Here is a 128,393-nt window from a genome sequence, read left to right on the forward strand (position 1 = left end):
ATGCCCATGCCCCACCAGAGGGAAAGAAGGGTGGCAAGGATAGAAGAGGGTTTCCCCCCTGCGAGGAAATGGGGTTTAAAGAGGGTCCTGCAGGTGCAGGATCTGAGAGCCAGATGGCGCTCTACTCTAGCTCTGGGACGCTACAGTGTTGGTCTCTTTCAGGAATTTCGTCAGTGTGACGAGAATTTGTCTTGTCTGGGGTAGTTTTCCTCAAGATAGTTGTTTTCTCCTTTTCCTGTGAGCAACTTTGATTAGACTTTTAGGCGCTAATGGTGCATTTTTTTGTACTGTTGAATTTTCTTCTTTGGTTCTGGTTTGTTTGAGTTTCTCCGTTGTTCTGGTTCATCCATTCCTTCTAAGTTTAGGCTTTTCTATTGAGTGTTGTTGTCTTCCTCCTGGACAGGTTGTATTGCAATAATTGTTTTCCTTCTTGTAAATAGTTGAGTTGCAAAGTTGGTAAAAGCTACAAACTCTTCTTGTGCGTTCAGGAGTCGGGATTCTTTGTTAATTGGATTGTACTGGATGTTTGTAATGAGGCTCACTCTTATGTCGTCATAATTTTCATATTCATGCATGACATGAGTCCATGATTCGGGTTCTCCGCGAGTACAATTTCTATCTTCTGTTATGGACCATGACCCGTTAGTAGATACGTAGTGTTAAGGCCCGGTAAAAACCACGGTGGGGCTTTCGGGTGCATTTTTGTCACTAGTGGAAGAAATTTATGGGTTATTGCTCCTTTGGTGGTTTCATTCCACCTTCTTTGCCAGGTTTCTGTTAGGAATCATCTATCCTTAGAGAGGTATGGGATAGAGACATCGGACAACGTATTTCTTTACCAGTTCAGCGTCATGAATTCCCCGTTAGTTCCTGGCGGATCGCCCACATAGCGGAGTACATTTTTGTTTTTGTGTTTATTTGGTTTTTGGTCATTGCGTGACTTCTTCCAGGTGAAAGACATTTGAGCAGCCTTTGCGAGGGCGCTTTATATTGCTAGAAAGTAAACATATAATAAGAAAAGGATAATGCTATCACCGCTAACTCTTAATGGCGAAGATAGCCGAGCGTAAGTGCGTGTGCTTTGAAGGACATCGGTACAACCCCATGACTGCTAAATGCGGCGCTATTTGTTGTATTCTCTATGAACTGCTCTCGTCGTTCCGGAGTGTAAACAGGAAGTTGTATTTATTAATATAAAACACATTTGACAGTATAGTAACTGTGAAATGTGTTTTTTTTTTCTTTCTTTTAATAGAAGAATGCACAAATTGCCATCATTATTTTAAAGCCTAAAATGAAGGTAAAGAAAAATTTCAAAAGTAACTGGCAATAAAACCGTCGAGCGTTGTGATATTTCTCCTTCTCAGATGGGCCACTCTCTTCAGGGGCTCCTGAAATTGTTCCTTTTACGATTTAAAATAATTCTGACAATTTGTCCCTTCTCATATTAAAATTAAATATCGTTGCACGGTTATTGTACTTCCATTTTAATTGGATAATATCGTTCTTTCTTATTACATGTTATATATTCCAGCAATATTTGCCTCTTTTGCTTTGCGGGGTCTTCCGCATCCCCCCTAAAGTTTACTATTTCTTTCTGTCTTTTGTGAGAAACACAGATATACAAATGTAAGGTAGTACCTGACTAAGGTGCTCTGCGCTGCCCTTGCTAACACTCTTTTGGAATTATTTTGCAATTTTTGATTAACTGTGGTTATAACCCCTCTCCGACTACTCCGAGCATTGGCATTCATACGCAGTCTTTATAAATGTCCCTCACAGTTTGCTCTCTTTATTATTCTTACCTTGGGGTGAGTTCACGGTTCGGTTTCCGTTGTGGTATCTTTCCTTTCGGTTGTATTTTAGCGGTATGAAAGCTGCAGCGATTAAAATAAGTTTACACAAGTTCTTTGGTTGTAAGGCTAACGAAATACTGCTCTTCACTTTCGAACCCGGGCCTTTTCCACAGGGTGTGGGGAGGGAGTCTGCCGGTAGCAGAGTGGTATCGTCACCGTCCTCCCCACACCGGGTGGAAAAGGTCCGGGTTCGAATCCCATCGATGACGCGAGGAACTTTAATGGGCTTTTTTCGCTCCGTGGCTGAGTTAGTCGGTCTCAGGCGTAGATAGCAGGTTTTTCCCCAGAAACTGGGACTTTTCGTCCAGCAAAACAGACAAATCGACTAGCTTTTTGAGACATAATTAAGAGACATAATACACAGCACGGCAGATGAATTTAATTATTCGGGTTCCGGTTATGAAGAATTTCATATCGTTGGGGGTTAGAAGTGAAGTTTAGAGATGTTGCCACAAAAGGTTCTAGAGCCATCGAAATTGGGGTTACCGATAGGACCCCTCCCTGGGATACATCTCTAGTAACTGTATATGATGCCCGAATAGTTTTTATGGGAGACTAAGAGGTGCCTAGTCCAATGACCGCCTTAATGGCGTCCAGTAGTTTCTCATCTATGCGAAAATATCCTCTGAGAATATGTAAAGGAGGAGGAGGAGGAGGAGGAGGAGGTATTTCCAAATTAGCATAAGTAGCTTTTATGTCTATTCGTAGCAAGGTATCCAGTAAGTTGGTGGTGCAGATCTGCCCCTGAAAACTGCGTGCAACTAGGGAGGTCTCTGCTGAACTAGACTAGATTCTATCGATTTCTCAAATACTTCAGGAGGGTACAGCATATGGATATGGGTTTGAAGCCTTAGATTCCTTTGGATTCTTCAGTCAAACGCTGATCTCACATAGTAGCAGTTCCATATATTTAGTATGGTTGCCTCTTCCATGATCTGGTTAAAGAGATGCAGGAGCGGGTCAAGGATAAAAGTGCTGCCTAACTTTACCAAAAAATGCGAAACACGGTCGGGTCCCACCTTGGCCTTATTTAGTAGGGTTTGATGATTTTCCTCAGGGTGTCGCGAGTGATCCGCATAATTTGTAAGAGGGGGTTTTTCCGACTTAATCACACTGATTTTTCTGCTTTTTTATGCCTTAAACGTTTTTTGTAATTTTCAGCAGGATTAATTTTTTTTGTTTTTAAAATAAAAAGCTCAACAACACAGCATGTTTTAGAATTTTTATTTATTTTTTTATTAAACTTAAAAAGTTACATAAAATAAGTATTGCAATCCATTAAGAAACAATGAAATATTGGCATTGTTCAAGCAGAATTGAAAAAGAAAGACGTTTCAGAAATTAAAAATGAAATTGGGGTTTCGCCACTGCGGAGTTAATTGGCCCTGATTTGATTTAAATTCATTAATAAAATAGTACCTTCAAAAGTACTTTTGAAGTTAAAAGAACTCAAGTACCTGTAAAATACAGCTCCTTAAACTTTGTACAGAACTCCACTAACCACAACAACCAATGAGGATATTGGCATTTCTCTTCTGTTGATAAAAGTGTTTTCAAAAACAAGACAAGACATATTCATTATTTTTTAGGAGAGCAGCCAAAAACTGTCCACAATTCTGCAAAGCCGGCGACTTCGAGCATTGCGAAGACTTTGCAGAAATTGTCAGGAATATGAGGAAATGGTCAGAGAAATTGCAAAATGTCTGGAAGATTTTTGGGGATTTCTCTGACATTCCAGGATGTCATATTTTCACATGTTCTAAAGCTGCAGCGGAAGTGTCATGTTCTGTTGTAACAGCAGCAGAAGCCAGAACAGCAAACGCTCCAAACGGATATTGCGGGTCAGGAAGAGGGTTATCCGGACTGGAATCTCTAATTCACACCTCCATTAACAGAACGCTTCGAATCTCTGTTCTGGCTTCGAAGGAAGAATCCCTATTCTGGGAATTCAACAGTTCGGAGGAAGTAGAACACATACTCCAGACTTCCTACATTTTTTCGACAACCTTTGGATTGAACGAGGAAGACGCCTTACCTCTATTGAAGACTCTGATGTCGATGCTCCTACAGAACGTCTCGTGGATAGGAAAGCCGCTCCTATAGGCAAGCAGTCTTAGTTCCCCTTAATAAAATTAGGTTATATTCTACATCAGCACGCCAAATGGACTTGTACTTATGCTATCATTACATCAAAATGATGACAGGCATGAACTTAACTATATTAACTACTAACCCCTGGGTTCACGGGTTCGAATCCGTCACTTTTATGGACTTCTTTCACTCCGTGGATGAGTTCGTCGGTCTAAAACGAGGTTTTCTCCTCCTGAAACTCGGATTTTTCGCCCAGCAATACAGGCGGGCGTATTAATTGAATTGCTAAACTTGAGGTTATGATTCCACGCACGCCTTCCTATATTTTCTCAGCTTTTCATTCTCTTTTTTGTAATAGTAAACTGAATAAAATATCATTTACCACATTAGCCTTTCCTATTGGAAGTACTCACGCGTTGTTAATAAAAGTTTAGAGTACGAAGCCACTGATTTGGCTTCTTACTCCGTACTATGGAAGAGAAGGCCTAGCTAGTGATCTCGAGCCGCCTGTTGTTTACCTCTTTGGTCACGTGATTATGCTTCTCGTGTTATCGCCTAAGAAAAAATTCAGACTTAAATTAATCAGATTTTTAAATAAACATAGCAGATTTGATAATTGGTGCAGAGGAGCTGATTAAGACCAATTTGCCAGCGTGCGTCAAAGTTTTCCGTTAATCCTCTAAGCCGAAACTTCCAGTTACCTTCAATAATTTTAAAGTCTTTATATTACGATTTCGTAACCCCCTCATCCTGTTATCAATGAGGAAAAAAATCCGCGTAGTAACAAAGGTCTTGTCTGCAGAAAGTTACTTCGTCACCTTTTATGCACAGAGCAACAAAACGTTTCCGTGGGAGGCAGACCGAAACTGTGAGATCCATTGCACGTGGGGAACCCACCCAAAAGACCTTGGAGAGTTTCCGGCGATAGGGCACCTTTAGAAGTAATAATAATCTCATTTATTACTGAAGAATTAGCGCGTTCTCCAGCCTCGATGGACTGTAAATACATCGAGGCTGAAGGACATTAAACATTGATCGCTATGACGTTGAACATTAAGTTAAGGTTAAATTGCAAAAGAAACAAAAAACTTTACCTTACCAGTTGAACCTTATGAAATAATGAAAGGAAAAAAAATTAGTGTGGTCGGAAATTTTCCAGTAATCGAAGGCCATGTGGAAATAAACTTTTAAATAACTGTACGGGCCCTCAAAAACAATAAAGTACAAAACAAAATTTTTGTGTACAGCAATGCCAGGAGTTAATTTGCAAACAAGTTAAAGAAATCGAGCTTTGATTACGTTACGAACGCTCGTGTACTCTTGGCATTACTGAGACAGCGCGCCACTCAGGAAATTCGAGATGAAGAATTTCAATTTCGGTGAACGTTATACGTTCGAGAGAAATAGGAAGGGGTGGACAGGAGAGGGAGCGATGCTCCCGATCAAACCTGTCAAACTAACAAAAATCTTGCCTAATTCGGATAAAGAGAATGCAATGTTGAGTCAGGGTGGTGTGAAAGGAATTGCAGTAAAGGGAAGATGATAGCTGGGTTGATGTCAGATGATATATTGTACAAAAAAAGGATAGGTGGAACAGGACCGGGTTAATCTGCCAGGGGCAAAAAGGAGAGGACGTTGTAGAGCGGTTATCATCTTTTATTGTCGTACACGTTATCACTAATGACGTTAGGAGCAACAACAACAAGGGCCCTTAACAAGTACAGGAAAATGTTTAAAACAAATGGCGAGTTAGGGTTAAATTTGAAAGCGTCTGCACTTCTGCCCAGACACGATAGGAGGGAGTACACGAAGAGAGCTTTTCAATCAATTGAGCCCTGGAGAGATTGTGCAAGGCTCATGGGTTTGAATTTTATCTAGCGGGGTCTGCGCTTGTTAACACGAGGGACTATTTTTACAGGGACGGGATACACATGAATAGAAGGGATACAAGGATATTTGCCGATGCTATCGAAGCAGTCATTGATGGGTCGGAAAACTGCCAGCTTGGGGTAGGGGTACGCAGACTAATAGATTAACTAGAGTCGCAAGAATCACCTACACCTGTGCCTACGACTCTAGATTAACTAGAGTCTCAGGCAGAGGTGTAGGTGATTCTTGCATTGGAACATGAAGCAGGGGACAGCGAGGTATATCAGGGATTTTAGGCTCTGTTGCGGGTCATCATGGAACAAATGAATACATGGGATATGTTAAGATAACTAAGAATAGGAATACGTGCAGGTATACTTGCTTGTACCAATGCCAGGAGCATTGAAAATAAATTTGAATTACTGATTAGGTTATCAAATGTAGACATTACAGGGACAGCGAAGGCATGATGTTACTTCGACATAAGCGATGCCGAATTTAATATGGTAAGTACAATGTATAGAGGAAGGACCGACAGGAAAGAAGAGATGAAAGTATGCTCTTAATTAAGCATATTAATACTAAGACAGTACATCCAGTTGAAGTGAGTGACCAATGCAATGTTGAGTCAGTTTCGTGTGGTGAGAAAGCAAAAATGAGAGTACGAATGTGTTGTAGGCCTAATGACTCTGATAAGTACAACGAAAAAGTGTACAAAGAAATGGAGTTTTCCAGTAAACCACAATGTCTTATAATTAGGGATTTTAACTTCCCTGATGTTGCATCTACATTGACGCATAAGAAATTATTTAGTGAGTGGATATCAATAGTTTATCAAACATTGAGCTAAATGATCTTATAATAATTCAGAGGGATGTGGAAGAGAAATTGTTGAAGTTAAACATCAGAAAGGTACCTGGGCTGGACGGGATCTATCCAATTAAGGGAGGCAGTAAAGGAGGTAAGCAAAAACCCATATCTATAATTATGAGAACATCATTAGATACAGGGGAAGGACTGGAGACGTGCAGATGTATCCCCAATTCACAAAGGGTGACACACGAGTAATTACAGACCTGCTAGCTTCGCCTGTTCCATGAAAATAATGCAGTTACTGTTTGAAAAAAGTAATGTGGGACCCTCTAGACAGGAGTGCAGTTATACTTCACTCACATCAGGGGTTTGTTAAGGGGGAATATTCTGTGACCAATTTGATTGAATGCTGTGATGGGGCGACAAAAATCTGGATGCAAAAAATAATTTTGATATCATTCACTTGGATTTTAGGAAAGCTTTTGATACTGTTGCACACGGTATATTGCTGTACAAATTGGAGAGGTATGGCATTAAAGGTAAGTTGCAAATATGGATAAAGAGACGGTTGAGTGGGAGAAGACAGAGGGTGCTAATCAATGGGTGCTGCTCTTGGACTAATGTTATTAGTGGAGTCCCCGTGGGTTTTGTGTTGGGCCTATTGTTGTTCTCTGTTTTTATTAATGATATTGACGATGATATATCAGGCTTAATGTCGAAGTTTGCAGATGATACAAAGGTTGGCCGGGTTGTTAATGACAGTAAAGACAGTATGCTACTGCAACTGGATCTAGAAAAGTTAGGCAGATGGACTGAGAAATAGCAGTTGAATTTCATATTGACAAATGCAAAATACTTTACATGAGTAGCAATAATCCCAGAGTAACTTATTAACCACGTGGTACGAAAATTATTAAAATTATAAGAACAACCATCAATTATTCGAGCATTCCAACCTACATAGGTGTACGCCCACTTCTCTTCCTGTATACTTCATTTTAATGAGATAAAAACTTTCGCCCAGTGTATTCCCTTTCCTTTCCTTTCAGAATCAAAAGGAAATTGCGCGGTTTCCTCTGTTCACTGCACACTCTGCTTTCTTTGGTCTAGAAGAGGTAGGAAGATCCAACTACACCAACTCCTGGAAGAAGGGAGGGAAATAATTCAGTCCAGAAAGGCATTTGGGATACTGTCCATTGACCCGTTCATCTCACAATGTTCAAAATTAAAAGCACAATTCACAAAACAAAGATGTCTGACTTGTAATGCTCAGCAAAGGTCGAGAAGGATTGCAGATTTTGGTCAGCTGAACAAGGAGTTCAACGGCAACCTTTGTCGAGTTCGCTCTCTTGAACTGTGTCGGAGGGATGCGCTCCCGCCCGAACACAATGATGTTGAATTTGACTTTCGCTTCATCGAGGCGACGCCAAATCCACTTGTGGACTTTGAATGCCATTTCATAGTTTTGCGTGGAGGTTCCAGGACAGCTATCTCTCCTAGAGAGCATACGCAATGTTATAATCCGGGAATGTATGTTTTGGACAATGATTGGCACAAAATTATGGACATTGTGTATTTGCCAGCATACTTTTCATTGGAAGGTGCACCACAATGCGCATTATTTGGTGTTTGCAGTGAACAATACGATAATTCGCAATTTTTGAAACAACTTAAATACATTCAATTAGAATGCACGCAATTTAATGTCTGCTGTGTTGATTCTGAAAGTGGTTCTCCATTCGAATGCGACGTGCTAAAAAAACATCAAATGCACTCCTTGCTGATATCGTGAAAAGCATTTAAAAAATAAAAATAATTTGGGAAACCAAAATTAAATAAGAGGGAAATGTACGATACGATAATAAGGCATTTTTATTACAAAATACAACCTCATTCGTGACACTTTAATCCATGCCATCGATATGTCTTCTTCTTGATCCCTTTTCTTGTCCACTGTTAACGCCATCCAGGGTTCCTACTGGATGGTGCAAGCGATGCCTTGGAAATTTCTGTACGGTGCCATTTTTGCTTTCCGCTGGCGCAACTAACGACGCTTGAGGGGGAACACCCTTCCGAGAACGTGAAGAGCAGTGGATGTGGCTCAAAAGGGCAGACGGAACGGTCCAAGGAGCGAGTCCACCGGTTCAAGAGGGATTGATTCGAAGGGGTCGGGTGCCTCCTTACGTGACACGAAGCCCGCTTACAAAGGACACGAGCCAACAGTCTTGTGGGACACCTGGTGGAAGATGAGAGAAACAACTATCACAGCGAGCTCTACTCGAGCGACATCTGCTGGCGAGCGCGGCTCTTCCTCGTCGCAGCGGATTTGGCCTGCGGATGGACGGGAAGTAGGTGGTGTCTGTCGGGGTTCAGAATGCGGCACACGCTATCACGACGTCCTCGGGGGAAGCGGCCGGAGACACGGGCGAGGAATGCGAAGACGCGCTCCATCAGACGATGTCGACGACGCGGTAGAGGGCGGTGAAGCCGCAGCAGCGCGCCCTCAGCTGGTCGACGAGGACGCAGGCTTCCGTCACGTGATCCAGAATGGACGCGCACTCGCACAACAGCACGTACACGATGTGGTCGGTGAAGACGGACTTGTGCAGCGACACCCTCCGCAGTTCCATGTACGGAGGGAGACGGTTGTAGATGTGGCTCGCGCCGCTCCACGTGGCCCAGTTGCGCTCGAACCTCATCCTGTCGTCGCCAGGCAGCACCCGGAACACGGAGATGATGTAACCCGTTTTGCTGTCCATGGGTCGCTTCGGGGTGAACTCGAGGGGTGGTTTGGCGATCGTCGCAACCTCCTCGTAGATGCCTGCGGAAAAGAAACCGATTAGAAAGAGCTTCGACACACAGACACACTGCGTAAGGCGCATGCGCGGGCTGTGCGGATCGAAGTGAGGAAAGACGCGCGTATTTTGCATATTTCGCCGTTTGACACGAAAACATCATTGGCTTCTGATAGGTGAGCGTGCAATCACGCGTAATCGCAGAAAGAAGAGCAGGGTGTACTGAAGCCGGCAAAGCAACGGCCACCAACTACAAACCACAACACACAATGAACCAAGCGCGTTCTCCACACAAAAAAAAAAAAAAGAAAGAAAGAAACGAGAGTTCATTTATAAATCCTCTCAAGGGAGCTCGCACTGCAAGCACAGATTGTCTGCAAAGAATAACTAAACGCTAAAATGCCAAAAAACGCACCTCCTATGCTCGTGCGGGTCTCTTCGGTAAACTCCACCAGACGACGAAAAACCACTCCAAACCCACAGTGGCGTCTCGTCTCATCACGAGCTCGGTCCCCGGTGAAACTTCAATTATGTATTTTTATTGAATTTTCTAATTTCTCGCCTTTCCCTCGGGCTCCTCTCCTCACCATCCCTGATGCTGCTTCAGCGCGCAACATGCACCTCACTTCAATACGCAACACTGTCTGCACAATTACAGGACACAGGCTTCCTGTAATCGAAAAACAGCAAAGAGTTCTTTCCTTATGTAAACTCTAGAAGGAAGGGGATCAATCAGATTGGTCCATTTGATATTGATGGTTCAACTGTTGATGATCCTTCTCAGATGGCTAACAAACTAAATGAATATTTTGCATCTACATTTACACGTGAGGAGTTATTCAATGAGGGGAGTGCCAGACGTTTATCAAACGCTAACAGGAAGCTAAGTGATTTTGTAATAACTAAGAGCAAATTGGGGGAGAAATTGTTGAAGATAAATACAAGAAAGGCACCCAGGGTGGATGGGATCTATCCAGTTATATTAAAGGAGGCAGCAAAGGAGGTAAGCAAACCCCTAGCCGTAATTATGAGAGCTTCCTTGGACTCAGGGGAGGTCCCCATGGACTGAAGATGTGCAAATTATTATTATTTAATCAGGTGAAGAAAAGTTACATTCACCCCTTGACAGCAGTAAAATGCTCGGAGGGTAACAGGATTATAAAAGTGAATACAACATCGATATTGGGTAAAATAAAATATACAGAGATTAAGTCAATAATTAATTACAGAAGTTAAGACAGATTAGGTCCGACATATTACTTTAAATACGTTCTGCGTCTGTCCAAGAAGAGTGCAGGGATGCCAGGAAGATGCTGCAGGCTGTCAGGAACAGGAGAAGGAGCGCATATCATCCTCCAACACAGTAGCCACGTAAAGCGATAGTGATATGAAAGATCTAAAACTGCAGGACTCTGTAGGTATCAGCTAAAACTTTTGATCTGTAGGCTTTGTCGATCCAAATTGTCTCAGGGTTGATATTCAGGTCGTTGAGGACTCCAATTGTGTTTGCTGGGAACATATGGCTGAGCGAACTGATTTGGTTGAGGGCAGGTCTGATCAAAGATGTCTGCCAGTTAGTTATTATGCTGTTCTTCGTGGGCAGGATGATAAGGCTATCGATGTTAGGAGCATCCAGTCTACCCGAAATGAGTTTGGAGAGGGCAATTATGTTGCGAGTGGTGGTGATGATTTGTTTCCAAGGGATCATATGCAGCGAATGTAGTATACCCCTAGAGATAGTAAGGGGATTTACTGAAGTCCTATTGAGGGATCGCAGAAGCCAATACTCAGTCCCCAAGAACTGTCGCAGGTAGGTCGGAGGGGCAGAGGACCAGATTTCCGATGCGTAGAGTGCCACCGGTACCCCACAAGTTCGGACAAACCTAGTTATTACTTTCTAATTGCCGAAACCAACCAGTTTCTGTAGAGCAGACCAAAGGGCTGCGAAGAATTTGTTCCTTGCTTCCTTGAAGTGCTCCTGAAAAGACAGGTTACAATAGCAGACCTCCTTGTAACAGTTGACATGTTTAATTTGATGTCCATTTATAGAGATGTGCAATGGATTTATTCTTCTGCTCTTTGTAAACGTCATCCGGGCAGATTTTTCGGCATTTAGCTCGGACCAAGGTATTGAAGGAATGTGCTTATCTGAGAGATTTGTTTTGTTGCAGCTCCTTGGACAGAGAGCGCTTGCTCCGGCTGATCTCAATGAATAAAGAGTTTCAGATCATCAGCGTACGATATCATGTTTTGGAAATTTGCTAGCATAGGTTCCAAAGCCGCTGCGAACAGCGCTGTTGACAAAACGCCACCCTAAGGAACCCCTCTGAAGACAGTAAAGGGTCGTTAGAGACCGTTGTGCTCAACAAGGAGCCGTCTTTCCTGCAAATGTTTTTGAGTACAGTGAGGAGGTTATCGGAGATCCTGGAGTAGTTCTTCAAGTTGTTAAGCAAGGATGTGATGGAAATCCTATCGTATGCAAATTTAACGTCAAGAAAAATTATGTCGAGCTGCGCTCGAGAATTCAAAGCTTCCTGTACGTGAAACAGCGTTTGAAGGAGGTTGGTGATAGATCTCCCAAGGACGAAGTTGTGAAGGTGACGTGATCTGTGCTGAAAACAGTGCTCAATAAGTTGTGCTAGGATTGTCCTTTCAAAAACTTTAAGGAGCGAAGAGCCCATTGAAATCGAACGAAAATCGCAGTTTTAGGCCTCGAATTCTTCGGAATGGGTTTGACGCAGTAGTGTGTCCAGATTTGAGGTACGGAGATGTTCGCAAAATTTAATTAAAGATATGTAAAAGAATATCCACAATGGAGACACAGGATATTTTAATGATGAACAAAGGAAATCTATCAGACCCGACGATAGCTTTGCTCGTTAACTCGTTTATTACTTTCAACAGTTTTCCTTTGTGATATTAAGTGTAGACAGGGGAGTCAAATCGCGTAAGGGAACGGGGAAGGGATGATTAGATGATTAGATTCTTCCTTTACGCAACTGTCACCAAAAGTACTGTCTGCCTATTCTATGAAGAGGCTCTCATCTGAATATTCCTGCAGTGCTTTGGAAATGGCCGTTTCGAGCTTACTAATCTGTCAGCTATATATATATCTATAGTTGGCTTGTCGTTTTTGCTTCAGAAAAGATGCCCGTTTCTTTTTAAAGTTAATAAAATCGTGTGTGGTTTCTGAACTCTTCCATTTCATGAAGGCACGCTACTTATCTAGAAAGGCGGGCTTCAGGTCTCTTGAGAACCATGGTTTTGTCCATTTGGAGATTTTGATGGTTTTAGAAGTCCCCTTGAATAGCCATTGCTGTCAGGTGGGAAGCAAGGCCATTAGTGGCGTCATCGATCGGCAGGGTGGAAAGAGCATCCCAGTTGGTTGAGGTGAGAAAACTCATAATGACATCTTGCTTGATGAAATTAACTGAAAAAATGATTTTGGTGAGGACTTCATCATCATCAGGATGCATCGACGGGAAAGTAAAGGCAAAGGTTAGTGGTTTGTGGTCTGAATTAAAGGCAAAGGTCGGGATTGTGGGCATCAAATCTGCAGCAGCACGATGAAATACTAGGTCCAACGCCTGGTTGCCCCTTGTAGGCTGTGATTCAAGGAAATCCAGCCCTAAATTTTCGTTGAAGATAATGAAGTCTCGTCTAGTTTCAGAGTGTCTTGTGGTGGGCATATTGAAGTCCCCTGTAAGAAAAGTTGGTTTATCTGGGGTGAGATGGGTCGCGATCCATGACTACAGTTCATCCCTGGAGTCTTATGTTTGATCAGGTGGAAGATAAATTAGACAAATTTGGATTAGGTGATTTCCACATGTAACATTGGCGCATAACGCTTCAAAGCGTTCTGACTGCTGATCTTTAGGCAGGAAAGTGAAAAATTACGATGGCAAATAATCATAACATCTCCTCCTCTTCTTCCCGTACAATCATTAGTAGCTGCATGATAAGATGAGGTACTCAACAGGGTATCAAGCTGTTTATTGGAAGATCCAGGTTTCTGTAAGACAAATAATCCTAAATTCCTCGAGGAACAAGAGTGATGGCAAGAAGTGTAGCTTATTGCAGATGCTCCTGATGTTTTGAGCAAAAATTGAGCAGAGCATGTCAAATCTAATGTCTTCTGATCCCTTTAGTTGCTAGCGACGATGTGAGGGTACAGAAACTCGAGAATTTTCCCGAAACTCCCTGACCCTTGAACCAAATGGCCACAGGTGAGGTTTAAGTATTGTAGCTAGATCAGAGGGTGCACATTCGACATAGAAAGATGCGTAATGTACGCATTTGGCGGACACTAGTGTCCACTCCAGTGTTGCTTAGTATCAAATTCTAAACGTCAGTGGGGATATGTCAGGGTCTAGCCTTGTTGCAACCACGCAATCCGCGGGCAGCTTCTACTTTCATGGATGAAACCGTCAAGCGCGATTGTACTTTCTGCTGTTATCAGTGCAAGAAGTGGCCATAACTCCAATGGTAGGCATCGAGGGGCAAGTGGCATCGTCAGGAACAGCCTCATGATGTGGTGATGGAAGAGGCGGCGTGCATCAAGTCAGTGGAGGGAAATTCACCTTCTTATAATTGAGAGCTGTCTGCAGTAAGTGATTCTGATTGGTGAGCTCAGAAGGCTGTTTGTCGGAGATTGAGGAGTAGCTGGCAGGGGAAACATAGGATATGAGGGAAGTGCCGCAACATGAGCCCAAGTGCCAACGAGGGGCTCCTTCTGAGAAAAATGGGCAAATAGCGTGTGGGAAGAGCGAGGCTGATCAGAAGGAACTGTGCTGCCATCAATAGTATTGGTCTGGGAAGAATTGTTATCCGAAGGTCGTCGAAATGGAAGAGCATCCAGATGTTCACGTGAAGCAGAAGAATGCTTGGTAAGAGAAACAGAAATACATGGAGAAGACCTTGGAGGGATGGCCATTGTTGACTGATTGCGGGGTCCACTTAATCGATTAGGTCTCCCATTATGTGGGGGCCTGTCACAGTTTCCTTTGAAACGGGAATTTTTATTCACTTGGCATGGCTGCGGCGAATTGTGATTATTATTAACAGGGTAGATATAGTCCACTGCTTCCTGCAGCTGTGTGTCTGTCGAGTCCATCATCGCTTTATCAGTCCGGCGTCGCCTCTCTAATGACTTTAAGAATTTACAGTATGTGACCCCAATTCACAAAGGAGGATCAAAAGGCGACACAAGTAATTATAGACCTGTTAGTTTAACTTCTGTTCCAGGGAAATTAATGGAGGCACTGGTTAAAGAAACACGGCAGGATCATCTAGACAAGACTTCAGTTATAGCTCAGACAGAATGGTTTTGTTAAGGGGAAGTCTTGCCTGACCAATTTGATTGGATACTATGACGTGGCCACAAAGGAACTGGATGCAAAGAATAATTTTGATATCATATATTTCGATCTTAGAAAGGCTTTTGATACTGTTGCACATGGATGAGTGCTGCACAAATTGGAACAGTGTGGCATTATGGTCAAATTTCTGCTATGGATAAACAGATGGTTGAGTGGGAGAAGACAGAGAGTGGTAATCAATGGACACTGCTCATCCTGGACTAATGTTATCAGTGGAGTCCCTCAGGGTTCAGTCTTGGATCCATTATTGTTTTCTGTATTTATAAATGATATTTATGATGGTATATCAGGTTTAATGTGCAAGTTTATAGACGATACGAAGGTTGGCAGGGTTATTAATGACACTAATGACAGTACATTGCTGCAACTGGATCTAGAAAAGTTGAGCAGATGGGTTGAGAGGTGGCAAATGAAGTTTAACATTGACAAATGTAAAGTATGGGAAGCAGTAATCCCAGAGTAACGTATCAACTCTGTGGTACACTGACAGTGGTAGAGAATGAAAAGGAACTGGTGGTAACTGTACAGTCAGATATGAAGTTTTCTGAGCAGTGCAGACGGTCTGCAACAGTAGCTCATGGTGTCTTGTCAATGATATACAGGAATTTTTCTAGCAGGGATAAGGAGGTGATTATTCCCTTCTATAAGGCAATGGTCAGGCCACACATGGAGTACTGTATACAGATCTGGAGGCCCCATTTCAAGAAGGATGTAGAGCTGCTGGTACAGAGAAGGGCAACAAGATTAGTGAATGGAACAAAGGGGTACTCTTACGAAGAAAGGCTTAAGTTTTTTCAAATTACAGTGTCTGGAGAGTAGGCACCTGCCAGGTGATCTGATTCAGGTGTATAAAGCCTTGAATGGTTTGAGCATGCTCAATGCTGATGGGATTCTTCCTCTTACTCAGAATAATGGCCTGAGAGGGCATAAATTCAAATTGAGGAAAGACAGTTGTAGGATAGATGTGCGGAAGTTTGCCAGAGGGTGGTTGATTGCTGGAATAAACTTCCATCTGTTGTTGTAGAAGTTGATAGCTTAAACAGATTCAAGGCAGAACTGGACAAACATTTGGAGCGAGTGGATGGGTGAAATAAGAGTTTCTTTTTTTTTTTTTTTTTTTGCTGATGCTGTATTAGCTTGCTTTCTTGCATCATGTGCCCTTGCTAATGCTAAAAGCAAAGAAAGAATTAAGAAGAAGAATAAACGATAAGAATTATAAAGGTGTATTCTTCCGGTTCTGATACGGTTTTATCGGAATGACGGATAGCTGTGGTTTGCTTTCAAGCATTTTGATGAAACCGTCCAGAAGTGACTAAATGTTATACCTGTCTGGGGGGAAATGAATAATAAACAGCGTATATGGGGTTACGAATCACGTGTGCCGTTCCCCGAATGTGATGGCCGCCTTTTGGTGTGGCAGAGAATGTAATTTACCAGAGGGGAAGGGGGGTGTTGTTCTGTAATGTTAAGTTTGGCAGAGTAGTTACTACCGTCTGGCTGGCACTGATTGGCCTGGTTTCGGCTTGGACCAGGACCCATCATTTCTGGAATGCCATTCTGAACAAGCGTGCACTTTCTGCGCGGTGGTCGCAGTACGGGGAAGGCCCTTTTCTTCTTCAGAATGACAATGCACCGTGTCATTGATGCAGTATGTCATGATTATTATCACGTTGAGCATCATACTTAAAGCTACACCGTGCACAGCGTACATTAACTTGGTTTAAAGAAGGACGCGCGAAAACTTCATTGGTCTGCTGAAAGCCACGACCTTAAACCCATTCAGCATCCTGGGATCAGTGGAACAATAAAATCTTTATTGTATGGTTCACCGGTACACGCAAGTACCACGACTACAATGACGTTCACGACATCATGCCAGGGGCTAACGAGCGGCAGAGATAACCTCGCCGGAAGTTTAAAGATTAAATTATAGGCAGATTATGCATATAAAAAGAAAGTTCTCATAGCAGATAAACATTTACTTGGAAGAAAAACTAATATAAATAACTAAAATGATAGAAATTGAGATTACAAAAGATATTTTCATTGAATCCGGTTTTCTGTGAGATTCTTAACAAGCCATAACGATCTGAGATCAGTTGGTAGTTGTGGAGACCGCGTGCAGAACTAGGATACGCTGTCTTCTATCATTTTAAAAAGTAAGCATCCAGAGATTGGACTGGGTTGAACTTCTGATAAGGCAGGAACCGATCTTTAAAATGTAGCTTCGAAGGAAGAGCAAGAAGCTTGGGAGTTCAGCGGACAGCTGGCTGGGGGATCCAACCAGCACATGGTGTCCCAAATGTTGGGCGCTGAGACTTCTCTCATAAGAGAAGATTTGTCTTCTCTCATGTATTAATGCTGAAAACCTAGTAAACTTCAGCGCGTTGGCCAACCGTGTTGTGTGCTGCCATGGTGGGAGATGACACTTCCAAGTTGCCCACTTCAGGAGCCAATATTCTGTGGCTTTTAATGGCTTCATTGTGGTGTTTGTAGCCGAGCCCCACAACTCTACTCCATACAGCTCACCTCCGAAAATCAACATCCTGAATGTCTGCTTCGGACTGGGCCAACACGTCCGCAATCAGTGGCTGAATTGAAAGGTGTGTGGAAGGAGGAATGAACCAAAATACGCCTTCCTCTTACGAAAAAGTGTTTCGGAGTTTACCAACGAGTATGCGGGGTGTAATTGAGGCCGAAGGGGAACTGACACGTTATTCGATGTTGTATCGATGAAAGGTTCTTTGAAACAGGCGGGTGTGGTAAGTTTTGCAACGGAGTATCTTATACATGGAATAATAAAAAAATAAATAAAAATCTGTTGGTGTGCGCGAGACTACATAAGTCAGACCGTTTCTCATCGCTAACGCGTAACTCTTCTTGTAAGAATTTCTTTTGGACATTGCTCGGTTTCGCACGAATGCGTGCTGCAGGTGAGAAGTCCACCCCATTGCTGCTCACTGGCACGCAGTGAGCAGCAATGAGGTGGAATTCCCACGCCTAGGTTACTCAGAGTGTGAGATGTGTTCTTGCAAAGCGTTAACGTTTGTTTTAAAACGGTTCAAAGAAGAATGTGGACACTTACCGATGAAGCGAGGCTCTTGAGAAACCATGGTGGAGATCCAGCTCCTCAGCTTGGTGGCCACGGCGCGGGGGTTGTCGTTTTCACTCCTTAAGATGAGATATGTCACGAACGGGTACTGACCTGAAAGATAATGCCAGCGTGTCAGGGAATGCCGCAAGCAGTAATTTGTAGGGACATTTAAAAAAAAAAGTATTTCTTTCAGACAGAAAAGGTTTATCTCCATCTCACCATTGCACGCGTGCGGGTTTTATTTTCACAATATGCTCGTTATTTGGTTTTTAGGAGCATTAGCAACTAAGGCCATATTGTTCTGGGGATATGCGGTGGTCATTCCCTGACCTTTCCGCATCCTCCGTATTTGGTGGTCACGGACTCGAACCCCGGCGGTCTAATCAAGAAGCGTGTGCTACGCACTGCTGCTCCTTCCCACGTGGCTACGGAGGCGCTCGTTTGTGTTATAAACATAACGAATGAATAAATAAATCGTGGAAGAAGCGAATAATTTTAAACGTAAAATCTGCACAAGTGACTGAAATCCCCGGGCTTCCATATTTAATGCTGAAAACAAAACATTATTTCTTAGAATTTTATGAGTACGCGTTGTGTTGTTCGCTTACGATAAGCATTACGTTTTAGCTTTTTTTTCGAGCGCGAACTCGCGACTAAAAGACGCTTTCTCAAACCACAATCGTTTCCGAAGGGAACCGAAACGGATATGAACACATCGATGAAATTTTCTATAAAGTTTGCGCTTATCTTTGAAGGGAGAAGAAAATGCGAAACGGGTACGATTTAAACGAATTTAACTTCCGATACGGGGCTCGCGAATTTCTACACGCTCGTGGCATTGTGGGTTCAAATGTTTAGTACGGGTTTTTATGGGACTGTTTTAGGGCACTGTACCCGGGCAGCAGCGTTATGCTCTTAAAAAAGTAAACGAACCCGAAGTTTTCTTTTTCTTTCCGTGGATCGATGATTAATGCGTATCAAAGAGGATGATTTCTTCCCCAAAAATAACTGTTTCTGAGCTCTTCACTGGAGTTTCCGATCTCTCGTGCCCCGTCGCACCGTTTCAGCTCCCATCCGGGAAAGTTTGCGTTTGAAATACCGACCCGAAGACACCGTTCGCTTCGCCACCTGCAAAAGGAATTGAGAAAAATGGCCGCCCGGAAACGGAAGTTTCTCGGTCGGAATCCTTTGGTGTGACGCGAGTGGGTGCGAGGATTTCTTTTAAGAAACTCCAAGAAGACGCCTCGGTACTGTACTTATAAGTGGCTCCGATGAAACGACAGCGAGGGGTTGCCGCCTCCGTCAGATAATTGCGCGAAGATTTACGTAATAATAAATTCGATTCGATTAATTAATGAAATTTTATCACGTAACATTTTTAAAAATAACGTTTAATAATCGTGCGAGATTTAAAGTGAATTTCAGAAAGATTTTTTCATAATTCAAGCATTTTTTTTTTTTTTTTTTCTGGATAAGAAAACAATCCGTGAATTACGAAACTTGTTTCCTCCATCATTCAGACCAGGGTTCTCAACCTTTTTTTGCTCGTGGCTCACTTCTGAGATTCATTCACCTCTGTAGCCGGCCCACCCCTCATACTGTTTAATTACGATTAACGCAATATTTATAATAAATATGCCCTTTATCAAATACACTTTTTATTTACAACGTCTATTATTTGTTTAAAATATTAATAATAAGAAGGGAGTTATTAACTGCAATCTTTATTTATAATACAATGTTTAGTCATATAATATTTTGTTTATTAGCAACTATGCTCTTAACAAAAAATATTACAATAATATTATTGTCTCTTAAGTTTAATAAGATCCTTGCGGATCTCACAATTTTTTATTTTTTTATATTAGTAATAATTTTATTGTAGAAATGAACTTTTCGTGGCCAACTTAACAGTTTCCACAGCACCCAATTTTATGACTTCCACCTGTGATCCCTCAGAAATGTGGCTTGGCCCCTTGGGGCCCCCTTGAGAATCACTGCTTTAGAAGACCATTAGTGAACATTTACGCCTAAATAAAAGCGACAATTTTTATTATGAGTGGAAGAAAGGACACCTTTGCAGCGGATCGACTCTCTGAGGAGCAGCAGTCGACCGCAGTGTCCTCGGGTTGATCGTGTCAAAGACGAATATTAAGCAGGGAGGACAATTGCGCAGACACATCGTCATATTATCAAGAAAAACTGCGTCCACAGTTGCACCAAAATTAACCGGGGTGTCTCGGGAACATAAAGGAAGCAATAGCTTGTGTGTGTGTGTGTGTGTGTGTGTGTGTGTGTGTGTGTGTGTGTGTGTGTGTGTGTGTGTGTGTGTGTGTGTGTGTGTGTGTTCGGATTTCACTTGAAACGATGCAACAAAGGGTTTCTCGGCAAAGTATTCTCAGGAGATTAAGCTTAATGTCCCCTATTTTCATGCAATAGAAGGATTTGGGCGCAACAGACTTAAGCCCTTTCACGGTTTTCGCCAGAGTGTCGGTTTGAACCTGTTTTCTGTATGTTACCACCACGCAGAAACGTCAGTCTAACTCCAATGTTACAACGACGGATTTTGTGGTAGTAACGGAAGCAATTTCATCGCATTCAGAAACGATTTTATTGAATTTTTCACAATGCCCATCTTCGAATACATCTGTTCCAGTTTTGCGAACGCGGATTTCTTTCTTTTTTTTTTTAACAGGAGAATGTCCCATGTCCAGCAAGTTTTGATTTGACAGGAATTATTGCGTGACACCAAAGGGCTGGATCACTGAAAACTATTGTGAGTTGAATGGGAAAGATGTATGAAACTGGTCCTTGTAGGCCAACATCATTGCCTAGTTAAAGAGACGTATCGGGGAGGGGAGCAGCTGGTCCTTGTCCCAGTTAAAAACTTTCTGTTAGAGAACAGAACACTTTTTAACTGGGATGGGACAAGGACCAGTTGGGACAAGACTGGGACAAGAACAGAACAGGAATGGAGAAATTGTTGCATTGATTCACGGTAAGCTGGTGGGAAGTTTCCTCCAAGGCTGTGATATATTGCGGGTTAAAGGAAGTTTGCGTTGTATTTTGTTTTATTTTTTCGCTATTTTTCGCCAAAGAGTGCACTTTCTATTGCTTTATATATCAGTCTGCGCGCGTAGCACAGTAATATCGTCAACGCCCTCTCCACACCAGGTGGAAAAGGCCATGGTTCGAATCCCGTCGATGACGTGAGGAACTTTAATGGACTCTTTTCATCCGTGACTGAGTTAGTCGGTCTCAGGCATAGATAGCAAGGTTTTTTTTTTCCATAGAAATTGGAGTTTTTCGTCCATCAAAACAGACAAATCGACCACAGAACACACCCAATTTACAGATATAAAACACATGGGTAGATGTAATCAATTACGGGTGACCTTAATAAATAATTTGATTTGATTTGCTTTATATATCATTCGAATATGAAAAAGATGTCTGAGGTTCGTTTCACATTGCAGGAATTCTGTATGACCCATTCTTATGTGATTTCTCTTCCGGTAATTCGACTTTTCCCTCCGAAGTACATAGAAACCGGCCAGGAATACAAGCAGTTGGCAAACGGAATTTATTGACTCTTCATCGCGGCTTTACTTGCCTCGCTACCAACTCTTAACAGCCCCGAAAATGTTGCTAGCCTAATGGAGTTTCGCTTGAAACTGTCAAGGAATAAATGATTATTTTCGTTTGTTTACGCGATGAAAAAGTTCGAGTAATTCTAAACCATTCAACCTACCCTGTATATATTATATGAGTTTCTTTTTGTTGTTTAGTATTTGCGCCGAGGCGACTAAGGTTCTGAGGTTACTACGAGCAGTAACCAGCTGTGATGCGCTGTGCCCTCGAAATGCTTCGCCTAACTGCACGTTCGAATACTTAACTGCGACGTATTCAACAGCTTCTCCTTCATAACTTACTGCAACGTTCCACGTTCATGAGAAGCACCCCGTCCGCATTGGGAAGAACCTGTCTGGCCCACCTGACCACCTCCCTTTCGTGATTCAGCTGCACCATGGGAACCTCGTCGAAGGTCAGTCCAAAAGCGCCGATTGGAGAAAGCATGTCGCTGCTGTTCATGGAGTTGCTTTCGTCGAAGTCAAAGAGCAAGTAGAACTTGGGTTCGGCCACCTCGATGATCCTCATCCACTGGAATGGGCCCATATTCTGGAAGAAAGCAAGAAACAAAAATGCCGCTTAATGAAGGAAACACGAATTAAGTTAATTAAACAAAATCAAGCTTTAGACCTTGTTTTTCACAACTTTCCTAACTCTAATAACCTGCCAGCTCTTTCGCATTTTCTTCTGATCACTCACCTATTATTACCTGTGCCTTCTCATTATCAACGGGATCAGGAACTCAAGTTTGAAATTATAATTCAGATACCCACACTCAACTGATATTTTCTATAAAATTCTTGAAACCTGAAATAGTCATCAACCATCTCTCCGCCATTAATTTGGATAATTTATTTTCATTATCCACTGAAGAGGCAATCCAATCTTTATCTGAGCAGTTGAGACATGTGGCCATGATTGGTTCATCTAAACAAGTCAGAATTAGCGAGAGACCCCAGCGATGGTTTCATCCGGACATGAAAACTGCCTTTAGACGTAAGCAGAGGCAGAGACGGATTTAACGGCGGGCGCACTGGGCGCGCGCCCTGGGCCCCGACTTCTGAAAGGCCCACGCCAAACCCCAACAAATTAGTTGAACATATTAGTTCAACTAATAGTTAAACTAATATGTTCAACTATTAGTTCAAAACTTTGTGATTATTATTATGCTATTATTAATTATATTATATTCAAATTTTATTGGAAATAAAACATTAATAGTACATAATATTTTTTATTTATTTAAAAAAATGGTTCACATGTATTTTTATTTTCCCTTTCTCTCTCTTTTTTTTAAGGGGCCCAATACTTTCTTCTGCGCCCGGAGCCTCGACCGACCTTAATCCGCTCCTGAGCAGAGGGCATATAGAAAATGGATAAGATCCAGAAACAGCACAGACCACGAAACCTTTCAAAGGGAGAGAGCTCATTTCCTGCGCCTCAAGAGAGGAGCCCATCAACAGTATATCTTGTCCCAAATTAAGAAGCCCTGGAGAATTTCCTCGAAATACAACAATCATTTTAACATGGAAGGAAAGCTATTTGAGGAGTGGACGCGCATATCTTTTGTTCATCCAGATGCGACCAAAGAAATCGCAATCCTGCCTAGTCTAACTGGGAAAACCCTAAATGCTTTGGATGATATAATAGTTACTAAGCAACAGCTCATTGACGTGACAAATGGCCTGCGCAACAAGGCTACAACTGGACCTGACGGCTTTCCACTGTTTATGGTTAAGGTGTGCTCTGTGTACATTGTGTATATCCTCCTTAACATCTTCCAGAAGATTCTAAAGACAGGCGCCATACCAGAACTCTGGAAATCTTATTATGTCAAACCAGTCCCTAAAATTGAAAATCCCAAGACTGGTAAAGACTTCCGCCCAATTGCCATAGGATGTACTTTGTTAAAAGTTTTCGAAAAACTAATACATCCAACTGGACTCCAACTAAACAATGTGAAGTCAGCCCACATGACAATTAGGAAATTCCGAAATGACATCCGAGTTGTAGTTAATGGCGAGACGATTCCAAAAGAATCATCGCATACTGACCTAGGGTTAACGTTGGATGAAGATTTAAATTTCAAAGATCACTTCCTGAAGACAAAGAAGAAGACGTATGCTGCATTCTGGGCTATCCGCCAGGAGCTCGTAGGCTGCCACATCAATCTGATTTGTCAATACATTGATAGGTGTCTCACTGCTATGCCACTATATACATCTGAAGTGTGGTCCTCAGCACCTGCCCGTCTGCGTAACAGATTCTTGACGATGGAACATAGGTTCTGCGGTGGCTGAACCGTTTGGCAGGGAACCCGTTCTTCATCTCCAACTCTATTCTTCTAGTCAATCTAGGCATGACCCCACTGGAAGCTCACTGTTCTCAAAATAAAACCTGTCCACACTCTCTAAGCTGCTAACCCGTCAGGTTGATGCCCCCATCGATAGAGGATATCTCATTTCCCAAAGCAAGCAATAGAAACCACCAGAGCCGGCAACATCCACTTAGGATGAAGCTCACTGTCCTGGACTCCTTAAAAGGAATGTTCCCACGTAATACGATCCACTTCAACACCTTCTCCATAGATCCAAATAAGTTTGGAGAAAATAGAAGATACAGAAGCCAAATTATGGATGAAATCTTGACCAAAATCACCAGAATTACCATAAAATGTGAGCTTTATTTATATGAGAAATGGAAATAATTTGTTGCAAAAATATAAAGCAAAGCAAATTGTAATGACAGAAAAATATGTAGGACAACCTGTATTTGTAATTTCAATATTAATTTAATACCAATTTTATTTTAAAGTTACTGCTATTAAGTGAATACAATTTTCTAAACAATTTCATTATTTTAAATATCAAAAATTTGTATAAAATTGTACGCTGTATTTAAAATATTTGTACACCCACCTAGCCCACTGGCTGTTCAGGAGGTGAACCTAAGGTTAATAATAATAATAATAATAAGTGCTAAAGCTATTATCAGCTTTCTTTGGAAAAGAATTACTTTTTATATATCCCGAAGATAATATGGACACAAAAATAATGTCAGAGAAGCCACCGTTTAAGTGCAACTGTGGCTACATTCGGTAATCTGATGGGAAGGTCTCATTAAAGAGTTCTTTGCTTTCACTAATTGAAAGATTACAGTGATGTGCCCAGTTCTGTGTATTATAATTAAATCTGCGTCTAAATCATGCTCATTTGGAGTGTTAAAAAGAACAAAGAATAGCATCTGCACAAATCTTAACATTTGCTTTCTTTATGAAGGAAAAGAGATTGTTTACAAAGATGCTGAATAATATTGGACCAGAGTGAGTGCCTTGGGACGTACCACACGTAACGTTCGGGTTTTTTTGTTAGTGATCAGAGTGTTTCTTAAGATTTTGTAATTTTTATAGTGATCGAACACAGAAGTACACTTTTAATATTTCCTGAAGTTTGTCTCTCCAAACCACGATTTATTTTCCCTAATTTTTGTTCGAAACGTATTTGTAGAATTAATATTTCGAGAGGTTCTGTTTCATAGTTAACAAGTTTAAATTAAACGTTTCCAATAATTGCAGTTCTTGAACGTAGCTTCTTGGTCGGATATTGAAACTCATGCAGAATAAAGGTGGATGATTGGGTAGGAGGAATGGGATCTGTATATGGTAGCGCAAGATTTACTTCAGTAACGGTACGTTAGATATTAGGAACCTTCAAATAAAGGAACCACGATAAAGAAATAACTATGCCAATTAAAGTGGAAACGGGTTTAATTTTCACAAGGGGGCGATGTAAAATTGTCTTAGACATTCTTCAATATTCTTTAAAGCGGATTTAAATGGCAATTTTTTAAAAAAATGCGAAATGGGAGATGTTCGAAGACATTATTCTGGAAACCGTTTAAACATTTTATACTAAAGAAGACGTATTGTTCAAGGCGTACACCAAATTGGACAACAAAAGAACTGATGACATCAGTTGCAGAGAAAAAAGATGCGTGGGATGATTATAAATTATCCGAGGACCCTGAATCCTACATTACTCATATGGTGCGAGGAAGTTCTCAGCTCCCACACCGGGTGGAGAAGACCTGAGTTTGAATCCCGTCGATGTCGCGAGGAATTTTCATGGGCCTTTTTCACAACGTGACTCAGTTTGTCGGTCTCAATAGACCGCAACTTGTTTTTTCTCCCGGAAACTTGGGTTTTTTTCCTTCAACAAATGGGCAAATCGTCCACAAAACCCACAAAATTTACAGACAAATATATAGCGCAATAGGAACTAAGTCGCTAATGCGCTGAAACCCTACGACAAACAAACAAAACAATCCGCTCTGCCGAAAAAAATAATAATAATGATTAATTAAAAACCATAATAAAATAAAATAAACTATTTGACTCTCTATTTACGTAGACATCAATTCAGCTGACCTTTGAATTTCCCCAAGATCTAAAATAGATTTTGAGAAGTCCAAATCGCAAATGACAATAGCCAGATTATGCCAGCAGTGAGAGGAAAAGATTCAACCCTATTGGCCCACTTCGAATTTTCATAATGGTAAAAATATTGAAGATGCTGAACCGATTGCTGCCCGACGTTTTACCATTAATGAAGCGTGGCAATCAACTTGTAATTGAAAAGGCGCTACAGCAGCCTGTATCAACCTTTTTCTTTTTCTTCTTCTTCTTTCCCTGTCAAATATGCAGATGAGCCTTTCTTGACGGCGATGACGCCATGGAAAACCGCCACCCGCGCTCACTAAAAGGTAAGCGTGTGATTTTATCGCCGTATTCTTCAAGATTTGTTGAAGAAGTTGGGGATGTTTACTGGGAATGTAGGATGCAAACATGTACGGTTCGTGCCACCCGAAATGGGAGCGCTTGAAGTTTTTTAGGCATTTCTGCATTCGATGATTTTCCTCAAACAATTGGAGATAACTTTCTGACTGGGAACGGTTAGCATCCATTTCGAGATCCCCTGATGATCCCACAAGGTTGCGCCAAGACTGACAAGAATGCTAATGGTAAAGAATTCCCAACTGTAAAAGTGAACTGTAATCGAGATGCAGACTAATCCTTACAAAGACGCTTCGGCATGCGTCTCCAACGAATCCGCATTATTAATATCTACCATCACTTTCCTCAGGGGCCAAAGGAAGTGCATGTATTTATAGTCATGGTGAGGCGATCCCCGAAGAAGTCAGCTCTCGCCCAGTGGAAGGCCTGGGTGTACGTGAGGATACATTTTCTCCGATGCCCATTTTTCATCAAGGCTGCTGTATAAAGTTAATTAGCAATAGAAATTAAGCAGAACACGTTGGAGGGTAGAAAGGACCCTCCCATCTCTTTATCGACGGGATGTCAAAATTTTAGATCATTTTCGTCAGAGTCGGACAACCCACCACCATATTTATTTATTTATTTATTTATTTTAACATATAATATAGACAACAGGCAAGCGCCCATTTAGAGTGTATATCATGAGATAATATGGCCGTCATTCAGTGTAGCCACGTGTTCTGGAGCTCCTGAATGTTGAGTTATTTTAATGTGTTTAAAGTGTTTTCTTCCACCGGAAAAGTGTGCCAGCTCAAAGAACTTCGCAAGAGGATTACGTGGGTGAGAAAATTTTGTTATTACGAGGGTTATCTTATCTGTACTCTCTCGTCATCTACCTAATCCCTTTAGGCTTAGCATTTTGCTAACGCTTTGCTGAAGTCATACACGCATTGTTGACAGTTAGGCCTAGTGGATATTGCTGGGAATACGATACGTACATAAAGTTTTGAATTGGAGCAAGTGCGTGCGCGTATAGTGTGTGGCAGCTTGCGAATGAGCTCCGATTAAAGTAATAGATATAGAGTGCATGCGCGAGTAGTGTAAGGTCGCCCTGAACGAAGTTCTCCCTATATCTTGCAATAATACAGTGTTTCTTATTCTCGCAAGTATGCAATTTATATCAGATGGTTCGTCTCATCGTCGCAGATCCCATAGTAACGTCTTCTGAATATGATTGTTTTCAGGTAATCGTCTATATTAATTTTATTTAAGACTATCGCTAAGTACAGTATATAGATGTCGCTCAAAGCCTATCTAACCCCGTTTCTGAATGCGAGAAGAACAAGGTCAAAGGTAATACGCTAATTCCCAAGAGTAACCTGCTAAAGGGTAGTAAAGTTAATCCTTGCCTCCAGCTAATTTTACGGAACATTCCCCTGGTTGAGCATTTTTTTAATCAAGCAGTTTGTGGAAACTGAACTTAGAGCTTTGGAAAGAGAATACTCAACGGAAAAAATGCCAAATAATCAATTCAACTGCGCTATCTGTAAGGTGGTGAAATCAGCTGTATTTCTGAGCTGTCTTTCGTGCAAGAGGGGATTTTGTAAGCCGTGCACCCCCACAGTGTTATGGAAGCTGAATAAAGAACGGCGAAAGGTGTGGACATGTGATATTTGTAACAGAACGAGCGAAATCAACAGAGAGAATGAAACCGTAAACCCACGGAAAGCAGACAACAGTATCCAAGACACTGACGTCGACAAATTCACATCACTGACATCATTACCGCCTGCCGAACCTTCTGACTGTGTTGTTACTAACGAAAACGGAACAGACATTGCTTGTAATGGCTCTAACACAAAAACTAGTATGCCTGAAAGCCCGATGGCCAATACTGACCAAGTAATCACTAACGATTTAATTAGTAGAAGCCTTATAGAAATCATCACTGAACACACGAGAACTATCACAGCCCTACAAACAGATAATGCAAGGATTACGTTAGGTAAGATGGAAAGAATTTTTGAATGCGTCGCTGATCTCTTCACCGAAAACCAGTTTCTGCGGGCTCAAAACTTAGAGATCCTGCAAGAAGTATCTCATCTGAAGAGACAACTTGAAGAACTTAAGAGCATGACTATGAATAGTTTCACTTCGAAGCTAGGCCAAGGTGCAGGATTCCCATTCACCTCTTCTATACCCACCAATGGGATGACACATAACGAGAATGATGTAACAGCATACAATCAGACTTCCGCACTGAAAAAGAACCCAATGCGGAATCAAAAAGAAACCTATGAGGTATCAACTTATGAAAGTAACGCTGCAAGTGTAGATCCCCTAGCTCTCTTTACAGCAGGCCGAACATGCACACCTCGCCAGCTTGACGCACCGAATCAAATTTTGGATAGATCCATGATTACAAATACCATTCATCCCAATTCTGTTAGTAGACACTGTCAGGAAACTCCTACAGAAACTCACCTTGGCCCCCACTCGTGGGCTGAGGCTGTCGCCGGGCCGTCCCCTCACGTATCCAAAGGAAACACAACGAAGGAAAAGCGCCAAACGGCAAGGATGGTACCTGAGACACGAAGAAACAAGAGATCGAGAAGATCATATATAACTGGGACAGCCCCAACTTCTTGGCTCAAGACTACTGGCAACGTAGCACACGTCGACCAACAACCCACTCGCAAAAGCCTATTCATCTCACGATTGGCTCCACACACAACCTCTGAGCAAGTTAAAAATGGCATAAGTGATCATTTGAATATATCCGTTGATGTATACCAATTACCCACAAAATGGCCTTCTTATTCATCTTTCAGATTAGACTGCAACAGTACCCAATATAAAATCCTGTGTCAGCCATCCACTTGGCCTCAAGGGCTCCTCATCAGGCCCTACTTTCAATCCTCGCCGCCCACCAGACTTCAGAGGCACAGCCAATCAAGCCACGGTCACATTCAGGGTCCAGTCAACCCCACTAGCTGACTCACTACCGAAATCATGAATGGAAGCCAATTCAAAATAATTCCTGTTAGGATATCTGAAAGAAACGCCTTAAAAAAAGAGAGAAAAAGACCGCAGAGGATACTAAGGAATATCCCCAGACATAATAGCATCTCTATATTCTATCAGAATGCCCGTAGCATCCGTAACAAGCTTGAAACTGTAGAAGAGCTTCTACTTTCGCACAAGTTTGATGTGCTCTGCATAACAGAAACCTGGCTTGGCCGAAATGAGGAGCAATTTCCATATGCAGTGTGGGCTGGATATAATGTGATTCTCTGCTCCAGACAGGACAAAAGGGGAGGTGGAGTGGGACTCTTCTACAAAACACCGCACATACTTGTTACTAAGAATTATAATAGTCAGTCCACTAAGTTCGAAGGGCTAATTGTGTCATGCGTATTTAAATCTGCTCGCATTGATTTTGCAGTTATATACACCCCTCCAGGACCCGATGCTGAAACCGTCGACGAGATAACTAATTGGCTCATTCATGGGCTCCATCACTCAGCAAGGCATGTTATCTGTGGAGACTTTAACTTCTCCCCTCAACTTGTTCATCTTCAGTCCAGATTGCTAAATAACCTTCACCCATTAGGAATCCATCTGATTAATAATCTCCCGACCAGAGGTGATCACCATCTTGATCTTGTGCTATCATCAAGCAATTGTGAACTTGATTCTACAACAGAAATAGCTTTTCAATCTGATCACATGCCAATTTTAATTAACTTATATTTTCCGACTCCAAATTACAACGTCTCGACTCGGGTCCACACCAAGATAATAACGAGCCCAAAATTACTCAACATTACTAAATGTTTAGAAGCAGCCACTGCAATTCCTTGGAATGCACTTGAGCAATGTGATAATCAACTTGCCTTAGACCTTTTAACTCGCTGGCTCATCACAATTTCTAATTATGCAGCCTCAAAGAAAATAAGGATCTCTGAACGTACGAGAGGATGGTGGACTCCTGAGCTGAGCAACAGTTTTAAGCTTAAACAGGTACTGTACAAACAGTGGAAAATGACAGGACTAGTTCCAGACCGAATTGCGTACTCCAAAGGACGAGCAAACTTCAACCGCCTCAAGTCTCAAGCTATAAAATATCACATTGAAACCACACTTCATAAGGGCTGTCCACCATACCGACAGAAATACTGTGAACTCCCTCCACAGTTTGATCCCGAAAGGTGGATGGACTTTATTGCACGAGTTCAGCTAAACCAACATGAGCCCAGTGATATTCCCATGTCTGATGATGATATGCCCAGAGACGCACTTGAAACCATTGAATTAACAAGACAAGACCTTTTATCTGCGATTAATAAGTTGCCTGCAACTGGTACAGCGGGAATCGACAAAGTACCACAATTTATCATTAAATGTTTGAGCCCATTTCTAAGTGATCCCCTCCTAATAATTTTCAATAGCATATTAAAAGGAGAATTTTTTCCTCCAATATGGAATTTATATTCTGTTAGGCCACTCCCAAAAGTTTCCCAGCCAACTGAAGCCAGGCACTTTAGACCCATCTCTCGTTCCTCGTGTCTATTGAAATTACTTGAAAAAACAGTACTGAAAACACTTACCACGCACATTCTCCCGCACAGGCCCCAGCAAATTCATTATTCGTTGCAAGACAGATCAACAGTTAGTAACCTGATTATGACTACTAATGCAATCCTTGGATCATTTGAGGAGAAAGAAGAAATGGCAATCACATATCTTGATCTACAAGCTGCGTTCGATAGTGTTCACATCCCAGCCTTGCTCAAACTACTTCGAAATTACTATCACATCACAGGCCCAGTATTGAAGTTTCTGACATCCCTTCTTCATAATAGAATCATCCAAATGTACATAGGAAAACAAAGGTATACTAGACAAATACAAACAGGCGTTCCACAAGGAGGAGTCCTGTCCGGAATTCTTTTCACTGCTATCATCTACCCACTAATACACAATAGAACAGATATGATATCATATGCAGATGATTTAAAGATCTTCACAAAAATAAAGTTGACCGATGAAGCCAAAAATGCCACAGTAACCATCAACAAGACTTTATCAGAAGTACGGCAGTACCTCACGAATTTTGACCTGCAAGTGAATCCTGAGAAATCTGCCATCATGGTATTCTCTCTTAAACCCATACCAACCATAATTCAGCCTGCGATTGACGGAGTCCCGATCCCCTGCGTTGAAAAGCAAAGAGATCTGGGTGTAATCTTCGACAGAAAATTACGATTCCATCATCATATAGACGAACTCTGTGCTAAATTCAACAAGAAACGGTGGGTTGCCAAGCAGCACTTGCTACACATTGACAACACAAACCTGATAAAAATGTATATCAGGATGATGGTTTTTGGAAGTATACTGTATGGAGTAGAGTTGTGGGGCTCAGCTGCAGACACCACAATTAAACCATTAAAAGCCGCTGAATACTGGCTCCTGAAGTGGGCAACCTGGAAGTGTCATCTCCCACCACAGCAGCGCACAACACCGATGGCCGACGCGCTGAATTTAACCAGGTTTTCAGCATTAATGCACGAGAGAAGACTCATCTTCACCGTAAAAATGATTTCCGGGAGAGTCTCAGCACCCAACGTTTGGGACACCGTGTGCTGGCGGATTCCCCAACCAGGTCTCCGCTCCACTCCCAAGCTTCTTGCTCTTCCTTCGAGACTACATTTGAAAGATCGGTTCCTCCCTTATCAGAAGCTCCACCTGGTTCAATCCTTGGATGCTGACTTATTTAAAATCATAGATGATAAAAAGTATAGACGGATCATCCTAGATCTGCACGTGGTCTCCACAACTACCAACTGATCTCAGATCGGTTTGGCGGGGCAAGAGACTCTCAGAAAACTGGACTCGAGGAAAATCTTTTGTTATCACAACTTGTTATTTTTGTATTAGTTTTCCTTTCAAGTCAATGTTATCTGCTATGAGTACTTTTTTTTTTTTTTTTTATTAATTAATCTTTTAATTTTAATTAATATTTTAATTTTTTAATTTTAATTAATTTTTTAAAAATTAATCTTTATAATTCCGGCGAGGTTATCTCTGCCGTTTGTTAACCCCTGGCATGGTGCCGTGAAGGGTATTGTATGGTCGTGGTACCTGCGTGTACCGATGTACTGTACAATAAAGATCTTATTTATTTATTTATTTATTTATCAATGAAATCTTTTAATTAGCAGAGTAGAAAAAAGATAACAGACAAAGATTTTACAAAACATAAAAATAAAAAGTAGAATAACACACTTTGTACAATGAAAGTTCATTCAAACGGAAAAAGTCCAATTCAAGGAAATAAAAAAGGTATTCAAGTCCAGTGCCATGAAGAAAATCGCAGAGAGCAGGTAGCTACAGGCGACACAAGCACACGGATTAATGAGATCATCTTTAATCCAGAACTCATCCGTCAGCCTACTGCAAATAATTCTGTGAAATTCTTTCCTGTTCACAACCATATTCAGATCAAACTTGTTCATGAGTGCCGATGTTCTGTTGAAGAAGGAGTTCCTGGATATCTGTAATCTAGAGTTACCGGTGTGGAATGTAGTTTTCTGTCTACTAGCCACCGCTGAGCATGAAGATCAATATGGCATAAAAGATCTGGCAGATAAGTTGAACCAGCGAAAATGTGGTACAACAGTTTTAAGTCAAGAACAGTTCGCCGAGTTTCCACAGATTGAAGCTTGAAGTAGGAACAAAGATTCCGGTAGAAGATTCTGTGGTAAAACATGGGGTTACGTCTGGAAAGATAGTGGATAAATTTCATCTGGAGCAATTCTATTTGCTGTATCAAGTATTCATGGTGTGGGTTCCATATAGGAGAAGCAAACTCCACTATAGGGAGTACAGTTGTCTTGAATAGGAGCACAGAGAACTGAGGATCTTGAAATCTGTACGTCTGCCGTTTAACGAACCCAATTTGTTTTATCACTTGGTTTAATGTATTTCTAACATGTTTATCGAACACACATTCAGCGGTAATTAACTTCAGAAACTCTGGAAAATCTTAGTTTTCCTCGAATCTGCAAAGGAAAATGAGCTACATTTACTCCTAGGAAATGTAGTAGACATTGGAATTGTAGTAGCTTTGGAAGTAGACCATTCAAAGCAACCCAATCAGCGAAAGAGTTGAGAGCAGCCTGAAGGTTAACTGGCTCATCTTCACTGCTGATACGTGAATATAGTTTCACATCATCGGCAAACATTAGTGTCTTGATACCACCTCTCTCAACAAATTGCGGTAGATCATTGACAAAGATGATGAATAAAGGAGGCTCAAGAGGTGATCCTAGATGTAAAAAATTGCCTGGAGATTTACTGTTCGATGATTACCCTATTTCCGATACGAAATATAGCTCATCAGTCAGGATAGCAGAGGGTCTTGTATTCCGCACTGGCAAGTTGATCGTGCGGGACACTGAATATCAGATATCAGACTCGGTGGGAGTCCTTCATGTGGGACAAATTAAGAATGGATGACGGAGAAAGAAAGGAACCTCTCTCCGCGATGAGTGGGTTCTGCCGAGTAGTTTTGCCAATTCGCTGCTAGACTTCATCCATAATGATGTGCCAGGAAGGACTCAATCGAGGCATTCATTGTCAGGCTTTTTGTCATCTTTCCCGCCGCGTAGGAAGAATGCCTTTTTGTGGGCAGTCCGACGAATTGGGAGACAGGATAGCACCGGGGAAAATGGTCCTACTCGGATGAAATTATCGCGGTCGTCATAGTCCGTGTGCCAGCCAGTTATAATTGGAGTGCGTGCCAGTTGGCACGAGGTGGAAAGCGTCATGTGATCGGTGAGTGGTCGCCACATTCCCGCATCGTCATATTAAAGAGGAAAAGCATTTTGGACCGTCTCAACTTCTGCCAACTTCCCCTCCCCTCTCCTCATTTCCCCTTATTTTAATTTAGCATTATCGCCGGTGATTAATTATGTTCGCCAGTCTAGACGAGAGAACGCTGCTGGGTAATGGATGACCTCAAGTGTTTCTGCGGTACTCCAAAAGTTGCGCAACTCTCGCAAAAGAGCTCACCGAGGGGAAGGGGTGGGGGACTGATGGACTCGCCACCAAGAAACGACGCTGAAAGAGAAAGAAGAAGGGGACCAGCTGCGAAAATTTGTTCCCGAATACGAGGGAAGTTTATGCTGCTGCGTGTTCGGAATGTGTGTTGCGTTCCCGAGTCGTTTCTGATGGCGCAACACCGTCTGTACAGAATTAGTGTCAAGATGTCAAAGCAGCCGTTAATGGCAATCCCCCACTCCTTTTGGGTGGGTGGACAGAATTGCGCAGACTCCGTACCACATTCGGGCAGGCCAAGACATCTTCCCTCGTGACTGCTGACACAGCCGAACCCCTAATATCCCGAACGGAACCGCTTCCCACTGTTGCAACGTGTCACGTGTACACGAGAGGCAATTAACAGGCCGCCGCCCACTTTGGCTGGAACCCCGCTTTGTTTGTCTTTCGGAGAACTCCGAAAGCAGCCTTGGCGCGAGGGCCACTGAACCCCACTCCAAAACACGAGGGGAATGACTGGGCACGTTCATTTACATTCTTCTCTCGGTCCAGAGAGCGTTTTAATGTTGTTCGCCGCTCTTCGGGTGGCGATAAACAAACAGTTGTGTGTGTTCGTATGTTCGTAGAACTGGTTCGCTTCCGCCGACGATGCGTCTCATGTTCCATTCGGTGATAACGTATCCGTTGCTGAGGTCAGCCCCGGTTCCACTGATTGATATTGCGCTTCGGTAACCCCGCGGTTACTGTGCGGTTTCAACCGGTGTGTATAAGTGATAGCAACCAACGGCCGGGTGAAATGCAATGGAGGACGAGTTCCTGTGAGGAGGAGGAGGAGGAGGAGAAGGAGGAGCAAGGAGCAGGCAGGATGACAGACGGTGAGAAAATGGGGCAACTCACGTTTCTTTCAACCGATGATGATTTAAACCGAATTTTAAACATAATTCAATACACAGAAGGATACGACATCCAGAGAATCTAATTGGACACATTATATATTTACGTGCATGAAAAAAAAAAAAAAAAAAAAAAAACCTGCTAAAACAGAAAACTGCATAGAATACATAAAACACCCACAGAACACAACAAATACATCGCAAGTAATACTGAGCAGAAAAATGTTACAAATTCGGTGAGGAACCGCATGAAATCCTAAGAAATGTAAACGATCTCCAGCACAATGCTTAAAATGCAAAGAAGTTGGTAGAAAGAACCAGGCCAGCAGAGCACTGTTAATCCAGCTACTGTTACTGGCGACTATCGAACTGCATAACAATCCGTTATGCTAAAAGCTTAGCAGTGCGCACGATCAGCGTTACTGCCTGCCACTGATCAACTACAAATCACTAATTCACAGTGACCACCATCACCACCACCACCTACCAATCGCCTGCCTGAATGTCGAGCCAAAAGAAGACGGAAAAGCTAAAGACAAATCGGCAGAAAGTCGAAATGAATCCGCATGCAGCAACGTTTCAAAAAGCCAAAAATGCGTGATTTGAAATAGCACCTTGAAAGTTGGCCAATCACATAATAAACGAGGATTACGTTTATAGTAGTATGTGGAAATAAATGCAATGGGAAATGAACTCAGTGTGCATGTAGGCTTGTTATGCGCTTGAAAATCAGTTCAACTCCGCCTTGGTACACTGTCTTGAAAACAGAACTCTGTAAAAGGTCACAAATGTGTTGTTTCTGGCCGATTTGCCGCCAGGGAAGCGATCGCCTGGAAAGCTTGCCCAGTGCCCGTGTACTCCACGAGGAGGTGGGCCACAAGTAAGCGCAAAACGTGGTGGGGCTCGGGCATTACGATCGCTGAGTGCCCTAATGGGCGAAATCCCGCACCCACTGGAGGTAATGCTACCCCACTGGGTGCTAGCAATAAATCTCGCACCCCGAGTGGTTCAAATCCAGGGCACCGACAAAAAATAAATAGAAAAGAAATTATTTATTTATTTCGATTAATAATAAAACAACGAGATAAAAATAAAGTAAATAAAAAGAAAAAAAATTAAAATAAAGAAAAATAAAATAAAAAAAACTAAACAAAAAATAAAATAAACAAATATGAAAATAAGGCTGATTCCTCGTAGGAAGTCAAGAGTTGAGCCCCACAAGTGCCCTCCTAGGACGAAAAGCGGAGGAAGAAAAATGAGGTTTGCTTAAAGGAAAAACGGATTACATAAGATTACGCTGGCGATAGAATAAAAGGGTTTGACGAAGATGCTCATAAAGAGAAGAAGTCACCAGAGTGTGCCACCAGTCTCGACCTCGCTGCAGAAACAAAGATCGGACTGAGAGAGATTAAATTTGGCATTTACAGAGCTATGCCCCGTCAGAAGGAAACGAGAATGTGGATTCGGCGAAAACATTTCAATGCACTTTTGACAAAATTAACGTCACCGATAAAATAATTAATGAGTCAGTCCAACGCGACTGTCATTTAGACATAAACGAATTTTTTTTCTGTTTTAGGATCATTAGATCGATCAGTTTGAATGTCGCGAAACTCGAGAGAAAAATTCTTTTTTTAATGAACTGCGCGTATTGTTCTTAGTTTACTCTTGAAAGTGGAAAGCCTGATCCGAGTAAACCATTTTCCATTTACACACAATTTTATGTACATTCTCAAAATATATATTATTATTATTATTATTATCTGTTTATTCCAGAAAAGGAAGCCACCCCGGGACGGCAAAGTGCCAGGAGGGTGCAAGTACATATCAGGATACGAGATACTAGGTGCAGTGGGTTACATATACTGAACACGTAGTCTCGTCCCGAAATATTAGTAAAAGGGTGGCCAGCAACTCTGTTAAGCCATCGCAAGAACCGGTACTCGATCCCAAGGACGGACTTATAATGTGAATCTGGAGCTGAAGACCAGATTTGCGAGGCATACATTGCAATTGGCAGGACACACATTAAAATGTGTCCTGCCAATTGCAATGTATGCATATACTGTACTTTAATTTCTTTACAATATTCATATACAGCAAAATAAACACAGCTCCAAGACAAGACATTCATTTCTTCATTAAGGAACGATTGTTTGTTTGTTATTTGGTTTTTAGGAGCATTAGCAACTAAGGCCATATTGCGCCTGTGATATGCGGTGATCATTCCTTGACCTTTCCACATCCTCAGTATTTGGTGGTCAAGGGCTCGAACACCGGTCTAATCAAGACGCGTGTTCCACGCACTGCTGCTTCTGCCCACCTGGCTACGGAGGCGCCTATTAAGGAACGAGTCCAAGAACGTAAGTGGTGTGTGTTTTACCTGGATCGAGGGTGGCTCCCAGGCGCCTAAGCCCATTGTACGTCTGTGTTGGTGCAGAAACTCTGCACAGTTTTAGGTGTTAGTATTAGTGCATGGTGTGTCGCTTGTGTCAGGCCACTTCGCCTGAGTCTACTATCACCTTTAGTGCCTTGTGCACAAATCCCGCACACACACACCGCAGATAGTGCAATACCGGTCGGTCGGTGCCCGCAATCACGCCCCCAGATTTCCCGAACCTGGAAGCCAGTAAAAAAAAAAAAAAAAAAAAACGTGAAAAAATATCGAAGCCCCAGCAGATACAAAAAGCCAATTTGAAAAACTCCAATAAACTTATAGAAGTAAATATTTACATTTGCACAAGAAACTAGAATTTTAACTGTAAATCCTAGAAATACAATTAAATTTACATATCTTACAACGAGTCATTCTATTTACACTTAAGGGGATACAATGATGATGCGTCAGTTGCCACAAAACCAATGACATCGAGTAAAGCAGGTCCGAATAAAGCAGGCTGCAGCAGCTGTTGTAGTTTCTGGCGCAAGGGCTACTTAGGCCATATTGCGCCTCCAAAATCAATTGCCTTTACATACGAGAACTGCCAGTGGAGCGGTTAGCAATAGTCATACATTTGAAAAGAGAATGAATTCACAGAGATTTGCTTCTATGATGCTATTGAGAGAGAGAGAGAGAGAGAGAGAGAGAGAGAGAGAGAGAGAGAGAGAGAGAGAGAGAGAGAGATTGTTGTAGATCTGAAATGAAACTGAAAGTCGTCGGGCCTTGTTGAACAAGTTACATTCAAGGAGGATAGTTTTGCTGTAAGTGATTGCAAGCAGTGCGTACGCCGCGGAGGATCATTTCCTGTAAGCAGACAGAGATGTGTGAAGTGAGTATCTATTCGAGTTTTGACTAAGATTACCTCTTCTTTTCTATTTTTACGAAGGCTGGAAGTCCATACTTGTGGTTCAGGTTTTAGTTGAAAGAGCTTGTTATTTGTTTGCATTTTCCACAGAAGTGTCCGTTGTTCCATACATGTTCTGCCTATATGCAGAAAAACAGCCTTGTAGAGAGTAGAAACCTTGTGGGCAACCACAAATAATTTTTCTATAAACAGCCCGGAAGTTGAAAGCAACACAAACGTGTCAGTCTGAAAAACAGCTTCTCAGAGTGCTATATAAATCAAAGGGACAGGTTAAAGATCTTTTAAACCTTCAAGAGTGCTCTCCTACCAAAGGGAATCGAACGTGCCCTCGAAGTCAACAAATATGACTAAGGAGTATTTATGTTATGAGTTTCATAAAGTCAACCAAAGCGTTTTCAGTACCGCTCGAGGACGAAAGCCAAATTGACTTTCGGAATCGAAATTATTTTTAGTCAATAAACTATACGGAACGACAAAAGTCTCTCAAAAACTTTTCCTCAGTGACTTAGAACGGAAATGGGTCTAAAAGAACGGGAGTTGTCACTTAGTTTGCCAAGTTTGAGGAGAATATTTACAATTGCTTCGGGCATAGACCGGAGTACCTTCATTCAGTGATCCCACAAAGATCTACTACCACCAATCTCATGGAGACTCTATTCCGAATCCAACACTCCCTTAACTTCAGACAGCAATTAGACATTGTCTTCTTAGACGTTGCATCCGCTTTCGACAGTATATCCGTCTCGGCTATTACTATCATCTTGGAGGAATATTTCCATATAACTGGGCACGTATTAGCTATAATAACGAGTTCTTTGAGGGAGAGACACATCACTGCCATAAATGGAACTTCCAAAGAGACCTTCCAAGTCAACAGGGGAGTCCCACAAGGTGGTGTCCTCTCTGCTACTCTCTTCGCAACAGCACTGCATCCCTTCCTGACCCAAAATCAAAAGCAATTTGTCGTATATGCAGACGACTTGAAATATTTCGTCACTTCGAATGACCAAAACACATCTTTACAATGCAACAACGAAGCAAACTCCAAAATCGCCGAGTTGCAAGAATACCTTAATTGCATGGGGCTCCGACTAAATGAACACAAGACAGCACAAATGGTTTTCACCAACAAGGTATTTAAAAACCACATATCAATACGCGTAAATGGCAGTGTGGTCAAAAAGGTCAGGACACATATTGATCTTGGTCTGAAATGGGACGAAAACCTAAACTTCACACCCCATTTCAGACATGTAAAGAAGAAAACTTACGCAGCGCTATGGACCTCCAGACAAGAACTAGTAGGTATCAGGAACCCTGACCTTGTTAAACAATATATTTTAAGATGCGTCATTCCCATCCCTCTCTACGCATCTCAGATTTGGTCTCCTGCCCCAGATGCTACCATCAAGGCTTTCCTCGGTTTAGAGTACTGGATGCTGAGATGGTAAACAGGATCACTACGCAGCCATTTACAATCTCAAGAACCATTTTATATGCCAACTTGGATGTCACGCCTTGGTCTCACATTATTGTCACCAAGAACATCCTCACTCTTGCAAAACTACTGACCGGGAGAGTCGACTCGCCGAAAACTGACCACCTGCTGACTCGGCTCCGCATGACGCAAAGGTTGGAGAATAGAACAACATCCCTTCCAATCAGTAGCGCGCTCACACAGCTGGAAAGCCTTCGGCGATTTTTTCCTTTGAACACCATTAAGATGTTCAACGATCTACAAGCAGACCCAGAAAGGCTTTGCGCAGAGAAGAGGTACAGGACCGAAGTGTTTCAAAAGGCATTACTCCATCTATAAATGTTGAGTGATGCCGACTGAGGGAAACAAAAGAGAATGCAGGAAATGAAGAACGAACTGGTCGGGACTGTTTTTGCTCCTGATATGTTTATATTGGACGTCTTCTCTTTCTGTGAACTCGATGTAAATAGTGCTGTAGATGTGAACATTCTCTAATTCCTTGAAAAATTGTAAATTATGCTTGTGCTCTCTTTCTATCTGCCTGTCATGTAAAATAAGCCAATGATGTGTAAAATATAATTAATTAGATAATGTATGATTTAGAAAATGTATAATTTAGACATTGTATAATTTATAAAGACTGATTTGTATAAATTATAAATAGATAATTATGTATATAACGTATATTTGTATATATGAATGTGCACCCCCTGGTTAATAGCTGTAAGCGGGTGTCTCTTAGGAGAAAATAAAGATAATAATAATAAAAATTGCAGATTTCCAGGCTGTACAGAAAGATCCTGAAGTATAAGCATTTGTTGAATAGTTTAACCAAAATATGCGGGAATTTTTGATGCAGTTTAGTTATATATACCTTCAATAAGGTCTTCCCCCTGGACATCCGTTTGGGGCTTATTTTGCAACTGCCCAATCGAATTTAGAAGTCGAAAATGGTAGTGAGGTTGTAAAGTTTTCGACTGGGGAGATCTTCCACAGGATTATCATCTAGCAAGAGAGCATCCGGAATTCAATTGATGGTGTCTATCCAATCTAACGTTTTTATGTTATTGAATGTTACTGTGTTTTTAATTTTCCTGTGACCCTAATTTGTAAATGATCCCAGGGATTTCCATTTCCTTGCTCTGTGACGTAGAATTTCCAGGTCTGAAGTTTACTTTGACAAATAGCCTTTGTGTCCAGTTTTTTAAAAGTAACATAGTGCTGGTGAAGTTGTTCAATATTAGCCAAGGGCCAAGTACTGCAGTGTCGCTGATAAATTTTACGTGTCCTATAAACTGATTTACGTAAATTAGTTAAATTTTGATTCCACCAGGGAGTAGTAACGTTTCTTTTAGCTTTCGTTACGTGTCAGGAGTTAGAAGAGTAGATAATAAGGTTGAGAAAAAAATTTTCAAACCAACTTTTTTAGTGGGAAATCGAATAAATATTTTCTTTTTTTTTTTTCACTAGACGACATACATTGGTCTTACCTCGACAGAGCCTGTAAAACTGAACAGAGCAACGAAGCATAGACGAACTTTTGTTGCAGGAGCCGCCCATACAAAAACACAAAAAATACAAATATTAATCCATCGCGTGGAAAGTGGCTGGTACAGTTGATTGTATTCCGCGAAACCAATTCAAGAAAGCGACATTTAATCCTAATATTATGGACACTAAAAGATATCCGAAGCCGAGGCAAAAATTATAACGCAAACAAAGAACAAAAGTGATATATTTTTCAGTTGTGGGGTTTTGTGACAATCCATCTAATCTTAATTCGGCCAAAGTTACGTATACTTTGCAAAACCCCTTCTTGTTCCGCTGGATCTAATGCAAAAAACGTGCGACAAATTCTAAACAAAAAGATCCCAAAACCACGGTAGATTACCATTCCGCTAAAAACCAATCGAAACGCTAAAAGGGAAAAGGTCAGCCACTCGAACGGAAAATTTCGGATTGTCGTCCTCATGCTGACTGTGGCCTAACAAACGAAGAGGTTCATTTAAGTGGAAAGGATGCCTGGAAATCGCCTGGTGTAGACGCCATTACCTGACTCCGTAACTAAAATAAACCATTTTAAATTCTGCGTGGAAATTTCGGTCGGTAAGGGACCTTTAAAAGGTTCCTTTGGGAATACTTTTTCTTTACCAAGAAATAACCTCAAATCCGATTTTGTGATCTAAACGATGTCCGTTCTTTTACCTTCTGGATTATGTTTAGCGAGTTGAGAGCTCCATCTGCAACGAATTGTTTTTTATGCTCGCTGGCCCAAAGTGGTTCCACTTCCGGATCTACATGACGTATTTAGTTGCGATATAAATGTCGTTGCACTTGTCTCGACGAGATGTCCCATAAGCAATAACGTTATTTATTCTTTTGATCTAAGTCGTGATAAACCTTATACCCTTTCAACGGTGTGCGTAAACCTATTAAGATAAAAAGACTACGCGATGTCGGTGTCCTTAAACACCTGTTTAATTCTACGCCCGGAGTGGCTGTGGTATCGAATAGAAATAGTTGTATTCCGGAAGCGGGATTCTTGCACGCAATAACCTACATGAGTGTCCTTTAGCTCGTTCTTTACGTCTTAAATAACTCGAATTATTAATCGCGTCAGATATTCTCTGCTCTTAAAGATATTCTCAGAAATAATATACCTCGTTTCGTAAATCACCAAATTGTTTAATGCTATTATTTGAATAACACCTCCTTTTTCGCAATGAAACAATAATGCGAGTGAAAACGTAAATATTTGCTCGTATGAGAAGATACTTTTTGCTGAAAATACTACTTCTCAGAACCAACTCTCTTTCTGAATTCTAAATGCGTGCTTTTCAAATGTACACGAAGTCGTACATAAACAGATCCCTGGCAGTCGCGTAGAGGGTAATGCGATGGATGAACAGGGTCACGGGCAACGCATTCACCATCTGACCCCAGGGCTGTTTTATATACCAACTTAAATATCGCTCCCCGGAGAGTTCACATTGCTTTTTTTTTTTTTTTTTTTTTTGATTTGGTAGTTGTTGGCGCATCGGCTTCTGTGGCCATATTGCACCTCCCAAGGTTTTTGCAGTACTTTGATCCAAGCCCGAGGCGAGAATCGAACCCGCGACCTTTGGGTTGCCGGGCAGGTACTTTACCCACTCAGCTAGCCCGGTCGGCTGTTCACATTGCATCCAGGAGAGATTGTCACAGACATTCTCTCAGATACGTCAGACAAGCTGTACTTACTACTTGGGAGTCTAAAACGCTGATGGAACTGATATCCGGGTGACACTCAAGTCAAGTGGATCCAATTTCGGCGAAGTTCGGATGGTCTGTGACAGCCGAATCCTCTGCTTGTGCCTTCACGATGGTGGGACTATTAGTAATCCTGGGTATAACCTTCATGCACAAGTACATGGTGGGTGACCACCCAGGTGTGAACCAACGTAAGCAGGGGTCGAGGTGTGGTGCCCACACCACATGGAGGAACGCCGCCCCCTATGTTACCAGGCAGTACTAGGTGGTAGATGACTCTCATCAACCGGTGAAATACCACCACTTTGCTTATTGGAGGCTAATGCAGTATGATTGATGACTTTTGCAGTATGCACTATGATTTTTTCATCATGCAGTATGATTGATGACTTTTGAGGTTATGATGAATGTCGTGGCGAGATCCAATATTCCTTACATTTCGAGGGTACAGCTCTAAAACGGTGTTCGCAGGCCGGCCGCTAGTTAGTACACCGGACTGAACCTATTGGTAACTCTTTAGGAGGCTTCAGGATCACCTAGTGTATAATCTTGCTACCTGTACTCTGCCAGATAGTGATGATTGAGTCCAAGTAGTGTGTATGCTGGAGGCATTGTCGCGGCCATGTGATGTCAAGGATCTGGATGTATTCTTACCATGTGTTCGCCCTATCCAAAATTTTCATTACTTCATACAGCATGTCCCACCCACTTTTTCTTACTATTGAATACACCATGAATTGCCAAAATAATAGAGCAAGCTTATCTACGAAAAGATCTAAACCTCCCAAGTACTTCCTAATTCATTTCACAAATATACGTGGTCTCAATTCTAATCTCAACGATGTCCGTTTCCACTTGCAGTCTACCAAACCCCATGTACTTTTTCTGACAGAATCTCAGTTATAGGTTGATTCAACTACTGCTTATCTCAGATGCCCAAATTATTCGCTGTATGATTCCTTTCGCCTCAAAGGTGGTACTTGTGCACATGTCCGTTCTGATATTCCCTGTCAGAGACTTGGCAATTTGGAATCTCCTCTCTTTGATCTTCTGTGGCTTAAAATCTCTCTACCTCATTGTGTCAAATTCATCTGTTGTCCGTACTGTTCTCCCAACTCCATTAATCACTTGGAGCTCTTTGACTTCCTCTCTTTGCAACTTGACTTTCTCCAGTCCAACTTTCCTAACAGTGAGGTAATTTTCCTTGGTGATTCTAATGTTCACAACTCCAGCTGGCTTCCGTTTTCTAGTCACACCGACCCAACAGATCGAGATGCTGAGGCTTTTGCAATTACTAATGACCTAGCACAGATTGTTCAATTACCTACAAGAATACCGGACAATTCTAATCATATATTGTAGGCCTGAAGTGGTGAAACCCATGTTTAGTCTCTAGAGCAAAGTTTCCGGCACCCTCCCCCCATACCTTTCCTTCAACCCATGCACGGTACCAAGTACTATAGGTTTTGATACCTTTTGTGTTTGGGGATTTCATAAAAAAAAAAAAAAAATACAGCCAATACGCTTGATCTTTTTCTCACAAACAACCCTTCTAAGTACACGGTCGAGGTGAGAGGTCCTTTAGGCACTTCAGATCACAACTTGGTGATTGTCTCTTCTCCAATGGAACCTTTATCTCATGGCTATTCCCAACCTCGTGTTGTTTGGCATTACAAGAATGCAAAATGGGATGACCTGCGAGACGTCTTTTCTTCTTTTCCTTGGTCGGATTACTGTTTCAAAACTTCTGATCTCAATGTTTGCTCAGACCGTGTCAGTGAAATTATTCTTGCAGGAATGGAATCCTTTATCCCACACTCTACTTTAAAATCTCGTCCTTTATCTAAACCTTGGTTTTCCAATAAATGTGCTAAGGCTGTTCAAGAGAAGAACGTTGCATGTCGTAATTGGCTTGTTTCTAATTCTTCAGTTTAATTTTCTGCCTACACCAAAGCTCGCAACAATTGTAAAGCAGTTATTAATCGGTCCAAACTAGAGTTTGAACAGGCTAAGAGTAGAAAACGTGCTTCTTGCCCTAATGGTAGCCGAGCATTCTAGTCTCTTGTCAAAGCTATTGGCCGCAACTTTTGCCCATCTCTGCTCCCACTTCTGTCCAAACCAGATGGTTCTGTTGTCAATTCAGCCAAGGATAAAGCCGACCTGCTAGCATCCCATTTTTCTTCCAACTCATATATTAATGATCTTGGTAAACACCTCCCACCATTCCCAACATGCTCCATTCAATGCCTCCTGTGGACTTCCGTCAAAAGAATGTCAGAAGGATTTTGACAAATCTTGATGCTAAGAAAGTTCCAGATCCTGATGGTATTTCTCCACTTGTTCTCAAAACCTGTGCCCCTGAACTTACTCCTGTTCTTTGCCGCCTTTTTTCACTTTCTTATTCCAAAGGTGTTTTTCCTTCTGCTTGGAAATTTGTCATATCCAGGCAGTTCCGAAAAAGGGTGACAAAACCCTCCCATCCAATTATCGTCCCATTGCAATTACTTCTACTCTTTCTAAAGTAATGGAGAAATCAATTAACCGCCAACTCTTAAACTACCTAGAAACCTTCCGTCTGATCAACGATCGCTAGTATGGATTCCGTCAGTGTCGATCCACTGGTGATATTCTGGCTTATGTTACCCATTTATGGACTAATTCAATGGGAAGGTTCGGTGAAACACAAGTAGTTGCTCTTGACATCTCAAAGGCATTTGATCGTGTTTGGCATAAAGGTCTTCTAAACAAGATTCCATCTTATGGTTTGCCGACTGTTTTTAGTAATTGCTTATCCATTTTTCTCTCTGATCGCTCACTGAGGGTGATGGTAGATGGCTCTATGTCTTCTAACTTCTCCACTAATGCCGGCGTCCCCCAAGGTTCAGTTCTTTCCCCCACTCTTTTCCTCTTGTATGTTAATGACCTTCTTCCATTGACTGTAAATCCTATCCATAGTTTTGCCGATGATAGCACATTGCATTCCACTTTCCATTTTGAGAAACCTTGTCCTGCTCAATCAGCTTCAACTTCTCGAAAATCTGCTACCGATTCCCTAAATGCCGATCTTCAGGTAATTCTCCAGTGGGACAAAGACAACTTAATTGATTTCAACCCTTCTAAAACTCAGTCTTGACTTATATCTCGCAAAAAGGATCCTTCTGCTCCTCTGGTTATCTTTAGTGACACTCCGATTTCTAGGCAAAATGATATATCTCTTTTGGGGGAATACCCTGACTTTTAATCTCTCTTGGCACAAGCACATTACAAATATTGCTTCCTCTGCATCTAAAAAACTTGGTTTTCTCTTTCTCTGTCGGTGTTACTTTTCTTCCAAACAGCTGCCACTCTGTATAAATCGCAAATCCGCCCTGACATGGAATATTGTTCCGACATCTGGGGTGGTGCCCTCAAAACCTCTCTCTGGTTTCTTGATTCCATTCAGAAGAGGGCAGTTAGGTTAATTAATGATTCATCTCTAACAGAGTCTCTCCACTCGCTTTCTCATAGACGTACTATTTCTGCTGCATGCCTCTTCTACAGATACTTCCATGGGCACTGTTCTTCTGAATTGGCTTCTATAATTCCCGCTCTCTCTCTTTCTAAACAGTCCGAACACGTGCCGCCAATATCCATTTACTGTCCAACTTCAAACATACAGAACCAACTTTTCATCTTCCTCATTTATTCATTCAACTGCCGTTCTTTGGAACAACCTTCCTTCATTCGTATTTCCTGAAAATTACAATCTACAGAAGTTCAAGTCCAATGTGAAGAAATATCTTCTTTCGTCTTCTCAACCTCCAACCCAAGCACGCTACTAAGTACTATAGGTTCTAATGCCTCTCGTGTTTGGGATTCACATAATAAATTAAAGCCGACCGGGCTAGCCGAGTGGGTAAAGTACCTGCCCGGCAACCCAAAGGTCACGGGTTCGATTCTCGCCTCGGGCTTGGATCAAAGTACTGCAAAAACCTTGGGAGGTGCAATATGGCCACAGAAGCCGATGCGCCAACAACTACCAAATCAAAAAAAAAAAAAAAAAAAAAAAAAAAAATTAAAAAAAAAAAAATTAAAAAAAAAAAAAAAAAACTGGTGTGATTGACGCCCCCAGTCTTCGAGGACTTATATCTACTCCACGTGCTGGACGCAGTAATGACAACTCCTACCTACCGTCACATTCTGTACTGTCCAACCTACGCTGTCTGAAAAACTTGTTTCCGAACAACGCAGTCCCCCTTTTCAATTCTTTGGCCTGTGACCACCCTGTGAAATACTCTGAAGGCAAGCAGTAGAGGGTGAAGAGCCTCTCTGAAGCGCACAGCTTACCTCAACTACAAAACAGGAACCGAGGAAACGCTTGGATAAAGAAGATGGAATGAGCAACATGAAATGACTGTTTAACCTCTACTTTTGAATGACGCTGTAAATAATTTCCCCTTTCAATCTCGTCAATAATTTTATTTTGTAAATAATACTGTAAATACATGCACTTTTGTAAATAATTGCAACTCTTGCATTTTTGTACACCCCTTTAGCCGGTCGGCTGTGTAAAAGGGATGAACGCAATCACTTTCTACAACGATAGACGGATTTAATAATAATAATAAAAAAAAAATTACTTAAAAGTGGGTGGTGGCCCGAAATTTTGAACTAAACGAATTTGAAAAGCATAAAAACAAAACATCATCTGAAAACGAATAAATCATTTTACCATTTGGGAAATTTCCGAGAGCGGAACTGAGATTCCCATGTCCATCGGGAGCCCCGATGTTTGCTTACAAATTTACCTGAAATGTCAGGTTTCTACCAAAAAATCACTAACTTCGATACTATCTATCGATAAAGATATACGCGATTGAAGCAAATCTCGAAGATGTCGTAAAAATCCAAGGTTACATTAATACGTGACATCAAACGATGCCATAACATCACCTTCTTGACGTCCTGTACGAGCAATAAGTCGGTGGGCTTGAGTGTCGTTTAATACTCTAAGAATGGCTTAAAACCCTGAAAGCGTTCTTTGAATCAATCTCGTTATTTTTAATAAAGTTCCGATAATCTGATTTTGCCTTCAGTTTAGGAAAATAAAACTAATTAAGGTTTTGATAATTAATTAAGGTTGTGTTGGCAAGTAAGCGTTTTTGTTGGTCGCTTATAATAATAAAAAGATTCTTTATTGGCGTAAATTGTGTGCAATGGTGATTCCTTACATAGAAAGCCACAGCAAAATTATTTATTAAGGATAACTGAAGCCCTTTTTGTATTGCATTCTCTAATTTCTCTCAATTCGTTAATATTAACAGGAGAAGATAACCTGTTTTTCTTGCACGCTTTGCCAGTTGATTATCTCATTCATTCGATGGTTCGGTTCGAATCGGATTGGGATGCAAAAGCGCCAGTTTTTTTTTCTAGAAAGCATTCTGTCATAAGGTACAGTACTTTATGTCTCTGATTTCTACGATTTCCATTCGTAGACGTGTTTCTACTCCACGCTCACGCAGCTGGGAAGCCTTCAGCGTCGTGCAGTGGTACAACAATCTTATTGAAACTGGAAAATCGAACGAAACGGTTGGCTCGGGCTAAGAGCCATCAACATTGGACAAATAATAGTGCCAAGACAGTACTATAAAATTAATCGCCAGAATGCCACGTCTAGGCAGCGTTGAAATTCGTGTTGATGAAAAATCAGTATAGTTGTTGATATTAATCATTTCAATATGTTTTTCCCTGTAAACATTTCGATGCTTAATAAAAACTTAAAATACTTTTTATTTTTTTTTTATATTAACCCTTCATTGTCGTAACTGATTTCAAAACATTAAAGAAACCAACCTGTTGTGACAGGCTGCGGTTCGAAACGTGATGTTTTCGAACGAATTCGTCAAATGTATTTTTAATTTAATTTTAATGAAACTGGCCGTAAGCCGTTGTCTTGAATTACGCAAAAAGTTGAACTCCGAATGATCGTGGAGCTACGGAAACAGTTTTAGTTCGCACGCTCGATTTTTCGCTGTATTAAAATCGGGTTCGAATTAGTACCAAAGCAATTCATAAACAGATTGCGATTAATGGCGGATAATTGCGCTGCCATTTAATATTTCAAGGATTTCGACCTGCAAAAGTTTAAACGAAGTAAGTTGACGTGTCAGTTTTGGTGGTGATGGGGGAGGGGGACGAGGAGATAACTGAACGATCAGCGAATGCATTCCGGGGGATGTTTTCAACCTCATCGCTTAAAATACGAGGAAATCCGTACATGACCTTAACGCCGGCTCAGGTCAAGGATGAACACCTGCACCGAAGGTCAAGGTCGAATGCTCTGCCACCGAGTCGATGCTCTTCCGCATCGTGCCGGCACAATAGATTTGCGGACATTTTGCGAGTGGTGCAATTTGGCCGGCGGTAATTCCTTTTGTTCAGAGCAAGAAATTGAGGACCAATTCTCATTGTGTAAATGACGATGTCATTTTTCTATGTAGTATATTGTTTTGTAATTTTGTAATTTTTCTATGAATGTATGATTTCTATATCTATGTATTTTTTCCTCTATGTTTATATATCTTATGTATTTGCTGATATTTTTTCCTATATTACACTCTAATAAGTTTAGATAGATGTATGTATGAGCCACTCTCCTAGATTAGATAATTTCTATACATGGGTGTTTGTTGAATGAACTGATAATAATAATAATAATTACTCTTCGCCACAAATGTCCCCGAGGGAAACCGGAAGGGGGAGTTACACCCCACCCCCACTGCCTGCGGGATAGTCTTCAGAATGCTTAAAAAAGTAATCCCAATTATAGCAAAAATAAATAAATAAAAAGAGCAGCTGGATAGCCTCGGAAGATTCTTTCCAGCAAACACCATCCAGCTATTCCACAACCTCAATATCAACCCTGAAAAGCTCTGCAATTGCAAATCCTACAGAAAGGAAGTTCTCAGAAACTCTTACTTGCAAATACAAATGTAAGGATACAGTTTCGGCACCTTGTTTGGCCAGGCACGAGCCACTGGGCTTTAGGAAACCCGACCTCCTCAAGAAATAGGTGTCAGGATTGTCCTACCCACCCCACCCAACTGTAATCCCCACAGAAGAAGACGACTGCTGGAAAATTGAACTTTCAAATTTTTATTTTGCTGTATCGCGGTCATTCCTGTTGTTCCTCCCCGTGTTGTTTCATATGCTGTACGTTGTTTGGCTGTAAATATTTGTGTTTATGCAAATATGGTGAAACTCCCACTTGTGTTTAAGCAGAAGGTATGCTTCAATTGTCACGGTATTATATTCTTACCAGTTTACAGTAATAAAAGCCTTTGCGAGTAATTAATAACTCGAATATTCTATATTCCAGATAAAGTGTACTTATAAATCAGATATGCATTTCATATATTTCATAATTGTATTACATTTTGTAACATAGTTGTATATGTATGATCACCCCCTAGCCAGTGGCTGTAACCGGATGTTATCCCAAGAGAAATAAACTGATGATAATAATAATAAAGAAAAGAAGCAACTCCTGGAGCAAAATCTGCACGATCTGCTTTCCGAGCGAGCAGAGGAACAATTTTTCTGATTTTCTTTCAAGATTCACCTTCTGGCTTCTCCGCTGGTCAGCGAAACCTTTGTAGGGCGCCTCCTTAACGTTAGCTGAACTATAGGTCTGCACGGGCCCGGGTTTGGGCCTTTTAGCACAAATCATAATCGGGCTCGGGTCTGGCCGAGTATCACAGACAACATTCGAGTTTGGGTATGGTAGGTAATATTTGAACTCAAATTTTATGAAAGGTTGGATAGCTAGCATTTCACAAATGAACGTTGTTCTCTTTATTTTTCTAAAGAAATGAAATATTGTGTTCTTTCGTAATCATCAGTTCACTGCATCTCCATGTTTCACTTTTACATTTATTTACATTTACAGTATTTAAGGTACCAATGTTCACAACGATGCCTAATGTTTGTAAATCCGGTCCAGGATACATCGACAGACAAAAGTTTCACAAAACTTACAGCACCAGGTAAGTGCGGAAACTTCAGGCAACTCCTGGCAAGCTGGCCCAGCGGCTTCTGGTGAAGAAAATTCTCTAAATTGATGTACTACGTCAGTTTTGATTTTAGACAGTGCTGCCACGCAACTAGTGTCTACTAAGCCTTTACCTGCTAAGCTCGGGCGACCCCTGATGGAGAGCACCAGAGTACTGTGGAAATCCTGGCTCATCTCCCAGTGGGGTGGCGGCGGGCAAAGTGGAGCCCCACTAGGAGCCTTGCGGCCAAGAAGCCAGCGCAAAGAACAGAACGCAACACTAAACTGCGCATGCAACAAACACACAGTTTTCTGGCTTTCAGAGGTTCTGTTTTCATCACAAGAGCACTGATGGCGCAGATTTGGGAAACCACAGGTGGCGCCTCACCCAAACACTACGCTACAATGCTAAGCCTTTACCGCAAAAGTGAAATTCGTTCGTCGTCCTTTATACGTTAGATTCTTATAGCACGCGAAAGGGGAAAGAAAAAAAAAAGTCAGAGTAGGAATGTTTTAACTTCTTAGAACGAACATCACGAGAGTTATAAATTACAGCTCTCAAGTAGGGAAAAAATTGCAACGAATGTGGCTTTTTGTATTGAAAGGTAGCCAAGTTAGGAGGTGCGGACGGGCTCGGTAGCTCTGGCTTAGTCTTCATGCTTCGGTCCGGCCCTCTTGGGTAGCACAGTTGTAGAATCGCCGTTCTGCGCACAAACGACCACAGATAGAGTCTCGTCGATGGTGCCAAGAATTTTATGGGCCCTTTGCACAACGTGGCTGAGTTAGTCAGTCTCAGGCGAGGGTAGCATGTTCTTTTATTCCCGGAAACTCCGGTTTTTCTTCCAGCAAACAGAAAATCAACCTCAAGACACACTTAATTTACAAATAATATAACAGAGCAATATGGCCTTGGCACAACAACAACAGCAACAACGATTTGATTTGATTGATTTGGTAGTTGTTGGCACATCGGCTTCTGTGGCCATATTGCACCTCCCAAGGTTTTTGCAGTACTTTGATCCAAGCCCGAGACGGGAATCGAACCCGCGACCTTTGGGTTGCCGGGCAGGTACTTTACCCACTCGGCTATCCCGGTCGGCAAACAACAGCAACAACACGTTCGGGTCGAATCGGCCTGGGGGCGAGTAGGAATAGGGTAGCAACAGTAACTTTTGGGTTCCGGTACGAGTCAGGCGGAACTGTCTTCAGACCAAGTAGGAGGAGGAGGAGGCGGACGGTCTCCCCCCCTGCCAAAGGGTGGGGATTAAAAGTGGGCAGGGCTAGAGGGCCCTGCCCAGATCGCCCATATGGCGTTCGGAAGCTAGCTGCAATTGTCCAAGTTACAGTGCCGAGTCCTTCATGGGATAAGTCCCGTCCGAGGTTTCCTGTTTCCATGTTGTTGGCTCCATGGTCTTTTACTGAGGTGAGTGGCCCCCAGTTTCATACTTTGACTGTCATTGCAGACCACATATTCGAAGCTTTTCTTCACATTGACTACCAGATCTATGGGTTTCCTTGCAGTCGTCCATTATCGAACTTGTATAGCAATCGGTGTCTTCCTTCTCGTGAAAAGGTCCTGAGCAAACTTGCAAAGTGCTCTATATTCCTCCTCTGTATCCAGGAGGTGATGTTCTAATCCTTTGGGAGATATTTGATTGTTGGTATGAGAATGCACCTGAGGTCTTTATATTGCGGGCAATCATCCCGTAGATGTGTGTGTGTTCAGGGTCAAAAGGCACCAGGGGTTTCCTCCCATCTCCGCCTCCCGTAGATTATTATTATTATCTGTTTATTTCGCTTACGAGACACCCATAGACAGCACGTGGCCAAAGAGTGTGGTTACATTATACCAGTATTTACAAGCATATTTACGTGAACTTATTTACAAAATTTGGAGATGAAAAAGCATAGAGTACAGTATGTGGTTAATGAATTAATTGTTAAGTTGGTTTAATTAATCGCGAATGGTTGTTAAATGCCAAATATTATTATATAAATTACTAAATTATATTATTATATAAATTACTAAATTATATTATTATATAAATTACTAAATTATATTATTATATAAATTACTAAATTATATTATTATATAAATTACTAAATTATATTATTATATAAATTACTAAATTATATTATTATATAAATTACTAAATTATATTATTATATAATTATTAAGTTAGTCTTCTTATTATAATTGTACCTGCCGGTACACATTACCAAAGATTTCTGTCCTATACATTTTGTCTGTACATAGTTTCTCTGCATCTATATTTAAATTATTAAAATAAGTCACAGTATTTGCTGGGAAAAATCTCCCCAGAGAGTCCAATTGAGTCAGTTGCAACTTGAGACTTGGTTCTTCCCTCTTTATTCTCGGTCGTATCATCCGAGGGCGACTGATCACGTTTCCCACTTTCGGCGCATCTATTCTCTCAGTTAGTAGCTTTGCCAGAGTTAAGATATCTCTGGTTGTGATGATATACTTCGTGGTAGATGTCTACCAGGTGGCCACCCACTGACACTGAAATGATAAGGCGGATTAGTAGAGCTGATTGGGGCCTAAAGAATAGAGCTCTATCATTAATATATAAGGCAGTATATGTCCCGATTGTGTGCTATGGAGCCTCCATCTGGTGTGAAAACGCAATCCTGGAAAGGAACAAGCGCATGCTTGATTCCATTCAAAGATTTATGTTACTATCGGTTACCAGGGCGTGCTGTACTGTCAGCACCCTTGCATTACAAGTCATTGCAGGTTACTTACATCTCTATCTGGAAGTTATCAAGAGGGGTCTCTTCCAGCTCCTGAAGAAGGGAATCCCAAGGTAATTATTAAATCTGCAGTTGAACCATGCAAATGACCCTAAGTAGGAAATAAGAAAAATTGCAGGCCACCTACAAAACATCTGGCAAGAAACATGGGACACAACGCCGAAAGGAGCAATCACCGAAAGGTTTATTCCCTCAATAAGTCGGACTTCCTCAAAGCCTCCTCCCTGGTACTCGCCTGGATTGCAAGTCACCTTCCTGCTTACAGGCCCTGGACCGTTCCAGCAAAAACTAACAGCCATGGGAATAGAAAATAACCCATAATGCTACTGTGGTGAAGAGGAGTCCTGGGAACACGTTATGTACGAATGTCTCACTTACGACAACGCTAGACTTCAATTCTTCACAGAGATTCAAGGAAACCCCCGCAATCAGGAGTCAACTTTACTTCAAGAAGAGGCCACATACCTAGCCTTAACACGCTATGCCCAGGCTGTTTTCAATTGTAGAAGAGCAAGACTTGCGGAACTCAGGGCAGAACAGAATAACGTGCCACCCCTGCGATCCCCGACTGGAGTAGGATAATGCAATTCACCCTGGATGCAGGATACACATCCTGCATCCTGCATCCAGGATACAGGATGAAAATCACATCACCTGCTCCTGTGATTTTCAACTTCCTTCTCCATCCTCTTCCTTAGAGTGGACTGCCTTCCCTTTTGGTCCACTCCAACTACTGTTCCCACATTCTGACCTCTTCTTCTTCTTCTCTTACTCCTCCATATGCTCTCTTCAGAAAGAAAAAATAAACGCCTCAACTTTTTTCCCCCCTCTCTTTTCATTTTTTTTTTTTTTCATTTTTTTTTCTCTTTTCATTTTTTTTCTCTTTTCATTTTTTTTATGGCCTCTGTCAGGAAACTCAGGCAACTCTGACAGAGGCAGCCAGAGTATAATGGGCAGCCTGGCTCACCTCCCAATGGCTGTGGCGGGCAACGTCCCAGTAGGGGCCCCCCGCGGCCAAGCAGCCAGACACAACAGAACAAACCCCAATACTACATTAACCAGACATTACACTTTTTTTTGTGGCTGTGCAGTAGTTCTGCATTTCATCACAGAGTACATATGGCGGAGATGTGGGAAACCACTGGTGGCACCTGAACCTAAATACTATGCCACTATGACCACCCACTAAATTTCCTCAAACTGTCAACCTCAACCACCCATGGAAGCAACGTATTCCACTGATTAACAACTCGCTCGCTGAAAGAAAACTCCTTGCAATCAAGTGTAACCCCCCCCCCGTAATTTCAGTTTATTATCCGTAGTTCTGGAATCAAATCATTTATAACTGTGAAAATGTCACCCTCATTCAATTTGCTTTCACCTCTCAGAGCTCATATTACTCAATCAGGTCACCTCAGTGCCTGCTTACCAAACACTGCAGACCACATATTCGAAGCTTTTCTTCACATTGTTTCGTCTTTCCTCACATTTGTTTTTAATCTAGGGAGGGGGGTTGGGTTGGCGATGGTCCAGTTTCGCTCATTTTCACCTTTGGTTTGTGATTGCAATAAACATGCAAACTGATCCCTACCGTTGGCAGTTCCGAAAACAAATCGCAGCTGCTCCCTTCACAAAGACCAAATTCATTAAACTCGTGTGTGGAGAATTGGATAAAATAGTGGATAAATAGGCGAGAGGACCGATGGCTACTCGTCCAGGTGCATACAGACGAACAAAACGAGTCCTTTGGATATTAGCTCGGCTCATAAAAAAGTTGATTCCAACCATCGAAATAAGTTGCCATTCGGCATAGTAGCAGTGGTGAATGAGTGAGGAATTTAACTGAATCATTGATTCGTCATCGATTGTTCAAGCAATTGAACAGTGAACGTGCCCGAGGAAAATGACAAATTACCTGTTCGACTGTTTTCTGAAACAGTCGAATGAATTGGCGATTGGGGCACCGGTGGAATGATTCGGTGACTGAATACTGATTCATCGAAGCGGCATTTCTCTTCTATTCTCATTCTGCACTTTTCAAGTCTATCGAAACCTGCCAAATAATTGCGCGATTGTTTGGATAAGAACAGATTGTTGATTCGGTAATCACTGCCGCTGATCTCTGTTTCCTCTCTCAGGACTGTTCTTTGAACCTTGCGCCCGCAGAAAGAAAGAAAGAAATAGAATGAATACGGTACTAATGGCATCGAAGACTGTTCAATGTGCGGCTGGAAGATTTTGAGTGGAGCACTCTGCCCATTTGATAATACGAACGGACCTTCGGGTCTGCTTGCTCATAAAAGGGAACGGCCGCTTCTAATTAAAGGGCTCTCGTAAAGAATGTTTCGCATCGCTGGTGGGTGTTATTAAGTTGGTGGAACTTTCTCTGCGAGTCACAATTCGATATTAAATCGAATTTAATTGTCAGTTCACTGAATGACAAACGAGTCCTTGTTCGATGAAATATGAGGTTTTCGGAGCTCTTTCTCCCCTACTTCCTCTTCAGGGAAAGCCACTTAAAAAGCCAATTGTATTCGCCGCCCCCTCCCTCCCTGGTTCTGACTTGGAAAGGTTAAAACGTGTTAATAATAATCATCATCGTTAATGCAGAACTTGAGTGGCTCAACTACCGGCCACGGAACATCTTGCGGGCGCTTCTTTTGAAGGCACCGCAAGCGACAGAGCGGAATCATCTCAGTAAAAGACAGAACGCACACGGGTGGCCAGGAGTGGTCAGATGTCCCGATCCCGGTAGCGACAGGACCGGCTACACCGGTGTATCTGAACGGGTAGAGGAATGTGGGTAGGGGATCACGAGCAAGTACTTCAGTACCTGTTCGAAAGGAAAGTGTACTTCACAATTCCGTACCCTCAACGAAACTCGACCCGGTGCTACACACAAAAATTCATCAAGAATGAAATCTGTCGAAATTTCAGAAGTGAGTGAGTGCCAAAAATGATGGGTCAAAATCATTTTGCAAAAAAAAAAAAAAAAAAAACAGCACGAAACAAAGTACTAGTGAGAATGACAATTAAGCGTCACCATTCAAGAATCGAACCTCCCCCTCGTTTATTGTAGAATTCATACAAATACCAAAACGAATTTGTTACTTAGGCAGGCGCATCTTTATTTATAATTCTCGTGAATGTTCACGTAACTGAAGACCTTTCTCCGAATTTAAAAGATGAAAACACAAATTCACGTTTATGACTACAGATGTCGCAACCTGTGCAAGAAATCTAAATAAGGATGCTGAAGGGAAAGGTTGTGATCAGGGGCTCACCAAAGTAGAGTCCAACCGCTTTATTTTAGAGGAAGCAGGGAAGAATCGCCAGCAAGAGTTTTTTTTTTTTTTTTTATGAAAACGCTAAACACGAAAGATATTTCAACCCATAGTACTTAGTACAGGACGTGGGCTGAAGGTTTTCACAAAGTAATTTTCCTTGTGAGAGGAAAAGTAGTTCCTGAAAATGAAAATTCACAGTTAAAGGATGTTGACTGGCTGCGGCACGTGTGGAAGAGAGAGCGGGAATTATAGAAGCCAACTGAGAAGAACAGTGCCCATCGAAGTATCTGTAGAAGAGGCATGCAGCAGAAACAGTACGTCTATGAGACAGCGAGTGGAGAGACTCTGTTAGAGATGAATCATTAATTAACCTAACTGCCCTCTTCTGAATGGAATCAAGAAGCCTGAGAGAGGTTTTGGGGGCACCACCCCAGATGTGGGAACAATATTCCATGGCAGGGCGAATTTGCGATTTATACAGAGTGAGCAGCTGATTGGAAGAAAAGTAACGCCGAGAGCGAAAGAGAAAAAAAAGTTTGTTAGATGCAGAGGAAGCAATATTTGTAATGTGCTTGTGCCAAGAGAGATTAGAAGTCAGGGTAATCCCCAAAAGAGATATATCATTTTGCCTAGAAATCGCAGTGTCACTAAAGATAAGCATAGGAGCAGAAGAATCCTTTTTGCGAGATATAAGACAAGACTGAGTTTTAGAAGGGTTGAAATCAACTAAGTTGTCTTTGCCCCACTGGAGAATTACCTGAAGATCGGCATTTAAGAAATTGGTAGCAGATTTTCGAGAAGTTAAAGCTGATTGAGCAGGACAAGGTTCCTCAAACTAGAAAATGGAATACAATGTGGTATCATCAGCAAAACTATGGATAGGATTTCCAGTCAATGGAAGAAGGTCATTGATATACAAGAGGAAAAGAACTGAACCTTGGGGGACACCAGCATTAGTGGAGAAGTTAAACGATAGAGAGATGTCTACCATCACCCGCAATGAGCGGTAAGAGAGAAAACTAGATATCTAATTACAAAAAAAATAGTTGGCAGACCATAAGATGGAAGCTTATTCAGAAGACGTTTATTCTAAACGTAATCAAAATCCTTTGGAATGTGAAGAACGACTGCTTGAGTTTTAACAAACTTTTCCATTGAATTTGTCCATAAATGAATAATACACTGCTTGACAAAAATTAACAGTACGTAGAAACGTAGAAAACGTGGTGTAACTCGTGCAAATTGCGATGAAGCGGGAGAAAAGTGGGTACACTTCTGTTCTGTAATGAGTCCCGTTTCAGCCTACAAAATTCTACACGTTATTTCATCTGCAGACAACGAGGAATGATGTACCATTACTCCGACATCAACGAAAGGGAAACTTACAATGGAAACAGTGTTCTCGTGTGGGGAGGAATATTGATCATCAGCTTCACTCTCTTCATTTTTTTTTTTTTTTTTTTTTTTGATAAGAGTACCGTAACTGCGCAGCGATACCGAGAACACATCCTCGAAGCCTATGTGCGATTTTTAGGGGTGCAGTTGGCCCAGATTTCTTTTGAATGCACATAGAGCTCAAGTGGTGGAGGAACATCTTGAAATTGAAGATATCCAACGACTGGCGTGGCCAGCACAGTCACCAGCCTTAAATGCGAAAGAACGTGTGGGACGCCCTAGGGTGTTGCATTGCACGCCGACAGCCAACTGCTCAGTCACTTGGTGAGCTAAGGTCTACACTGGTGGAAGAATGGTATTTATTGCCGCAGAATCTAATATATCGAGCATGATTCACCGCTTTCAGACCTCTTTAGCCGTTGGAGGGGATCATACGCCATATTCATGTTATGTGGCCATATTTCCAACCTCTTTTGTCCAATTCTGTAATGTGACCTTTTTGGTAATTCTTATACAAATCCTATAAATGTCCCTTATACTTGTCTCAAGCTTCTTGTTGTCTCGTCATTTCATCGTTATTTTATGGTTCACCACCATACAAAATTTTGTCCCGCTTCATCTCAAGCCGCACGAGTTACACCACGTTTTTTACGCGTTCTGTTAATTTTGTCGAGCAGTGTATAAACCAACATATCAACAGTTCATACTGATGAAAACTATATTGGCGATCTTCGATCAGATGGAATGTTTCTAGATAAGTTTAGTGTTTGGAGGTTAATGGAATCCTCTATTACTCTAGAAAGAGTAGAAGTAAGTGCAATGAAACGATAATTGGATGTGAAGGAGTTGGAGGAACTTGCTGGATATGAGCAAATTTCCAAGCACAGAGGTATAATAGCACTTCTTTTTTCAACACTCAGTTCCTTGCCATCTTTATCACGAAACACACAAAATGTATGCTAAACACTCTTTCTCAATGACTGGTGTTCGATTTTATAAGTTACAGCTCCTATCCCTCGATTTATGTTTTTGCAAAACACTCTAGAATCATCTACAATCATCTATAGTATTGAAAGTCTGTCTAGAATATTCTAGAAGCTTCTACAACGTTAGGAATCTGTCAGTAATCTTCTGCAATGGTTTGCACATTCAGGAATCTCCTACACCTTTCTAGAATATTCTCGAATATTCTAGAAATTTCTTAAATATTATTTGACGTTTTTTTTTATTTTTATACGTAATAGAAAATATTTTAATAAAATGGAAAAGAAGTTGATCTTATTTTAATAAAACCTTTGAAAATTAAAAATAAAAAAAATTAAACGTGATTGATTCAAACTTTTGGGTGGAAGTGTAGATGCAAAAAAAAAAAAAAAAAACTGCTACGTGAGTGATGACGCATTGCCTTGTTGAGTATAAAGACCGTACAGGTTGTTCGACTGCAGTAATCTGAAACCAGAATGGGGAAAACGTGTGATTTATCAGACTTCGAAAGCGATCTTATCGTGGGTGCATGTTTAGCAGGAGATGCGATTCAAGAAACGAAAGACATAACTGGTTTCTCAAAAGCACCTATCTCGAAGGTGGGAAACTGACTGGAAAGCAATCGGTTCTTCCACACACCACAGGCGTAAATGTGGCAGAAAAACAATGCTTCAAGATCGAAGCTGTCGTACTCTAAGAAAGAGTATACAGAAAAATAGTTTCATTCAGTGTGCAACAATATCTGAATTCAACCAAGCCCAGAACAGCCCTATTTCAACCCGTACCAATTGAAGAAAATCCGCTTGCTGAGAACGTTGTGATTGGACAGTGGACCAACGGAAGAAAGTCACGTGGTCAGGAGAATCACGATACCCTTGGTTTTGCACCGATGGCAGGCAGACAGTGTGCCGAGTACCTCGCGAAGCGATGTACCCTGTTTGCATTGTTAAGACAACCGAAACATCTGAAGGTGGCATCGTGGAAGGTCGAATATCATGCAGGGAGTACCAAAATTTTGTATCAGCTTACTCCACCCTGCAATGTTACACTTTTATCTTGAAGACAAGTCACTTTGTGGATGGCAATACGACAGTGCATCGTGCCAGAATCATGCAAGAATGAATTTCGCCATCTTTCCTAGCCCCACATTCACTTAATCTCAAGTGAATGTGAGGGCTAGGGAAGATGTGTGGGATACACTAGAGTGAACTATTCGGCAGCGAAGTCCTCTTCCTTCAATTCTTGGAGCTACGTAATATTTTGTTGTAAAAATTGTTATAATTATACCAAAACGCATTAAACCACCTTAAACAATCCATGCCGTGCTGCACTTGCTGTTATTCGAAACGAAGGCAGCCTGAATGAAGGTTCGTATGTTTTTTGGCTAGTGTGTGTGTATATATATTAAATAAAAGTGGTCCCAAAGAAGGACCTTGCGGTTCTCCAGTACTAAACGCGGTATTCTTGGAGAATACTCTATGCGTGTTTTAATCCATAAGCCAATGTAATAAACGATTGGTAATTCCATACACGATTAGTTTTTGTTTTAGCAAGGAGGGATCAATCGAATCATAAGCCCTAGAAAGACTGAGGTAAATGAAATGAACCGCTACCCTTATCTAGCTCAGTGGAAAGATATTGCCAGAAGGAGACGAGGTTGGTCACCATCGATCCACCAGGGCAAAAACGATGTAAATGTTTCTATAATATAGGATTTATAAAGTAGGATCATTTTTTTCTGAATAATTGAGTCAAATATCTTGGGTATGCTGTTTCACAACGTTATAGAGCGGTAGTTTGAATCTCAGTTCCGGATTTTCTTTCGTGAATGAAATTAGTGCCCATTCACATTAACAACCTTTTGCCTCTACCCATCCTGAAGGCTGGAAGGGAATAACAGTTCCAAAGCATTCACGTTAGAATTAAGATAGGAAGTTTGAATTAGCATAACATTGTGATGACATTTATTGCTTTTTAGAGATGACGTATTTAAATATAAGAAGAAGAAGAACTCTTTATTGTATACAGAAGGCACATTGCTCTATACAACTCCCTTCAGGGCTACAAGACAGGGGTTTACATAAAAGAAATTATACAACGTAATAAACACAAAAAAAAAAAAAAAAAAAAAAAAAAATTATGACTCCAGAAATGTTTGAACACTTGGGAAATGGATCCATGGCAGTGATGAATAGGTCCACTGGAGCAGGTTCTAATGTCCTGTGAAGTGGTCCTGGGAAGGAAGTCCGCAGAGTACTTTCTGCCTATATTCCTTGTCGACTGCGAATTTGTAGAAGTCGTCGTCCAAGGACTGTATGTCTTGCAGCATTTCCAAGGGTAGGAACCGATCAGTTAGCTATAACCGGTTTACAATAGCCTGTAGGATTGGATTAGCCCTAAGGCTTGGGACCGGGATCCTCCATCCGCAGTTAGCCCAGAAATCTGGTACTGAAATAATGCCGACCATCATTTTGATGGCAAAGACGAGTCTTCTCTCGTGAATGATGGCAGTAAGACGTCTGATGATGGGTTGTCCTTGGTGCAGGGGGAAGCCGAAATTTCCATATGGCCCACTTCAGTAGCCAGAATTCCCCCGCGAAAATCCGTCTAGGATGGATCGTAGCGGTTGAAGTCCAGACTTCGGCGTCATAGAGTATGACCGGATAAACACGTCTTAATATATCTGCACCCAACAGCCTGGTCATGGACAATCATAAGTTGTTGTTTAATCAACCACCAGAGTCGACAGATCTTTATTTGCAAGTGGTCTAAGTGCGGTAGAAAGGAGAGCTTTTGATTAAATAATAACGCCCAGATCTGTATGTCGTTGGACGGCAGAAATCACGGATCCTCTTAAAATGGGTTGTACTATTGTTGGGCTCAGTTTGAGAGAGAAAGTCAACTGTTTTGACTTCTCGGGACTGATGTGAAGTCCGAAACCGGAGAGGAAGGCCTCGAGGTTCTGGATTTTCTGTAGGATTAAGGCATTGATGTATTCAGCAGCGTCTTCCAGTGCTGATGGGAGTAAACAGTTTTATGTCATCGGCAAAGGTGATGATATCAGTTCGGCCCGTCACGGATGGCACGAGAACAGCTGAGAACAACATTCCGGACAGGACCCCGCCTTGTGGGACTCCAGCTGTAATAGTCCTGGTGTAGCGCAGATTATTATCGCGAATAATAATGGTCCCGTTCTCAAGCATTGTCTGAATAAACCAGAGCACGTCTCCACCAATGAGGTAATACTCACGTGGTAGCCTTGAATATGAGTAAACGGATACAGAATCAAATGCTGCCTGGACGTCGATATAAGTAACGGTGATTTCCGAACGACGCTCAAATGCCTCGAGGATCTTGGTAGTGGTGCTGACTAGATTTGTAGCAGTGGATCTTGACCGGGTAGCATAGTGGATCTGCGGTTGCTGTTGTGGCATAATTTGATTGTTAATGTTCTCAGAAGAGATTTCTCAAAGAGCTTTAATAGGCATGATGCAGAGGAAATTGCACGGAAGTGACTGGGTGTTGAGAAGCAGAGCGTGTTTTCGGCAGCGGTCTTACTAAATATATGTGCCATATAGGAGGAAACAATTTTTGATTAAGGATCTTGTTAAATAACGACAGGGCAGGATCAACAACAAATGTACTGAGGAATTCCGTCGGCACCTGATGCAGCCGTAGGTGCTAAGCTATTCATTGCGTCGATCAGCTGGTATTTGGTGAGGTGAACTAAATTTAAGGGGTCTTTCGAAATCGGATTGATTGGGAATTCCATTGGCGTAGTGGACTCTGGCTGAGCAGCGAACCTAGTTATATGGTCGAGCCGACTGCTCATATTGAGTGAGTCAATGGCGCCCTCTGATTGGATTCTATGGAAGGGCTTCCCCTTATTTATGGTATCCTCTAGGTGAAGTTTAATCGCCTCCCTCTTGTTGGGACTAAAAAGCGCTCTAGTTCGGGAATAGGCAGTTCTGTCCGAGGGTGAGCCGGAGTTTTTCCACTTTTGTGCAAATTCTGTTTAACGTGGAAACTTTCAGAGACTTTTGGATTCCACCAGGCCTTTGAATGCTCTGTGATGGTTAGTTTCTTCGTTGCAGCATAGAGAGTAACAGTGGCTATCCATCTTGTCATCAGGTCAATCCCGAGTTCGGGGTCGCATTCCTCCAGGACATCCCATGGGATTGCCTGAGCCGCATAAACACACTTTTCAGGATTAAAGTATTTGGGCGCTGTAATTGTTTTGGTTGTGACTTTCCTTCTTCCAGAAGTGATGGGCATTTCTATTTGCACAGAGAGAATGATGGGGTTATGATCAGACTGTATGTTGCTTGTAGGATTTTGATCAACCACACAATTTTCTGACACGAACGCAAGGTCTAGTGCGCTTTCGCCCCTCGTGGGTGGTGTGCTAACCAGTTTGAGACCTAACATACCTAGACGCTGACTCAGTCTCCTCTCTTGAGGTTTCCCTGAGTATTCGGGAGATTGAAATCCCCACACACGACGTGTTTCAGTGATGAATGGAGATGGTTAAGCAGTCAACTGAGGAGTTCATCAACTACTTGTGCGTCTGGAACCGGTGCGATATACACTGCGACAATGTCGAGAGAATTGTTCTGGCTTATTGTTTTTAGGTTTCAGTGTGACTAGAACTGCCTCGAAAGAGTCAGACTGGCTCGATACTGAGTGTAGGATAGAAAATACCTGCTCATTGAAAAAAAAACGCAACTCCTCCTCCCCTCCGGTTTTCTCTAGACATGCACACCATCTGATGCCTTGCTGGCCAAGTAGAGGAAAGTGTTTTTTCAATGGATATGGTTTCACGGATATGGTTACAGATCTCATGAAAACATTTATAAATTTATGACTATCACAGGACAACGTGTATACTTATTTACAGTTAAAAATTCAGGTTAGGATTACACAGAGTTTCATAGAATGGCATATTTTCCATATTTGGCACATTTACCAACAGCTCTTCTGACGAATATTTCATCATGTTTTCATTATTATTATTATTATTATTATTATTTCTCCCTGATTGGGGATTCCACCTCGTGACGGGTATTGCTACCAAGTACGCAGGGTGGTTGTTGTTGTGTCTGATCTTACTGTTGGTCAAGGAACTCAGTTTGGGCGGTGCCCAACACTGGCAACCTCCAGAAAACCCATTATTATTATTATTATGAAAACCCTAAACAAGAAAGGTATTAGAACCGATCGTACTTAGTACCGTGCGTGGATTGCAAGTTGAGAAGATACTTGTTGACATTTGACTTAAATTTCAAGTTACGTAGAGATTGTAATTTTCAGGAAATACGTGTGAAGGGAGGCTGGTCCAGAAAACGGAACTTGAAGGGATCAATGAGGAAGAAGAAAAGTTCCGTTGGTTTTGTGAGTTTGAAGTTGGACAGTAAAGGATGTTAAAGGTATGATGACTAATGTCGAAGTTTGCCACGAGAATGCCACGTTCTTAAGATAAACTGGTCATCACAGTTACTTCGCTCCTCTTCTCCGACATCGGAAATGATTGCTGCCCAACATCTCAGTTAAGGTAATTACTATATCTGAATGAATTCTTGTTTCCTGTTGTCTCTGCAAAATTTAAAGGGCCCGTGGCGAGAATATTACAGAGTCCAATTGTGTAGGACGGGAAAAGCGTTTTTGCGAATTCTTGACGACAGTCCGGAGTGGAAATCTCGTGCAACCTCACTCTCAGCCCGCAAGTTTGGGCACCTAATAATACTCGAAATCGATGGGGTTTCTGCGATAGGTGTTGCCTGCCAGCAGTAGAGCTGCACTCGACATCTGACAAAAGCGTAATGCGGTTACAAAAATAATGAATTGCGAAGTGCAGCGCGATAAAAACGAATTAACGTCGCTCGGTGGTGAAAGTTTTGCTTTTGCTGCTCTAAATTTAGGGTTTAAATTTAGAACAGTGCCAGGCCGACTACTGCCAAAACAAAACGAAGGCGATGGACAGACCACGTAGAACATTTGGCATTTTGCAGTTCACAGTAATCACGAAGAGATGGAGTAAGACAGAAGAACTTCAAAGAGTGTTGTGGAAAAAGAAACTGCAACTGCGCAGCGAAATTAAAGCGGAAAATGAAGGGTAGTCGGTGATTTCGCTGGGCAAGGTGCGATTCTGATACCGTAATTTGATTAAATTAAAGGAGGTAACAGACTCAGCATTGCTCGCATCAAAGAATGCTGTGGGAATCCAAAGCAACGTATGAAAGCCTCTAAATACCAGCTGGGTATCAAATCTTGCAGTAATCAGATCATTTCCACCGCGTGTCTGCCTACATCGATGTACTCTCGGCCGGATTATAATGAAAGGTCTTGCATCGGAACGTGGTTTGATTCGTGTCAAAATGAACCAATAAAAGGGACTCGCATGCAAGCTTAACGTCACGTTTCTTCTTATTTTTTAATCGATTAATTATGCGCATCGACTGATTATGTACACTTCGCTTTACACGAGGTGTACGGTTTGATTGCAATCTCCGATCGAGTTGAGAATTCTTATATCTTTTCCGTCATATTCCTTTGTACCATTTCCTTTACTTTTTGTTCCAGAGATATCCGTGGCAAATCACTTTAGTACGCAACATCGTTAAATGTCTCTCTTGTTAACCTCAACGGTGCCTTAACCTTCGGCTTTCTTTTATGAGAGAACCAAATTTCGCGAACATTTCAGCATTTTTACTTTAACACGCATAGTTGCCCCTTTCTCCTTTGACTCCCTATTCTCGTTTTAATTTACCGTGCCCCTCCGGTCAGAATCATCTTTCCAATGAAGGTTCTCCGCTTCATTATACGCTGTTTGGAGTTGTGCAATGTTAGGGCGACTCGTGATCGACCGGATGGCACTTCGACGAACAGGACCTTCCGGTGTGTCTTCAGGACCTGCTCAGGCGCAGTTTCGAAGATCGAGTTCAGTTTGCCGCGGGACCAGGCGAGTGTGTTGCCTCAGCAAAATTGGACTTCGGCTTACACAGCGCGATACTCCGGAGGTATCGCGATGGTGCTCGATCTGTTCGGTCGTCTCGAGAAACTTTTCCGAGCGCATTACTCCTTCGGAATTCCTTGACGTGTACTGAGGCAAGGTTGGCATCGGCGGCACATTATTGCGGGTCATGATGAATGGCTGACGAAGCACGGAGTGACGCAAAAAGAAGAGCGAAAGTTTGGCATCTCTTCGAGCCACATTAATATGAGTGGGTGGGTTGGAACTCGTATTTATAATCCATTTGACAGTGTGACGCCACTGAGTGGCAGAGATGCTTGCGGTTCCCATTACAGCGTCGACTTCCAACGCGGCCTTTCGAATTCGAGGAAACGAGAATGCACGAGCAACAGAAACACACGTTGCACATTCGAGCACTGCTGACAGTTAATGCAGGCTATTGTCGAAACACGAATAACGAAAACTGTTTATTTATGAGAAGGGTTAGTGGTCTTTTCTATTTAATCTTTAAAGTACAGTTTCTCATCAGCAATTCTCTCTCTCTCTCTGTCTCCCACACACATTTACTGCAACTTGTGTACAGAACCACAGGTTACGAACTGGAACATAAAATATTTCGAGACCCTCAAATGCTAAACGTTGATCGGAGAAAGAAAATGTTTGGAAAGGCATTTGGAGGAGGAAAACTTCTTCCAAATATTCGAGAATGTTCACTGTCTGGGAACCAGAGCTGTTTTGAACTTGCTAGCAATCGTGCCATCAAACCATTCATTGGAACCGCTTTGCCTCAAGTTCGCCTGGGCAACGCGGTTGCTCACTTCTAGTTTTTCTACAGTCCCCTTTCCTCTTCTCCAAATAATTCAACTTTGGTCACTCAAGATTGGTCATTCTTCGTCGTGCGTTCGAGAATTTCAATTCCGAATTTAACTGTGGATTCAGCTTGAATGTTGTCGTAAATACAGCGAACTCTTTTCTTTGGAAACTTAAGCAATGTCCATTACTGGGATATTTTTGCTAATCATCATATGCGCGTATTAAAAATACGTCGCGATGGTGATTGAATGGAAGCAAACATTACTGAATATTTTTAGAAGTGAAATATTGAAGTGGCGCATTTAGAGACCTGAAGAAAACGTCTATAACTGCTAAAGCCACCAGCTTTCACTTTATACTTTCTGTACAAAGCCACCAGCTTTCAGTTCATAACTTTCAGTATGTAAATAATATAATATAATTATTATTTTAAACTTAAATCCCTAGAAACGAGACGAACCATGCAGTTACTTCCCAAAATGATCCCTGGGAAGGCCCTTAACCATCTCTTGAAAAAAAAAAAATGTTCCAGCAACTATCTGCTGACGTTAACAACGTGCGCCTGAATACAAGCCTGCAAAGGCCTCCATCTTACTGTTCAAAAGTTCCAGGTGTTCCTTTTGGGTCTACCATCTGTAATCGTTTTCTAAAAGAATCAATTTCCGTAAGATGATCGTGAATCCTGGGAAAGGTCTTTTTATTTGGCACATGACAATTATGGAAGTTTTCTGCATACAGACGTTTGACCTCGAGTGCGTTGTATATAGTGTAGCAAGTTGGCACATGAGATGGCATTGAGAGATGCCATCTCTCAATCTGAATAAGCCTCCATTGTCAGCAAATACACAGTATCAAAATTTTAATAACAAGCTCCAAATTTAGTGCGCTTTATTACGAATTAACTGAAATCACTCAAAGGACACTACGGGATCTTGTTTCAGTAACTATCAGACCGAGCCCTCTATGAGATATCGAACAGTGCTTGTAAACAGTTGAATGGAGCCAGATGTGCTAACTCAGTTTGTGGAAAGAATTGCTGAATAGAAACAACTCGGAAACAAGGCGAAATCAGACCTAGGTTTACACGAAGTTTTTTTTTTTATTGTTTTAAGCGTTATGATACATCCTCCTGTACATATAAATTAATAATAATAATAGTACAGTAAATAATATCGACATAGAGGCAGTTCCAGCAAGGCAGAAACAGACCTTCAACAAGACCACAAAGCTATCACCAGATACAGTTTAAAAACAGACCACCAGCAGTGTCAAGATACTAGGAATCGACACTCCGCGAGCATCAGTGACTTCCTAACTTGTCTTAGAGTTCGATGTTAATATGTTTAGAATTTAAAAAAATTTAAATTTAAATTTAACGAGATATCGAGCAGTGCTTGTAAACAAATAAAATTCACGGAAATTCCAATTAACTGACAATTCTCTTCAATGTCCGTGGGCGACCCAGCCACTGTTTACCACCGGAAGTTGATGTGTTGAGGTCAAATGGGCGAGGTGGGCGCTCAAAGAAATTATGCATCACGGGATGTACATCCTGCGACAACCGTGTCACTGGGTGAGAAACGTGGGTTGCGCCCCCACCTTGCAGGAAAAGAGTTGTGCCCAAGCGGGAAAAATGTGCTCATCTTACAAACCACAAAAAACAACTCTCATGCCCTCTCATGTAGCACAGTGGATATAATCACCGTTCTACCCACCATGCTCAAAAAGCATAAATCTGAATCCCGTCAATAACACGAGGAACTTTTATGGGGTTTTTCCCACAACGTGGTTGGGTCGATCGATCTCAGATCGACTAACTCCGCTACGTTGCGAAAAAAAGTTGTATTGTAGAGTGGCGCATTGTTTTTTTAAGGGAAACTCGGTTTTTAGCAATAATTTTTCGTTCAGGAAACAGCAAACCGACTTTTTTTTTTTTTTTTTTAAAGTTCTAGCCACTGAAATCTTAGGAAATTACCTGGTCTGTCGTGGAGGCAGACCAGGTACATACTAGTGAGTACCTGGTCTGCCTCCACGGGGCGAAAGTGGGGAAACGTCGAGCCTCAGTAGAGGTCTGGCTAAATGACCAGATGAACAACGGTACAAGGCATCACACATATACAAACTCCATACACTTTTAAATCTCTGGCTTTTCCACGCACAATGTAAACTACGCGGAGATGGGGGAAACCCCTGGTGCCACTTGACCCTAAACACACTTTACACTTTACGAATAATGTAACTCTGGCCCTCATCTATAATGTCATATTTGTCCCAAAAGTTTGCTATGGAGACTCAGTATGGTGTACTAGGGCCTCCCTCGACCGAAATCGCCGTAAACTAGACTCCATACAGCATTCTATGGCGTTCCGTACAAGGACGTGCCGCACAGTAAGCACCCCAGCTCTACACGCTCTAGCTGGATGTATACCCCTACACCTAGAGGTAATAAGAAGAGGATTGTATCACCTGTTGAAGTAGAAAACAGCAGGCATCACTCTTAACCGTGATAACAACCCGAAACAGGAAAGGAAAAGAATCTCTGAAATTATGTACAGGACCTGGCAAGAGACATGGGACACCACCAACAAAGGATTGATAACCAAAAAGTTCATTCCCTCTGTGAGCCACATCAGTCCAAAGGCTCCTCCCAGGTACTCACCAGGGCCTCCATACTACATTTATATTGACAGGCCAAAGGCCCTTTAAAGCGAAACTAACATCCCTAGGCATTGAAGATGATCCACTGTCACTGCGGGGCTGAAGAAACGTGGGATCACGTGATGTATGATTGCCATGAATATGACGAGTTCCGGCTAAGGTTTGCCACTAAAATCCAAGAAAATCCCCGGCATTTTGAGCACCTAATTATAATGGACGAGCAGCGTTATGCCGCCTTTACAGAGTTTGCGCAGTCTGTCTTCACTGCTAGACGGGTTCGGCACCCAAAACCACCCATTGAAGATCAAAGTAAGAAACTTCCTGGATATGACAGTCCTCTCAGGAGAAGGAAAAAAAACCCTCCTTCCTTCCTTCCTTCGTCCCAGGAGTGACAGAACTCTCAGCAGCACAGCTCAGCTGTTGCCATTAGGCCTCCCTAACCACGCTCCCTTACGATCCTTTGCCTCCACTCCCCGGCGGGAGGGGGAGTTCATCCCTCGTGTCCTCCCTCCTGCGCCACCCCACTTTTTCACTCTGGTGGGGCATGGGCCTGCTCCACTGACTTGGGGTCCTCTTCCCTATGGACCCCATATCTCTATCTTTTTCCCCCAGTCTTCAGTCTCCCTCCCCTTCTCTAACTTACAACTAGCGTCCGAATCAATTCCAAATTGCTTGAGTCCTACACCCAAAAAACTTAACAACATCAAATCGCCCAACTAGTACTCCCTTTGTTTTGTCTGACCCCTATCTATAGTGGTTTTTTTTTTTTTTTTTAGGTCCTTGCAACTGAAATCTCAGGAAATTAGGTGGCAGGACCAGCCAGAGTAAATAACTATAATATTGGTGTACCTGGTCTGCCTCCACGGGGCGAAGTGGGGCATCATTGGGTCCTATTAGGGGCCCAGCGGCTAAATGACCAGATGAACAACGGTACACGACACTACACGAATACAAAATCCATATACTTTTAAACCTCTGGCATTGACAGTGTTCTGTTTTATACCCACAATGTATAGCACGCGGAGATGGGGGAACCCCTGGTGCCGTTTGACACTAAACACACTCTGCACTCTACACACAGTACGGACAATATAACTTCGCATTACAATTATTCACAAGAAGGAAAACAATTATCTCAATGCAACCTGATCCTCGGGAGGACAATAACACCCAATAGATATATCACAAACCAAATGTCATGGACGAAGTAAAAATAAAGGAGAGACACAGAAGAGTCAAAGCAAGAGCAAAAGAATAAAATCTCAGCATGAAGAAATAGACACGCCATTTGAAACTCAAGAGACCTGCGCAGGGCTACTCCTCCTGGGAGAGATCAAAGCAAGAATCCTGCGGCTAACCATCTCTGACTTGATGCAAACGCGCCACAACGAAGTTCCTGAAAATGATGAAAACTGGAATGACATCAGAACTAGAGTGCCATCTGGCTATCAAATCTCGCACCTGCGAGATTTCTTTAAAACCCTAATCCCTGGTGGGGGGGAGATACATGCTCCCTTCCCGCTTGCCAACCCTATTTCCCTGAAAAACCACTGAAAAACGGGGGTCACGTAGTATCGACCCCTCTGCCTTCCTATTTCACCCCCAGCCTTTTGTCTCCCCACCCAAATCTGTCATCTCACACAGCGATTAGCCTTACACCAAAATTCTTGCCCGACTCAATTAGGCTTTATCAAGACCTTCAGCGTAAAACCCCAAACAGTGCTCCTAAAGCAAAAACCCAAATTCGCAATAAAACATCCTCGCGACTATTTATTTTTCTAATTCTTATTTTATTTATTTTGGTCCTAGCCACTGAAATCCCAGTAAAGTAGGCGGCAGGACCTGCCACAGTACTGATTCAATCACTGGTAACACCCGGCCGGCCTCCCCGTGGCTGGTATTGATAACGTCAGGCCCCACTAGGGGCCCGGCGACTAAAAGGCCGGATGAACAATGGGCACACCATACTACATATCCCACACACTTTTAAATCTCTGGATTGACCAATACAGAGAACAAACGCAGAGATGGGAGAAATCCCAGGAACTGTTAGACCCTCAACATACCAAATACGGACAGTGTAAAGTGTAAAGTGTATTCGTGTCAAACGGCACCAGGGGTTTTCCCCCATCTCCGCGTGCTATACATTGTGGGTGTGAAACAGAATACTGTTGAGGCCAGAGATTTAAAAGTGTATGGATTTTGTACATGTATAGTGTCGTGTACCGTTGTTCATCTGGTCATTTAGCCGCTGGACCCCTACTGAGGCCCAACGTTGCCCACACTTGGCCCCGTGGAGGCAGACCAGGTGCACCAGTATTACAATTATTTACTCTGGCAGGCCCTGGCACCTAATTTCCTGAGATTTCAATGGCTGGGGCCTATGTAAAAAAAAAAAAAAATGAGGTAGACACTAGAGGTTTAGATAAGGCCGAGATAGGCTTTAAATGAAGGTTAGGTTTAATTTTCCACATTGAAGTTTAGCAGCTTGCAGTTGGGACATTCACAGTGGGTAAAGGTAGAGTGGGGGAAGACTTAAGGTTGAGAGGAACAGGTAGAAGTATGGGAACGAAAGAGAAGGCGATCTCAGGAGTGTCAGTGGAGCAAGCCCCACCAGGGAGAAAAGGGGGCAGGGGAGGGGATGAGACAGAGACAAAATACGGACAATGTACCGTAATCCCCCCCCCCCTCTCTACCTGTACTCTAGCGAAAGCCCTACACACCAAAAACTTAACAGGTCTAAATTACCTTACGCCCGTAACTTGGCCTAGCAAAACCAAGCGATTCTACCCCTACGTCGAAGCGTCTCTTTTTTTTTTTTTTTTTTATTTTAGGTTCTTACCGCCGAAATCTCAGGAAATTAAGCGGCAGGACCTGCCAGAGTGAAACAGACTACTGGGTTCCTGGTCTGCTTCCACAGGGCGTAAGTAGGGCCACGTTGGGCCTCAGTAGGGGCCCAGCGGCTAAATGACCAGATGAACAACAGACAGTTGTAGGATCTATCCTACAACTGTCTTTCCTCAATTTGAATTTATGCCTCCTTAAGTTCTTAATCTGAGCAAGTGGAAGAATCCCATCAGAATTCAGCGTGCTCAACCCATTCAAGGCCTTATACACCTCAATCAGATCACCTCGCAGATGCCTACTCTCCAGCCGATGCAACGTACATTACAAAGTATACAAGGCATCGTACATTATAAAGTCCACACACTTTTAAATCTCTGGCTTTTCCAGTCAACTGGTTCACCCACAATGTAAACTACACGGAGATGGGGGAACCCCTGGTGCCGTTTGACTCTAAACAAACATTACACTTTACGGACAAGGTACTGGCGCTTCACAGCTTTTGCTGCTTTGGCGCTTAGCACACTTGTAACCGAAGAATCTATCAAAGGAATCTAACCCTTTTTACTGTCCAACCCACTGTCCTCTAACTCGGTTTCCAACGTAATATTAGGAAAATGAAAACAAACACTGCTGCATGCATAATTTCACATCATGTGCGAGACTCCCCATCTATTCTCAGCTCACATATCTGGCGTCAAGTTCAAAAAGACGCGAGTTTCTGCGAAACGATGCTCCAAGCCCAGAATGGCGATCAACCATACATGTCAGGTTAATACCCGAATATGAGAAGCATATTTAATAAACTCCATGCCCTAGAAACACTGCTTTCATTTGCTTCACTGTGAGCTGGCTCAACAGCGAAAGATAACTCGAGCTGCCCATTAGGTCCTCTGCTTAAAACCTCATTCTGAATGACTGAGCTGGACGAGGAGCGATCCTCTTCTATTACAAAATTTTGAACTTGGATCTGACCACCAAACCCCTGTGATATTAACTCTCCACTAAACTTTTGTTTACTGTTCACAGACTAATACCACACAGACTAAAATATTTTCTTGACAAAATTTTTAAAAATATAGTAAATCAGCACTTCAAGGTGGCTGATTGGCAGGTTAATTAATTCAAATTATACCGTCGAAGAAGAGACATCAGCACGCTCAAAAGGTCTTCCTGGTTTACCTGAGATGCGAAAACTGGTTTCGCCAAAAGTTCAGAAAAACTGCATCAACAACAGATCACATGGTCATTAGGAAAGAGAGCCCATTTCATCAGACTGAAAAGACAAGCTCACTCTCCTATGATTCTCAATCGCCCTCCCAAGAGGATCTATTCCAGAAAATATAATAATACTACATAAATGAATTTTTACACCGCGGACTTTTGGTTAAGACCAAAAATTATTAACTTTTTATTAATATATTTCTCTTTTAAATTGGTCAAGTTTATATTGTATCCATTTTGCTTCTCATATTTGCTCAATAAATTTTGCTTCGAACTTTAGTTATACTTTAAGTAATAACCATGATAGTTTAGGATAATTTAGTTTATTCAGCTGATAGTTTATTCAGTTTATCCACATGTTAGTTTATTCAGTTAATAACTAAATTATTATACATTACTTTACATTATTATACTTACATTATTATATCCCTGCTACATTATTATACTTGCCTAGTGTCTCGATCCCTACTGTGCAGGGATCGAGACACCCAGCAAGCAGGGGCTAGCAACAGTCAATATATGGTCTGTTGATGGGTACCAGCAAGATTCCCAAAACGTAATAGTAATAGTAATAGAGGCATGTGGTGCACGAAAACAAGTGTATGAGCTTATGTAGCATCAGCAAATATAAAAATAAAAAAAAAATCACACAAACATTCCCTCTAAAAGTTTGTCCAGTTCCTCCTTGAATTTATTTAAGTTATCAACTTCCACAACGACAGATGGAAGTTTGTTCCAGCAATCAACACCCGCTGGCTAAAGGCAAATTTCTGCACATCTATTCTACATCTGTCTTTCCTCAATTTGAATTTATGCCCCCTTAGGTTCTTAATCTGAGCAAGTGGAAGAATTCAGCGTGCTCAACCCATTCAAAGCCTTATACACCTCAATCAGATCAGCTCGCAGGTGGCTACTCTCCAGGCGCTGCAACCTGCAGAACTTAAGCCTTTCTTCATAGGAGAACCCCTTTGTTCCCTTCACCAATCTTGTTACCATTTTCTGTACGCATTCAAGAAAATCTACATCCTTCCTAAAATGAGGCCTCCAGACCTGTACGCAGTAGTCAGATGTGGCCTGACCATTGCCTTATACAAGGAGATAACCACCTCCTTATCCCTGCTAGAAAAATTCCTGTATATCATTGACAAAACCACACTCTTACACTCTGTCTGGATTTCTCAGAAAACTACATATCTGACTGCACAATTACTCCCAGGTCTTTTTCATTTTCTACCACCCTAAGTGTAGAACCAGATAGTTGGTACGTTCCTCTGGGGTTGTTACTTCTACCCATAAGCAGTTCTTTGCATTTCTCAATGTTAATCTTCAGTTGCCCACTTCTTAGCACATCTGCCCAAACTATCTAGATCCTGTTGAAGTAGCACACTGCCATTACTGTCAACAACCCTGCCAACCTTTGTATTATCTGCAAACTTGGACATTAAGCCATCAGAAAAAAAAAAAAAAAATCTGTTTATATTCCGGCACGACAACCAAGTCAGTAGAGTTTACTATAAATCGTCAACTATATAATGTCGGTGTAAATACAGCATAGTTAACCCCTAAATTTGAACTACGTAAGTAGCGTTGAAGGCACCGTTTTAAGTGCATCTCATATTGTGGTTGCCTTCACAACGAGATAGCGGTATTGCACTACTTCAAATAAATAACGCTTCTCTAGTAGAGAAGACCACTGTTATTTAGTTCATTACCAAAACCCATAAGAATTATGCTTTTGTGCATTTCGTTTTCAAATTACATTTTTACCAACACCCTTTGGCATCTCTCATATTGTGGATATAACTTCGCAACCGTGAGGGCATGTTGCATTACCAGGGCACCTGCCCACCCACTGATGATAGGCCAATAGCCTTGAAACATGTCTGGGGAGCCTGATATTCACGGAGTTTCCGAGAATGGGTAACAACAGTCTTCTCTGCTGGGGAAGCGTTACCTATTGGAGGAATTTGAGTGGTGTGAGTTGAAGAGTTACTGTCCCTTTCATTCTTCGACATGTTTCCTTTCCTCTTCCACTACTACTATTACTTTCCCTCTACCTTTTTGCTTTTCTAAGTCTAATAGGGACAAATGGTTTGAAACAAATGGTTCATTTGTTTGATTTAATAGATCTGGTCCAATGGGTTTTTTTCACATTAAATTCACAATAGCTTCGAAACGATCGTCTGGGTGGTGGTATCCTCTGAAAATAAATAACAGCAGTCTTCTCTAATAGAGAAGCGTTATTTAATTGAAGTAATGCAATAGGAGAATACAATTAAAAATATCAGATACAATTAAAACGATGCCTTCAACGCAGTTCAAACTTATGGGTGTATTTACTCCGATACTATATAGTTAATTACCAAAACCCAGAAGAATTGTGCATTTTGTTTACAAATAATTGGTCAATACAAATATTTAGTAATCACGAGCTTGAACCCCGGTCTACTCAAAACACGTGCTATGCACCCTCGTTTTTTACCACTCGACTACGTCACGCCAAAATTATTATTATTATTATTATTATCATTGTTAACAGCTACAAAACAGCAAACGAACGTGCCTGAGGGTGCAGCTACAAAGCATTATTACTCAGCTTCAAAGGAGAAGCGTGGAGTATACATTTCCCAAAGTAGAGAGAGAAGAAAATGCACATAAGAAGACTACTCAATTGAAATGTACAGAGAAAATAAATAAATAAAAGTAGGACTCATCCGTCCTATTTAAGTGAACAGGCAGAAGTAAGGCCGAGCACTGGTATTTCTTCTCACACATTACACAATCAGAGTCTTAGAACTTGCAAGAAGAGTCCATTTTAAGTCAGGTACCGGATGAGGTTAGCAATTTCAGTTGCCTCTTGAAGTGTCCGGGGGTGTCAAATATCTCAATATTTGTTTTGTTCATTGATCTTGCAGTCCTGTTGTAGAAGTTGTAGTATCCATAATTAATTCTCGCATAAGATGGTTTCAGCAGTGGATGGTTTCTTAACGCTCTTGTCGGAGCGTTGAAATTTATTTGTGAGATGAGATGAGGGCAATTCAGGGTACCATTTAACAGCTGGTTAAGAAGGAGTAAGTCGGCTTTATCTCTTCTTTCTTCCAGCGTTTCAAGTCCAAAGATCCAAGCACCATTCTTGGTAGGATTTCTCATCGTATTCAAGGCCACTTTTAAAGCAAACGTACTGGATTGCTCTTTTTTGAATATTTTCAATTTCTAATTTTTGATAAGCAACATGTGAGGACCAGACCTGTGAGGCAAATTCTAGGGCTGGCCTAACACAGATTTTTATAAGAAAGATGAAAAGCGCCAACTGATTGAAGTCTCGGTTAATTCTTTTCAGGAAACCTAGTTTTTTGCTTGCTGCCTTCACAATGTTAGAGACATGGACATCAAAGGAAAATGGTTCTTTAATAAAGATACCGAAATTTTTGATTGCCTTGTTGTTGATACAATAAGAAAAATTAAGTTTGTTTTTCTTGTGTGCATTAGCAAAGCTCATCAGCTCACACATGTTTTCATTGACTGCCATTTTGTTCTCCTTCAGATACTGAATAACTCGTTGAAGAGCTTCGTTTAGGATGATGCAGTCATTGGTACTGCAAATTGCTTTATAAATTTTTATGACGTCTGCAAATATGTTGATTTTGATTTGGTAGTCTCCAAGGGTGCTTGGCAGGTCGTTCATGTAGATAAGAAATAATAGCGGGCCTAAGGATGAACCCTGTGGGACACCAATTTTAGTCTTGAAAGGATATGAGGTTTTACCTTTAAATGTCACGGACATTTCTCTACCTTCCAATTAGTTTTCAATCCAGTTTAATGCCTGTCCTCTGAGACCATAGTGATGCAGTTTGTTGATTAGTCTCTGATGGACTACCTTGTCGAAGGCTTTGCTTAAATCAAGAAAGATGGAGTCGACTTGTTTTCCTTCGTCAAGCGCCTGAGATATATTCGAGACAAACGAAATCATGTCTGAGCGTGCTTCATAAAGTTAATGTCATTGATAAATATATAAAACAACAGTGCACCCAACACCGAACTCTGCTGGACTCCACAAAGAGTAGCGTCCATTGATTACCACTCTCTGTCGTCTCCCACTCACCCACTCATTTATCCATTGTAGCAACTTACTCTTAATACCATTCTGCTCCAATTTGTGCAGCAGTCTTCCATGTGCAACAGTATCAAAAGCCTTTCTAAGATCCAAGTATATAATATCAAAGTTATTCCCTGCATCCAGTTCCTTTGTGACTGCATCATAGTATCCAATCAAATTGGTCAGACAAGACTTTCTTTTAACAAACCCATGCTGTGTCTTAACTATAATGGCGATCTTGTCTAGATGATCCTGCAATGCTTCTTTAACCAGTGCCTCCATTAATTTTCCTGGAACAGAAGTTAAACTAACTTCTGTTCCAGGAAAATTTATTTATTTATTAGTGACTAAACAGTGACGCTGTCAGCAATTGGGTTATGCTGTGGCTCGATCAAGCCGGCGCGAGACCAACATCCAATACTGACTAACTTTAAATAAATAACAGGTCTGTAATTACTCGTGTCACCCTTCGATCCCCCTTTGTGAATTGGGGATACATTTGCACATTGCAGTCCGTGGGAAACTCCCCTGAGTCCAAGGATGCTCTCATAATTATGGCTAAGGGTTTGCTTAGTTGCTTTGCCGCCTCCTTTAATATAACTGGATAGATCCCATCCACCCCAGGTGCCTTTCACGTGGTATAAGAGTGGTCATCAATACAAGTATAATTGTATGAAAAACCTCACGTGACATCAATCTCCAACTATATTCGAAATTAAAGTTAACATTTTAAATATTTCCCGAAAATGTTTGTTATTATTTTTTAATAGGTAACATGTTTAATTCAAAAAATAAATAAATAGAATAGAGAAACGTCGGAGAGGTTGGTGACTTATTTACCAACGCTCTGCACAGGAAGCTGATTGGCCGCTCGCCCAATGTGCTTACACAAGTCACCCATGCAAGCGCTAATCTGGCTGCTGCTGCTGCCAAACCCTAATTTCAGTAAGTGGCCCAAATGGCACAGTGATAGATCAGCAGTAAAACTGCTTCGTGCGCGGTCAGGTGGAAATGGTTGTCGTTTTTTTGAACCAAAGAAACTAAGACCATAATGGTACCGCGTTTGTAAAGTTAGTCAGTATTCGATGTCAGTCACGCGCCGGCTTGATCGAGCCACAGCAGAACCCAATTGCTGACAGCGTCACTGTTTACTCACTGATAAATAAATAAATAAATAAATAATGACGCAAGACCTTTTATACTCTCATTTACACTGGTAGAGGACTGGTGTTCATTTGTGCTATGAATTCTGCCGCTGCCTGCAACCTTTTACTTAAATTATTGCCCGGGTGCCACCCAACTCATGTTGCCAACCATCCTCACCCTCCTTCTCACTGAGATCGCTGCTTCGGGATTCTCTTCTTTCCACCCGCTTTATGTTCTGTTGCTGCAAGCTTTTCCAGTCGACAGCCACGATTAGAGGCCCTTCACCCCCAGCGCGTGTTTACAGTGTGTAGCGCACCAAAATAAATAAATAATTTTTTATTTTATTTTATTTTTATTTTATTTTATTAATAAAAAGATACACAACAGGTAACCATTAACAGTGTATCTGAGATCAGATCAATAAACATAATAACAATAATGTGAAATCCTACAGGACGATAAACATTGATACAAATTCAAACAATAAAGCATATGTACAAAAGAGGATTGTATTAAGTTAAGTTACCGGTAAAACAAGTAATAATTAATCCGTTAGAGAATAGAAAAATAATATAACAAATAATAAGCTACAATAATTAGATGTGAGCTAGTCACTTTGCAGTTTAAGTGAAGAGGCAAACTTGTGGATGGAGTTCATCAGTGATTGGGAGTTGTCAAAGAAGTCAATGAGAGAGTCATTTGCTGATTTGCTGATTCTGTTCAGTGGACTGAACTTCATTAAGTCCGTGTTGGCAGAGTCAAGGCGAAACGGTGTAAGGTTCCTGACTTGTCTACAGGGAGCATTGAAGTTTATTTTACTCAGGATATCAGATGCTTCATAAATTCCAGTGATTACTTTGGCTAGGAGGGCGATGTCAGCAGTAACTCTTCTAGTGCACAGAGGCCTTAGATGAAAGTAATCACACAGCGATTCATAATACACTGAGTGATAGAATAGAGGATTGCGGTACGTAAGGTAACGGATAAAGTTTTTTTGGACTGCTTCAATTTTGTTAGTTAAAGTCTTTGTGTGAGGATTCCAGATGGGTGAACTGAATTCAAGGATTGGCAGTACAATAGTTTTATAAAGGATAACCGCATATCTGTAGTTTTTGAACTTGTATGTGTTCCGTTTGATGAATCCCAGTGTTTTGAATGCTTTGCTGGTGATTTTAAGGACATGGGCATCGAATTTAGCACTGCTGGAAAAGAGAATCCCTAAGTCGTTAACTTGGTCACACCTTTCGATGATCACAGAGTTAATACTATACTCCGTATTCATTAGTTGTGGAGATCTGCAAGATGAGAAAGAGATTACTTTGCACTTCGAGGGGTTAGCAGACAAGCCATTCAGAGATAGCCACAGAGAGAATTTATTGAGAGCACATTGAAGTTGTTGAGAATCGGTAGTCTCCTTCACTGCTGAGTAGATCTTAAGATCATCTGCATAGAGAGCAACTTGAACATTGGAGGTGTAGATGAAAGAAGGAAGATCATTTACGAAAACAATGAAGAGAAGAGGACCTAAGGGAGAGCCTTGTGGTACTCCGCTTAGTGGTATAAAACAGTCTGAGTTCACTTGATCGATGATAACGCTCAAGGAACGATGCGTAATATAGCTGCGTAGCCATGAGAGCAAAGGGTCACGGATGCCATACAGCTTAAGTTTTTTCAGAAGTTGTTCGTGCGGGACTTTATCAAATGCCTTAGATATGTCTGTGTAGACTGCATCAACTTGTAGGTGGTTATCAAGAGCTTCAGAGGTGTATTGCCAGAAAGGAAGTAAATTTGTGACTACTGACTTGCCACTGCAGAAACCATGTTGATTCTGATCGATAAAAGGCTTGAAGAATTCGAAGAGATGTTTGTGCACTGCTGTGTCGAAGAGTTTAGCCAGGCTGTTTTGCAAGGTTATGGGTCTGTAATCGCATACGTCATTTTTATCACCTTTTTTGAAAATAGGAACTATATTGACCTGCTTAAAGTGATTAGGATACTTCCCCAGCCTGAGAGACAGGTTGAAGATCCGCAGTATGAGGGGTTTCAATGTAGTGACAGTCCTTTTCCAAAATAGGCCTGGAATGTCATCTGGGCCTCTAGTATAGTCATTTTTCATGCTTTTTAATGCCGAGTTTAAATCTTCATCAGTGATAAAGAGATTAATGAGGATATCATCTTTAACAGGTGTGAAGTCAAGAAATGAGGCAGGTCTCAATGTATCATTTGTTTGAATTCTAGAAAAGTGTTTGGCAAACTCTTGAGCAATACTGAATTCGTCAGATAAGAGAATTCCATCTGCGTTTCGGAGTTGTAACTTTCTACTGGTTATGTTCTTATGCTTCATGAAATTCCAGAATGGTTTGATATCTCTGTGAGTAAGCAGACTATCCTGAACTGACTCTGTATACATGTTGTAGGAGTTTAATATGAGAGTTTTCACTTCTTTGCGGAGTTGGCTGAATATTTCATAGTATTGACTGTCACCTGTTTGCTTATATTTGTTTCTGTAGAATTCTTTGGATTTAATTTTACGTATTAGTTCACTATTATACCAGTGCGGGTAGGTAGAGCGTGCGGTAAGATGGGATTGAGGAACAATGTCAGATATAACTGAATGGACACAGTTAATCAGGTTGTTGGTGAGCACATCGATGTCATCCATAGCGTCAGCGAGCTGCTTGTCTACGTTTCTTAGAGCTAGGTTGAGCAGAGGCCAGTCAGCCTTTCTGAAATTGAATCGAGGAGTACGGGAGCTGCATTTGAAGTTATGAGAAGTCACTGTGATGTCAAAAGTAATTGGTGAATGATCCGAGTGAAATATGGGGTTGTCGGTGTGAACATCTATATGAGTAGAGGAAAATATTAGGTCGAGGTAGGCATTTTCTCTGGTTGGAAAGTTGCAAATTTGTTCCAGACCATAGCTGTGAAGCATATTAAAGAGAGCCCTAGTCTGCAGTGATGGAGAAGAAGATTCTAAATTGGCCATTTGACAGTTAAAGTCACCCAAAACCATTGCTATGTCGGCAGATTGAATTAGTGGGAAGATTGATTCCAGCGAGCTTTCTAAGTACTGGAGGTCTATATTAGTTAAGGGAGGTGGAAAATAAAGCAATACTATTAAAACCTTTAACTTGCCAAGATGAAGAAGGCAGTATACTAATAATAAGACCCGTAAGTTACAATCGTAGGTAATGCACGGTGGCGGAGGCGAACCCTGGACGCCTCCTGAGCTTGCCAGAGAGGGCTCTCATAGGAGGTGGAAATGGAAGGGAGGGAGGGGTAAAAGCGGAAAGAAAAAAAATCTGAAAAGGAGCATGGGGGGTGACAGTTTAACTTTGGGACAAAAGGGAAGGCACAGTTAGTGGATTATAGGAAGACTGTTGAGGCAGACAGAATTAGGGTGATAGGCTTCACCAGGCTAAAAATATGGGAGAGGGAAGGTGCGGAGAGAATGTGCAGACCCTTTTAAGAGGAGGATTTCCACGCCTTTTAGGGAATCGGCATTGCTTCAGCGCAGGCACGAGGGGTACTTCCAAAAGATGATTGCCCTTGCAGTCATGGTCAGGAGGGGACACCTGTTTACACGAGCACGATTGCCACACACATTTACACACCTCCCAGTCATACAAGCAAACAGGACGGGTTAAGATTTTTTTTCTTTCAGAACACGAGTCTTCATTTGACCATCGCACAACTAACAGAAATGACCAACCCATCAAAACTAAGTACTCGCTTGCACGTGTACTTTTTTGCCATATATTTATGAGTGCACAGCTCACACTTAAGGGGCATTCGCACTTGTTCTCATTTACACAACGTGTGTTATCGTACTCATTGCACCGCTCACAATATGAACGACAGACCTTTTCTTTTTGAGACGGTCAAATTAACACTCCACATTCACTCAGGGATTTCACCTAGGCAGACGGGAGAGGCCCACAAGGCTGGCAGCACCCCGCACCCAAACACTTGGTCATCTAGTTTTATTTGTGCCTTTCAAACAGCCCCCCCACCTTTCCAGAAATCTATGGACCAGAGCTACGGTAGCAGAAGAGGCAGAAATTTATGCTCCCCTCGGCACCCAGTAGCTGCTTTATGAAAACCCCAAACATGACAGGTGGTAGAACCTACAGTACATGTACTTAGTACCGTGCATGAGTTGAAGGTTGGGAAGATGAACGAAGATATAAGACTTAAATTTCTGTAGACTGTAATTTTCAGGAAATACGTATGAAGGAAGGTTGTTCCTGAAAACGGAAGTTGAATGAATAAACGAGGAAGATGAAAACTTGGTTCTGTGAGTTTGAACGTGGATGGGAAAAGGATGCTGACTGGTCGCGGCACGTGTTCGGACTGTTCTGAAAGAGAGAGAGCGGGAATTATAGAAGCCAATTCAGAAGAACAGTGCCCATGGAAGTATCTAGAAAAGTCATGCACCAAAAACAGTACTTCTGTGAGTGGAGAGACTCTTCAGCGAGTGGAGAGACTCTGTTAGAGAGGAGACATTAATTACCTAACCGCCCTCTTCTGAATGGAATCTAGAGGACTGAGAGAGATCTTGGGGGAGAGGTTTCCACCCCAGATGTGGGAACAATATTCCATGGCAGGGCGGATTTGTTATTTGTAAGCGTGAACAGCTGTTTGGAAGAAAAGTAGCACCGAGAGCAAAAGAGAAAACCCTATTTTTAGATGCAGAGGAAGCAATATTTATAATGTGCTGATGCCAAGGGAGCTTAGAAGTCAGGGGATAATCCCCAGCAGAGATATACCATCTTGCCTAGAAAACTGAGTATCACCTAAGATAAGCATAGGACCGGAAGAATCCTTTTTGCGAAATATAAGACAGGACTGAGGATTAGAAGGATTGAAATCAACTAAGTCATCTTTGGCCCATTGGAGAATTACCTGGAGATCAGCTTTTAGGGAATTCACAGTGGATATTCGAAAAGTTGAAGCTGTTTTAGCATGGCAAGGTTTCTCAAACAGGAAGGTGGATGTATTATCAGAATGTTGATACATTCAGAATGTTTTCTGTCTGAGATTAATGTCAGAGAGAAAACTGGATACCCAACCTGGTTCACGAACTGTGGGTCATAACCCTCTCGTGGGATTTGTGAGTAACTTACAGGGATTTAGCAAAAGTCCATTTATAATTTGGGGAATTGCAGAATCCCAAGTTTCAGAACCACTTGAGGTAAATTGACTTCTCTTGGAACTTTATATCGATAAGTCCTATGACAAGTACAGGATTATCATTGATGTCGTTTGCATAGAAAAACAGAGAACGCTCTTATCTGCCCATTTTGTAATAAATATGCGTGTGTTGGCTGGTCGATTTGCTCGTTCTGCTGCACAGAAAGCCCAAATTTCCGGAGTGGAACCTTGGAACCTTGCTGTCCACGCCTGAAATCAACTAGCTCAGCCACGGAGTGAAAAAAGCTTGCAAAGTTCCTCGCGTCATTAGCAGGATTCGAAAGTGACCCTTTTCACCCAGTTTGGGGTGGACGGTAATTATAACCACTGTGCTACTACGCGCGGACTCATAAGTATAGCAGATCATATAAGGCCTATCTTTGGCAAATGAGGAGACGAGAGACGAGGGCAGCGAAGAGGTACCCATAAATAATCCCTCCTTGAGAAACCCCAGCCAAAATAAATCTGATAAAAACAGGCTTTCCAATAATGTGAAAAGGCATAATCTGGTTCTTTGTTTCTCTTTTCCTTGTTTGGATTGCTCTTTTAAGTTATAAATCTTGAGATCCTAATGTTTGCTCTGAATGTCAGTGAAATTAATCTTGTAGGGATGTAGTAATGTTTCTACATTCCTGCAAATCTTTGTTCCATATTCCATTCTGAAATCACGTCACTTATCTAAATCTTCATTTTCCGAAATATCTGCTAAGGCTGTGCAAGATAAGTACAAACCATATGTACCATATCCGAATTGGCTTGTATCCAAATCTCCAGCATCATTTTCTGCTTACAACTAAAGCTCTCACAACAAATATAAACGACTTATTAATCAATGAAAACTCTATTTCCAACATTCGAAGAGTAGAAAACTTGCTTCTAATCGAAATGGAAGCCAAGACCTCTAATGCAGAAGTTATTGGCCTAATATGGTTCTATTTCATCTCAGTTCAGGATAAAACTCGCTTATTAGCACTCTTCTTTTCTTCTACTTGTATGTAGACGTGTATAATATCATATGTCGGACGGCACCTTAACATCAGTTTAACTCCACTTTGGTACACTGTGATGAATACAGAACTCTGTAAAAGGCCAGAATTGTGTGTGATGTTATGTTTGTGCAGTGTGTGTGCTGTTGTCTAATTCCTGTATCGATGATCTAGGAAAATACGCAATTTATTTAGAGGAATATAAAGCGCAGTGTGATCTAAGTCACTGATGCAAAACAGCAACAACTTGTAAATCGCCTTCTACCGTACCAAGCACACGCCTGTCGTTGGGCCTTCAGGAGGTTAAAAGAATTCAGAATCTTGATGACAAGAAAGGTCCAGATCCTGATTCACCTGTTTTAAAATTCTCTGCTTATCAGCTTGCTACTGTTTTCTGTCGCATTTAATACAAAATCCATAAACTATGGACTGTACATTATCTCGAAACCTAATCAACGTTGGCCACTGGTGTTATTTTGGCTCATATTACTCATCTTCAGGCAAATTCGATACAAAAGTTCGGTGAACTCAAACATTGCTCTTGACATTTCTAAGAATTTGATCATATTTGGCAACAAGGTCTCCTAAACAAGCTCCCATCTCATGGATTTTTTTTTGCAAGTGGGTATCCACTTTTCTCTCTAACCGCTCTTTGCGGGTAATCATAGAGGGCTCTTGTCTTCTACATCTCAATTAATTCTGATATTCACCAAGGTTCATTTCCTTTTCCAACTCTTTTTCTTCTTTGATATTAATGACCTTCTTCCGCTGACTAGAAATCCTATCTCCGTAGCTTTGCTGATGATAGCATATTGCATTCTACCTTCCAGTTTGAGAGACTGGAAGGTAGAATGCAATATGTTACAACCTTTGTGAAGGGCAAACTGAAACTGTGAAGGGCAAACTGGAAGTTTGCCCTTCACAAACAACTTGAAATTCTTAACTATTCGCCATCAATTCCTTAAATGCCGATTTCAAGGAAATTCGCAGGTGGGGCAAAGAAAACTTTAATCCCTCTAAAGCTCAGTGCTGTCTTATTATCTCGCAATTTTTTTTTTTTATATTGTTGTTGGGTTTTAAGTGCATCAGAAACTTAGGCCATATTGCACAATATATTTATGTTTGTTTAATTAATATATAACCGAGCTGCAGTAGCCCAATACGTTCTACGTTATATATCAATTAGTTAAGAAAAGGAGGATTACCTCTAAAAAAAGGACGTCTTGCAGAACACTTCGGTGCTGATACTCTGTGTTGTTGGAACTACACAAATAGTTTACATGTATTCCACACCCTCGTAGACAAAGTCAATGATCCAATGCACCACGGAATCGGAGGCCCGCTAACCCCAAACCCGACCCCAAAATACATCGGATCATTAACCCTAATCCTTGAGTGACAGACAGAATACAAACCGTCCGTATTTTAAAAATTTAAATGTTTTGAAACCAAATAAAAAATTGAATCCATAACTTACAAAAGTTATGTGGTGCGTGGATCATTGATTTTGTTTACGAGAGTGTGGAATACATGTAAACTATTTGTGTAGTTGTTCCAACAACGGAGAGCATCAGTACCGAAATGTTCTCCAAGACATCATAGAGGTAATCCTCCTTTTCTTAACTAATATTATGTTTGTAAATTGTGTGCGTGTTCACTGGTCGATTTTCTGTTTGCTGTAAGGAAAACAGTCTGGGAGAAAAGCCACGCTACTCTTGCCTAAGACTGATGAAATCAATCACACTGTAAAAAACACTCATAAAATTGCACGCGTCCCTAACAGGATTCGAACTCGAGTCTTTTTGTTTGTTGCAAAGCAAAGGTACTGTGTCAGATAACGCTTCTATTGCATCGGACAGTAGTAGTAGTAGTAGTAGAGTAGTAGTAGTAGTAGAGTAGTAGTATGCTAACGCGTTTTGCTGTAATCACATACGCATTGTTGAAAATTAGGCTTAGCGGTTTCACTATTTCAATTTAAAAATAAGAATCTGCGGTTTCAATGATATTGGCTTGTTCCCACTAGATTGCTTCTTAGTTTGGACAATAACTATCAACCGTTTTTGTGTCCGTGGAGTTTTCATAACGACGAAGCTCATCCTGCCGCCTGAATCAGGTAAATAGAATTTACTGTTTTTCCATATTCGTATCACTGCAAACGAATAAGAACGCTATAGCACGTTGTATTCTGCCAGCTTTTGTTCACCAGCCATAGCCCCGGGTGCTGAAAAGCTTACTTTCTGATCACAGCATTAGGCTGAAGTGCGCCCTTTCTTTTCACTCAGCTTCCCGCTTACTCTGCTTGCCGTACTATTTCGACTGTGCGGAAAGTTCGCAACCCCTAGCCCGAAGCCAACTCACAGCAAGACATCCACGTAGACTACGCAAACGCCCGTCCATTGAATATTCCCCACTGCTTTCCTCCCAAATATGAGCAGAAACGGAAAACCCCTAAACTCGACACAGAAATGTGCCCTTTGCTATCATTTGGCTGTTGACGTCATCCTCTGTACCATCTGTGATAACCCCATCTGTCCCGGATGTTCGGGCCTGTCCACATCCAGCTGGAAGAAACTTTCCATGGCTGCCAGGCTGAAATTTAAGGGATCATGCTGCAAGAAGCTACGCTCATTAGGCCACAAGGACAACCCGAAAATTTCCAACAATAACTCACAGAACTCGCCATGCACAGCCCAAAGCGCAAAGCAAAAACAGCCCAGTGAGGTAGATTTCACGGAAGTCGCGTCGCCACTAGATAATACTCAGCACTATGCCAAGCTGCAAGAAAATATGGGCGATAATACCTACGAGACTGACACCATCGCTACAGATATAACGCCTCATACCGACGCCTCCTACAGACCAACACCAGGCCACCTGAACCTGCCCACATCGCATGCAAGCATCGATGCATCTTCAACAACCCCTCAGACACCTTATATCATGCCAATATCTGAAAATAGCCAAAGCGCACCTGCGCGGAGGGACGAAGGGTGCCAAACCGAACCAGAAATTAACATCCAATACTTAAAGTCATCCCTAAAGCAAATCTTTGACAGCAAAATCAACGAAATAGTGGAAGTCCTCATAGAGAAAATAACTAGCTGCCTAACAAGTCACGAAATCAATGCCAGTCCGCAAGCCAACTCTCACACACTGGAAAGCATGACGTGCAAATGTGCTGATACATCAGCATCACCCCAACATGGCTGCACAGCCCTAAGAAACATCCATGATGCGCAACCTTCAGAGTCCCCCCGGGATAAGTCATACGCAGAAATCCTGGCCACCGAGGTGAGCAATAGTGGCAAAACCATCAAAGGTCAAGTTCTAACATGCACCCCGACAAAATTGCACAGTTCCCTCCAAACTTCAATCCCTCACAGTGACCTAAACCCATCGCTGACTTCCCAACGCAGTCAAGAAAATATACCGACAATCTCATCAAGCCACGTCAACGCCCAAGCGAGCTCAATCGACATAATTCAAAATCAGACGAATGGCAACCACGATAACAACACTGCCCAATCTGTAGCAGCTTCACTAAACGGCGATACCAGACAAGAAACCCGCACTCAGAGAAACTCTATAAAGTACGGCATAGCAATAAACTCCAAGCTACGAGCTTTCAGGACTCAAGACACTATCAGAAACAGTACAACCAGCCTTTTCGTATCTCGACTGGATCCATGCACAACCCCTGAACTAGTCAAACAGGTTATATATGAAGACCTGAATCTACGGCCAACTGTACATAAACTACAAACTAGGAGTCAACAATATGCTGCATTCAAAATTGACTGTAGCCGACAGCAAGTAGACCTGATAGGAAGCGTCGCCATTTGGCCTGTCGGAACGAGGATCAGGCCATTTGTTCACTATCAATCAACCTCGAAACCTAAAGCGACTACTCAGATCCGACAAAAGTACTCCCACCGAAGTCCCAGCTGACTTGGCGAGTATAATTGCCTGCCAGAAAGGATGCCAGCACCAGAATCTTCCCACACCAACATACTGGAACAAACTCCGCCCAAGGTTGGTAATACCATTCTCCAACGCGAGAGAACCCGAGGTCGCCTCATCCCTGTCCTGATCTCTCATTATCGAGAGCCTCTACTTGTTCACAGCCGAGAAGCAAGGCTCCCTCCTATGAGGATAAGCATTACAACCTCTCCTACCGTCCGCGTAATGTTCCAGAATATCAGGTCCTTAAGAAATAAACTTAATACACTGGAAGAGATTCTACTCTCAAACTCACTAGACATATTGTGCCTCGCTGAAACGTGGTTAGAGGCGAACCAGACAGATATTAGCTGCTCCATTCCTGCAGGCTTTCATGTACTGGCTGCCTCTCGCGATAACCGCAGAGGGGGTGGAGTTGCTATAATTTTCAATACGACAAAGTTCTCCATCATACACTCTGTCTCAAACATCTCTCAAGACGTGGAAGCCTTAATGATAACTCTGGAACATCAAGGTACCACTATAGACGTCGCATCCCTGTACCTTCCTCTAACGCCAACTATGATGGCCATTGATGCAGCCACTAACTGGTTAATAAATAATCTCCACCCAGCAGCCACTCACATCGTATGTGGGGACTTCAATCTTCCGCCATCTACCCAACACCTCAAAAGTCGTCTCACAGAATCTCTCCAATCAATCCAAATATTCCAAGTTAACTACCAGCCAACGAGAGACCGAAACCTACTGGACATAGTCTATTCTTCGGCAACATGCCAAGTCGAAGAAACCACAGCCGACATGTTTCAATCAGACCACCAACCAATCATATTTACAGCTCTTCTACCCAAAATATTTCAATACCCCCAAAACCAAATCTGTGAAAAAGGTCACCGCCCCAAAATTTCTGAATCCAGCACTCTGCATTGAAGCCGCATCCACAGTCCCATGGAACATCTTACATGCATGTGAACTGAGCCTCGCAATCGATTTAATGACCAAATGGATCAATACCATAGCCCTTCACACCGCTACCAAGACAGTCACCATTACTCCGCGCTCCAGAGCATGGTGGACTCCCCAGCTCAACCAAAGTTTCCACTACAAACAATTACTACACGCCAAGTGGAAAGCTTCCGGCGATGTCCAAGACCGCATTTCATTCTCCAAAGCCAGGGCCGAATTCAACACAAACAAATCAGCTTCAATTAAAAAGCACCTCGAAAGAACCCTAAAAAGGGGGAAACCATTCTACAAAACAAAGGCTAGTTCTTCCAGCAACATCGACCCAATTGACTGGCTCAACTACGTCGCCAGGTTTTCTAATCAACCTCCAGCTCTACCTAATCGGCCACTCCTCAACCGCTCTCATCTCACTGATAGTCTCGCTACGATCCGAATTTCCAAGCAACAACTGATGCAGGCCATTAATACTCTCCCTCTCACAACAACCACCGGTGACGATGGCATCCCCCAGTTCATAATCAAATGTTTAAGTGTCTTCATCATCGACTCACTCCTCAACCTATACAACAGATGCCTCGAAGTTCATTTCTTTCCACCCCAGTGGAACAGGTACTCTGTCTGGCCCCTTCCTAAGCACCAACAATCGACGCTCAAAGCCAACATAGGCCCATCGCTTGCACCTCTGTATTGCTAAAAATTCTGGAGAAAGCATTGCTACCGTCTGTCACCCATCAAATTCTCCGTGACAGTCCTCAGCAAATACACTATGGGATATCAGGAAGGTCAACTATAACTAACCTTGTAACAACCACTCTGCACATCTTAGATGCCTTCGAACAAAGACAGGAATTGTCAGTTATATATCTTGACATCCATTCCGCTTTTGATGCCATCTATATACCTAATCTCCTACGTCTCTTAGAAAACTACTTCAATTTTCGCGGCGATGTTCTCTGGTTCCTAGAATCTCTCCTATCGAAGAGGACCCTTGTTCTAAAGATCGGAACAAAGACCTTCACGCGCCACATAACTGCCGGTGTACCCCAAGGGGGGGTCCTGTCTGGCATTCTCTTCTCAGCAATCATGGTGCCATTTGTGACCAATAAGTGCAATTGGATCACATATGCTGACGATGTCAAGCTCCTTACTAAAATATCGCCATCCAACTCGGCAGCCGAAATCACTCAGCAAATCACTAGCAAACTGCAGGACATGGCTGACTACCTCAATACCTTCAACCTCCAAATCAACCCCCTAAAATCAGCACAAATAACTTACTCTCTAAAGGGAAGCCTAACAACGTTGGAACCTGTGCTTAACGGCTCCTCAGTTCCAAGTGTTCAAACGCACAAAGATCTGGGAGTCGTCTTCGACTCCAAACTATCTTTCAACGATCACATAAACCTCATACAGTCGAGGCTGAACTCACTACGCTGGGTCGCCAAACAACAGCTGCTCCACACCACCGACCCACAACTGGTAAAAAGATACATCGTATCAATCCTTTACCCGACAATACTGTATGCTTCAGAGATATGGGCCTCGGCCGCCGAATCCAACATTAGAAGAATATTCTCTGCCGAATTTTGGCTTCTAAAATGGGCCAACAGCAAACTCCACCTTCTCCCAGCTCTCAGATCAACGCAGTTGGCAGAAGCTCTTCAACTACGCAGGCTCCGGTCCTACATCGGAGAAAAAAGCTGCTGTTCACCATCAAGATGGCCACCGGTAAAATTACAGAGCCGAACTTCTGGGATCACTGCTCTTGGCGCATTCCTCCCCCTTATCTCCGGTCTTCAGCACAGCTGCTAGCAAACCGTAACCGGTTAGTACTAACCGACAGATTCCTGCCAAAGCAAATGCTGCCCTCACTGCAAGCCATCGACGGGGACCTCCAAGAAGTGGTCAATAATAAAAAATACAGGAAGGGTATCCTCGTCGAACTGAAAATGTAAAACTGTGCCTTGTTAATAATCTGATTTATCTTTTTTCTCATGTGTATCTCTTTTGTAAATATGTTTTGTTAACCCCTGGCACCACCATGCCGTGACGGGACTAATTGTATGTCTATCATTGCTGCAATTAAAGATTCTATTCTATAGTAGTAGTAGTTGTAGTAGTAGTAGTGGCATGTGATGCAAGAAAGCAAGTGTATGAGCTTATGCAGCATCAGCCAAAAAAAAAAAAAAAAAAAAAATCACACCATTCCCTCCAAATGCCTGTCCAGTTCTTCCTTAATTTATTCAACCTATCAACTTCCACAACGACAGATGGAAGTTTGTTCCAGCAATTAACCACCCGCTGGCTAAAGGCAAATTTCCGCACATCTATTCTACATCTGTCTTTTCTTAATTTGAATTTATGCCCCCTTAGGTTCGTAATCTGAACAAGTGGAAGGATCCCATTAGAATTCAGCATGCTCAACCCATTCAAGGCCTTATACACTTCAACCAGATCACCGCGCAGGTGCCTAGTCTCCAGCCACTGCAATTTGCAGAACTTAAGACTAGGCACCTGCGCGGTATTGCAAGGTATTTCATCAACCGTTTCTGTAAATACGGCGTTGGAAGGGTACACGCTCATTAGTATCCTGTTTTGCGGAGGTGTAAGCATGGCTCCATATGTTCAGTTGACAACAAAAAAAAAAAATGTAGTTGTTGCTGTGTCCCAGGAAGGGCTTTCTACGCGTGCTATCGCTGATAAAATAGGCTGCCACCAGTCAACAGTATCCCGGGTGCCGAAATTAAAGCGTGATGTGAAGAGAAGACCTGGATCAGGCCATAAAAGAGTGACTACGCCTTCCCAAGTTCGATATTTGAAACTTCGTGATCGTCATGCTAGTGCTCCTGATCTAAAACTGAGCTCTGAGATGGCCTCTGGTGTTGAAACAACCATACAAAGACGGCTTTCGGAATGTGGCCTACATGCCTATCGGTCCAAGAAGAAGCCTTTGTTGACCCAGCAAATGAGGAAGAAGCGACTTGCTTGGGCTTAAACGTATGTTTCATGTACAAAAGAGCAATGGGACCCCGTCATCTTTTCTGACGAATCGAAATTCAACCTGTATGGCTCGGATGGGAAGCGATATGTCAGAAGATGAAAATTGGAGGCATACCATCCTCACTGAATAATACCGACTGTACAGTTCCCAGATGGTCTGGGGATGCATAACAGGCAAAGGGGTGGGGCGAATTAAGTTTATTAACGGAACGGTGAATGCAGAAACTTACACTGCTATCTTGGAGGAGTGCCTGAAACTCGTTATTAATCACCACAGAAAAATCAAAAACTGCATTTTTCAACAGGACTCATCACCTTGCCCCATTTAGAAATGCTGGCATTACAGTGTTGAACTAGCCCGGCCAAAGTACAGACAGATTTTTGAACCCTATTTAAAATTTCTGGTTCATAATGCTGTCTGTTATTGCTCAGAAGAAGCGAACAAGTAAAATTCAGGTGCATTGCAAGGGTGTAGCACCACGAAAATGAGCAACCGTATATCAAGAAGTTGGTTAACTCTATGTCAGATCGTTGCAAGGCTGTAATTGCAACTCGAGGAGGAACAACAAAATATTGAGGACTTATTTTTTACAGTGCGCTGATTTACAGTGCATAATACTATTACGTTAACTTGTCATTTCAGTTTGTACACTTAAATGCAGTAAAATGTATATTTGGTTGTCATGATTTGCATGACAACCAAATGTCATGAGAAATCATGCCATTTGCATGATTTCTCATATTTCCATTAATTACGCATTTTACCCTTTGGGAAGATATTTATGGCAATTAGGCATATCAGGTGGAGTCTTATTGGATTTCATTCACAGAGATATATATATATCCCATCTAACAAATGCATTTCGAACATTTCTGCAACCCACAATGTAGTGCAAAACGTATGATTTGCAAAATTCCCAAGTGATGCACTTTTTTTTGTCTGCCATTGTACTTCCATGGTCACTGTTCTTCCAAACTCAAATAGTTCAAACTTCGCAAACTCTTCTTCGCGCACTATTTCAAATCAGTTTCAACACTGATTCTGGACAATTTCAAAATCATGATCACTATTTTCTCTTCCTCATTTATCCCTTTTCGCTATATATGAGGAATCAGAAACAATAAACGAGATTTTCTTAGACATAAATTCAGCTTCCTCAGGAACAAAGTACGTTTCGGATTTTTTGAAAATTACATTTTTCAACGTTTTGCATATAGCCTTAGTATTCGGGGATAATTAATTATTTTTATTAGATAATGCAGTAGTTCTGATCTCTGTGATCTCTTCGGAACGATACAGTTTTACCCATGGATCTTTGCTTTCCAACAGCAAACTTTCCACATTTAACTCCGTTCCTAGCTTCACACTGATTGGACGATCCGTTCCTTCCCGTAATTTTCTTTCCTGATTTAAACCAGCGGTAAAGGAGGGTAAATTTATTTTCTGATTTCAAACAAGCGCCAATGAGCGCCAGCGGTAAAGGAGCGGTAAATTTATTTTCTGATTTCAAACAAGCGCCAATGAGGAGGAACTCATTTCCCAATAAACGGTTTAGGGGTCTCTTCCTTACCACTTGTTTAAATACGTTCCATGTTTGTGCTTTCGTGAACAAAAAAAAATAATAATAATAATATATAAGATAAAACAAAAAAATAGCCCTTGTTCGTACTAATACAATTATTATAATTGCCTAAATTTCCATTTAATCACACTAAATAGTTTTATACAGCTAGAAAGTACTTACTTACTATCAGTTTATTAACACAAGGTTCACCCTCTGTACAGCAAGTGGGCTAGGAGGGTGTACAGAAATTTTTAAATATACATTATACACTTTTGTACAAACTTTCTGATCTTTACAATATAATTATTGTATAATAATAACTATGATAAATTTTTGAAGATTTAATATTTCAAATGTATGGTGTTACCATAGATTATATTTGTAGTTATTTTATTGATTTCAATAATTTACTTAAAGGAATTTACTATACAGTAATAATATGTTATAGTAATATTTATGTTAACATCACCTTTCATTAAAATAAGAGAAAAAATTTTTAAAAATTACAATAAAAAAAATTCTAGAATGAATCATTCGGCCAATATTACCGATCTGCAGGTTTGTAAGAAGGCCGACCAAAGGTACTGTGAGTCCGAAATGAGAGGTCGCATGAAAAAAAAAAATTACAATAATAATAATCAGATGAAAAAAAAAAAAAAAAAAATCTACCCGTATAACCAACAGGTTTGCATTAGCAGAGGCGTACGATGCAAGAAAGCAAGCTAATGCAGCATCAGCCAAAACAAAAACTCCCATTTCACCCCTCCATTCGTTCCGAATGCCTGTCCAGCTCAGCCTTAAATTTATTTAGGCTTTCAACTTCCACAACAAAAGATGGAAGTCTCTTCCACCAATCAATTTAGGGCCGCCATAGCCTAGTAGTCAGGTGCGCGGGTGCATAAATACACGTGCCTTGAGTGACCGGGGTTCAAGCCCATGACTGCTGAATACGGTGCGGTTTCTTTTATTCTGTCTATTTTGTGAACTCCTCTGACCATTTGGTCGTCCCGGAGTATAAACAGAAAATTTATTTATTTATTTAACTACCGAATTTGGCAGACTTCCACACATCCATTCTACAACTGTCTTTCCTCAATTTGAATCTATGCCCCCTCAGGACTGAGAAAGAGAAAGAATCCCATCAGCATTCAGCTTGCTCGACCCATTCAAGGCCTTATACATCCCAACTTCTATACAGTAGGACCAACTGATGATGATGATACCAACAGCAAATTCAAAATGGAAAGCATTCAAAGAACTTATCTTGGAAGCTACTAGGCTTTACATACCAACTAAGAAATATTGTTCAAGGTTTAGGCCTAAGTGGATGTCAGATGAACTAATGAGACATATGGCAGAGAAGAAAAATGCATGGGATACTTACAAATTAACACGTGACACAGAAGCCTATGATAGATACAAGTTAATCTGTAACCAAGTTACGAAAGAGGTTAGGCAGGCGAATGCAGATTACGAGAAAACTTTGGCAAGGGATGCAAAGAAAAACAGCAAAGAGTTCTTTACTTATGTAAACTCTAGAAGGAAGGGGATGAATCAGATTGGTCCATTTGATATCGATGGGTCAACTGTTGATGATCCTGCTCAGGTAGCTAACAAACTAAATGAATATTTTTCATCGACATTCACACATGAGGAGTTATTCAACGAGGGGAATGCCAGAGGTGTATTCAATTCTGGCAGTCAGCTAGAGGATCTTGTAATAACTGAGAGTAAAGTGGAGGAGAAATTGTTGAAGATAAATACAAGAAAGGCACCTGGGGTGGATGGGATCTATCCAGTTATATTAAAGGAGACAGCAAAGGAAGTAAGCAAACCCTTAGCCATAATTATGAGAGCTTCCTTGGACTCGGGGAAAGTACCCATGGACTGGTGATGTGCAAATGTGACCCCAATTCACAAAGGAGGATCAAAGGGCGACACGAGTAATTATAGACCTGTTAGTTTAACTTCTGTTCCCGGAAAATTAATGGAGGCACTGGTTAAAGAAGCACTGCAGGATCATCTAGACAAGACTTCAGTTATAGCTCGGACACAGCTTGTTTTTTTTAAGGAAAAGTCTTGCCTGACCAATTTTATTGGATACTATGATGTAGTCACAAAGGAACTGGATGCAGGGAATAACTTTGATATTATATATTTGAATCTTAGAAAGGCTTTTGATACTGTTGCACATGGAAGACTGCTGCATAAATTGGAGCAGTGTGACATTGGAGGCAAATTGCTGCTCTGGATAAAGGGGTGGTTGAGGGGGAGCAGACAGATGGTGGTAATCAATGGACACTGCTCATCGTGGACTAATGTTATTAGTGGAGTCCCTCAGGGTTCAGTATTGGGTCCATTATTGTTTTCTGTATTTATAAATTATATTGATGATGGTATATCAAGCTTAATGTCCAAGTTTGCAGACGATACGAAGGTTGGCAGGGTTGTCAAGGACACTACTGACACTATGCTACTGCAACGGGATCTGGAAAGGTTGAGCAGATGGGCTGAGAGGTGGCAAATGAAGTTTAACATTGACAAATGTAAAGTACTACATATGGGAAACAGCAACCCCAGAGCAACGTATCAACTCTATGGTACTACACTAACAGTGATAGAGAATGAAAGGGACCTGAGGTGGTTGTTCAGGCAGATATGAAGTTTTCTGAGCAGTGCAGACGGGCTGCAAGAGTAGCTCATGGTGTATTGTCAATGATATATAGGAATTTTTCTAGCAGGGACTCGGAGGTGATTATACAGTTATACATGACAATGGTCAGGTCACACCTAGAGTACTGTATACAGGTCTGGATGCCTCATTTGAAGAAGGATGTAGAGATGCTGGAACGAGTACAGAGAAGGGCAACAAGATTGGTGAATGGAACAAAGGGGTGCTCTTACAAAGAAAGGCTTAAGTTTTGCAAATTACAGTGTCTGGAGACAAGGCACCAGTGAGGTGATCTGATAGAGGTGTATAAAGCCTTGAATGGTTTGAGCATGCTCAATGCTGATGGGATTCTTCCTCTTGCTCAGAATAATCACCTGAGAGGACATAAATTCAAATTGAGGAAAGAGTGATGTAGGATAGATGTGAGGAAATTTGCCTTTATCCAGCAGGTGGTTTGTTGGTGGAACAGACTTCCATCTCTTGTCGTGGAAGTTGATAGCCAAAATAAGTTTAAGGCTCAGCTGGACAGGTATTTCGAACGAACAGAGGGGTGAAGTGGAAGTGGTTATTTTTTATTTATTTATTTAACTATTTATTTTATTTTATTTTATTTTATTATTTTTATTTTTTTTTTTTGGATGATGCTGCATAAGCTTGCTTTCTTGCATCAAATGCCTCTACTAATGCTAATGCTAATGCTAATGCAATCAGATCCCCTCGCAGGTGCCTACTCTCCAGGCACTGCAATTTGCAGAACTTAAGCCTTTCTTGGTAAGAGCATCCCTTTGGTCCCCTCACCAATCTTGTTGCCCTTTTTGTACTCGTTCTAGCAACTCTACAACCTTCCTAAAATGAAGCCTCCAGACCTGTACACAAAACTCTAGGTGTGACCTGACCATTGTCATGTATAACGGTATAATCACCTCCGTGTCCCTGCTAGCAAAATTCCAATATATCATTGACACGACTCCATGACCTGCCCTGGCAGCCCGTCTGCAGTGATCAGCGAACTTCATATTTGACTGCACAATTAACCCCAGGTCTTTTTCACTTTCCACTTCCCTGAGTTTAGTACCAAATAGTTTGTACGTTTCTCTTCGGTTATCGCTACCCATACGCAGTACTTTCCATTTGTCAATGTTAAACTTCAGTTGCCACTTCCCAGCCCATTTGCCCAACTTCTCTAGATCCAGTTAGAGTAGCATACTGTTTTTACTGTCGTTAAGATGTTATAAGAGGCTGTTGTTTATATAGAGCATTAATATCTATCATATTGCATTCTGTGTGTATTATGGCTATAAAAATTCGGTTCCATTTTTCTGTGCGCTGAAAAACCCGGAATAAATCTGGGAAAAGTCTTACGCCCTCGGCTATAAACGGGGCTTCAGTGCACATCGCAGAAAGCCCACCATTCTTCCCACCACATTGACATTTATTCTTTCAGTAGGTATCCATTGAACGAACTTCCTATGAAAGATCTTAAGGGCATTTGGTAATCGTGTAAAAAGAATTCAAATTTGTATGAATTTTCTATTTTATTTAATTATCTTCTGTCATGTTGTGCGGTGTTGGTAAAAAGGCCCCGTACATCAGGAACCACAGTGGGTAATAAACTTCTTTCTACACCGACTAATTCACATTAAATAAAAATTTGAACAGTAAAATAAAATACAATAAAAATATATATAAAATACAAGTGATAAAATGCGCGTATAAATTATGAGTTTTGTTCATATTTGAGAGTATCACGTGTTTTCTAAATAATAAAAGGGCCTGCTGATGACGAAACGTAAGATCTTCAGAACGGAGCTTAAAATACGTGTACAGTACAGGCAAGTACTGGCCGATTTCTGCATTCGTTCCTCCCAGGAAAATTTTTGGAAACAAATGCAGCAAAGAGATTCTTCAGTGTATGAAGAACAATTACATTTGTTAGAATGTGAAAAGAATGCATACAGATATTCCACCGAAGTGTTAATATTTTAGTCTTTGGTGTTTTCAATATCTCCACAAATTTCTGCAGCATTTTGCATTCCTACTTCTTCCTCATCCAAGTACTATTCGTAGGCTCTGCTCTGAACTCAAATTCCAAATGACCAGCGAGAGAATCAATAATCAGAAATTGGCTTTTTTAAATTCTTCAGAATGCAAAATTAATTTAATGATCGATGAAATTCATCCGAAACCTTATATTGATTACAAAGGTGGAAACGTACTGGGAAATTCTTTTGATAATACTGATGTAGCTACAATTGCATATGTATTTATGATTCTAAACTTATTGTCAAATTACAAAGATGCCATTTATGTTTTGTCCGTGAAAAAAATTACTGCAGAACAATTACATTCAGTTTTGAAAAAAAATTATCGTGGGTTTGGAAAAAATTGGTTATAATGTTGTAGCAATTGTAAGTGATAATAATTGAATTAACAGAAAAAGTTTTTCAGTATTTACAAATCCTCCACAACTGAGTATTGTTTATCCTAATCCCATTGATTCGTCACATCCCATTTTTTTTTGTTATAGATACAGTTCATATTTTTAAATGTATTCGCAATAACTGATTAAACCAACGTAACTCTAATAAAAAAATGTTTATATCCGTCATTTGAAGGTGCTGAACATCGTCACACTGCTTCACTATCTTGCCTTAAAGCATTACATTCCACGGAAACTGAGAAATCTGTGAAATTTGGTTACAACTAACACTGAAGGCTTTGAATCCCTCAAGTTTGGAGAGACAAAGTGTAAACTTGTATTGCAGATTTTCAATGAACATGTCATTAATGGCCTTATTCTTTTAGGCCCAAAAAGAAAATTACCGTTTCATAAAGATACCGCCGATTTCGTTAGAACTGTTTTAACATGGTGGTATATAGTGAATGTGAAAACGCCCCTAAAGGGACAAAGATTAAAAAACCATCCCAAAAAACCCTTAATCAAAAATCATGAAAATGTTATTTTTCTAAATAAATTTATTGATTGGTTAGATAGGTGGGAACTGCTACAGTCTAATATTAGTACAGGTTTTATAACAAAAGAGACACACTGCTTTGAAGCATACAACTTACGCATGGTCAATACAGACAATTATGTGGTTCAGCAGATCACATGGAAATTACGAATGCGTTCTGCATTGCCTTTAACTTTAAAATCAAACACGTTTGGAAACTTTTCAATTAAAGATTTCAATACAAAAGCATTTCAGAAAGTCTTGTTGAAGGCTAATGTTGCAATATTCTAATGGAGGCTAATATTGCAATATTCTAATACATTCACAGAAAGTGATTTAATAAAAGAAAAATATTACATGCCACTCTTGTTTTACCTTGCCGGATATGCTGTTATCAAAAGATATCGCTGTGAGGAATGCAAACTTATTTTAACATAGAACGAACCATTTCCCACTTGTGGCCAATATGAACTAATTCAAAACGTGAATAGAGGTGGACTACCCTGAATCAAACGTAATTACTGTTGCTGTATATTGTTATTTATTATTTCAAAAAATTATATCGTCACAAGCCTTAGGGAAAGAATTCTTGAAGTTACATAATCAGAGAGATTTCTTATCATTACTTATATCAAATTTCTTTGAAACTACTGGATTTTCTTTGGATGATGTTTGCAAAAATGGTCATTTAGGAGAAATAATTTTAAATTTGCTAATTAATACCGTTATCAATATTTTGCTGAACAATTATTGTAAAAAGAAAAATGATGTATTAAAAGCAACACATAAACGTAAACTGCAAACATTAAAAAAGAGCTAAATTTAATGTAAAATTATTTCTGTTCAACTACAGCATCAAATTATTAGATTCAATGAATAAATGTATACATTAGTTGGATTACAAATTACGTGTAAAATATTCAAAATGTAATAAAAGAGTTAACTATAAAAATGTGTCTTCGTTTTTTCAGAATGTTATGATTAAAAAATATATCACACTTTAGTAGCAAAACTGGTTATTTTATTAATTATTATTATTTATTTTTTTGTTTTTACCCTTGCAGCATACATTTGCTTTCAGTTATGGGCAGAAAACAAAGTAGATTTATATTTAACTCTTGCTTTCGCTTTTTTCAATTCTGTGCAGCGATATAGCTTTATGTAGTTCTTATGGCCCACTTATGATGACGTCAAACAAACATAAGGGATTGTTATTACGGTGGCGACGATACGATGGGGTGAAGATACGATTTTGAAGTTAGCGGAAGGCTATTTATCGCAGCCTACGGCTGTTTTTTGATTCATTTTCTCGGTTGAGATAGACGAAACTGATCTTCGCTGGATGGCACTTGAAAAGGCAGCAAATGTGGAAGAGAGCCTCGCAATTTATGATCCGGTTTCCCTTGTACCTATCTCCACCACCGAGATGCGTTGCACACAGCATTTCTTACAGAGATGCCCTCTCAGGTCAGCGACCTGACCTGAGAGGTCACCTTGCTATGTCAGAGGCATTTCACGAGGGAAGGAAGTACCTTGGGCGCTTTGGGCAAACATAAAAGTTACGGTTGAGATGGCCACTTTGTTTGACAACTCGTGATTTTGCTGCGGTATTAAGCAGCTTTCCACTTGATTAATTAAAAGCCAAGGAAGACCTCACACAGTACTTTAAAATCTATTAAAAACAATTTCACCAAATATCACGAAATCAGCTTTTTTGCCGAATTAATTAAAATTAAAATTATTATTTAAAATTTGCGATGAAGACCATAAAGAGAGAAATGTGTTCATATTAATTAATAGATAGAAGTGACCTCCGGTATACACAGATAACTTTTATGCTTTACTTAATGTCTGTGGAAAAACAAATACGCAAGATACAGTATATTCAAGCATGGGAACATATAAACACCCGCGAAGTAACCAGACCAACGTATATGATGTGCCAAGTCAAAAGCAATTTATATTCACGAAAAGACGCATACATGGCTGCTTCGCGAAGAAGAATTTCATTTTTATATAAAAGAAATTACACGAGAAATTACACAGTTGATCTGAAGCTATATTGCACAAAACGAAACTCTGCCATTTTCACATGACATTTCCATAAGATTAACATTTACAAACAAAATATAATAAGAAAGTGCTTAAGATTATAAAAATGCCTACTGGCGAATCGAAATTGAAATTATTTGTTTTACAGTTCGACTGAGTTCGAAGATCGTTTCCTTCTCAGAATACAGAAAATGGAAGTAGCAGTTAACAGCAAGTTGGAGTTGCTGTGGGAGTAAGCCATTTCCAAAACACACAATTTACGAAGGGCTAGAAAATTCCCCCCAAGCCTGAAATTGCTGTTCCCCTTTTTTACTTATTTAAAGTCCGGGTTCGAACCCAAGCGATCAACTTATTTAAGTCTTGTCGAGAAGTGCGCGTTAACCGATCCGAGGAGTAACCCCAAGCTTAACCGGGTTTCTCATCTCGCAAAGTGAATTTAAAATATACGTTGACTTTGGGCATTAAGTAATTAAAAGGGCGGTCGCAATTTACGAAAACAAGGAACGGAATTATGGTGGCAGTAATCCAGGATCAAATGCGATTTTTCGGCAAACCACGTGGCCAGAAGTGAAAACATTCGCGAAATGTTTGACGTTGCTTCTAATTACGGAGTTGCGAATTAAAGAGGAATGCGTCGTCGTGTCGGGCACGAAATGCGACCACAACGGGCGGAGGCTTTGAAAGGAAATGCACTTGTCCCGAGCTCCGAAGCCACATTTCATATTTTAATTTCAAAGTATTTATTCGTTTTAAGAAGGTGGTCTAGTTTTAGCTAAGTTACCCCAGTTAAAAATAAACGGACTAAAAATAGGCAAATTCACAGCTGAAACCACGAGCGCATTTGACGGATAAGCCTGCCTGCCGGAGACGATTTTTTTTTTTTTTTAATTAAAACTGTGGTCCGAATTACGAAGGTGAAATTTGTAATAATAAAAATAATTATTATGACTTCCCAGAACCAAATCAACGCGATACAAGCGAGCAATTTAGCTGCACGTTTTATTATGTTTAAGAAAGGAAAAATATTTATTTCGGGGTGGGGTTAATATTTAAGGGAAAACGAATCGTACGAACTTAGAATATTCAAAATTATTAATTAAAAATAAAGAATGAAATAAAATCTATATTGATTTCTCAAATAAACGTCTCCCGACACGCATCGCGACAAATAAACATCGCCGTGACATGGCGATGTTCACTCGTTGCCAAATGGATGTAAACTCACTTGCCAGGCTGCATTAAAACCAAAAATGTTTACTCTTATGATTACTGAATAAAATGCAAAACTCTTTCTGTCTCGTATACAAGTGACTACAATTGAGTGGGGGGTGGCCTACCAAAGCCACACCACTTTATTTAATTGAAATCTGATAAAGTTCGTAAACGATATTATTCAAATGTGGGTCGGTTCTAAATAAACGAAATCACCGAAATAACAGAGCAGAAAAAAAGATAACACAATAAAGATTTTAAAAAACATAAGAATAAATAGTACAATAACACACTTTGCACAATGACAGTTCTTCAAACGGGAAAAGTCCAATTCAAGGAAATAAAAAAGGTATTCATGATATCGAGTTCTGTGTCAAGAAGAAAATCGTAGGTAGCTACAGGACACACACACACACGAATTAATGAGGACATCTTTAACCCAGAACTTATCCGTCAGCCAGTCAACTTACTGCAAATAATTCTGTGAAACTCTTTCCTGTTCACAGCCATATCCAGATCAAACTTGTTCGTGAGTGCCAATGTTCTTCTGAAGAAGGAGTTCTTCGATATCTCTAATCTATAGTTACCGACGTGCCATGTAATCTTCTGCCTGGTATCCACCTCTGGAGCGTGGCTACCAGATAGAAAATTGATATCAAATGCCTATGAATTCGAGAAATGAAATTGCTTCCTTATTTGCCAAATTAAACAGCATAAGCTGTTGTTATTTGGTTTTTAGAAGCATTAGCAACTAAGGTCATATTGCTCTGTGGATATGCGGTGGTCATTCCCTGACATTTCCGTATTTGGTGGTGAGGGGCTCGAACCCCAGCTAATGAAGAAGCGTGTGCTACGCACTGCCGCTCCTGCCCACCTGGCTACGGAGGCGCCATAGCATAAGCTTTTTCGGACTTGTAGTACTGTGGATGAAGTAGGTGGTGGCAAGTTTCAATTCGTTTTGATATCGGACTCGAATAGGTAACTTTCAGAAAACACACAAAGAACAGAAGTAGAGGGAAAGAAGTAAAAATAGTTCACTGAGTCTGGAGTTGAGCGTAACTAGAGGTCACTGGAGTTGAGCGTAACTAGAGGTCACTGGAGTTGAGCGTAACGAGTGATGGGACTGGTTTAAAAGGTGAGGCGGCTAATCAAAGAGGTTAAAGCGAGTTGCGTTATTCATCTCATTTGTTGGATCTAAATTGGACTGGTTTAGCACTGTCCCATTTATTTAGCTCAGATTCAATCAGGATTCCCTCATGAATTCTCTTTTACGTGATTTGCGCTGTTATGTTTATCACAATTCTTTCTTAATAAGCGAATTTAGGCATTTTTTGCTTCATATTTGTGCATAATTCACTTTTTTGTCTTTGCTTATGAGTGTTCTTATTTTCAATACTGATGATTGTTCAATGTCTGATTATGGTGAATTGCTTGTTTACGCTGTAAGCTGCAAGCGGCCGAAACACGTGCAGAAAAGAAATAAATAAAACGAAGTTAGTGAGTAGACTCTGGTAAATACAGTCAACACTCGGCTGTTTTTACTTTTCTCGTACTACCGTTAAACCAAATTGCCATTTTCAAATGTCCATTGGAAGAATACGATTTGCCCCGGCAAGACCCGTCCACATTTTCGAGTTGTGCCGGTGTCCACTGGGCGCCATAAAGTATCGCAAAATCGTCTTTTAAAAGCTTCACTTAAAGTAGGGATATCCTGCAGGGCGTTTTTCATGCACTAGTTTACCCCATTAACCCCTAGTGATTGTCTCTCCTGCAGGTTGCCACGCATCCATATACAGTACTTTGAATCATACGCAATCAGTGTTTATGTTTTAATTGTTGTATGTCGTTGTGCGGTTTTTAGGAGCATCGCCAATTTAGGCCACACATTTAGGCTTTTTGCTGAACAAAAAACCCGAGTTTCAGGGAGGACAAACTATGCTTTTCTCGCCTGAGACCGACTAACCCAGCCACATTGTGAAAAAGTTTAACAGATATCTCAGAAACATTTTGTGAGGTGTAGAACTCAAGACAGAACACCCTTGGACAGCGCAAAATTTCCCCAGAGCACTCTTCACCATTTCACTAACTGAGGTTAGTGAAATTATGAAGAGAAAAATCATACAGGGAAACGAGAGCCGATGAATATCTTCTAGTGGGGAGCTCGTGGGATTTTGCACAACCAAAGAGATAAAACTGGAATGAACGAAGCCTACCTGAAACCTTGACATTCCCCATCGGCGAAGGGTGGGGTTTGCTAGTGTGGCTGCTCCAAGAGGTCCAATTTATTTCTCCACTGAACTGCTGTCCTCCATTTGGGGCTGAAGACCGTCGCGTTCTTTGCAAAAGGAGAGGGAGGGAAAGTCTGCATGACGTCAAAGATGAGGGGACGTGGCGTGCGCGCAGCCGTGCAAAGGGAGAAAACGAGAGTGGGAGGCAAACAGAAGACAGGGCGGTACTTACGTAATGGTAAGGCAGGAATCGGCCGAGCATCTTGCTGGGAGTCACGAGACAGTCTTGAACGTCCACCCTGTCCGTGGGGATGAGCGACAGCCGAGGAACAAAGTCCACCGTCAACGGATTCAGGCGGTTTTTGATCACCGGAAGCTCCTCGATAGTGTCGCAAGATTCGAGTGACAAATCCTTTGGCTCTTCCGCACGAGACTTCGTACTCTTTCGTTTCAAATCCGATTTCGTCTTCGCCTCTTTGGGTGGATCCGCTTTGATCTTGAAAACGTCTTTCGTCTGTTCTGCTTTCTCCACGCGCACCTTAACCACCTCTTTCGCCTCGTCTGTTGGACGTACCTTCCCGGAATTCTCTTTCGCTTGATCGCCACGTGACTTCGTTTGCGTTTCCTTGACCTGTTCGGAGCGCTGCTTCAGCGACTCCTTTTTGGAGTCCAGCCGCGGGGACTTGCGGACGACGACGGGCTCTTTAAGCACCATGGAGGAAGGCCTTGATCCCGCTTCAGCCTTCGCCTTCTGTCCTTCCGACGACAAGGCACGTCTCAGAATACTGGACGGAGACTTCCTCATGCGGACCGCTTCTGACTCCTCCATCGCCAGCTTCGCTTCCATGGCTTTCCTGCACGAGTCTGCCGTGGGTCTGTAGGCGTTCATGAAGTCCTCGAACTGCGGGTGTTGGCGGGCCATGGCAGCCAGCATTATCTTGCGGGCGAACGGCGTTGTTCGTGCCTTCCGTCAGGGGTGGTCACAAGAGTCTCCAGTTACGGAGAGAGAGAGAGAGTTGACGAGAAAGAAAATGTGAACAGGCGGCCAAAAAGCCTTTTTACGCGAGACAGTTTCGTTCAGGTGCCATCCGCACGCACGTGCTGGTAACCGTCCAGTGTATGCGTAGCAAACTGCGGATCTCTTCCGCAGAACGCAGAAATTAGCGTCGTTATTGGCGACCCTCCGTTCGACGTACGTAATCTGTAAACGATACCAAAATAGCGTTAATTGTGAGTCAGCTGACAAAACGAAGTTCTAACTGCTAGCGAGAGAAAGCCTGGCAGAGATACATTCGAGGTTCATTCCTTCACGCTTTGGCCCTGGGCCAAATGACAAGGCCGAAAAAGATTAGGCTGCTGAAGTGTTGCCATAAATACCGGGCCCGCACTGAAATAGACTCTTTCGGTTCGCATGGACACAACGGACGGAGAAGATTTGAGAAATCATATGCTTGGGACAGTTACCTTCATTTATTCCCTGACCAACGAAAGCATTTGACCCTGTCCCCACCAGCCGTTTCAATAACAACTTACCTTTTCCAAACCGCTGCCACCTGGACACTGTCACAATCCCAGCACTGCACGACTCTTGGTAGTGCTATTACACACACACACACACACACACACACACACACACACACACACACACACACACACACACACACACACACACACACACACCGCAGTGGTGCCTTCTCCAAAATAAAATAGAAAACTGAAACATGATTGAATGCAGAATGTGATGGAATACCAACCATAACTTTCACCCGAAGCAAGCGTGGAAATGTTCGCCCATCGTTAAGTTCAAACGTAGCCTCATATGACGGACACCACAATGCAAAAAAACTTCCTTAGTCCATTACCACGAACCATATGGACATGAACATATGTTGGACTTCTGATACTCTGTGATGATACTGAACTCTGTAAAATGGCAAGGAATGAGTAGGGCGGTGTTTACGCAGTGTGTCTGTGCTGTTTAGTTGTTTCTGGCCAATTAGCTGCGTGGGTGCAGAAATCGCCAAAAAAAGGTTACTGCTGCCTACCAGTACCCATGCATACCACGAGGAGGCGGGCCACAACCGTTTATGTAGCGGCCAAGGGAAGGCAGGACAAAAGTACATGGACTCCCCCTTCCCCCATAAACAGCACAGAGAATCAAGAATAGCTGGCAACACCGTTGAGTGAATTAGATGCTCCGTCACTTCGGGCTCCGTCCGAAGTGATCACTCCTCCGAAGAGGTCAGCCACACGCTACACACATTCTCAGAATCTCACACTAACTCAGTCTAGGATAGTAGGAGAAAGCTCTACAATGCTTCTTCAAGGGTTAGCCCATTAAAACAAAGCCAATTTGAAATCTTTCTCTCTCTGTATTTTTGAACTGATAACCTTCGTCGGAGTTGAAAATAAAAATAAACGAATGATGTTAAAAGTGACAGGAGAGTTTCGATTTACGAACATGCTGGCTAACACATTTTTATTTATTTATTTTATTTTTTTATTTTTTTCATGCCTCCGGAGAAAAGTTACCGAATCTAAAGGAAATGAATCCAAAAATTACAAAAGGATGTCTGCACTGAAAAATAACTGAAATTTTAGAAAAATAACTGAAATTTTACTGGCCAATTTCAAATGTCTTAAAATGAGATTTTTTTATTTTAAAATAAAATCGTGTTGCACACGTACACTCTATTTCCTTAGTAATGTTTAACACTAGGAGAGATTTTCTCAGAGTCCACGATGCTTTCCCTTTCGAGAGACCAGTTGTAATCTCTCAACGTGGCAGTGTCCTAGCGACCTTTAGTACCTCTTTTCCATTGTGCATATGTCTTGACGAATACATACCGATGAAAGGGAACTGATCAAGACATATCCTTCATTTTCATCTGAAAAAATTAAGATTAAAATGAAGAAAATGAATTTTTCAAGACATTCGACAGTCCATCTCCTCATAACATGGCAAAAAAGTTGATATTCGTGTTTATCTTCGTTGATTCTTTCAATAAATCCGTTTTCTTTTAACAATCGCCAAGCTGTTACTTCAATATCAGCTTTGTTTTCAATACGTTCCCACTGGTGCGCAATATTATTATTATTTTCAGTTTGTTTATCTAACGCCCCTGTACAGACAATATCTAGGAGAGTGGCTCATACTGACATCCAAAAACAAATTAGATAGCAATGAAGAAAATCAGAAAATGCATAAGAATAAATACGTACATAAATAAATAAAGCGGAACAGTGGCAATGCAACAGTGATAACACTCTGAATGAATCTCATAAAATTTCCGCAGAACGGATTTCCTCGGTCTTTACAGAGTCTTTTGAAGATACAAACATCGTTCATTACAGATCATCAATAGTTCAAATTCCCAACAAATGTACACTGTCCTCTTCATTCAATTTGTAGTGTACAAGTCGGCTGCAATGACCTTCCCGTAGGTTTTGTCATTGCAGTACTTGTTCGGGTCAAAATTTTGAAGTCTCTAAAGAGCTCCAGAGTGTTCGCCGGAAATAGCAGTCTTAATCCCTCCGTGTGATGGAGAGCACTTCGAACACTGTAAAGTGTAAAGTGTAAAGTGTGTTTAGGGTCAAGCGGCACCAGGGGTTTCCCCCATCTCCGCGTAGGTTACATTGTATGTGAACCAGTTTACTGGAAAAGCCAGAGATTTAAAAGTGTATGGACTTTGTATATGTGTGATGCCTTGTACCGTTGTTCATCTGGTCATTTAGCCGCCAGACCTCTACTGAGGCCCGACGTTGCCCCACTTTCGCCCCGTGGAGGCAGACCAGGTATCCACTTGAATATAGTTCACTCTGGCAGGTCCTGCCACCTAATTTCCTGAGATTTCAGTGGCTAGGACCTAAAAAAAAAAATAAAAATAATAAAAATAAAATAAATAAAATAAAAAATTAAAAAAAAATAAATAAATAAAATAAAATAAAAATAAATAAAAAATAAATAAATAAAAATGTGATCACGTTGAGGAGGAAGTGCTAGGAGGTCAAAAGAAATGTTGGGCGAAATTGATTTTCACTTGTGGAATTTAGATTGTGTGGGGCGTTCACTAGCGTGCAGGTAGAGTGGGGAGGGAGACTGAAGACTGGGGGGGAGATAGATAGAAGTATGGAGCCGATAGGGAAGACAACTCCAGTTTACAGTGGGCATGCCCATGCCCCACCAGAAGGAAAAGAAGGGGTGGCGAGAAGGGGAGGTGACAGCAGGGCTGTCCCCTCATCCCCCGCCAGGGACGGGTAGAAAGTAGGCCAGGCAAGGGAGCTGGCCTATTTGCCAACAGGGCATACATGTGGGGTGGCTTCAGTCGGGCGCCAAGGCGTCAGGGCTGCCCCATTTGGTATTCCCAGGAGTGGAGTGAAGATATCTCTGTCCAGGTTTTCAGTCCAGGTCTGTATGACATTTGTGCAGATCATGCTTGGTCTTTTATTAAGTAGTTACTCGTGGGATCCAGGTCCATCCACTAGTGGATATTCAGTAGGATAGGCTTCAGTCACAGTCAGGGTGGACTCCCGAAGGTCCGATTGTAGTCAATGCATTTGGTTAACAGTTCTCAAATGGAATCGGTGTCCTCCATCGGTCAGTATTTGGGAGAGTGCAGTTCAGGCACAGTCCAGTTTTATCTTGGTTCATCATTTGTTGTGATTGTTGTTGTATTTATCCTAGTTGTCCTAGGTTTTCCGGCAAAGGAAGAGTCTGGCGTCTTACAAAGAGGCACTGAGCAAAGTTGGTTAGGGCATTGTAGGTTCCCTCGTCCTCCAGTAGGTAGTGCTCCTGATTTTTGGGGTTGAACTGGACTCGTGTGATGAGGTGTCCACGCAGATCTTCGTACAGTTCACATTCGTGTAGCAGGTGGTCCCAGGTCTCGAGGGAACCACATGCGCAGGCTGGGTTATCTGTCAGTCCAAAGAGGTGTAGCTTGTGGCAGATAGCTCCATGTCCTGTGAGAAGGTAGGTGACGTGGAGACCAGGGCAGAGCCATGTCGGATATTTTGGGTACACCTTTTGCAAGTTCGGAAAGAACCTTCGCGTGATGTCTCCTTTGTCAGAAATCGTCCAGCGTTGTTGCCATATCGATGTCAAGTACGTTTGCAGCCTGTATTTCTCAACTTCACAGTTATTAGCCGGGTCCGTAGTGTGGTCCTGGAAGGTTGTGACTTTGCCACGTCTGAGTTGCTGAAGCATGCCATTGCGAATCACCTCAAGATCAAGAGGGAGAGCGCCCGTGATCACTTGTAGTGCATGAGTAGAGACTGTCTTGCATGCTCGGGTGAGGGTCAATAGGATGGGTCTATGTATGATATCCAGTCGTCTGCGGTTTACCGCTGTTGAGGCTTTGTGGAACCAGACGCCGGAGGCGTATGCGATTGCCGGGATAATGGCTGCTTTATAAAGGATCGCAAGTGTGCGCCTTTTCAGGCCCCATTCGCAACGTGTGACTCTGGCAAGCATGCCAGCGTATTTTTTCATCTTAGCCTGTATATATTTTAGGTGTGGGGTGAAAGACCGATTACGGTCCAGGATAACTCCCAGGTACTTTAGTTCTGTGACTAGCTTAATTGTCCTATTGTTGATTCTTATTTGCGGCGGTCTAGTTGGGGTTAGGTAGCCCTTAAGTAAGATGGATTTAGTCTTGGTGGCCGAAATGGTGAGCCGATGCCTTTCCGTCCATTCTTGCAGTGTGGTTACTGCTGCATTCGCGAGAGTTTCTAGTTGGGCTCTTGAATCTGCAGTAAGGGCTAGGGATAGGTCGTCTGCATAGGCCAATGCCTGTACACCCCCTAAGTCGAGGGAGAGGAACTCGTCCAATACATAGTTCCACAGGAGGGGGCCTAATACTGAGCCCTGGGGGCATCCTCGGTGTATCTGTCGATCTACCTTGCAGTAAGGGGCCTGTACCAGGATCCGTCTGTTTGTTAGGTAGCTTCTTATGCAGCTGAATAGATTTGATGGCAGTTGGGCTGCCCTGAGTCTTGCGAGGACGCTCGGCCACCAGAGGGCGTCGAACGCCCCTGCAAAGTCAATAGAGATGAGGAGAAAGTATTTTTGTCGGCAGCTCTCCGCCATGTTAAGGATACATTCCAGTGCGTCGAGGGTTGAGTTTCCCGGTTTAAAGCCAAACTGTTTGTTTGCTGTTAAGCTAGCTGTGAGGTAGTGTGATTCAATCCTGTGTCTGAGCAGCTGCTCCAACACTTTGCTGAGCACAGTCAGGAGTGCTATTGGCCGATAGGAGTCCGGCTTGTGCTGTGGTTTTGAAGGGTTTTTAAGGATCAATTTAATGTTTGCCACCTTCCAGTCCGTAGGGAACCAGCCTGAGTGGAGACAGTGGTTGTAAAGGTCCAGGAGCAGATTCGGGGTGTACTCAGCCACTTTCCTTACTATTTCTGGCTCGAGCATATCTAATCCTGGGGTTTTCCTGTTTCTTATCTTGTTAATAGCAATTTGTAGTTCTGCTTGGGTGAAGGGCTCCTCCGTCCTGGGGGATTTGTATGCATCGTTGGCTTGGCATAGCAGTTGCTGTTCAGGAGTGTTGTCTCCTTCAATGGATTTAAAAGTGGCGTCTAGTATATTGTTTACAGTATCGTGCCAGTTGTTGGTCATAGCGCCCTGGGGAGTGATGGTGGAAGGGGTTACCTCCCCCCTTGGCAGCTTATTTGTGACTATCCGATAGATGATACTCCAGGGGTCAGAGTTGCCGACAGTAGAGACCAGATGCTCCCAGGACAGCTTTTTCCGCTGCCTGATCGTCGCAGTATAGGTGTTCCTGGCCTCCCTGTACTGTTGCCTGAGTGGTTCCACCTCAGGGGCCGGCCAGGTCCGTCTGGCTCTTTGGAAGGCGCGTCTCTTCTGGTTCATTTCTCTTCTTAAAATATCAAGTTCTTGCGACCACCACGGAACGGCTCCTGGCCGAGGGGTCCTTTTCCTGATTGCTTGATTAGCCGCATTTACAATGGCATTGGTGACAGCGCGTTGGTGTTGGTCCGGAGTTTGTTTGTGGAGCTGGTTGGATGGCAAGTTTTGTGCATTTCTAGTGATGGCTTCTTTGAATTTTCCCCAGTCTGCTTTGTTGACAGCATATCTATTCTGTTTGTAACAGTTTGTCTGAGTACGGTGGAGTGATCTATGCATAGTAAAGGTGATAGCCCTGTGGTCGGAGGAGGTCCAATCCTCCTGCACTTTCCAGTCATTGAGGTGACCGGCTAGGGATCTAGTTGCCATGGTGGCATCCAGTGTGGCCTCCCAGAGAGTTGAACTGAATGTTGGTAGATTATTAGAGCGATTTATGACAACAAAGCTGCTATTGGCCAGGAACTCCTCCATGTGTTGCCCATTTCTGGAGCCTCTACGCTCTGGGGTCTCACTGTGCCACAAAGGTGAGCGGCAGTTTAAGTCGGCGGATACAAGGATCTTGGCTCCTGCTAGTTCGGTTTGCACTTTATGCAGATATTGAATGTACGGGAGGATATCTGCTTCTGGACGACAGTACAGGGAAATGATGTAGAGTTCCCCTAGAGAAGTTATGATGTGTGCACAGGATGCCCACTCGTGACACAGGTGTGAGATCTTGGTGACAGTTATGTTGGGGTTTCGTACAACAACTGCAGCCCATGGGGTTGCTCCATCCATTTGGACAGTTTTATAGCTGGGTGGGTATCCTCGGACAGTGCCTGCACAGGTATAAGGTTCTTGCAGCAGGAGAATGTCTAGATTTTCTTCTTCGGCCCTTTTCCTTATCTGTCCCGCTACAGCAATGGCTCGTTGTGCATTAAGTTGGAGGAATTTAATGCAGCTGTTGTTGTAACTTTTAGGAAGAGTCCCCATAATATATTCTTGATTGTTGGGCGCTTCTTGCTTTAATATATACCGGGCATTTGTTATCTCTGACTGAATGTGTGTGGGGTAGTTTTTGCCACTTGCAGTTTGCGCAGGCTGGGTCGCTTTGTTTATTTGGACAGTTTGCATAATTGTGCCCCTTCTCAGCACAGTGTCCGCAAGTTGGCTCCTGCTGGACGCACGTGTGGGTGGTGTGGCCGAATCGGCAACACCGGAAGCACTTTGGGACTGCGATGTGTTCCCTGAAGCGGTGGGAGCTCCAGTTTATATATATCCTCTCTTGTTTTGTTATCACCCTCCATGCCTCAGGGGCCAGTCCGACCACCCAGTTTATTGAGCTACCATTCCCGCTCTTGGTTTGGTGTTTAGGTACCAGTAGACTTGCGTAGTCTCTGTCTGGTAGATGTTGTTGGAGGTTTCTTGTGTATATCTCCTCGCAGATGGAAGTGGGGGTCAGATCCGGGTCTGTGCCGAATATAACAATTGAGGGACCTTTTTCTCTAGGCAGCTCAGCAGAGAGTCCGAGCGTCGGTATCTTGGCGTTATTTATAATCAAGTTGGCATCGTCTTTTGTTTCCGTCTCGATTATTACCCCAGTGTTACGAGTTTTCCTGATGGTTCTAATCTTGGCTGTTTTGAATTCTTGGGTCAGAGAGTCAATGACTTTCTTCTTGACCTCTTCGCTAGTTTTAAGAGTATCAGTAGTGGTTGGTTTAAGAACTACAAGATGTGGTGTAGGGAGCAGCGTCTTCCTGGGTGCAGACTTGGTGTTGGTGGTGTTTGTGAGAGCCATTGTTGTCGCAGTTTGATTCCTCAGCGCATCAGAATATGCCGGGGCGCGCTGTGGCATTTGGCTTGCCCCGCATTCCATATAGGCCTGTAGCCGTGTGGTAGCTCTCTCTCTGTCAAGGTGTTCATCATGTAAGATTGTCTCCATCTTGTGGAAGATTGTGACAATCTCAGATCTGAGTGCTGCTGACACTCTATTTGAGTTTTCCTTGAAAATGTTCTCAAGTGCGGTTTTCAGAAAGAGCGTCTTTTCGTATATGGTACCCTCCGGTATGGCAGGGTCGAGGGGTGAGTCCTGCTGTATGTCTTCTTTTTGGTCTTTTTGCGATGTGGCTATTTCTGGCTGTTCTTTAGTTTCTGTATGGGAACGTGTTTCCCGCCCCAATCTAGGGATCACTTGATTTCGATTTTTCCGCTTGGTTAGTTGCGATCCAGAACGGAAGTCCTCCTCTTCGTCCTGGGGTTCCACAATAACAGGTTCGTCACTCTGGCCCGGGGATTTATTGTGTTTTCCTGTTCTTCCTTCCATTTCACGAAATTCGGATAACCGGTACAGTTCGGATTATCGAATGTATGGTAGGATAGTAAGATAGGCCACTGAAAATGATGGCAAATGATACCCACCACAAGTCCGTGGCATATAGCCAAAAGATTAGCAATCAATGGTATATTTGGGCTGTTATACCATAATCTACCAATTTTCCAATAAGTCCTACTGAATCCGCCAGAGGGCGTAGCAGCTTTGCATATTCAAATTAATGTTCAGGACCATAACTAATCTAGATTTGCATAATTTAACACACAGCACAGCTAGTTCACTATGTAAATAGTTCAGCAAGCAATCAAATTAATAAATGTTAATCACTGCTAGAGTATAGGAAATTGTTCCCGAAAAATGCATTGGAAACAAGGCCGCTGCGTTTGACAAAATAAACTGTTGTGTTCCGTTAATTAATCGCCTTCAGATCGGAAGGTCACCACAATCTCAAGTAAATTAGCAGGGAGGTACGATGGCACTCCTAACGCCTGCAAAAATAGGAATGTTTGACCTTGTGTTTTCCCGTCGTTGACTGTAAAGCTTTTGTAGCTGAGAACTTTGACCTTGTGTCACACTGCAGCGGACAGAGTGTCTTAACACATATACATATCATATAGGAAAATTTCAAAATAAAAGGTTACCTGATGACAATCTGCATAATATAAGTTGAAGGACGAGAAGAACATCCAATACAGCATCTATTAGTATAAGTTTAGATTTCATAAACGGGAAGAAACTATTTAATTTTTTAAAAAGTTGAAGAGCATACAAATCACTTGTCAACACACTACACGCGCACGCGCTGTCCTCCCTCTTCGAACACTGTGAGGGTAATGGAGCCGGACCCCAATATTAGCGGTAAACGCGATATCCCTCTTTCGCGTTTACCGCTCTTCTTAACTGTGTTTCTCGCCAAACAAAAAGCATCCAGAGCAAATCGAAGAGGTACCCAACAAAGGCAAACAGGTCCGGATGAAGGCAGCGAGGGCTGCCTTCATCCGGACCTGATCTCATGCACCCACACATTTTTTTTTTTTTTTACAATATTTGGATTACGAACCCTTAAGATGCTGGAAATAATTACAGCGTAATTATCTTACGTAATTCTTCGCTATTTTTAAATGTCTTTATGATGAATTACAGCTTAAGAATTATAAATGACCTCATTATCTCGACGAATCTAATCCATCAAGAAAATATTTCTAAATGAAAAAAGGAAAAGGCTGCGCACTACTGGTGGCGCATCACCCATTTAGATTAGAGTGATCACGAGCAATACCAGCAGGGCTGCTCTGCACCGTAAAAACAACCGCACACAATGAGATTGTGTGCGGTTGTTTGCAAAAATGCAGAACTTAAACGTAATTGGGATAAAAAAGAACTCATTTCGAAACAAATTCGAGAGCATTAGTTTCTTTTATTCCCGATTAGTAATATTATTTTTTTATTATTATTATCATCATCAGTTTATTTCTCTTAGGAGAACACCCGGTTACAGCCACTGGCTAGAGGGTGATCATACATACACAACTATGTTACAAAATGTAATACAATTATGAAATATATGAAATGCATATCTGATTTATAAGTACACTTTATCTGGAATATAGAATATTTGAGTTATTAATTACTCACAGAGGCTTTTACTACTGTAAACTGGTAAGAACATAACACCGTGACAATTAAAGCATACCTTCTGCTTAAATACACACAACTGGGAGTTTCACCATATTTACAACAACACAAATATTTACAGCCAAACAACGTACAGCATACGAAACAACACGGGGGTGGGGAACAACAGGAATACAGCAAAATAAAAATTTGAAAGTTCAATTTTCCAGCAGTCGTCTTCTCCTGTGGGGTTACAAGGGTGGGGTGGGTAGGACATTCCTGAGACCTATTTCTCGATGAGGTCGGGTTTCCTAAAGCCCAGTGGCTCGTGCCTAGCCGAACAAGGTGCTGAAACTATCCCTACATCTGTATTTGCAACTAAGAGTTTCTGAGAACTTCCTTTCTAGGATTTGCAATTGCAGAGCTTTTCAGGATTGATGTTGATGTTGTTGAATAGCTGGATGGTGTTTGCTGGAAAGAATCTTCCGAGGCTATCCAACTGCGCAAATACCGCTTTCAGTTGAGGTTCCTTATCTGCAACTCGTCTTGGTTTTTCGCCGGGTATTATTATTCACTCTCGGGCTTTTGGTGCATCCAGCCGTCCCTCCCGTTAAAAGCTGAGCGAGGGTCATTATGTTCCTTGACGTGATTATTTGTCTCCAGGGTGTGACCTCTAAATTGGAGTATAGTATAGTTCTTGAGATGGTAAAAGACTTAGCTGAAATTCTGTTCAGCCATCTCAAGAGCCAGTATTCGAGTCCTAGAAAGGCTTTGATACTGCTTTCGGGAGCTGAAGACCAGATTTGTGCCATGTATAGGGGAATAGTCGCTTCCTTACGCTATATTAGCCATATAGTGTAAGGAAGCGACTAAAACACCGGCCAAAAAAAAAGTAGATAAGAAAATACAAATATATGCACCTTCCTCCTCATGATTAGCATTAGCATTAGCATTAGTAGAGGCATATGATGCAAGAAAGCAAGCTTATTCAGCATCAGCCAAAAAAAAAAAAAAAACCCCTCTCCCATTTCACCCCTCCGTTCGTTCGAAATACCTGTCCAGTTGAGCTTTAAATTTGTTTAGGCTATCAACTTCAACAACAAGTGATGGAAGTCGGTTCCACCAACCAACCACCCGCTGGCCAAAGGCAAATTTCCGCACATCTATCCGACATCCGTCCTTCCTCAATTTGAATTTATGCCCTCTGAGGTGATTATTCTGAGAAAGATGAAGAATCCCATTGGCATTGAGCATGCTCAAACCATTCAAAGCCTTATACACCTCTATCAGATCACCTCGCCGGTGCCTAGTCTCCAGACTCTGTAATTTGCAAAACTTAAGCCTTTCATCGTAAGAGCAACCCTTTGTTCCATTTACTAATCTTGTTGCCCTTCTCTGTACCCGTTCCAGCAGCTCTACATCCTCCTTGAAATGAGGCCTCCAGACCTGTATACAGTACTCAAGATGTGGCCTAACCATTGCCTTATACAAGGGAATAATCACCTCCTTATCCCTGCTAGAAAAATTCCTGTATATCATTGACAAGACACCATGAGCTACTCTTGCAGCTCGTCTGCACTGCTCAGAGAACTTCATATCTGCCTGCACAATTACCCCCAGGTCCTTTTCATTCTCCACCACTGTCAGTGTAGTACCGCAGAGTTGATACATTGCTCTGGGGTTACTATTACCCATATGTAGTACTTTACATTTGTCAATGTTAAACTTCATTTGCCACCTCTCAGCCCATCTGTTCAACCTTTCCAGATCCTGTTGCAGCAGCATAGCGTCAGTAGTGTCCTTAATGACCCTGCCAACCTTTGTATCATCTGCAAACTTAGACATAAAACTTGATATCCCATCATCAATATCATTCATAAACACCGAAAACAACAATGGACCCAACACTGAACCTTGAGGAACTCCACTAATAACATTAGTCCACGTTGAGCAGTGTCCATTGATTACCACTCTCTGTCTTCTGCCACTCAACCATCCCCTTATCCATAGCAGCAATTTGCCTCCAATGCCACACTGCTCCAATTTGTGCAGCAGTCTTCCATGTGCAACAGTATCAAAAGCCTTTCTAAGATCCAAATATATAATATCAAAGTTATTCCCTGCATCCAGTTCTTTTGCGACTACATCATAGTATCCAATCAAATTGGTCAGGCAAGACCTGCCCTTAACAAAACCATGCTGCGTCTGAGCTATAACTGAATTCTTGTCTAGATGATCCTGCAGTGCTTCTTTAACCAGTGCCTCCATTAATTTACCTGGAACAGAAGTTAAACTAACAGGTCTATAATTACTTGTGTCAGCCTTTGATCCTCCTTTGTGAATTGGGGTTACATTTGCACATCTCCAGTCTATGGGTACCTCCCCTGAGTCCAAAGAAGCTCTCATAATTATGGCTAGGGGTTTGCATACTTCCTTTGCTGCCTCCTTTAATATAACTGGATAGATCCCATCCACCCCAGGTACCTTTTTTATGTTTATCCTCAACAATCTCTCCTCCACTTTCCTCTCAGTTATTACAAAATCATCCAGCTCACTGCCAATGTTTACTTCACCTACATCATTCTCCTTCCTGAATAACTCCTCATGCGTGAATGTAGATGCAAAATACTCGTTTAGATTGTTAGCCACCTGAGCAGGATCCTCAACTGTTGAACCAGCAATATCCAGTGGACCAATCTGATTCATCCCTTTCCTTCTCGAGTTCAAGTATGTAAAGAACTCCTTTCTGTTTTTCTTTGCATCCTTTGCCAAGGATTTTTCGTAGTCTGCCTTTGCCTGCCTAATCTCCTTTGTGACTTGGTTACAGACCAACTTATATCTATCATAGGCTTCCATGTCACCCATTAATTTGTATGTATCCCATGCATTTTTCTTCTCTGCCACATGTCTCATTAGTCCATCTGACAACCATTTAGGCCTAAACCTTGAACAATATTTCTTAGTTGGTATGTAAAGCCTGGTAGCCACCAAGATTAGTTCCTTGAATGCTTCCCATTTTGAGTTTGCTGTTGGTAACATCATCAGTTGGTCCCACTGTATAGAATTTAAATACTGTCTCAGACCATCATAGTCGCCTTTACGAAAACAAAAACCCTTCCCTTTACCTCTGATGGTAGTTACCTCCTTGAGTAAATCCCACTTCAACACACTGTGATCACTGCCACCTAGTGGTTCATTTATCTGCAGGTTCTTAATGCATGAAGAATCACTACTGATAATCAGATCAAGAGTATTGCTCCCTCTTGTTGCCTCACGAACATGCTGATGTAGAAAACAATCATCCAATAAATCCACAAAAGCCTTGCTAGTGTGCGAGTGACCAACCCACAAATTCCAGTCAATATCTGGGAAATTAAAATCCCCCATTATAAGACTCTCTGATTTACTGGCCCACTCTATTTCCCTGTACAATATATTATTATACTCATCAGAGTCATTAGGCCTATAGCACACTCCTACTCTCAATTTTGATTTCCCTATGCTTATATCACACCAAACTGACTCGACACTGCCCTGTCCATCGATGTCAACTGGCTTCACTTCCTTTGACTTTATGTGTTTCTTAATTAATAGCATAACCCCTCCTCCCCTCCTGTCCTGTCTATCCTTTCTACAGTGCCGCATTATTTATATATCAGTGTGACACCACGTCTCTGATATCCCAACAATATCTGCCTTTGATGTTTTGAGCAATACCTCAAATTCATCAAATTTATTTACCAAACTCCTAGCATTGGTGTACACGCAGGTATACATGCACCTGTTTCTATTCTTAGCTACCCTAACACAACCCATGTGTTTACTTGTAACGCAATGACTACCAGCAGTCTCTGAAATATCCTGCATCTTGTTTTTCAGACTTCTGCTCATTTGAATAGAAGCAGTGCAAGAATCACTTCCACCTCTGCCAGTGGCTACTGTTAATCTATTAGTCCTTGTATCCCCCCCCAACTAGCAGTTTTCCGACCCACCTAACACTGCCTCGACAGCATCAGCAAAAATTCTTGCACCCTTTCTATTTAAGTGTATCCCATCCCTGTAGAAGCAATCTCTCCTGTTAACAAGTACAGTCCAGGCTGAAAAAAATTCTACCCCTTGAGCCTTGCACAATCCCTCCAGGGCCGAATTGATCGACAAGGCTCTCATCATATACTCCCTCCTATCGTGTCTGGGCAGAATTGCAGACACTTTCAAGTTCAACCCTAATTCACGGCTTTTTTTCAACAGTGACCTGTACTTGCTAAGTAATTCCGCCGGTCTCCTACTCTTAATATCATTAGTGCCAACGTGTACAACTATATCACCTTTTGTGCCCTTAAAAGATGATATCCGCTCTACAACGTCATCAACCTTTGCCCCTGGCAGACATACCCTGGTCCTATTCCACCTATCCTTTTTACAAAGCATGTTCCCCGTTTCCCTGACAATAGAGTCACCAACAACTACTAGTTCCTGTGGGACCAGCGCATTCTGCCTAGGGGGCTGCCCCTGTGTTGCCTGATGACCAAGTGCAAGCTCTGGCGTTGATGTGGGCAGCTGAGAGCTTGATGGGCCCCTCAATTTATTTCCTTCGAGGGCATCCACCCTGTCCTTCAAGGTCTCATAAAGGCCCATAACAACGCTGAGTTGTCGCCTGATTTCCTTGCACTCCTTACATCGTGCACACACAAAGACATCCCCCTTGGCAGTATCATGTCCCGTACCCGACTGCTCCGCAAACATCAAGCAAACAGTGCATTTTAATAGACTGTGATTCAGAGGGCAACTGCCCCCCTCAGTTCTCCCCTGAACCACAGCACTCCCATTAGCTTGAGCCTTTTGCTTTGCTGCTCTGGTCAGAGTCATGATTCCAATTTAATTCAATAAAATTTAAAACAAAAATTAAATCCTTAAGTTATATCCCAAAACAGTTATGTTATATATATATATATTTTTTTTTTTTTTTTTTTTCGGTATCTAGTGTTCCCTTTATACAACTTCCGTATCACGTGTACCACTATAGTTATGTATTAATTATTTGTTACGATTAAGTCGTTATATATATTTATAGAGTTAAAAATACAATTTAATTGACAATAAAGTTTATCAAGATTAATAGATTTACTGATTAATTGACAATATTATATTATGCACTATACGACACTAAGCTTATGCTATCGTGTAAAAATGGCGGGAAATCACGAACGGTATTTCTACGGACTCGTAAGTATTGATTAGCTTCGAAATCTCGCTATCTCAATTTAGAATAAACTAAGGATCCTGACTAGGTCTATAATCTACTTATAGAAGATAATTTGATATAACAATTGGTTAATAAATCGACTAAATTTGGTTAAAAGACCTCTCGTTCAATTTGTGACACGTGGATTTGATACCGTTACCGATACTAAGTAATATCTACGAAATCTCTGTCTAAGTTAAACTTTAAACTAAGTATCGTAACTAGGAATATAAAGCTACTCTAGAAAATAAGTTAATATGACAATTTAAACTAATAAAGCAGAAAATAAATCAGGAAAAACTTCTCTGTTTGAAGAGCTTTAAGGAGCAATGTCTGCACAGGCTAACCTCGCACTATCCAGTTGACCTTTAAATTAATTCAAACTGTCAGCTTCAACTACCCGCGGAGGAAATTTGTTCCAGCAATCAACGACTTGCTGACTAAAAGGAAACTTTCTACAATCTAATCTAAACCTGTAATTTGAATTTATGGCCCCTGGTTCTGGAATTCTTTATAACAGCGAAAATTCTACCTTCATTCATTTTACTAACCATTCAGCGATTTATAAGCCTCAATCAGTATCCCCCTTTAAAGATTCTTGGTTGGCAAGCTCTATAGCCCGCATAACCGAAGTCTTTTCCCGTGCGGTCGCCCTTTGCCGATCTCACCATGAGAATTGCCCGTCTTTGGACCTTTCAGAAGTTCAATGTGTTGTCTTTTCTTTTTACAGATGAAATCTCCATACTTGGACACAATATTCAAAATGCGGTCTTACAATTGCCTTATACAGCGGGATTATGACCTCCCTATCTGAACAGGATGGTGTTCGATAAATCATAAAAAATAAAATAAATAAATTTTCTGTTTATACTCCGGGACGACCACACGGTCAGAGGAGTTCACAAGATAGGGAGAATACAAGAAATGTCAGCAGTGTATTTAGCAGTCACGAGCGAAACCCCGGTCGGCTTTCCAGGCCACACTGCTCAAAAAACTTCACATCTGCCTGCATCATTACTCCCAGATCTGTTTCTTCCTCTAATGATTGCATTTTTCTGCCGATTGTACGTATGGTGCACCAATCTACGTTGGTCATGCAGTTAAAGTAAGCAACACCAGAAAGCTCTATTCTATACATCGAGTTATGTTACCCAAAATGGTTATGGCCTGCAGAACGGTTTCCACAGAAGCTTTGCAGCTGACAAAATGCCACTTGGTTTGCAGTTAGTGTTTAGAAGCCTATCCTTTTATTCAAGAAGAGGTATAAAATCCGAGTTGCTGGGCATCTAAATTAACACTTTAAATGACTTGAGAAACGAAAAGAAGAGGATTTGGGAGGTCCTTTCACAAAAATGGCAAAACAGATGGAATTGTTCGGAAAAATGTAGAATAACATTAAGGTTGAATAATGGATGAATTGTTGGACTGTGCCCTCTTCTTTACATGGAACAGTATGTTATTTTTTATATAGGAATAGAGAAAATTCTTTGCAGAGGTGGACAGGATGTTGATACTCTGTTTCCTTAATGGGTGGGTGTTCACCTCTGCTCGTGCCAACGCAGTTGGCAAGAAGCCTTAGTTGTTTTTCTTGGATTTGATGCTGCAATAACTCCTTCTACCAGCTTGGTTTTGCTCGTTAATATGAGTAACTTCTGTTGAGTCTCCGGCTGCTGGTAGATGGCTGTTCGTTGAACTCTGTCTTTTAGAGAATACCGGCGATGATCAATCTCTAGGATGTGATGCTCGTGCTCACTGTGAAAGTGTCTCTTCATCGGTTTCTAATGTAGCCTATTTGCCAGGTTGTTGTTCTGTAGTTGAGGGGATGACCATTGCACAGCACAGTTGATTTGTAATGTGAATGTGAAATTTGTATTGTTAATAATTGCATACTGTACTATACAAATTTCTATATGTATGGCGGATTTGCCAGATTTTTTTGGCTAGGGGGCCGCTTTACTCAATAAATGAAAAAAAAAAAAAATACTGTTTTTAATTGATACTACGAAGCGTATAAGTTATTTTTGCATTAAAACATAGCTGCCACTTTTCTGACCTTTCTTGAAGTCTATTCTTGTCGTCCTGAAGGAGCGCTGCTTGGTACTGATCATTAAATATTCTCTCAATCTGTATATCGTCTGCAAATATCGACATCATGCAGTTTATGAAAATCGGAAACAACATTGGTCAAAGAACCAATTCTTGAATTCCCCTCTTCTGACGTTACATCAATCTGAAGAATATCCATTAACAAGAATAAAGTTGCATTATCTTTTTTTTTTTATCCTTTAATCACAACCCTCTCTGCTTCTTCCTTCAACCAACCTGCCATCTACCTTAGAATCCTTCCATTAATCCCAGCTTGTTCCAACTTATACAGCAATCTCTCATTAGGGACTCAGTCAAATGCCTTGCTAAAATGCGAATAAACTATGTCGAAATTGTTCACTACATCTAACTCATGTGTAAGTGTGTCTAAATGGCTTACCAGATTAGTTCCACGTGTTTTCCCTTAACAAACCGTGTTGGATATCCTTCAGAATGCAATTTCTATCTAAATGTCGCTGGATTGCATTCTTCATCACTGCGTCTAAGATTTTCTATACCACAGAAGTCAGACTAACCAGTCTGCAGTTATCGACTTTACACTGCAATCGAAAGGAATCTGACCCGAGCCCAAGGATGCCGTCATAATTAATCTCAATGATTCAATTTCCTCTTTCAATACATTCTATTAGCTGGGAAACGTCTTTCGTCGTAGGTAGTTGTACTATCACTCCGGCGTTAATAATAATGTGACTCCTCATTCCTCAATAAGACAATACCATTCACATTAGAAGCTTTCAAGTGGAAGAAGGAAAATATGCCTTCCTCCAGGACGTTGTGCATGTACTTAAGAACAATCATACAGGGACAAAAGAGCGTGTAATAGAGACGGCAGGAAATAATTAGTCAACTGATTGGCTTGAATGGTCAATTGAAACGTGTGTAGGTTTTGTCTATAACATTAACCACTGGATTATATCAGGCCAAATAAATAAATGTTTTGCTAATATTCTCTGGCAGCCAAATTCGTCAGATTAATATTAGTATTAGCCACTTAGCGCAAAAATAAATAAATAAAATAAAATAACTAAATACATATACAAAATATACATAAGAAAATTTATGTATGTGTGTATGTGTCCTTACTCACTTAGCAGTCTATAGTTGTGACATTTTATTTTTCGCAAGACGGCATTATTTAATGAAAAAAAAAATCCTTCCCTCCCACCTCCTCTATCCTGTAATTTAAATTTATGGTCCATAATTGTGGTATCATTTATACCCATCAAAATTTCATGTTCATTCATTAGGTCTCCATTAAGGCGTCAAAATTTGCAGATAAAGGGAATATCTGCAAATGTTGGCATTACGCCCTTCGTCGATGATATTTAAGAAATTCAGAAACAAGAATAGTCCCGGCACCGATCCTTCTGGGATCCCCTTCTTACATTAATCAAAAGATTAACCAATAATCATAGGCCTGTGCCTCCTGCCCTGTAGCCCTGTAAGGCTTCCCTTTGATCACATGTTCTATCTTATAGAGCGACTTCTTGCGCAGAACCGAGTGAAATGTTTGATAAAACCAAATTGACGCCAAAATTTTTTCCTACGTCCAACTCACGAGTGAATCTGCCAAAACATCAACCAGGATGGTTTGATATATTTTCTGTGTACAAAACCGTGCTAAGAGTGGAAACAGGTGCCCGTATACTTGTATGTACAACAATGCTAGGAGTGTGGTTAATAAATTTGATGAGCTTGAAGCGCTATTCAAGACATCAAAGGCAGATATTGTTGGCATATCAGACAGGCGATCACACAGACATAAGCAGGGCAGAATTGGAATTTGGGGAGTACAATGTGTGCAGAAAGGATAGACAGGACAGGAACGGAGAAGGGGTTATGCTATTAGTTAAGAAACACAAAATCTAAGGAAGTGCATCCAACTGATGTTGGTGGATAATTCAATGTTGAGTCTGTTTGGTGTGACATAAGCATTGGGAAAGAAAAAATGAGAGTAGGAGCGTGTTACAGGCCTAATGAATCTGATGAGTATAATGTGCAATTGTGCAGAGAAATAGAGTGGGCTAGTAAGTCGGAATGTCTTATAATGGGGGATTTTAACTTCCCAGATATTGACTGCTACTTGTGCGTTGGTCACTCGCACTCTAACAAGGCTTTTGTGGATTTATTGGATGATTGTTTTCGACATCAGCATGTTCGGGAGGCAACTAGAGGGAGTAATACTCTTGATTTGATTATCAGTAGTGATTCTTCATGCATTAAGAATCTGCAGATAAATGAACCAGTAGGTGACAGAGATCACAATATACTGATATGGGAATCACTTAAATCTAACTACCATCAAGGTTAAAGGGAAGGGCTTTTGCTTTTGTAAAGGTGACTACAGATGTCTCAAACAGTTTTTAAATTCTATACAGTGGGATCAAATGATGATGGTACCAAAGTTGAATTCTAAATGGAAAGCCTTCAGGGACTTAATCTTGGAGGTTACTAGGCTTTTTATTCCAACTAAGAAATACTGTTCAAGGTTTAGGCCTAAATGGATGTCAGATGAATTAAGGAGGCTCGGGGCAGAGAATAAAAATGTATGGGATGCATATAAAGTATCAGACGATACAGAAGCCTATGGCAGGTATAAACTAGTCTGTAATCAATTCACAAAGGAGGTTAGGCAGGAGAAGGCAAATTACCATAAACATTTCGCAAAGGATGCAAAGAAAAACAGCAAAGAGTTCTTTCCTTATTTAAACTCTAGAAGGAAAGGACTGAATCAGATTGTACCACTTAACACAGATGGGTTGACTATTGATGAACATGCTTTAGATCGTGTTTGGCATAAAGGCCTTCTAAACAAGCTTCCATCTTGTGGTTTGCCAACTGTTTTTTATAATTGATTATCCAGTTTTCTCTCTGATCGCTCACTGAGGGTTATGGTAGATGGCTCTGTCTTCTAACTTCTCCACTAATGCTGGTGTTCCTCAAGGTTCAGTTCTTTCCCCCACTCTTTTCCTCTTGTATATTAATGACCTTCTTCCATTGACTGGAAATCCTATCCATAGTTTTGCCGATGATAGCGCATTGCATTCCACTTTCCATTTTGAGAAACCTTGTCCTGCTCAATCAGCTTCAACTTCTCGAAAATCTGCTACCAATTTCTTAAATGCCGATCTTCAGGTAATTCTCCAGTGGGGCAAAGACAACTTAGTTGATTTCAACCCTTCTAAAACTCAGTCTTGTCTTATATCTCGCAAAAAGGATTCTTCTGCTCCTATGCTTATCTTTAGTGACACTCCAATTTCTAGGCAAAATGATATATCTCTTTTGGGGATTACCCTGACTTCTAATCTCTTTTGGCACAAGCACATTACAAATATTGCTTCCTCTGCATCTAAAAAGCTTGGTTTTCTCTTTCGCTCTCGGCGTTACTTTTCTTCCAAACAGCTGTTCTCTCTGTACAAATCGCAAATCCGACCTACCATGGAATATTGTTCCCATATCTCGGGCGGTGCCCCAAAAACCTGTCTCAGGCTTCTAGCTTCCATTCAAAAGAGGGCAGTTAGGTTAATTAATGACTCCTCTCCGCTCTGTCTCATGGAAAATTATTTTATTTTTATTTTATTTTATTTTTTTTATTATTATTTTTTTTATTTATTTATTTATATTTTTATTAATTTATTATTATTTTTTTTTTCTTCGCATTCTACAATCAGTCACATGGTTGTTTTTTTTGCGTTCTTCAGGGTTGCTGTCGCTTTTTTTTCTTTTTTTGTTGTTTCGCGTTTTACAGTGACATTGTTTTTTTTTTTATTTATTTATTTTATTTTTTTTATTTATTTTTTTTTTCTTTCTTTTGCACCACGGGAAAATATAAATATATATATATATATATATTATTTTTATTTATTTATTTATTTTATTTTATTTTATTTTTCTCTCTCTCCTCTGGAGTGGGCCCCTAGAGGAATCTGGCCCACCTTTTGGCAACATCAGGTGGATCA

The 128,393-nt window shown here is 41.5% G+C and overlaps 1 protein-coding gene across 1 annotated transcript; it reads right to left on the reverse strand.

Moving 5' to 3' along the window:
• Positions 1-9,022: 9,022 nt before the first annotated feature.
• LOC150083789 (uncharacterized) lies at positions 9,023-107,441 on the reverse strand. Its single transcript, XM_090375792.1, has 4 exons — positions 106,526-107,441; positions 21,829-22,075; positions 17,888-18,007; positions 9,023-9,450 (listed from the first exon to the last, which is right to left on the reverse strand). The coding sequence occupies exons 1-4, from the start codon at positions 107,225-107,227 to the stop codon at positions 9,080-9,082; spliced, it is 1,440 nt and encodes a 479-aa protein (XP_090231918.1). The 5' UTR covers positions 107,228-107,441; the 3' UTR covers positions 9,023-9,079.
• Between the last annotated feature and the right edge of the window lie 20,952 nt (positions 107,442-128,393).

Source organism: Mastigoproctus giganteus, chromosome 6 (genome assembly GCF_048544385.1).
Source record: "Mastigoproctus giganteus isolate SK-2022 chromosome 6, ASM4854438v1, whole genome shotgun sequence".
Lineage (NCBI taxonomy): Eukaryota > Metazoa > Arthropoda > Arachnida > Uropygi > Thelyphonidae > Mastigoproctus > Mastigoproctus giganteus.

Bases quoted from the DNA above. Each gene is read 5' to 3' on its own strand.
- LOC150083789 (XM_090375792.1), bottom strand. From the start codon at position 107,227: ATGCTGGCTGCCATGGCCCGCCAACACCCGCAGTTCGAGGACTTCATG. The intron at 22,076-106,525 runs GTAAGTACCGCC...GCTTTCTTCCAG, and splicing joins GATTCCTGCCTTACCATTAC to AATATGGGCCCATTCCAGTG. The intron at 9,451-17,887 runs GTAAGTGTCCAC...TCTTTTCCGCAG, and splicing joins TCAAGAGCCTCGCTTCATCG to GCATCTACGAGGAGGTTGCG.